The following is a 141,685-nucleotide window of genomic DNA, read 5'->3' on the forward strand; positions in this document are numbered from 1 at the left end:
TGTATTTATTTAAAATCTCAATCTATTAATATCCCGTAAGCAATAATTATTTATAATCCCGTAGCAAGGACTAACCATCCTGGTGCGTGGTGAATGAATAAAGTCTCGAAAGCCTGTATAGGCCGGCATGTCCGCGTAGGACGTTACGCCAAATAGAAAAGAAATTTATAAACAATGCTTTATATTTGTTGCCCGGCCTCTCCGCCGCGCCGACCAGCCGTGAAGGTAGATGGTGGCAGGGTTCACAGTACAGACGAGCAACAATTCGAACTAATCTCCGCTCCACTAACACTGCCAGGGACCTCGCGCTCTCCAGATCCATTTTGCAAAGGTTTGCGCTTCACAGCGACGGTTAGTTTCCCCAGACCTTCGGGGGGCTATGCAGATAGAAGGGGAACCTTTTTGCAACAGAAACTCTCAAGAAGAGAAGACCAACGAGTAGAGAATGAGCGAGCAGAGATCTGATTTTACTTCGCCTTTTTGCTTATTGGTGGTTCAGTTAGGAAAGGGATGATTTTGCAACGAGTATCTTTAGCCATGCATAACATCCTTTTGTATAAAAAAAATTCTGAACAGGATGAGGCGAAAAATAAATTTTATTAGGATCGAACGAGATCCCCTACTACCGCGCCCTGGTCGGTCAACCTATCCCTAACACTAATTATCGTCTCAATTTCTATGTGGTGCATACTAAGTTTAATTAAGTAATCCTAATCGAAACAAAAACTGATTTGAGGATCAAACACGATCCTATACTACTGCGTTCCGCATGTCTGCCGTTTGCACTACTTAGTACGCTCGGGTAATAAGTGCTTAGAACCATGTAGGATGCGCTGCTGTACTTTGCGCAACTACCACCATCACAAACTTGCGCTCGATAATATTAGTCATTGTCGCTTTTTAGAATAGCTAGTCCGATAAGTTATAATTATAGCGTATCAGGGACACCAAATTGCAATACGGTTAGGGATTTAGGGACATTGGACCGCAAATAGATTCTCCGCAGCATTATTGTTGATATTTTGATATTTTAGACAAAGCAAACAAAACGCTAGAATTTATTCGTCGACAATCGAGAGAGTTCAATGACTCACATTGTTTGTTAACTCTGGGTTTCATGGCTTGCGAGAAATTTTTCAACAGCTGTCAAATATTGCATTTGCTTTACAAAAATATTTCAATTATTTCACATTTGTTGTGTTAAAAATCATGTGTAAAAACTGAAATTTCATTATGAAGCAAATACACCAATTGACAGCTGTTGAAAAACATCTTGAAGACGGTGAGTAATTATGAGCACATTAGGAAGTGACTTGGAAAATCCCTGTAAGGCCGCTTGTTTCGCCAATCACTTACGAACATTAAATAAATAAACAGTTATACAATTAAAAAATATATTCAATATTTTATATACTATTTTTGTTATTTAAATATAAAAAAACAGTTGAACAACAGGACAATTGTCACGCTCATAATCTTTGAATGTTTTTTGTATAACGAGCAAATCTAATAACTCCACAAATATCCCTTTTAAATACTTAAGTTTACAACGACTAACTGAAAATGCGTTCTTGAGATATGTTTAATTGTTTGATAGATTTAGTAGGATTCATCCGCATTTTCAAATTGGTGATAAAATCACCTTTTATTGATTTGGTCAGTAATCTGTATCTACTGGAAAGATGTCTGATTTGCACACGTGTATTTAAGACCGATATCAGTCTGCCAAACGCGGCTGGAAAGAAAAAGGGCCAAATAAAACTGCAGCAAGTGATTTGTCTAATATGCCTTTAATGACCCTTCAATGAAATACAGCAAATTGTTTTACTCGGTAAGAAAAGATATAATCGTCTTCAATACGACTTTTTCCCAAATGCAACGCTTACGATTGCACTTTTTCGTTAACACGAATAATAAACAAAAAGAATTTGGTTGCAAACGTTAATTTTTATTGCATTAGTTTTTTGTTGCTGTTTATGAACAATAGCTATTACATCTACTAGGTTTCTATCATGTAATTCGTACTATTCTTATTTAACAATTTGTTAGTAATTTATCATGAAAATTTTGAATAAAATTGTTCTAAAAGCATTTAAAAAACGTTCTCGATCCAAAACCTGTTCACTAACCAAAACGAAATCCGAAGGTGTGTCGAATACTACAACAACCGCTGACAACAACTATGGCGTAGGAAGAATGTTGTTTTGTTGCTTTTCGATCAAATATATTTCCGCTCCTCTTTGCGGGCTGGTGGTGAAGCACAGACTGCCAATATCGCTTGTCTGTGCCTTAGAAATGTTGGCGTAAAACTCCGCTTTTAGCGTTTCGACAAATCGCTTGCTTTCCTCTACACCGTCGCACAGTGCCACAGTGCATCCACCCCACCTACAAATGAAAGCGGAAAGTATATCATTAGAGTATGACATTCCCTCAATACTGAATGCATGCGCAAACCGACCCAGCTCCAGTGAGACGTGTTCCGACGCCCAGCCGATCGGAAATGGTAACGATCTGATCCAGATTTTCGTGAGAGCATTCGTACAGCGTGCGCAACGATTCGTGCGACTGCTTCATCAGAGCTTTCATACGCGAAATGCAATCCTCCGGCGTGGACTTTGCCGTTTCTATAAACTGCTGCACGCGTAGAGCCTCTGTAAGAGCAATTCATGTGTTATTTCTGCAATATTGAAAAGTACTGGGGTTGGTAATTACCTTGAACTACATGTAACGCTCGCTGTTTTAGCTTGAAAGTTTGCGAGTTGCGCGTGTTTGGCGTTAACAGATTTTCCGTAAAGTCCTCTTCGGTTACTTCCAGCAGCTTTAGCAGATCGGATCTGGTGTACACATTCAGGCTCAAGTTCGCGTGCACCAGTGCATCCATCTGCTTTAGCGAATAGCCAAGCGCCTTCTGCAGATCGGCGAAACGATTCAGCTCACGCCAGTTCAGCTTCATCTGCTTCGCCAACAATCTGTAAGAACGCACTAGTTAGAAAGCGATACCTTGTGGTCAGAAATGGTTCCACAGTACCTGCTGGCAAGTCTACACTCCACCACCCGCTGGTTAAAGTCGGACGTGGCCGCCTTGTTTGCCTCGGATAGGCTATTGGCAATTACAAACACCGCATTCGCTGGCAGCTGAATCGGTGTGGCTCGCAACGGATTCCACTCGATCAACTGGGCACATCCTTCCTGCGCCAGGTATGCAATGGCCTGGTCCATGCCACCTCCTTGCGTACCGATGAACTTTTCACACTCGGCCGAAATGGTGGCAAGTGTTTGCTTGTTCAATGTGGCCTGTTAAGGTTAAGTGGCTTTTAGTTGGTTAAAAGTTCGTTACTTGATACTGCGCTTTGTCTTACATTGTGCATGTATGCTGTGGCTAGAACTGTTGCACTCACGATCGCACTCGAGCTGGATAGACCGGAGGCTGGTGGAATGTTGCCGGAAAGCATAATCATCATGCCACGGGCTGGGTCGTGCTGTATGGTGCTGTTGTCTAGTATGCCTTTCACGCCACACAGTACGTACTGATACCAGTTAGGCCCGCCAACGCTCGGAACATCGATGCTGGGAAAGGAAGTACACGTTTAATTTACACGTCTGTTATTGGATGGGTGGATTAGCGATTACCTAAAGGTGAGCACATTGCACTTGTACGACTTGAAGCTGTTGTCAGCATTTTTGATATGCAGGAGGTTGTCGTCCGATGGAGCAACTGCCAGCAAGATCGTCTGCTCAATCGCCATCGGAAACACGGGATACCCACAGTAGTCGACATGCTCACCGATAATATTCACCCTGTGAATACAAAGATCAAAGTATTTCTTATGAATACTATCCTATTGCACAAAAATAATCCTGCCAAAACTAAAACTTCTACATCTAGAAATTGTGACCATTTCCACTACCTTCCACTGCACCGCACAACGAAGCTAGGGCGGCGAGCAAATTCGGTGGAAAAACATTCCAACACCCGGGACAGCCGCCTGCATTCGGGCGCCGCTTCGAGTACTTGCACGCAGAGGTCGCTCTGATCGTTGGCCATCGCTAGCACGTGCACGAACCACCAATCAATCAACCACACAGCGCGCTGTTCGAGCTCACTAACACCACTTCAATACGCACGCACAGGGCCAAGCAATCGAGGGCGCTGCGAGATGTAAACAAAACAATGCTCGCACTTTCCGCAAACGCGCGACAAGTGCAAACGGGTTTTGCGTAAAGTACCGGCCGGCGTAAATGTAAGCTGCGTCGGCGGAAGCGGCTCACTGCACCTCACTGTATCACGTCAGCTGTTTCTCGGCTTGTTTACCCGCACAACGACCAACGCTCGGGAGCTCCGGGAGGAGTTGTACCTTGCTGCTGCCTCGGATGCGTACGACTGTGCTCTGGAGTACGGCCAAAGCAAGCTGAACTGACACGTAGTTATGAGAGCGTTATCATATGGTATGCCTGCCAACTGTACGCGAGAGTTTGGATGTGTTGGTGTATGCGAACTGTAGAATTGGGACCCCCTTTAGCATGTTATTTGCAGATTAGTTTAACGGTTGAATTGTAAGATAAAGTCAATCAAAACACGATAACAGCAAATGGAGTAATTTTGCACAAGCGCTTTATACAGTGGGCCCTCACTGGTTGAACTTCTATTGCCTGTCAACTATTGATTTTGTGCTTTGTAGTTAGCAGGTCTTTCCATATAAAAAATACGATACGTTCCTTAACTTTTCTTGAACCGGGTTATCCACACAAACGTATGCTTTTTAATTAAAGTGTCAGTCCACTATTGAGCGTCCAATTAAAAAGCATGCCAACTTAAAATTGTTCAACTGTTGAATTCCGACATATTCCGATAATTGGGGATAAAATTTAATAAAATAGGAACTAAAAAGGTTATGTTAAGCATTTCACATAAATCATAAAAAATTACGCATTCGTGGGGCGCGTTGTCGTTGGCTCCTTAACAACTGTGGTTACTCCAGATTCACCAAACCCTGTTTTGTTGCGATTGCCCAAGCGCCACAGATTAAGCTTAAACGACTGGAAAATCAAATCTTCTTCTTCTTGTTTGGCACAACAACCGCTGTCGGTCAAGGCCTGCTTGAACCCACTAGTGAAGTGATGAGCTTGGCTTTCAGTGACTTATTGTTACCATAGCAGGATAGTCACAGTCCTACGTATGGGGGCACGGTCTATTCGGGGCTTGAACCCATGACGGGCGTGTTGTTAAGTCGTACGAGTTGACGACTGTACCACCAGAACGGCCCCAATCAAAATCGGAAAATCAAATATCCATTGAAAATGAAAGCTCCATAGCTTCACTGGCTTGCTCAAAAGGTGGCGTATTACAACTCATCATCATATTGCTGTCCTTTTCTTGCAATATGTTTCGACAAGTTTTGTCTGTTCATGACCTATACTCTCGAATGACCTATAGCTCGAACTCCATAGCTGATTTGGGGCTGTTTAAAGAAAAATCATTCCGATGTCGTACTTTGTGGGTGATTAAGAGATGAAACGGTAGGGGAAAGGGGGGCCAAATGGGCACCCTATATTTAAGCATTATTTCACTACAAAGATTCTTTCCGATGCTCAAAATGTATTCATTAGAGTGTTTTATGAACACCATGTAAGTTTCATTACCCTTATATAACAAATAAGCAAGAAAAATGCAAAATACCCAAGCGCCACAGATTAAGCTTAAACGACTGGAAAATTGAATATCCATAGGAAAAAAATGAAAGCTTCACAGCTTCATTGGTTTGATCAATAGATGGCGTATTACAACTCATCATTATATTGCTATCCTTTTCTTGCAATGTGTTTCGACAAGTTTCATCTTATAATGACCTATAAAGCCTTCTAACTTTCTGAGCAAAAATCTATATGGATGGTCGTGTGGTCAGATACGTGGGTATCAACACCAACGACCATTACTCAAAACTCACTTGCTTCAGTACTGGTGGTTTCCGTTGGAGTTTAGTATTTAAACAATCGTATCGCCGTTCTAGTTCTAGCGATGCATAACTTCAATGCGAAACCATACAGTACAGAGGAAATGAGAAAGCTCTCCTCCAAGCGAGGAAGCTCCACAGGTTGGGGTATCCCACAAACAGATGGCGCCACCAGCTTTTTTGCTATTTTTAGAATGCATGAGTCGTTTGCCGTCTGCTAAACGAAGTCTTTCTATATTCCGTTTAGGTAGAGAATTTGAGGCGTTTAGAAGCCGTTTAGTGGTCGTTTAGTGGATTTGTGGCACTTGGGTAAGGTTTAGTAGCATATTGATGTAATTTTGTCACTTCGAAAATAAGCTTAAATCAGTGTCACAGCGATGCAGTGAAGTTTTACATGACATATTTTTAAATATATGATATTTCTATACAATTTGTCTGAAGAAAGCAAGGCGATTTAATACGTATTTTTACTAATATAACAAAAAATACAAAAATGCTTTACGTGGGGCAAAATGGGCAGTTACGCTTGGGGCAAAATTGGGTGTGTTATGCAAGATTTAATGAAAATAATTGGACAAAATACCCAGAAAAATCATTTGATGGGTTTCCAAATCAATACAAATGATGTTAGAAGTGGAGAAAATATTCTTCATTGGAAGTTGGGAAGAAAAACAGAAAGGGGGTTTAGCAGTTTCTTTTCTGTGTCAGTGTAGTAAGCGAATCATTATAGAGATGGCGCTAGTGTTTAACGTATTTTCATTTGAAATAAGGAGACAACTTTTGAAGCTCATTTTGTTCGAAGTGTCACGTCGGTTTGTCGGTGCTAATACTTCCTCCGCCATTTGTACTCGGAAAAGTTGTTTCCATCTAAGCAGCCGCGAACAGAGCATATTTTGACAAAAGTGATCGCCTTCATTGCAAATGACAGTACTTCCGTGTGGGACAGTTTTGTAACGCAAGTGTCACCTCGGTTTGTCGGTGGCTCTAGTTCTAGCGATGCATAACTTCAATGCGAAGCTATACAACCACCGACAAACCGACGTGACACTTCGAACAAAATGAGCTTCAAAAGTTGTCTCCTTATTTCAAATGAAAATACGTTAAACACTAGCGCCATCTCTATAATGATTCGCTTACTACACTGACATAGAGAAGAAACTGCTAAACCCCCTTTTTGTTTTTCTTCGCAAATTCCAATGCGTATTGTTTTATGTACTTCTCACATCTTTTGCATTGATTTGAAAACTTATAAAATGATTTTCCTGGGTGTTTTGTCCAATAATTCTCACAAAATCTTGCCTCACACCTCCTTCGCCATTTGTATTTAGAAAAGTTGTTTACATCGAAGCAGCAGTGAACAGAGCTTACTTTGACAGAAGTGTTCGCCTCACTGGTAAATGACAGTACTTTCGTGTGCGACACTTTTGTAACGCCAGTGTCATGTCGGTTTGTCGGTGCTAGTTCTAGCGATGCATAACTTCAATGCGAAGCCATACAACAGTACAGAGGGAATGATAAAGCTCTCCTCCAAGCGAGGAATCTTCACTGGTTGGGTATCCCACCAACAGATGGTGCCACCAGCTTTTTGCTATTTTTAGAATGCATGAGTCGTTTGCCGTCTGCTAAACGAAGTCTTTCTATATTTCGTTTAGGTTGAGAGCTTGAGTCGTTTAGAACCCGTTTAGGCAGTGGTAATCGCTGATACGGGCATATGTGCTCTTTCTGAAAATTTATGGAATTTGACACCGGCAGCGGGTGACAGTTTGAAATGGGTCAAACAATTTTGATTTTTTCCTCACGCATTCCCGCAGTAACGATCACCGCTGCCTTAGTGGTCGTTTGGTGGATATGCAGCACTTGGGATTTTCATAAGATCATTCTAGAGATTTGAACTAACCACACAACGGCAGGATTTTCTTTCGTATTGTAATCTAATCGCTTAAAAGTAATTGCTATTCCTAATCTGCCTGGTTTTCTGTTGCAAAATAACGACCTGTTTACAATTTAAAAAAATGCTGGCAAAATGTCATTCCCGTTTATACCAGCACGAATCGCTTGACAACCCAAACCGCCCGGACTCTACTGTGTTTGATGTCTCCATAAACAAAGATTGCAAAAGTGTACATCGTTTCCAGCAACCAGGCGCAGTGCGATTTTTGTGAAATTCTGCTGATATAATGGACACCATAGAATCCCAACTGGCGGTGCGAAACAAATGCGAACAGATGCAGAAATCTATCAAAGAGCTGTACGAATGGGAAGAGCAAATGAAAAGCGCCAACATCGCCAAAGTACAGCCAGCTGATAATAGTGAGGTTAGTTAATGGAACTGCAGGCAGTTTTTTGTTGTTGTTAAATCATATTTATTAATTAAAATGTTAGTACACAGTTTGTTAACACCGCTGTAATGATTTTTCCGATGTATTTCTTTCGCGCAGAAGAAAGCTCTACCCCCGGTGCGAAGCGACGTGAAGGCAATGAGCAAATTTTCCGAGGACGTTGCGTCGCTGGAAAAACAAGATGAAGCGGAGAGCGAATGTATGTAATTAGGGATGAATATGTAATTCATTTTACGCGTGTGTTTTAAACCATCTCTTGAATGTGACTTTACAGCAGCGAAGAAAAAAATGTTGGCCGATGCGGAAATTCTGAAAGAGAGGGGTAATAAGCAGTGCAAGCTTGGCAACTACCAGGAAGCCATTGAGCTCTATACGCAGGCCATCGAAACATACGGCGATAATGCGGCCTACTACAGCAACCGTGCGCTGTGTTACATGAATTTGGATCTTTTTGATGAGTGTCTGGCTGACTGTAGCACCTCGATTGAAAAGGATCCCAAATACGTCAAGGCGTACTACCGCCGGATGCAGGCTTACGAGCGGTTGGGGGAAAGCGAAAAGGCGGCTGCCGAATGCCGACAAATACTGCAATTATCGCAGGATGAAAGTGAGCTGAACGCGACCAAGCGAGATTTAGCCCGAATAGAGAAGCGCCTAAGCGATGCCAACAGTCAGAAGGGAGCTTCTTCGCCGGGCAAGGAAAAGCCACCGAAGGGGGCGAAGATGGATCCAATGCTGGCATTGGTGAAGCAGGAAGCGGACAAGTACAAGGAGCTGGGCAACAAGCATCTCGCACGCAAGGACTTTGAAAAGGCGGAACGAAGCTACAGCAAAGCAATCTCTCTGTTTGGCGACGAGGCCATTTACTACACAAATCGCAGTCTCTGCTACTGGAATCTGAAAGATTACGACAAATGTTTGGCCGACTGCAACAAGGCAATACAGCTGGACGAAAGCTACTTCCGGCCGTATTACCGCCGTATGCAGGTGCGCGAACTTCGCGGCGCTTACCAGAGTGCGGTCGAGGACTGTCGTAAGTTTATCGAGCTCACCAAGGACGATAAACAGAAGCAGACGGCCGAGAAGGACCTGCAGCGGCTGGAGAGGCTGGTCAAGAGCGAGCAACCCGCCAAACAGGCGTTCGTTTGGAGTGAAATCAAGAAAAATGCCAAACTGATCAAGTTCATTCAGAAGCCACCGCACCTTCGATCGAAAAAGCCACTAACCCGGATACCCATCAAGGACGTCATTCCGTGTCCGATTGCGATCGACAGCCGAGTTCTTCCCCCACCCTCGCAGCGCAAAAGCATCCCGGATGCTGCGATCGATAAAATGTTCAACAACAACACGGGCGAACGGTTGGTCGAGCCAAAAGAGGAGATCAACCTCGAGCATCTGTTTCCGGCACATTCAAACAAACTGCGCAACTTGTTCTCTCCCCCAACCACACCGACCGAACAGAGAAAACCAATTACTGCACCAGCAGCACCGGCAGCAGCGGTCGTATCACCTCCAAACAAAACCACCACTCCCGTGCCCGTAGCAACAGCGGTAACAAAGGAGTCTACAAATGCGAACTCGAAAGCAAAAGAGGGCAAATCGGCAAGCACAGCTCAACCGGCGCAATCAACGCAAAATAAAATAGAAAAGAATAAGATCAACCAAGGAAATCAGGTTAGTATTGAATTGAACTATCCTAATACCATTACAATCGCAACGTTTGGACTTCTAAATATTTGCAGGATTCAAACGAAAAACGTCCCAAAAAGGTTGCTACTTTTGCTGCTGCTGCTGCACAACCACCATCGATGCGTCCCACAACCATTCCTGGAGCTCCCAAGTCAAGCGCACAATTTTACACCACATGGAGTGGGCTGGACGAGGATCTGCGATATCTGTACTTAAAGGTAATGGAATGCAACGTGTGAAATGTGCGTAGCGGTGAGAGAATGTCTTACCACGGTCTGATGTGTCCTTCCCCTTTTCCCTCTTACAGTCACTGAGTGGCAAGCCGATGAACACACTGCTCGGTGCTAGCTTGTCTAGCGAAATGCTTAGCGAACTGTTACACATCCTACATAAACGCTTCATTCCTGACCGCGCAGAGGTGAGCCACGTGTTGAAGGAAATCGTGCAGAATGAATCGATAAACATACTGTCGCTGATGATGAACAAAACGGATCGAGACGGTAAGCGTGCGCCGCACTAGGCTTTGGCATTCAAGCCTCGGTCGCTCTGGTGTATTCTAGTTTCCTTTTCTACTTTTATCATACAGCCGTGGCAGCATTGCTCAAGTATATGGAAGCAAATAATAGTGCAACGAAGGAGGACTTGGACCGCATCCGGCACAAACTGATCTCATGAAATAGAACGTAAACGATGCCACAGTAAAGCTAATACCAGGTTCAATGAAGGATGTTCTTATATGGAATTATAATGGAAAATTGAATTAAATTCAACTGAATTGAGAAAAAACACAATATCGTCGTCTAGTTTGCTATCCTACCCGCAAGCTGGTGAGAGTATGGCCTGCGTGCGTGTTCACCAAAATCCATTTCAAATATATAACCACATACATCATGTAATTAGTTGGCATTAAGGTTACTACTATAGCAAATAAAATGATTTTAATGCTGAAGTATTAGCTCACTCTTTACAGCGTAATAAAAAAAAGCACGGAAAAGAACTGTAATCTGGATAAGATCGTTGGTTGGGAAAAAAATGAAGCGTTGTTAAGCATCGACGGAATACAGGGGGTTTCAGATGTTCTGTACTATATGAATGGTCGAGTGGTCAGATACATGGGTATCAACACCATCAACCATTATTCAAAGCTCACTTGCTTATGTACATTCAGATGTTCTAATGTGACACTTTCCTGACTCGTTTGGCACCCCGTTGAACAAGCAAATATGAAATTCCAATTATATTCCCATTGAGTCTGTACAGAAAGGGTGCTAATAAGAAAGAAGTCAAGAAAGTGCCCCAAAATTATGAGGAACCCTTTAAGATTCTGTTTAAGTTGTTATTTTTAAATATACACACACTTAATTTACTAACACACATTCATACTTCATCAAACAATATATCGTGTTTTATTCATTTCAGTTCCACTGTATTTCATTTACTAGAAAGTACGTTTCTAGCAGTTTGAAGGAACCTTTCCTATATTTGAGATTCAAATTTAGTCATTATTCTCACATTATCCTTTCGAATCATGCATCCATACAAGAAAACAGATAAAAAAAAAGATTGAACAACAAGATGATCTCCTCTATTTATATATATTTTTTTAATACTACACAATTCGTGTTTTTGCGTCCACACTTCTTAGTCTGTCGGTTTCAAAACAATGGTTTATGTATGTAGATGACTTGGCGCAATGTAAAGCGCGCGTGCACAAACACGCTCTCTTTTCGCGAGTTTGTGTCTTCTTCCCTTTCTCATGCTCTCATTTCTCATTTCAAACTTTTCAATAATACACCATTCTCCTGTGTCCAGAACCTCATAAAAGACCACGTTTGCTTCTTATTACCCCGTCTAATATATATTTTCTTGTATTACGGTTTGTTTTTGTTCTATCGCTAATAACAGCGCATAGAGTTTTAGAGCACTTTCAATACATTTGGTATGCTTGGTTGGGTGAGAGAGAGAGAGAGAGAGAGTTGTGTGTATTCAAGTACAATTGAATGTAACTATGTAATGGCGCGATTTTTTATTTTATTTTATTTTCGCTGTTTTGCCTATGCTTTCCTAATCTCACACACTGACTGACACGCGGCGACACATACACTCACACGCACACACAAAGACGTTGTTTTAAGAGATGAAATCGTACTGTTTATTATTAAAAGAACACACACACACACACTTTTCCCAAGCCCCCGAGAACGGAGCATGGAAAATAGGTAAATGTGTGTAATATTTTGTGAGTAGTTAAGTGTGCATTTGTCGTGAGTGTGTGAGAGCCGCTGTTTTGGTTCATTGGATGGCTGGTTGGATGGTTGATTATACGGTTAAGTTCATCATCTCTTATCGTAAATGGAAGTAGAACATACTGTGGTCAAAAAATGCACTCGGGGATTGGGGTCGTAACTGCTCCCCTTCACTTCATCTCGTTACATCTATTCTACACACTGGACATATGATGCACGTACTATATTTGGGAGCAAAAAGAGGGACAAATCGGTAGAAAATGCGTTTTTGGCTTCCCACTTAATCTTGTTAGCGAGTTGTTTAGATGTATTGAATAGAGTCGGAGGATTAGCGTAATCTTGAAGGCCTACAAGACTTAATTGCAGCGATTGCGCTTTTTATTTCGATTTTATTTAATTCATGAGATTACTGGGAATTTCGCTGGTTCAAAAAAGACACTTGGCGTACCTGTGTGTATGTGTGTTTAGTTTTTGTATGTTTGAGAGGACACAAATGTTTCCTTTTCATGGATTCAAAAATATCCATCATCCAGCGCGCTCGCTGAGCTGGGAGAAATAGTAAGTAACAGTAAAATTCTCTCCTTCTCTATTTCTCTCGCTCTATTCTATCCTGACTGCAAAAGACGACGGTGAAACTAAGGATGAACGTAAAGACTAAACTATATTACCCTGCCGGTTTTTAAACTGCCAATGCGATATACTAATCTGTAAGAAAATGCCCGTATTATCAATAATGCGCGGAACCAGTGTAATGGTTCGCTAGTGATGCACTAGGTAAAATCATATTTCTTATGGTCGTCCCACTTCCCACACAACCTACAAGCACATCAGCATCCTAGCAAAAGCGCAACATATAATAGCATTGTCACGATAGGGACGTGATTAATAGTGAAATAGTGAAACCGAATGGTGGTTGACTGTAGTTATTGAAAAGTTTTGGGTTTTTTGCCATGATAGCAGTGATCTTCTCTCCTTTCCGGTAAGTAAAAAGTGTAGCGGAAGGATATCAAAGGCAAATGAAATGCTTACACTACACCGTAGAATGACCGTACCGTACCGTACACAGTTATCAAATGTAAAAATGCTCTTATTTAGGGGATTTTCGCGCCTGTTTGCCGCTGCTACTGCTGCTATTGAGATAAAATCTATTGTAGTTAAACAGTAAAAGCATACACGTCTTGTAGTAGTTCTACTTCCATGCTGTTTTCTTTCTGTTGCTGACAAAACACGCGCGCCCCCGCTTAGGAGAAGAAGACTAGGCTTGCTTAATGTTCTTTTCCAACCTCTGTCCTAGACCATGTCTAAAAGTTCGCAATATTTCTTACGTACTCAAAACAATGTTACATTCTTCAACATGCTGGCGGGAACGCGGCCTCGGCGCTCGGGCTGGATTGCGCGCGCACACACCCTGTTCAGTTTGCACCACCATTTATTTAGTTGCGATTGAAACCACCCGATCCAGCGCCACTCAAGTTTTCGCGAACGCTACAAAAAGAGAAAAACAAAGAAAAAGGAAAGGGTTGTTATACTTAAACTCTCTCTTTCTGAACAAAGCATGCACATTAGGACTATTTGGTAATGATATATATATGGCACAGCTTGTCACACAACACACATTCAGTCAAACAAGCACAACCCGTGCGAATGGGACCAATCCATGAGAGTGGTGTTAGTATTAAGAGTCGGATGAACGGTTATATTCGGTAGCGAGGGGCAAACTTTGTAGAAAGACGAGAGATTTATTGTTAGTATCATAAGCCAAACAACAAAATCACTAGTCTTCCATACAATGTTTTGCCATGGCAGAAGAGGATGTTCGAGATGCGGTCCCAGTTGACGAAGGCGCGATGGGGTTAAAACAAGCGATAACAAACACCTAGGAGGCTAATGAAGATGATGTTTTTTGGTTATAACCGTTGTGTGATAGCTATCTCCGTTGGCTTGGGTTTTCATGTCTTAATCGTTTTTTTTTTTTTATATTAAAAGCACCAACTTAACACTATTCGTGCAAAAACACCGATACACACCCTTAAAAATACATGTACGATAGAGCGAGTAGTAGAAGGTGATGTGTGTTCTCTATTTACCTTTGCTGTAGCATATATTGCGCCGCCTGAATTTCCTTCGGTGTGCCGGTAATCGTAATGATCCGATCGTTCGACCCGGGCAAGGCTTCGTCGATCTGGATGAAAGCGTTCGACTCATTCCGAATGCGACGTATTCGGCCACCTCCCTTGCCGATAATGGCACCAGCAAGCTGCGAATGTACAGTAGAATACAACATTAAAGCATGTCCTACTACCACCCCCTCCCTCCCCAACTCCCATCCTGCCTCACTTACATCTTTGGGTATTGTGACCTGCGTAGAGGTTTTGTTATCCATAGCACCATTGTTGCCGCCGCCGAAGCTTCCCAGACTGCCGTTGCCGAGGTTGCCGCCCGCGCCGCCCAGATTCAAGCTGCCGAGATTGCTGAGCGCTAGACTGTTGCCACCGCCAAAGCTGCCACCCATATTATTGCCGTTGATGGGATTAGCCCACGGGTTAATGTAATCCCTGTCCCTAGGGAAGGGAAAGAAAGGGCAGAGGGCAAAACATAAACCAGCTGCACTCTCACGCACACACCCCCACCGCACCGCGCGCCACTAGCAACACCCTACCTCATCCCGCCGCCGCCGCCTCCGCCCACACCGGCCCCGGCACCACGGTTCGCCCGATCGTTGCCGCGATCGTAGCCGCCACCGCGGTTGGAGCGGCCCCGGTCTTCGTACCGATCGCCCCCACCGCCGCCGCGCCGATCGTAACCGCTGCCGGGAGCAGCACCGCCAGCATTGCGGCCACCGTTGCGGAAGGCACCGCTGCCACCGCCGCCACCTCCACCGACACCGTAGCCGCCGTACTCGTCCGCGTACATGTCGTCGTAGTTGTGCGGATCATAGTTATGCACCGGGCCCTTGATCGGTGTGCCCTTGATCAGTTTGATGATCTCGTTCAGCGTTTTCAGGCACTGCTCCTCGCTGCCTATCACCTGGGCAATGCGGTCTGTGCTTTGCGGTGGTATGTTAGAGAAGATTTTAAGCCGGCATCCGATTTCCTGTAAGGAATTGAAATAAAAGAAATAAACAAACATATTATTAGTGAGGAGTTTTTAAACTGAAAATGGATGGAAAGTTTTTGTCCTATACTCTCTTAGACAATAGACTTTCAATAGAAAATTGGAAGGGAAATTGTTTTTTGCGTTCGCCACAAGTTCATTTAGCTCAACGATGCGTTGTTCGTAAACGATATAACACACCAAACTTCTATTGAGAAAGCCAATTAGCTGACCAAAGAAGATATTGAGCATCTGTTTCTTCATGGAACAAAGAACATGCCCATTCTACCCTCATTTTACTCTATTTGGTGTATTTGGCAAATTTATAAGAAAACACATTCAGGGCGAAGAAGCAGCGATGCGAAAAAGACGCAAACACTCCACGATAAATAGATTCCCAACTGGTTCCCTGATCACACGACACGATCAGGATCCATTCCCTCTACCCATTTGCATTTCCCCTTCCAACGCACGCTGCCAGCAGCATGGTGTTTTAGACTTTGGGCTTGAAAAGGACGAATTGCGCGCGCAAATTGCCACTGGTTTCGCACACATATGCTAAATGGGCTTCCTCCTCTCATGCAACCGATCTGTTCTCTGTGGTTGTTCAGCGCACCAGCTTCAACGAATGCAAATCCATTTTTATGTCCTTTTTCCCCCAATAATGAGAGAGCGATGGCACAATTACAGCAAGCCGTAGAGTACGCCGTACCATGCTTCTCCTTTCTACCGTTGTTTCGAACTATTTCCTGTGTTTGTACCGTGTCGTCGTCGTCGTCATCGTCGTTTGGTGAACGACATGATCGTCAGGAAACGCGTTTGCACCATCTGCGCGCGCGCCTATGTGGCGCGCAGCAGCAATTTAGCTCTCCGAATTAACAACTGAACACGAAGCAGAAGGAAGAATAACTAAAAAAAGGAATGGTTCGCTGCCGTTCCTGTACAGGAAGTGCAAGAATGCGATGAAGAAGAGAGTCAGACATAAAACTAACGGATGTGGCATAGCAGAGACACGGGACAGAGAAAAAAGGAAAGAAGCAAAAAGGATAACAGCAACAACAAAAACCGAGCGCGCTCAGCAGCTGTACCGGGATGTAATGCTGAGAAAACAACATGCTAGCAAAAATGGAAAGAAAAGAACAAAATAATAATTACTTCAGACACACACACCTTGGTCGGCTATTCGAGCCACGAACCCTGGGGATCGAACCCTAGGCTTCTATTTGACTGACAGATCAAACACATTCATGGGCAACAAGCAAGAGAACGAAATGGCAGACATTAAATTCATTAGAATTTTCACCACTTTACACACCTTCGTTTCGGCATTTCTTGTGCCGTGTCGTAGTGCGAACTGAAGATTCTTACACATTCTCCGTACGAATCTGTTGTAGTTCCCTTGCATCATTGATAAAAGGAAAAGAAAAAGATGCGGGCGAACTAAATATTAAATGATGTGTTGTACTACGTGGGAAAGGAAGGGAAGAAAAGAACGGAAAAAGGTGACATTACACGCAACAGGGGACAACTGAAACACACTAAAATTACGATCCCGCTGCTGAAACACCGTGACGGTGACGAGGCAGATGTGAACCTGAGAAGGATGAACAAAATTTAATGCTCCACATAGCCACACAAACACACACGCATACAAAGGTGCTACCGAGTCCGTAAGAAAAAGGAGAAAGAACACACACACATAAAAAACCCATGTTCATTGCTTACTCCAAAAAAGACAGCTGGTAACCAAAACCGACAGTATCCGCCGCTCGAAGAGAAAAAGGTTTCATCAGCCCTTCTTTTTTGTGGATGCTTTTCTTTTCCAATACTCTATTTTTTCTGTATTATCTTTATCCTTCTATTTCGGCCTCTTCTCGCCTAATACAGGCAGCAAAAGCCGCCCCAGCAAAAGAGCCTTTCGAAAGCCAGTTAAAATGATTTTAAAATTCTTCCCAAACGAGATCTCGATCGAACCCCCCTCGGAGTGATTTAAATGTCATCAAACAATCGTTTTGTAATTTACCATTCTCGTCCCCACCGGAGAGCGGAGAAATAAATCGACTACCAAGAGCCTCCCCACCCCCCGGGTGTGAGCATCATTACAAGTGCCGCTCGTACACGTTTTGTGTTGTGAGTGTGATAGTGGACGATTTGAAACCTCAAATGCCCCCCATTACGACCACCCAAATTTGGTGCACCGTGCACAGAGCCGGAAACACAACTAAGGATTCGGGCGGATTTAACACGTTTTATCGATCTAATGTCTCTTCTTCTGCTGCTTTCCATACACACACACCACATACACACCAGAGACCACAGCAACAATGTGGGGTAGTGTGTGTGTGTGTGTGTGTGTGTGTGTGTGTGTGTGTGTGTGTGTGTGTGTGAATATATTTGTATGTGTTTGTATGCATTGCAGAAGGGCCGGGGCCGTGAGGGTTTGCTAAGGGGGGGAATTAATACAAATCCTCTTCTAATCCTTCTTCGGACATGGATCGAGGTTTAAGCAGAAACATCCTGTCACGCCGTTCGCATACCATACGTTGTACCAACAAAGGGCGGTAAAGTGAAAAGCAGCTACTGTAGGTATTTCAATTGTTTGACCATTACCATTAGAAAAGATTTGTATTGGAAAATCGGACTTACCACCATCGTGTTGAGCTGTTACTACTGCCGAACATCAGTACAGGCCAAAGAAGTGAGTGTTTCCTGCTCGCCTTTTTCCTTCTGTGCGGCGCTTCGCTTCCCTTCGGCACAGTGAAACACGACGGAGCTGCTACTGCCGACTCTCCAACGGGGAACATCATTTGCTTGCTCTCCGGCGAGACAAATTGAAATATTTCTTTGTTCGATACACCGCAACAGGAAGTACCGAAAACAAAGCACCACCTAGGTGACCCACAACCGAGGCAGTCACAGTCAGGCAGGACAATCCAGCGAAGGGAAAGCGCGCGCGCACTCACACATACACACGCACAACGCACTCTACGAACGCGCACCTTCCGCCGCAGTTTAGTGTGGACGGCCGCGAATTACTCTTCATCAAATTTAGTTAACAAACTTAAATTGGATAGAACAACCATCCTTTGCAGCTGTCAAACCGTTCAGTTAATTTCTTTGCGGCACAGTTTAATATTCTCGCTCGTGCGATTGCTACCGATTACTTGCCGAGCACCACGAGGAGCTGGTCCAGGGACTTCTTTTCCACAAAATGTCAACTAAAACTTTTGCCCAACCGCTGGCTAGCCACTGCACACACACAGTACGACTAAGGATATTTAGACGAAACAGAAAAAGTAACTTCACCACCATCAATGGAGGGAGGAGGGAAGGTAGCAGCGGTAGGCAGGACGAGAAATCAATCGGGAGAAGCCGGGCCAAACTCCGTAGTTCCTCGAACGGCAACTGTTCGGTGCCAACTGAATCACGAGAAACGTGTCCACTGAGCAGAAAGCTGTTGCGCATGCCTTAACACTCCTCTCGTTTGCGTCTCCCAATCATCCCTATCCGTGCGTAGTAGGCCACTCTCTCTCTCTCTCTAACTCTCACACTCTCTCTTTATCTACCTTTGCTTGTTCCTCACGCGCATCTGGTTCCAAAAGCAGGGAATGCAGTGTCCTTTTCCAATCTACTTTTCGTCTTCACCCGTCAGAGCACTCCAGCTGCCACGCACCGTAGCGCATATGCACACACACACACACGCCTGCACACATACAGACTCTCTTTTTTCTATCGATGTTGGTTACGCTCTTCTTCTGACTCTGCTGTGCGCGCCGCTGTGTATCTTGCCAAAGATTGCCGCTCTCGCGCGCTCCCAAAAAAACGTGGTTTTCCATCCACGTACACGTGCACGCATACAGAGGCAGGCACGTGACAGCGTACATCATCATCCTACCACCGCCGTCTTGGTAGATGCTTTCTGCCCCTTTCTCAGAAGATCCTTTTTGCCTTCTTCTTTGTGTAGAAATACTGCCTCTCCCCGCAGCCCGGTCGTCACTCCCTGTCATACCTTCCCAAAAACCTAGTCACTCTCGATGACAATGAACCCATGGTGGTACAACGAACAACTGCCGCTGCGACGACCTCGGCCGTGTCCGCGTTCAAAAACCAACATACGCTTCTTCCCGCCGTTCTTCTCAGTGCGGTCTGTAATGCTTCCTTACAGTACGATTCCTCCCGGTGTACCTGGCGATGATGGTGCAGCTGGCACACCCGTAACTTCTTCCCGCTGCTGCTGTTGCTGTTGCTATTGCCGGACTTTAGGGCTCATTTTATACAATCAATCAATAGACGACCTCTCACTCTCTCCCTCCCTCTTTCACTTGCGTTCGCTCTCTATCTCTCGCTGTTCAGGAGGATTGTATTTTTGTACACGTTGGTGGCTAGCACCTGCCTGCAGCATATGCCCTACTACAACTGTGCGCTTCCATATGGTAGCAAAGAAATTAATACAAAAAGATTCTCTGCCAGCCTTCTTTGAATGCCTTGCTTGCTTGCTTTCCAGAGAACGGACCAACTGCTCAGATATTCAAGGTCCAAAGTGTAAATATTTCACAATTTTTGTTGTATCAAACAGAAAAAAAAGAAATAAACCATTATCCTAAATCATCGTACGAAATAAAATGCACTCTATCGCCTTTGGAACGGTGCTTTAAACATATTTGCCGATTTGCTACTACATACGCACACGTGCACCATCGTGGATACTTCTCCGCACACGTTACCATTCACCCAAACGCATTTAATACAAGTTAAAATGGAAATTGTAAAACAGTTTGCCGCCACGCAGACCACATACAATCGTTCATTACTCCCCACATCAACTCAACATGACGTCGGGAAAACCGCAAGACAAGGACATACGGACAAGCAGTGTGTGCGGCGAGTAGTATGTGTCGCCTGAAAACGGTACAATAATTACCCTACATTTCAGATCTACAGGCCCCTATTCCCATTTGGTTGCTCCCCCAATGCGGACACCAAAAGAACTTGAAACACACACAGCATGGGAGTGAAGCAAATGTGCACTGCTCTCATTATAACCAGTGGTTAGGAGTCATAATTATTTCCATGAAACGCTCAAAATAGTTTCCAGCATGCATGCGTGCGCGAGGAGCAAAGGGGTAAAGAAGTCAACGGACGAAGGTAGTAGAGGAGTGACGCACAGCTAAAGCAGGTCATAGCCCAACCACTAGTAGGCGCCTTCCAGTAGCCGTGGTTAACCGAGTCTGCAACTTCCCTACGATCTCCAGTTGCGTGCCCGCGCACAAGGATATGTCGGGCGCGGTTATGAGTACCACATACACACACACGCAAGGCGGGGAAAAGAGTCCTGAGACATGAAGAGAGTGTGCGTGTGCGTGGCGGTGCAACGTTTACTACTACATGCAATCGCCGATTACACCCCGCACAACACATCCCAACAATGCTGCCCGCCCGCCTGCGTCACGGTTCCGTGCGTATCTTAATAACGATTTGCTTTTGTCATCTGTTCTGCCACAGGATTACACGTACCGACCCCGTCGACTGGGCACGCTACGAAACGGCGAACCGACCGAACCCTCCGGGCCTCTCTGCTGCGACTGCTGCTGCTGCTAGTTTGTGGCCAAAGCATTACGCAGCTAACCAACACATACTGCTGGCGCCATTAAATGCGCTCACTGCAGACAGAAATATCTTCCCGCTCCTTCACCATCGCACCACCGGTCGGCCCAACCACTCTCGCTGTCGATCATTTCGAGCGCTCTCGCCAGGCGAACGCTTTTCCGACCAGCGATTTCTTTTCCCCGGTGTAAAATCTTACCACCGTGGCACCTCGGTGGCGCGCATAACCCTGCATCGAACACGCGACGTACGGTGGTGTGCCGACGATGACGCGGATGTGATGATGGCTACAATTTCCCAATTCCTAGAGATATATTTTCGCCAAACTGTGAGCACTGGAAGGACTTCTCTTTCCTTGTGTGTGTTTTTTTTCTTGCTCATGTGTGTTCAACGTTTTAGCGCAATGAATTCGAGTACTGCGATGCACTGACGTCATATTGGTATGGAAATTGGCTTACACGCAACTATAGCGACACCCCATACATTTGCTTCCCCAGCAAAAGATGCAGCGAAGTTAAACCTAGGTGTAGTGTACCAAAAGGATTTCAAGCTGAGTACACACACATACAAACAATTATGCAAACATGGGACCCATTTTAGCATCACCGAAAAAACAGCAAGAAACAAGAAGAAGAAGAAAACATATCACGGTTGGCAAACTACCGCAACTAAGACACTGGCGTAACAAAGGAATGATAATTGTCACCACTGTGGCACCGGGGCACAGGAGAGCGGGAGGAGTAAACACAGGTCACATTCGACGGTGCTTAAACTGTTGACTTAGAATTCATAATTTATCCTACGCTGGATGATAAATTATGCAGGCGGTTCGCGACATGCGCCACATTTTAAGAGGCGGTAAAGTGCACCTAGGATGAACGTACCGCACGAGCGGGCGCGTACGAGTTCGACATTTAATTTTGCTTTAATTTTTAATGTTGGTGTGGTGTACTTACATCCTTGATCTCCTTTATTTTGCTTCCACCGCGGCCGATGACGCATCCTGCCAGGCTGAGATGAATCAGTATTCTCAACTCGTACTCATTATCGCCGGCCTAGTTCGATCGGGTGCGATCGGGGACATGGAAAATGGGACACGAAAAGGATAACACGAGTTAGAAAAATATTAAGAAGAAATGTAAAAAATTATTTTTCGACTACATCGAGGAAAAACACCTATTTATTGTGCCGTATTTGTAGAAAACAAGACTGATATTTGGTACATACACAATGTTAACCTATTATCAACGACTGGCGCCGATTAACCAGCCAATGTCCGGCACGAGTACTCTAAAAGGACTTCACAACTCGCCACATCGTGGTAGGAAAAACCAAAGGCTGAAAAACACACCAGTTCTTCTGTGCCAGCAAAACGTAGACATCAGTATCAAAAGAGTACAGTCGATACGTACAACAACAAAAAAACGCACTGCTTGCCACAAACAAATCAACAACACGAACCAAATGAGTGTAAATACAGGGTACGGTACGTCTACCACGTACAGACAATCCGACGCCATGCACTTTATGAAAATTTAAACTTGTAATTACGGACAACACGCGATACCAATTGGACGAACCGCACGTCGGTATATATACTCGGGGCGGCTGTGGTTTAGTTAAAACGAAACAGTTAAATTCGAAAAAAAGGTTATACATTTCATTTCACTCTAGAATGTGACACGAATAGAAGGCGCATTATACAGTTACACTCTTGTCACAACTATACAATGCATTAACAATATACATTAACGACCAAACCCGTTTTCTCATGTTCTCGGGCTTTCCAATAGGAATACGTATGTTTTATTTTCATAGGAGTTCTTATACAGGTAGGTTTACTCACCCGATCAAGATGCTTCATCACATCCTTCACTACTTTCGTCACTGTCTCCATATCGCCACCAATGGTAAGCACACTGTAAATACAACGACCGAGAAAGATAAAAACCCACAATTCATTAAACATAAATGCATTCACATTGCAGCTGGTAGGGATAGGAGAGTATACAAGTACAATAGGTTTGCGTTAGCAACATGTACAACAACAATAATCACGATCAGAATATGTCGCAAAGGTACATTAGTGTATAGTTTTATGGAAACAAACAAATTATGCTGCGTCTTCACCGGCAAGAAGATTCATGTGTAGCATCATTGCGCATTGTATAAGAAAACATGTTACAAATTTTACGAAAAAAAAACTATTCCGACATGATTTTAGGTATGCGAAAAAAAAAATTATTTTATAATTGTATGTATTTCATTTTTAAATTGTATCCCACCAGGTTACAATGTTTTCAGTCATTTAAGGAAGCTTACTTAGTTCAAACTTTACATCATGAGTGTGTATGTGTGTGTGTGTGTGTGTGTGATAGGGAACTCTTGCGGGAATTTGCGTTCCTCGAACGGATTTCAAGGCAACAGACAAGTGGGGATTGTGATTATGAGAGATATTTTTGGAATAAATGTGAGTTAATTTTAATACATACAACACATATTGATATTACCTATACGCGCAACCAAACAATTATGATTGGTGGTTTTAGAAAGGAATTCGGACACGTGATGTCTGTTACTTTGTGTACGCAAATTTGGGAAGGTCTTAGAATAGTATAAGCTACAAATTTGTTAATATGAAGATATTGGCATTGAACTGGGAATTAGTACATGAAGTGTGGGAGGAGCCTTTCTTTTAATGCCTGACCAAGAAAAAAGAATCATTACGATTTAATGTATCCACAAAAACAAGCAATAATTATATTATTTTCTAAAACAACGTAAGCCGCTGTGGTAGAGGTGGTAACATAACAACGATGCACTCATACTAAGAGAGTCACAAAAAGACAGGGTATGGATTCGAAGGTTATTTTTCTTCCAGCAGCGATCGTGAGGATACATAAGATAAAACGAAAGTAGCAAACACAGAAAGGGAAACAAAAGGAAAAACAAACGAACATTCACACACACACACACACACACACACACACACACACACACACACATAAGATATTGCAGATACGATATATGTTCAATAAGGATGGGTGTGTTTAGAACGTATGATCAACAGAACGCTAGAAACAGGTGAAAGAATCGTGATCCAAGAATCGGTTTCTATTGTGGGAGATAGTTTTAAGCTATTTCAAGTTAATCGATTCGGGAAACCTTTTTGAGCGGGAAACACATTTCGAAACGGGTACGAAGAAGGATTGTGGAATAATAGTTGTTACTTCTTATTTTGAGAAGGATTTCTACCAGAGCGTTGATGGTGAATCTTCAAACACGTAGAACACAAACAGATTAAATTTTTGGGTATTAGATACTGGGCGGGAGGAAGGGAGGAACACATACATTCTAGGGTCTCTTCTCTCTCTACCATCCACATTGCAACAGTCGATTAGATGAGATACGTTTATGTTACAAAGAGGGACACATATGCTGAGCAGAATAATATCTACAATTTTTCATTATCAAATTCCGATTGCAAGCACTACCATCTGGAGGTCGAAGAAAGGAATCAAAATGTAGTCTAGTGATCGACAAAATAAGCTCTCTTCCAAAACGTACACGATCGTAGGCGACTACACCAAGTATTTGTGTACACAGCACTCCATTCCATAAGACGGCAGATGCATGGTGTGGCAGGTGCATTTATTCCTAATTAATGGTGACGGAAGAATACTTCCCCTCTATATGGAAAAAGAGTAACTAATGCTTTCATCTTTCCTTTTTACCGTTATCAACAGATGCAGAGCTGTTGTAGTTACTGTAACATGCAACACACCCGGTACATCAATTAGGAACGGTCGGAGAGCTCTTCATCTTCTTTTCTTTTGAAATTCTCTCACCTTTCCAAATGGGAGTGCTTTTCTCGAAGGTGGCATTTGAAAATTGTATTCCCGTTTATTACCATTTTAGTACAACAATTACAAACAGAACATATTATCTATCTCGACAGATGTACAAAAGAATGATGCTAATTTGCAAAACCAAAAGGTGGATGGTGGAGAGGCGGATGAGAGATTTACACATTTACAAACGATTGCAAAAGAAAAGGGATACCAGATACTGATACAACAACAACACTCTTCGGCATGGGCGGGTGGTGGTATGGAGTATGGAAAAAAGATGTCTGTGGATCATGTTGTTGATTTTCTTGGATAGTTATTTGTAATAGTTCAGTGGTTCAGTTTGCTTAGAGAATATATAAAGAGAAAAATAAAAGAAAGAGGTCTTTACCGTTCGGGGCCAGTACAGTCGCCTACATTCACTTGGGCTTGATACTGCGCATTTGGGGGGATGATGTGCGCACAAAGGACACGCAGCCGCACAGAAGAAGATTGTGTATGTGTGTGCGTGTGTTTTTTGTTTTGTTCAATTGGTTTGTTTGATTTAAGTGACACAGGCACATATACACACGACACACAGACACGAGTTTGTAGAGTCGTAGAGTGTTTATGGTTTGGCACACATTAGTTTTGGCAATATGCACACACACACACACGATTGGTTTTTTTTTTTTTGGTTTCGATTCGGGTTGTTTTGGGGGTTTGATCGATCAAACGATGTTGGGAATGCGGTGCGCCGTTCGTGAAACACACACATGGCCAGCGATGCATGTGTGTAAAGAAACACCATTGGAAAAGAGAGAAAGAGAGAGAGAGAGAGAGAAAGAGAGAGAAGAGAGAGAGAGAGAGAGAGAGAGTAGAAATTTATATTATTTTCCAGAAGAGATGATCCGAGTCAGGTCAGGCACGAACGGATGAACGAGTAAGCGGGCGGGCAGGCGGGCAATCAGACGAGTAAGTCAGGCGCACATCGGGTGAGCGATCATCACGGGGGCAGGACATATGGAACAACAGGGTCGGTTTTATCGTGACGTTGTTTGGTGGTGGTAGCAGTAGCAGATGGTAATGGTAGTAGTGATAGCAGAAATGGTAATAATAGCAATAACATTCGGTCGGTAGCGATGGTGCACATTTTCCGCAACAAAGCCAGAGTGTGAGGACGTTGATGATCCAACAGTGAAGTTGTCAAGACGGTGATGATCGTCACCATCATCGAAATCGTACGATCGGGGGTTATTATATTGGGGTTCCACATTTCGTTGATTACCACGCGCAATCATGGTTACGATCCATAGCGATCGTTGACCATTTCACCAAACCGTGGGCAATGATCGTTAACGTTGGCGGGGTTAGAATGGGAGATTCGATCGTTTTGGTTGGTGGTTGCCATATTGATTATGGAGTCACGATTTGAGTCCCATGGGTTTGACATGCCGGGCGATCGGGAATACCAAGAGGGCAGTTGGTGGTAGGCGAGGCAAGTAAGTGAGCATATCGAGTTCGATTTTGAGATCAGTTCGTTTAGTTGCCAGCATAGAGTTTTGTACAGACACACGCCAGAGAAACCGGAGACACCCCGTGGTGATAGTGATTAGCAATGTTGGCACAAGGTAATCGGGCAGGCGCAGTCAGCAAGGGTTGAGCCATGACGGTACAGATGATATACGTAATATAGTGGTGGAACCGACGGGTTATAAACGAGTACATTGCCAAGTGTTATCCAGAAGCGAATTTATGTAGCACCACATTACACAAGCCGTCCACCATCGAGATAGGGTATATCATTGTTCACGCCATTAGACGGTGCGCGCGTGTTAGGTGTGAGGAACGTTATTGTCGATTGGTACCCGACAAAAAGTAGTGTTCGTGTTTTTTTTTGTGTGTAATGTGCACAACGGATATTTCACCAGAAGACAGGAGACACCACCGTAATCGCCATCGGTTGGGACATCAATTTCGGGTTTCCGGACATCGCAGGTTGGCAGGGGTATGGTTTTTAGAGCGTTTCGATTTGTTAATATCAGCGGGCGTTCAAATGTATTGATGTTTTCCCCCAAAATATAGTAGTGGTGGTAGTAGTAGTAGGACCAGTGTGTGGTATTTGGTTGGTGGCGGTAATATAGCAGTAGATGAACATGGGTAGTCATTTTTTTATTTCAATTACACGGTACCAACGGTTTAACACACCCGAGAATCGATAGATTACGGAATACATATGAGAAGGGGGGAAAGGAGAAAGAAGAAAAAATCATATTTAGATACAAGCTTACGTTGCAAACCAACCATTCATTATTAACATCAATAAAGGACACGAAACGAATCAGAAGAAAGTCGATCGAGGCAAACTAATAACGGTATAAAACACAATCGTCCAAACCAAAGTTGATGGATCGTTTACAGAAGACGATTGAACTAACCAAACGTTACTCGACACTAACACGAGAAGCGTCCTGCACCCAACTGAACTGCAGACTGACAATTTATCGAGGACTAGGACTATCAAAAACGACAAGAGACTAGAATGAAATAGTTACAGTTCTTTTAATCCCTGGTGGTAGATATGCTGACAGAACCGGAAAATGATTTAATACACGGTTAGTATGCAATGTGTACAATAGATCATCTACAGTGGGATTTGCGCAGCTAATACTAAAGACCTGCAGAGAATTTTGCTATTTATATTCTGTTAACACTAGATTCGCTCATTCTGTGATGGAAATAGTGCATCATCATTTCGTTTGTCCCATACAAGAAATAACAATTTAGTACCGAAAATTTTACGTAATTATTGCATTCTGCAACAGACAATTGAGATGGGGAGTAAGATTTGGTTAACTAATAATCGCACCGTTGTCGAAAGCAGTGTAACAAGAGGAAAACGAAATAAAGTTCAACGAGTAAACAAAACTAAACAAACTAGACATACGCATTAGTTTTTAGAAAATTATAAAACAAACATAATCGTCAGTAACCATACCTCTGTCCGTAGCTTTTGGATGTTGTGGCCTCCTTTTCCTATGATAGCTCCAGCCATCTTGATTATCAGGACAACGGTTCGATGGCAAGGCACAGAGATGCAAGCGGACAAAACAAGAGAAATAGAGAGGAGAGGTGAATTAATTTTCTTGTCAATCTTAAAAATCACAATCCACACGTTTAACGCAGGAGATTGTTTGCAATACTTCAGATCACTTACCTTGCTCGGAATCAGCAACCGAACCTCCTGCTCCTCGGAGCGCATCCGCTTCACAGACGACTTGCTGCTCGAATCAGACGAATCTTCAGCGTGAGCATTGTTTTTGGAACTCTGTTCATCGTTAGATCCGTCCTGTTCTGTGGACACTTGCTCCTCATTTGCGCCGTCGCAGGCATCTTCGTTTCCACGCTTCATTTTATGGCTGCAATAAAATGGAATAAAACAAAACCACGCACACAGACGCAACTTTAGTTACACTCTTTGCTTTGATTATGGTAATTAGCGCTCTGTCGACTTGTTTGTTGTTGCTCAAGACCTAGCAATCAAAACCTAGAGTACGCGTTAACAATCACAACTAGCTTCAGGGCTGTGAGTGGGATTGTAGAAAATTTAAATCTAAACCAGATTTCACTGCGACTCGCACCCTACACAGGCACCAGTGGGGCGGTGGGGGTTTAGTTTGTGTGGGCCACGTGTGGATTACATCAGGACAATCAATGTTTAGAGGCATCAACTTATAAGGAAACGTGATCAACCCTAACAGCAGTCAGCTTCTGCGTTATACTTGTTACGAGCGAAATGGGGATTTATCACCAACACCTTTAAATAATTCTTGGTAACTGCTAATAAATTGGTTCCACATGTTTGAAACTAAGATTGGTGAGATCAATATCCCACCACCGGTCTACCACCGGTAGACTTATAAGCAATCTAGCATTTTAGATCCTCTCTAATTCTTAAAAATTTTCAAACGTTACGGATAATACCTAACGTTTTCGAATATCATATATAACTCATGGATTATATCTTTATAGGTGGCAAAAACAATAACAATTCAATCAGACACACGATAATTGTAAAGGACATGGATTTTCAGAATATATGTACCTCATTCGTATTTTTCATAACCGTGACCGATCAACAGAACTGATTCAGATGGATCATGTGATCATCTGATACTAAAACAACATTTCCTCACAAACAACCTTGCCATCACACTAGCAACACAGGAATTCACTGTACACTGATACGGTATCTGCTATTTGTGCTCACTGAGAGCTACACAAAAGGACAACTAACACAGAACCTTTCACATTGTGAGGATCCCAGACCCCAGGAACCATTTAGATGCACCGGAAATGTAGGACTGACCATGCTGCTAGCAATGGACCCATATTTATTGATAAAAATTTCTATGCCCGTGGAAGATATGCTGCAAACGGCTAGTATCATCCTGTACACCCGCCACTTGTCACAGTGCTGTGGTCGACTTCCACGGAGGGGAAGTTCGTTCACCATTTACTAGGACTATCAAATCGAAGGGACATATTTACTAGGTAGACATCGCACTGGCCACATCATTGGTACACGTAAGTGTCTATCTATTTTCTCCACTTCTCATCCATCCATCTCATCTCCATCCGTTCCACGCGGTTCTACCCCTTTTACATGGACAAATGAGAGGGGGAAGAGGACAGCCCTCGAATACTACGGCGATTTTCCCCCTTGCGGATAGAACTTAATCATTACACATGCCACGAAACTATTACCACATAGAGCCGCGCCACCACGATCCATCGTCCATCGTCGAACCGCCGCACAGACACAACTTCGAAACTGGTAATTTATTTTTCTTTTTTTTCACAACACCATATCGCCGTACGTCGCCTAATAGCGTTGCGCGGGTGCTAGTGGTGGTGCTTGTGCATGGAATATTATTTTTCAATACCAATGCTCACGACATCGGCAATAAATAGGACACAATGCAAACACATGGCGAGCCTTCAGAGTGGGTTAATGTTTAAAATTTCTTTTTAACAACAGTTTTTTCCGTTATACATTTTTTTCTTCTTCAAAGCAAACATCACACACCTCGGACAACAGTTTTGTAAATAAAATGGAGAGCTTAACGTTACATACTTCCTATAAATCGTCACCCAATACCTTGTGCGCCGGGGCAACCTGCTCCAATTGTTGCTGGTGTGCGCTTTAGCAAAAAGACGATACACGAACGAAATTCTAACTTCCGCACGATCGAGAGTGATCGTACGTACTACTTGACCCACTGAAACTGACTGAAAAATCCATCGTCGCCTTCAGAGACGTGTGTCTGCTTATTCCGGCGACAAACAAACAAAACAACCAAACAAGATCATAAAACCGCTGCCCACGCCAATCTCGTTGAGATCAGCGTGCGTTTCACTGTACCACCACGTCCACCACGAGACGGTGGTCGGAGCACTCAGCAGAGCAAGGGGTAACACAGTGGGAAGGGCGCGAGAGTGGGCCTTCGTTTACTTTCCACTTCTATACGGGATCACAAATTCCAACGGTACAGGTGTAGGTCGCAGCAGCCGCAAGATAGGTGTGCTTACGCAGCACTTTACGAACACAGCCGCGATTTGTCGACCCGCCACCGCAACCGCCGCCGACGACGACACAGCTGATGGTGCTTCTGGTGGTGTTGGTGGTAATGTTCGCCGACCACAAGGATCGTAGTAATACCCCTTAATAAAGCGTAGTGACGATCATTCGACAACCAAGCCGGTCGACTATAAACCCCGCCATACCGCGGAAGAAGAATGCAGATCTCCTTCAGTTAATAAGTTTGATGTTAAATTGTGACTGTGAGTGTACATTCTGAATCTCGCATAACACGTTTCGTTGCATAACTCATGCGCAATGGATTTAAGCTTTAATTTAAATAAAATCATATACAGTCACTGATATACAGTCCCGTCCCTGTGCGTTACAAAACCATGTTCAATACATTTCAGAGCCAATTCAGACCGAATTCCAGTGACCAGACAACAAAGTGTTCTAATTTGTATTCATCGTTTAAATCTGTAATATACTTCTATTTTTAGCTCATTACATACATTACAGGTATTCTCCGATATACGACATACTCGATAAACGCAATTTTCTAAATTTTACAGTTCTTTGAGCAAATTGTACTAACTGGACACATTGTTTGTCAAATGCCAAAAAAAAATCCCTTTTGCTCGAATTTTTTCGAACCAAAATTGTCATCTTCAGCTGGAATCAGATCAATTAACTAATTTAGTGACTAAAACCTGCAACCTATCAGAAAAATTACACAAAAATAAGCTATAATTTGAGTGAAAACCTCGAAATTCGACATACTTATTAAAAGCGTATATCAGGGATACATTACGTATACCGGGGATACAGGTGCGGGTAAACTTTCGCAGTAATATTTCATACATAATCTCTAGCATAGCTAATATTTCTATTTGTTTGTATACTATTTTACTATTTCCTAAGAAAGTAGATGCACTGCAAAATGAACACCATTACAACGAGCAAATCAATAACCAAACGTTATGTAGTTGTCTATTTAGGTTTTGCAAAGTAGTAAGGTTTTAAAATATGCATAGCCAGCTGCAAAGTTTCATCGTTATTCTCAATGCAAATCGTGGGTGAATAATGTATGCTATAGGAGCAGCGGAAATTCGCAACGTTCTTCATTCAGCACGGGTAAAGAAGAGGGACTTTTACAGATTCGACACAAAAGACAAGAAATTTACACAAAAAAAAGTAGAACTATTAGACAATATTCTAAAAAAAAAAGGTTTTTATATTAAATTTTCATAATTACTAGGATACTAACAGACATCGTAATGGCCAGATAATTTGGGTCTCAGGCATTGGCACAGAACATTAGTTACTTCTAACAGTATAATAAATAATACGAGCATGATAACTTGTATTATTTTACTTTTTTTAAGAATACGCTTCCACCAACAAAATTGGAAAGCAATCAAAATGCGTGATAAAGAAAGCATTCTATTTTGCTCTTGATAGAAATCCAAGAAATTTGTACATTTGTGAAATTGTGTAATAATCATTATTTAATACCCGTCGATTGCCTGTTGTCCTACCGTACAGTTCCACCCTTCGGACGAACGCACAGCACACAATTAGCGTAATATGTGCCTCTTTCGGAATGATTTGCATCGATAAAGCAAAAGCAATACTATCTCCTCCTTCTCCGCAGGCCTATGTAGCCACGAACATCAATCGAAGACAAATGATAGAATACCCTCCCCCCTGACCCTGGTCATCTCCTTCACTCCTTCCATCTTTTCCCTTTCCCTCTCACCATTCCATAATGATCTTCTCCAGTCTGGCTGACCCAACACTTTACTTCCTTCCCTGACATTATGTTCTAATACATAGAAAGAAAGTTACCATCCACGGCCCTGCCGCCGTGTTTCATGCACCCGGTGGAACGAACCACCGAACCAGAGCATCTCACACGGTCCCCCCACACACCGCCACTGAGGAGTGGTGTGCGTTTGGAGTGGGTGATGGTGGTGCTTTCATCAAACTATTGCAAGCGCCAACCCAACCCATTCACGCTGGTGTCTATTATGTATGTAATAGCCTAAATTGATGGGACATATGCCGCCAGCCTGTCCGAGCGCGCCGCAACAGTCTTTGGCAGCAAAAGCGCCGCACAACGTCACCAGGGGGTAGTTATCTTTTTTACACGCCGGCTAATGTTTGATATTTCTCCTCCAATGTCAAAACAAATCGGTTTCCATGGTGCCCAGCGACAATGCTTTCGCTGCAGCTTTTCGTCATTTTTCCGTTCACCCACCCCTCACCACCCCAGTAAGCTCAATTCCCATCCAAGCCCCGATTAAGGGGAATCGAAAACCGATGTTCTCCGCGTGTGGGTAATGGGTCTTTTCAGTTTGGCCGCAAGCAGAACTCTACCCCCTCGAAGCCATGCTTGTAGCTAGTTATCTCTGTGTTTTTTTCCGGTAGTGGGCATATTAAAGGTGGTCTTGGCCGTAACAAAAAAAAAAACCACAGTATGTACCATTGGTGGACACGCTCATTGCCGTCAGTTTTCTTTTTTTTTCACACGCTTCATGTAACTGTCATGTAAAACGTCTGCCCGTCACACATTTATACATTCTAGCTTTTTAATCGGTTATTGATTTGTATCTGGCCAAAGAATTTAATTTCGTCACCGTTAAGAACCGATCTCATGGGTTAGGAGGATACTACATCTCAAGATATTTTGATGGCCCTTTGAAGTCCAGATTTTTTTAGCAATGACTTTCAATCATTCACTTCTTTAATGCAGTAAATATGAACGAACGTTCATGAACATGAAAGGAAAACATTCAAAAAGGTGTTAAAGAAGCCACTCCAAGACCCCATTCCGAACATTTAAAATCTTACCTACAAAATTTATATTTTTTATAGAAATAAATAAAAAATATAATGCTATTAAAGTCCTCAACAGCGCCGTTGTAATACACGTTCGTTACTTCCAGCAAAACAGACGCCACAATCCATTCTATCGATAACATTCACAAATGGCTTTCAAACATACGTAGACCCATTCGTAGAAGGCCGTGAGGGCATTTTCTTATCAGTCGTTCTTACACAAGCAACAACGAAATGGAATGGCATCCTCCCAACTGGATTGGTTCGTCTAATTCGCTTCCCCAAAAAAACAATCCCCAATAAAACCATAAACAAATCAAGTATTTCCACGTTCACAACGAACGATTTTCTTTGCACAATGTGCACTGGAGAGAAAATCGATTCGTAATAATTCCTTGCCTGTCGTGCCCTTTTCTACGCGTTACTGAAATACGGCTGGCCGCTCTCGCGCTCTTACCATCTCTGTTTGCCCACATACACGCACATAATTTTCCGGAAGTCGGCTCTATAAAACTCGCCAAAGTGTGTGAGTCATTGCCTCGACACGCATCTTTGCACATTTTGTGCCTTTTTTGTATGAAGGGGCACCTCCAAAATTTTGACACTTATTTCTATTCGTCCGCACGCTGTTTCCACAATTGACTCGGGATATTCTGGTGTCATTTCTCAACGTCGCATAATGAACAAAGGAACAGGAACTTGCCGCCCCATCCCCATAGGCAGGATTGTTGTTGTTCGACAAGAAACAGCGACGAGACGCGTAAATATTTGATCGTCATTTACATATTCGCTCGGGACGGGGGCAAAGAGCGATGAGGGATTGTGACCAATTTTACCAAAAGGCGAAATTTGACCCACTAAAAAGCTGAAAAAATAAACAACGTCCGCTCACACGCACGCACGGCAGTCTCTGGAAGACAGTACGTACGCTCGGTACCGTTATAAGCCGGCAGATTCTGATGATCCGAGCGGTTTTTAAGCAACGTACTACCCCATTATTATTGACCACAATCGCACTTGCTGTCAATCCTGCAGTTTTCTTTTTTTTTTTTCTTCTAAATGCCTCTCTGCTCCCGAACCTTCAGCACGCACTTGGTCCAAATTCTAGCACGGAGCGTTACATAACCTTTTTTCGGGAGCATCGAAATCGAGAAGAGTCCGCATAATGTCCATTCACATTATTCCCCCCGCAGACGAGATTTTTCATCGAGAAAATGAATGAAGATGAATCGGCTACAAGTTCTGCGTTCCGTCCGGATGGGCGTGCGTGGCTTGTAGAATAGTCGCGCACATTTCGCCATTTTCCTTCGACCTGGGGGCTGACCGTTTCGACGCGAGAAAGCACCGTGGTGTCCGGAAGAAAACTTTCTCCCTATTACCACGGAGCTCGCCCGGTTTGAAGGAATAACAACAAGAGCATAATGTTCTCTTTCCACCCGGGAGGCACGTCGTTGCATAACGTGGACAAATTCGGCCGATAAACCCCGACCCCGACACTGCCTGTTTTCGCTTCGTCCCGACAGACCTTGACGCCGTTCATGGACCACACCATGGTGCCCGCTCCGGCTTAAGAAACCGGTTCCCAGTGACCTTCAAGTGCACGTTTTCCTTCACGCTTGGGGAAAGGACATTGGTGCGGCGCCAGCAAAGAAACGGTCCGTGGATCACCTCTTGCGCGTTATTCGCAGTGCCATTGCTACGGCGTGCACAACCCGGTAGACAACCACACACATATGCACAAACACACACACCCGCACACTTTCCCGGTCCCGGTTGGAACATTTTCCGCTTACCGTTTAGTGGCACGGCGGCGGCAAGGCACACACCCTTTCTATACGTGAATTTACACTTACCCTTGTTGAGAATCGAATCACACCAACAATTGCACGGCTATTTTGTTTATGGCTGTTACTTTGCTCCAAAAAAATACTTTCCCGCAAAGCTTGGCGTGGCTTGCAAACACAATGAACTGTCTGCCTATTTCGAGGAAGAAAATGGAGCAAGCACAGCAGCACAGTCAAACCCACAGCAGTGATCTGTACCGCTTTTTGACGTCATCGTAGCAGCACCGTTCGGAGTCGCTCGCGAGAACGAGATGCCCGGAGTGGCAACGAATGAAGCTTCGCTTGACAGTGTGGGGTTGGACTATGCGCGCTGCACGGTTGCTAGAGAACGGTCTCGTTTTCTTTTTATTTATAGCATAAATCTCAGTAAAAATGAGGAAAATACCATTTTTTGCAATGAAAAAACAAGATGAAAAATTTCTGATTTACTGGTTGTATCTTTACGACTATTTATACATTTGTTTGAAATATGTAGGTTCCGTTATAGCTTTGCTTGTAAGAACCTTGACACGCAGCAACTTTTTTGTCAACAATTACTATGTCAACAAATTTGTAAACTCAAACTGTGTTCGCAAGATCGGACTTCCGATTCGTTTTGTTTTATTTTTTATGTGTTTATCAACATTTGCGTTCAATGCACCGTTAAATGCATGATCTTTTTTGTAATTCGCAGCATACTGTCCACTCAGTGCAATGAACGAAGATCCGCAAGTTTGGACGGACGATCAGTCGAACGCATCGTCCGACTGTAGCGACAGTAGCTGCGATTCGCGATCGCACGAATGGGGCCAATACATCGTAAACAACTCCCTGTTTTTCGTCAAATTTGATCTCGTTTGCCACGCGAAGCCCGCCGCCTTCGACGATGATCTGTTCTTCCGCAACGAGTATCGGCGCCTGTCGATCCGCAAGAAGGAGAGCATTCTGTCCCGGTTCGGACAAAAGGACAAGGGCAAACACAAGCTCTTCCGGGTGAGCGTCATCGATACGTCAAAAAAGGAGCAAATCAATGGCATCCAGAAGGACGTAATCATCAGTATTGCGCCGAAGAAAAATGTCCCGCTGAAGGAAGTGTTGCCGCTGACCGAAACCATACTTGGGCTGACGACGAGCCTGTTCCCGGACGGCCGGAAGCTGATGGTGGATAAGATCAAAGACTATTCAGTGTTTGCCAAAGGCAAGCTGGTCAAGTCCAAGGACTGGATAAAGTCTATCGATGCCGAGCAGGTTACGGTGGACAACTTTGAATCGCTGCTGGAAGGTTCGACCAAGATACCGACGATTATTAAAATTAGCTTCTTTGAAATGATCGAGCCAGACATTAGCAACGCGATCGAGATCAAGATTACGAACTTTATGGATTTGATCCAGAGCCAGGAGACGCTGTTCGACAAGGAGGACATCCAGTCGATGAGCAACAACGATCTGATCTTCAGTATGATCTTCATATCGAAGGAGTACACGCAGAACGATGAGCTGGATGTGAAGTTTTGCTATCCCACGCGCGAGAACAACTACCTGTTCAACTCCCGGGGCAGCTTCGTGACGCTGCATTCGATTTTCAACCAATCGTTTAATCAACAGTCCATAATGACGAATTTGAAGATCAAAAACGTCCTCTACTACACGACGTACACCGTGCTCGAGGACGGGATTTTGTTGCTCGGCTTCAGCTCCAAGTACTCGTCGGTGTTTGCGGTGAAGCAGAAGAGTGAACAGATCTGTCGCTTCTTAAACGCACTGTATCGCTGCGGTACAGCCGTGTTTAATAGACCGATTGAGCAGCAAACCGAGCTGATGCAGCTGTGCGAAATGATACGCCACTCGATCAAGGCTAACCGGAACTGGGACAAGTTCGAGAAAACGTTCCCCCAGGCACACTTTGTCCCACTGCCCAAGGAGATACAGCTGCGTATCGACGATGCGCTCGGCGAGCTGGAAGCGATGGACTATCGCAACTGGAACGACGATTTTGTTGATCTGTTCTGTCTATTGACCGTCATCGGTTGTGCCCTGTACTACAAGCAGCATCTGGTCTGTACGCATCTGAATGGCGAGTACATGATGGACATTGAGACGGTGTTGAAAAATTTGGGCGTGTTCGAAATTCTTACCACCACCGACGTGAAGAACATGGCCATCTGGCGCAAGTTTTACCCGAAGCAGTACTGTGCGGATGGGTTCCACGAGAAGAACGACGCCTACCTGATGCTCGTGTCGATCGGCAACCTGCTGATGGTGGTGGTGCTGGAAGTGCCGATCGACACGACGCACAGCAAATCGTTTTCCCGCTACGTCGACGAGATACAGGACATGCTGAGCTACTTTAAATCGACCGGCATCGAAAATCTCATCCGCATATGGATCGACTCGAACCGCCGCCCGCAGTGCATACCGACGAACGTGAGCAAACAGCAGGCGGGTGACCAAGCGCCGCACGAGGACCGTGCGCAGGTGCGCAGCCATGACGAGGAATCGAACGCTTCCAGCTCGATAAAAAATCAAGCGATTCGCGAGGAGCAAAATCCCGAACCGGACGATGACGACGATTCTGACTGGGGCCAAAGCATGGACAGCAGCCAGCGGAGCAGCAGCTTCGACATTACGGATCTGTCCGAGAACCGGTGCAAGGAATTTTCGGAGCTCATCCCGACGCAGCTAACGACCGGGCTGGAAAATCTGCTATTTTACTACGTCCAGCTCGAGGTGGGCGATGGATACTTCCTGGCACCGACAGTTAGTGGCGCCAACGTGAAAAATGATATAATCATGAATCTGTTCCGCAAAACGTGCACCTTGATACACGCGACGTTTGAAAACACGAAAAAGTTTCGCAACCTTCTGTCTCGCGAGTCGAGCAAATTGAACACGCAACGATCGCTGGTAGCCATCAAGGAGCAGGGCATGCTGCTGTCCGTTCCGAAAGATCATGGATCGGGCGAACGCGTCGAGTTTTGGGTCGTCGGACGCCTGTTTCACAGCCCCGCCAAGGAGCTGTACGTTTGTCATCGAGCGGATGCGCCTCAAAATATGGTAGAGTTAGCGTTCCGTATCTGTCTAACTTGTGCTGGATAGACAGGAATTAGGTATTTATAGAGAGACACACAGCAAAACACTCAACAATCCAAGCCCTTCCATCTTATGCAACGAAAATGGAGACTGATTTTTGCATTTAAAAACTTTTACAAGACCTAGTTAGTTTGTAAGGCATAAAATGTCCAATGTTGTACTAATTTATTGTGCATGATCATGACAAAGCTAATAAAACGCAAGAGGAAGTATTTGAACGGGTATCGGATTGGTTTGCCTGTGAAAATATCATTTTATTTAAAGAGCTAATCAACAGATGTAAAAGGCACTCTTTTTTACAGATGTTTGACACCGCTCGCCGCTCATAATCCTTCAGTTAGTCGCCGTACCTCTTCGGGCCGTTGCCTCCACGAAAAACGTAATACAGAATACAGTTTACGGAAAAGGACACTAACAAAACAAGTGTATGTAAATATATATATATATATATATATATATATATATATATATATATATATATATATATATAATCGTTATACAATGCCTTCCCCGTGGTCACAGTTTCGCGCTGTGGTTTACATTAAAACTATCGTGATGATATTTTTCTATGTGTTCCGCCACATACACTACATAAATAAGTGGAATTGCGAAGCAAAGCGCCAGGATAAAGACGAGCAAACAAATCCAGGATATATCACAATCGCTCCCATTGCATGAAAAGTCATTTGCCGGCAGCCGCAGTGGCCGCGGCTGCGGAAAGCTATCGTCATACTCGCCGCTCAGCAGCAGCGGCTCGCTTAATCCCGCATCATCTTCGCCGTGCAAATCGTCGAGCGCGATTTCACTCGAGCGGTCGGCACGGTCCCTGTGTTTTCCGGAAGACTTTCTAGGAAACTGTGTGGCAGCGCTGCTGCTCGGCTGAATGGAGGCGTTGCTTACGGCGGCAAGAATCAGCTTCTCGTCCAAGGTGGCTTTCGCTTCCACCGCAACATGGCTTACACTCGGCGGTGTGGTTGTGATGTTTTTGGGGCTGCTGTTCCCGCTCGTGTGCACGCGCGGTAGGGTTTCCAGTAGGATTGAGTGTGGGGTCACCGGAACGCGAATCACGTTTCGTGCATAGATTTCGTTGTCCTTGTCTATTTTGTTCAACTTCTTCAATTGAGGTATCTACAAAGGTTTAAAAGAAAAAAAAACATAGCAATACGGTTGCCCACCGCAGTAAAGACAAGGAAGCCTACCGAACAGTTGAATCTCAGCGCGATCGCTTGCAGCGTATCACCCGGAAGGATTTGCGCCTCCAGCCATCGCTCTATGGGTGCCGATTTGTGTTGAGCCAGTGGGAATTCATATCCCTCACTCGTGTACGGTTCCTCCACGTAAACATGACTGCTGCTCGGTTCAGCTTTGACCCTGAAATTGTTTGAGTTGAAACCGAATGAGCAACGAGGCAGCCGCACGATCACACACTACGCCCTCCTTACCGTTGTCGTTTCATTTTGCGAATATTGGTACGGCCAGATGCTGGGGCAGGACTTTCATTTTCGCCTTATTTCCGATTCCGGGAGGATCGCGGACGTGTTACAGCTGCGATAATACAAACAAACTTTCCAAAAGCAAATTTCTTGTTCTTTTCGTGCACAGGTATCAACAATACTCGTCAGCGCGCAAATGTCAACACGGGCTTCTCTGCCCAAGGTGTAGAAAGTCTTTACCAATTTTATTGATGGAGGCAGAACGTAAAATGATAACTAAACGAATGATACGGTAAAAAAGAGAAAATATATTGTAATCCATTTTCCAAAAAAATGGAATTTGTTTCATTTTTGTAAAATTCTGAAAATGTTGTAACCGTTCTTTTTTATTGCGCTTTTCAACCCGCGAGCGTAAACTATCGTTACTTTGACAGCACGGTTGGCAATTGACAGCCGTTAAATGCGCGGATCACATTCAAATGGTTTTGTGTAGAAATGGCTGAAGCAAACAAAACAACCGCAAGGCAACAATTTCTCGATTCGTACACTGCATTAGTGAATGGAATTAGGTAAGTTGTCGTTTGTTCAACACCTACAATACAATAAAATGAACTTAACTTACTTTATTGCAGTACCGCACGGTTCGACGAGTTTAAGGATTTTTTTGCCAACGAAAATGATTTTGAGGTGGCGGTGCAGGAATTCCGCGACGGATTGCAACAAGAACTGCTGGCGAAAGTGAACAGATTGTGGAATGAATGCGACATCGATACCAATGTGGAGATTTTGGAAAGCTTAAAGAGCAAAGCAGCAGGCAGCTCAAACAAAATGTGGCGCCCCACGGGCAAAAGTGTCAGCGAGCAGGTTCGTCCACTGGTGGTGAACAAACTGAAGACGTCGCTGAAGTTTTACCAATTGCAGCTTGGATTTCAAAAGGAGCGTACCGAGGTAAGTTTTCCATGGTGCATGGAATATTACTGTTTGTGCTACGATGGACGACCGATGTGATGAAATCATTGCAGGAACTAATCTACTCCATTGAAACAATGCGAGCGAAATATCGTGCAATGCAGACCAGACGAAACCATTTGCTGCAACAGATCACCAACGAACAGAAGACGTTTGACTCCATCCGGGCCCATCACAAAGAGCTCGAACACAAGGTGAACGTTGACCTGCAAAATTGCCCAAATCGAAAATAAATGTCCCACGTGTGGTTCTGTTTCAGGTAGGATGAATTTGTAACAAGTTTATTATTTAAAAGAAAACACATTTTTTAAACTAAAAGTACACTTCTCGTTCATGTTACGGTAAACATACAGCAGATTCTTCTTCGTTAGCACGTTCGGATCATTTGACCTTGTTGCTCGACTCTGGGAGGGGTTAGGGAGTGGAAGTTAGTGGGGAGGGGATCTGTGACTGATGTTGTCCATATGTACAGCGTGTTTAGAGGATAAAAAAGGCCACTAGCATTAAACGGTGCACATTTTTTTTCGAAGCTGCTTGTTAGTGTCGCGGTTGCGATGTTTCTCCGTATCGTAAAAACCTTTAGTTCCGCTTGGATGAATTGATCAGATATTTGCAGCAGTGCGTGAGTAGGTGCTTTTCGGTTGAGGAATTATTGTTGTGCGAAACTGATCCCACCTCGCGGGTGTAAATGTCTAACCCGTACTGTCCTTCCTCTGGAAAGCTGCGAACGAAGATGGAAGCCAAATTAATTTCCCCTCGCTCATGCCTCACTGCATTTCGGGTCGGGCGCAATTGCCTAGCCGCAACCTACCTTATGTTGAATGTGATCATATCGTCAAGGATCGCCTGCTGCACATACTTCGAGAGTTTCTTCTCCTCGATGCCATTCTTGTGCAGTGTGGCCATAAAGTCCGTCAGCGGTCTTGACATACGGAATTGCAGTTCGATCGCTCGTCCGGCAAAAATGAGTGGTTCCTGAAACAATATGCACCGCGAAACCGGAAAAAAGATGGTCAGATCAGTATACCGTAGATGAGAAGAAACTCTTTTTTACCGGATGTGTAATTGGTATGAGTCCGAACAGACGCGTCGCTTTTGTGGGACCCCATTCGCCGCTGGCACAATCCGGCAAAGGCACCATCACGGTCTGCAACTCTTCACAGCAAATCTGAAAACCGGAAGGAAAGCATGGTGATACATTCTGAAGCACACGCCATCCCAGTGTGTTGAAGGAAAGCTACGCACCTTAAATTTGCATACACTTTTGAACTTCATCGGTTCCCCCGTAAGGTACTCCTGCGGTGTAACGGCGTTGGCAAAGATATCGAGCAAGAATGCACCGGAACAGGGTGCGTGTACCCGAAAGGCGACCACGTTGCTGATGACTGACTGCATGACGAACCGCTTGAGCGAGACACCATCGAACGAATCTTCATCGCTGTCGTAGAACTTGAGGTTGTAGTGGAAGATCAAACAACCCTGCATGTCGGACGGCATGGCTATCCGCACCGTGGCAGCGCCTGCGTCGAAAAAACAGGTTCGTAAAATTAAATATTTTCCCACGCAAACATCCCATCCTCTAACGGTTTTACCTGTGTCGTCCGTGTAGACAACGGCCCCGTAACCGTCGTCGGCAAAGTGCAGTCCGTAGCGGAAGAACAGCGATCGCACGAAGGGCAAGTTTTCAAACTCCGTCAGCGTAATCGGTCGCTTCAGCAGCTGCCACTCCTCTTGCAGCGGGAAGAACTCGTAGATAAACTCGCGCGGATCGGTCAGGAAGTAGTGATCGTCGTACTCGTATCGCAAGCTGTCGTTCTTACCCTTGCCCGTTTTGGGCGCCTCCTTCGCGTTGACCAAATGTCGGGCGCCCCAATTGCACTGCACGAATCGCCACGCACCCGCCACGTAGACCGCGTTCCACGAGTTGCGGAATCTGGAATTTTTCGGATGACTGAAGAGCGCAAAAACGAAAAGGGTAACGAGTTAAAACCGAAGAGTGTCATATCAACTCCGTTTTTGTGTGAGGGCACCCGGCTTCATCACCACAACATCCACCACCGACACCACCAAGGTCGACATATCTGGTGCATATCTTACCTTGAGTCCTGGAACTTCACGCCCGGCTGGTAACCAGCGCTCTTGGAGTAACCCTTAATCACCACGCAGTGCAGGCCGGCGTAGCTGCACAGCCGCTTGAACAGCACGTGGTAGCTCTCCGTGCCGTACTTGATGCCGCGCAGCAGTCCCATCGGTGTGTCGCCCCGCAGATTGTCGTCGAACGTCATCGTGTTCAAGTTCTTCACCGTTATCCACCGGAAGATGGTGCGCGCCTTCTCGATGTCGGAGGTGCAGCGGCCCACCAGCTGCCGCACCAGGTCGGTGAACGTTTTCTGATCCTCCTGGGCGACGGTGATGGCGATCTGATCCACATCCTGAAACTCGACCGGATCGTTGTACACCTGGAACTTGCTCAGGGCGGGCGGTGCCGGTTTCGGTGCGACCAGCGGGTACTCCATCGCCACCACCGTCTCGTTGATGTCGTCGTCCAGGAATATGCTCTCGCTCTGCATGTACTCGCTTCGCCGTACACTGATCAGCTCCAGCATTTCGCTCGACTGCCGGTCGACCAGGGCGGCCGTCTCGGAGCGCTCGTGCTCGAGCAGCTTTCTCGTGAGGCTTTCCTTCTTTTTCGTCTTCCGGATGGTCATGTTCTTCTCCAGGTCTTCCTTCTGCTGCTCGTGCTTCAGCGTCAGGATGTTCTGATCCTCGCGCGATCGTCTGCTGGTGGTGAGCTCCTTCTCGAACTTGTGCGCTAATCGCTGCAGCTCGCGCTCCCATTCGTCCTGCGCCAAGTGAAGGAAAGCAAAGTAGCGTCGGCATTGTATTATAGAACTGTCGAAGGGGAGCAACACAAACCTGAATTTCACTCTGCATCCGTCGATCTTCCTCTTCTCTTTTGCGGGCAAACTTTCTGTACAGATCATCTTCCTCCTTTCGATGTTTCATCTCCAGCTTGGCTTGTTCATCGCGCGCCTTTGAAAGAATAAGAGGACGTTGTTAAATAAGCTAATAAAAAAAAATACTAAACGCAAATAGTCGTCATAAATATCACTTACCAGATAGTAATCGATCGGCTTTTCGCGCGGCTTGTCGTATGCTTTTTGAATCTCTGTCTGCTTCAGGGCATGCGCTATGTGTAGGGCGCTTGCATCGAACCGGCCGTACTTGTAGTCCGGATCATTTTGAGGTGGCGTATTACCTTCCCTGCCACCATTATTGTACCCATTCGGTGTTCCAAGTCGCTGTTGGCCTGGAGTAGAAGAGAGAGAGAGAGAGAGACAGAGAACGCATAAACCATTGGACGGAACATATGCTCCATTCGGGGCTGTTGGCACGGGTACCAGCTTTTATTTAATTAGTGAATGTCCGGAACGAAACGATCGAACATTCGAGCAGCCAACGAATAACCGTGGTTCATCGTTTTGATGAGCTTTTGATGCATTGGCGAGAAAGTATGCATCAATCATCAGTCGTGGAAGCCTAGGTCGCAGATCTTTGGCCATCTACTGAACGAAGAGATTTGGATGAGATTGTACAAGCAGGCCCAAGATGAACCAAAAACGCGCATCAATGCATAAACCCGACCAGCGGGGACCGTTGTGCTTCTATTCCGGTCTATTCGCTGAGCATAGTTTAATGTTGCTGTCGTTAATAACAAGCTAACTAAATAACAAAAATACACACAAAAATGCTACTAAAGCGCAGCGAACGGAAGCGCACATTAACCGCGTTAAAATACACACATCGCCTCGCACACAACAGGAAAAGAAAATCGGACATGAAAATCGCCGCCGTTGGGCGAAACACGATGTTGGAAAGCTTTCGTTTTCAGCCAATTTTCCGGCTCAATAATTCTCCAGCGAACCAACCGAAACACCACATGGTGCCGACCGCCAACGGGTCGGTAGGGCCGGTTTGCCGGAATTGTTCCGTGGCGGTTCCGAAAGTCTTTGATCGGAGCTGCGTGCGTCCGTGTTTACATGTTTAAAGGGAGGAGAAAAAAAAACAACAACCTTGGACAGCTTCCTCAAAACACCCAAGGGCCTTACCGTCGATGCTGTCGTTCCGATGACCCCGGATTTGTTCGTTCACATAGTTGGTACTCTTCGGTACGTTCAGCGCCTGCCGGATGCCCACCGAGGTTTGGTCGAAATGGCCGGGACCACTTTTTGGTACGTGTGAGCAGCAGTAGACCTGCAACGGGATGGAGAAAAGAGAGAACAACGTGATGAAACCACTTTTATGCAGAGTGAGCTTTATGAATAAGCCTGATTAGCATAGTCGATCGATCGTCGGTCGCGCTTATCACGTCGGCTGGTACGGTAACGATGAGTGTGTCGTAAGGCATTTATGACCCACTGCAAAGCAGCATACCCGAGGACGACGGTGAAGCTTCCGTAAACGGCGCAATGTTATGGTACGAAAAGCTCTCCCCATGCCTGGCCTGCATGCAACCAAGTCGTTGCACCGTTGCAGCCAGGGGTAAATGCACTGCCTCCGTTGGCGTGAGAGCTTCCTCGAGAGAATGTTGTCAAGTGAACGAACACAGGAAGCGATTATAAGCAATTAAACCCAATTGGGTGAACTAATTAATTAGTGCAAGGGACAGAGCTGCATTACATAAGTTATGCAATATCACAGGGCGCCGGGTTAATTGATCGTGCGTCTACGTTGTTGTGTCACGGGTGTGCAGAGTTTGTGTTCCTGATGCAATAAGCCAAATTCATATGTCATATGTTCATCCTAATCTCCCATACTTTTCAATTCAAATAACAATATTTCTACATTTCGGAATGTTTTGTTTTAACATGTATTATAGGACTAGCATTGCATAATTCTTGTTCGTTTAGTTATTTCTTTATTTGAGATAAGCAATATGTCCGTTCGGGTGGCCCATGGGTACGCAGGAGCAAATACAGTAGTTGTCACTTAAAAAGGTTGTTTGAATCAGTGTAAAAATGGATGAACATAATGAAAAAAGCAGTTACTGCTACGGTCCATTACCGAGCATTTGATCGTACGTGTCTTCCCCTGTCCAAACCCCATTCTCTTCATCGTTACTGTCGCGCTTAACATCAACACTACGTTTAGTTCTTCGTTGGCTCCCGATAGCGAGCCATATAGTTCATCGGGATAAGCGTAGATTGGCCGTTGATCATGACAACCGCCTCGTTGCTGCCGGACATGTCGATAAACTCGCCCACCGTTTCACGGTCCTCGCCCACGATGACCTTAAACTTCTCGCCCGGTTCCGGCAGCACGGGCTGCAGATTGGACAGTGGCACCGTTACACAGTGGTCCTCCTCGGGCAGAAACACCACACAGTCCCCATTGTTCACCGTGCGGATGATGCCGGTCTGCCCGCTGAGATCCGAATCGCCATGGCTGCGAATCGTCACCTCAATGTCCGTCGTGAACCAATCGCCCAGCTGCGGGTCAAGCCCGGCCCCGGGCGTCTGCGGATTGTAGGGAGAGGCCGGCGCACCGGGCGTAGCTGGCGAGTACGCACTCGGCGACGGCGTGCCAATGTAGCCACCGACCTGGTACGGCGACGGGCTCGGATTCGGGCTGGCCTGGTACGGGCTGTAGTTGTCCGCATTGAACATGTTGCCGGGCGTGTGCGGTGCGTACGGTGTGTTGATCTGATAGCCCGGCGTGCTCGGATTGTAGCCCGGCGAAGGGGACGGTTCCTCCATGAAGTCGAAATCGTTCGACCGGGCGGGCGTGTTCGATACCGTCGGATCCCAGGCCCCGTGGCGTGGCGTCATCGAGCCGTCGTGCGAAGGCGTCATCGAACCGTACGGCGTGCGGCTGCCCGGATCGTACTGCGGCGTCTGCGAGCCGTGCAGTGGCGTCTTCGAGCCAGAGTAGACCGGTGTCTGGGCGCCGTAGCTGCCGGCCGGTGTGCGGCTCGGCGTACGCATGTACGACGAGACGCTGCCCGCCTTGGTAGCGCCCCCATCGACGATCGCGATGTGGTTCCGATCGACCGAGATGGTCTGGCAGGACGAGTGCAGCTCCACGCGGGCCGTCGTCTCCGTCGCATCCTTCACAATACCAACCGCACCCTTGTACGGTCCGCCGGTGATGCGAATCGTTCGGCCCAAAATTTCCCGATCGCGAGAAACGCGTGCCCCACCACGCCCACCGCCCCGTCCACCGCGTGTCGGTCCGCCGCCACCGCCACCCCGCCCCCCAGACGGATGCATCGGCGAATGGATGCGGGGTGACATGATACCCCCGCCGAACGGTGACATCATGGGGTTGCTGTTTTGCATCGGATTTTTGTTGCCACCGGCGAGCTGCAAATGGCGCGTTTTCACCACAAAAATGCCCCCGTTCTCGGTGTACATGCGCGAGTGCAGGAAGGCAAGGTTGCGATACAGATGCTTGATTTCGCCGTCCCGGCCCGTGTGCGGACCCTCCATCACCTTGACGATGTCCTTCCTGCGGATCTGGTTTTGATCCCAGTCCAGCGCGATTGTGTTGCGGTTTTCGCGCCGTTTCTGCAGCGCGGTCGGCTTGCACTCGATCACCTTACCGTGCATGCCGAGCACGTGGAAATTCTCGCGTTCCAAGCGCACAATCACTCCGACCGTTTGCGCATCGAGCTGCACCAGATCGCCCCACTGGTAGATGCCGAGCGAATCCACACCCGTCGCCATATCCGTACAGAGCTGCAGATCGCGCGGCAAAACCTCCAGCTCGTGCATGGTCAGATCGGAAACCAGCACGATGCGCGACGGTTCCACGCGCACGATCAGACCCGTCTCTCCCTCGTACCGGCCAGCAAGCACCTTCACATGGTCGCCGGTTTTGAAGTACTTGCGCAGTTCGGCCGCCTTGAAGATGAGCGGATCGCGTAGTTCCTCGTGCTTCGGCATCACGGTGATCAGCGATCCATCGATGGCAATGATCTTTGCCTGCAGGTTCATCAGATCACCCACGCACACCTCCACGTTGTCGCCCATCGAGAAGGAGTGGGCCGTCACCGGGTCCTCCTTGGACGAAACGGCCAGCTCAATGTTAATCTCCTCGGGCTGCTCCTCAAAGCGCTCCAGCTCGGCCAGCGTCGGCTTCACACCGTCCGCCAGCACGGCCGACATGGTGAACGCTTTGTACAGGAAGCCCTTGCGCGAGTACCGGTTGCCTTCGAAGATCAAGAAGTCGCCATCGGACGTCAGCTCGCCGCCGATGGCACGAATCGCTTCCGGATCGAACGATTTGGCCGCCGGCCGGCGTTTCTTGCGCTTCGCATCGCTGCTTTCTTCGGTCTGGGTGGCGCGCAGCGCTCCGCGGAGACGCGTGTAGTCGATACGCGGCAGCAGCTTCAGGTGGACCTGGTTCTGGGCCAGATCTACGTAGTCCACCTGCGCGATGTCGTCCTTGTATATGCCACGCTTCAGCCGGACCCACTGTTTCGGCTTCAGTCCCGTCTGCTCCTTCACCACTTTCAGGATGTCCGTCATGTCCTTGATCGGGACCATCTCCTGCTTCCAGATACCGACACGTAGATTGCCCACATTGTTGATGGCGGACTTGACGTGCGCCTGCTTGTACGCCTCGATATAAATGTAGCCCTTGACGCTTTCCGGTGCAACGACCGACTTGATCTGCATCGGCTGGTCCGTATTCTGATAGGTGAGGAACTTGCGCATCAACAGCAAGGCGGTGGCCTTCTCCTCGCCAATGCGGCATTTCACCATCCACAGATTCGGGTCCTTGATGCCGGGCAGCAGCGTCTGCTGTGTGATCTCGTCCGACATTTCCTCCCCGCCGTCGCCAAACTGCCGCCGGGCCACGGAGGCATCCGCGTACTTGCGCTTCAGATACTCGGCCAGCTCATCCTCCTTGTGCGAGTCCCACAGGTTCGTTCCGCGGCGTCTGTTTTCAATTTCGCGCGCCGTTTGGCCCACCTCCTCGATCTCATTGCTCACGATGCCCATTTCCTGCGCCCCATCCTCCCACTCATCATCCTCGTCCACCTCGTCGTCTACTTCGGCTTCGTCGATGATGAAACCACCGAAGCGTTCCTGCTTCTTCTTCTTCTTGCGCCCTCCGCGCCGGTTGTCGTCGTCATCTTCCTCCTCCTCGTCGTACTCCTCCGAATCGAGATCCTCTCCCTCCGGCTCCTGCTCATCCTCCGCCTCCTCCTCGTCGTCATCGTCGTCGTCGTCCAGACGGCGGCGGTCCTTGCGCTGCTTCTTCCGCGGCCGCTCATTGTCCGACTGCGATGTCGAGGGCGAACGGGAGCGCTGGGGCGACCGGGACACCGACCGTGACACCGAACGATTCGAGCCACCACTTTTGCGAGAACGATTCGATGCCACACTGTCAGCATCAGAGCCGCTGCCGCTGTCCGACATGTTTTCGCTGAACGATTGCGCACTACCAACGATGAACGATGTGTACTGGATTGTGATCAGCGATTGGGTTACGTTTTACTTCACTATTTTCACTGTTTTCAGCTAAATTTTACATCATTTGTACCGTGTTGATGTTGCGTTGTTTTCTTCACTCCATTTTGGTGACGTACGCTCCGACTTTGAAGGAGAATGCGCACCATGACGGAATGATTCCCATCCGCTCTCTCGGATTACAAGTTCCCAATAAGGAAAGTTGTAGGGACGGGCAAGCAGCTTTTTGAATGTACAGTTGGAAGGCACGAGCAAAATGTTGAATTGGACACTTTTGAGAGAGGCATTTTTTAACAACTTTAATTTGGACTTAGAACTGTTCCGTATAGTAAAAAGATTTGTAGATTTCAAAAACTTACAAATTTAAAAAAAAATGATGTTTAAATTATTGAATTCAAGTATTTACCGACATACGCCATATTCAAAATAGGCGATTTCGTTATACACGATATGCTAAATTTTACAGTTCTTTGAGCCAATTGTACTAATTTGACAACACGAATTTCAAATGCAAAATACATTCCATTAACCACAGAACTAAATCGGTCTTAACCCACTGTAAAGCCACTTCAAACTCACGTGGGTTGCACTGCTTCTAAATGACCAACTTTTGTACCGCGACCAAGGTGGAATGTATAATGAGGTGTAGTTATAGCGCTTTTGGCGATCCCCCCCCCCCCCTGGGCTTCGATTTTGACAGATGGTTTTCCGCTTGTATATGTATTGATGGATTGTTTACGTTTTGCATGGTCAATATTTGGTGGAGATCAATTTGGGTGAATATTTTAGTTTATTAGAACACAGCCCGTGATTGAAAATGGAAATTTTCCTTCGAGAACTTGAAGCGTTCGCCAAACGCGGAAAACTAACTCTCAGTTTTCTTCGTCGATTCTTCTTCCACCTAGCTGTCAAAACGGGCTTATAACTTGACCTGATATCTTTACGGTCCTTGACCGCGACAAATTTTCTGCGAGCTCTTTGTTCTAAAACAAATTCTCAGTTTTAGAACAAAATCAGAGGCAACCGTCCCATATAACCAAGATACCGAAAACGCCACCAATTTCTTGTACTAAAAATCCTGTTCCATTAAACAAAGCTAAAAAACTATCAGTCTGGTGGGTTGAGCCACATGGCCACAGAAGCAGCCACTTCAATGTAGTTGATGTCAGATTTTTATGCACGGGCACCCAAATAACCAAATCGTCCTTAACCCACTGTAAAACCACTTCAAATCCACGTGGGTTTGTGGTGGTCGATTCAGTCGTTAAGGCCCGTGTCTGTGCTCCATCGCATGCGATTTTATCGCACGTGCTGTCAAACGCTTTTTCGTATAATATTGCGATGATTTGGATGATTTTAATAATATAACGATTATGAAAAATTAAGTTGAGATTGTTCCTACAAAACACCACACATTTAGTTTGACAGATAAAATCGGATGCGGCGTCCGACGAAATCAAAATTTTTTGATTCCGTCGTACGACGAAATCGCACGTCCGACGTTATCTGTCAAATCCCATATAAAATTTTGACAGGCCTTCCGATAAAATCGCATCCGATGGAGCACAGACACGGGCCTAACCCACCAAATTTTAGAACAATCGGAGCTGCCAGTTCCGATCCGATGTATTTATCTTGCCCACCCTTAAGCCACCTTTTCCAAAAATGCTTTGAGGAAAAGTTTGATCAAGGGTTGGCTTAGGACAATATGCTGGACAGGATTTTAACTCCTCGGTTGATTAAATTCATTCACTTACATCACTGCACTTCAACTTCAGCAATATTATTAGTCTATAAACTATGCACCGACCAGCGAAATGGAAAAGTTCATTCGCAAGTAAACAAACACACATATACACATATACATAAAACATGTTTGTTTTACAACAAACCAACTTAAACACACACGTTTAATTGCTTCCTTTGCACAATTAAATAACATTTTAACACAGGTGAAACATGTTGAGCAAATAAATTGCCCGTGCATAAAAATCTGACTTCAACAACATTGAAGTGGCTGCTTCTGTGGCCATGTGGCTTAACCCACAAAACTGATAGTTTATTAGCTTTGTTTGATGGAATTGGATTTTTAGTACAAGAAATTGGTGGTGTTTTCGGTATCTTGGTTATATGGGCACAATCGTTCAGAATAAACAAGAAGCTTTACCGAGACTTCTTGCTTACAATTTGTACGTCCACACACAGAGTTCGTATACCAAATGTATGGTTCCGTGTATATGGTTAGGGGCGGTCCCGTGGTACAGTCGTCAACTCGAACGACTCAATAACATGCCCATCATGGGTTCAAGCCCAGATTGAACCGTCCTCCCGTAGCAAGGATTGACTATCCGGCATGTCCGTGTAGGACGTTACCCCATATAGAAGAAGTATATAGTTAAACCACCGACAAACCGACGTGACACTGGCGTTACAAAAGTGTCCCACACGGAAGTACTGTCATTTACCAGTGAGGCGAACACTTCTGTCAAAGTAAGCTCTGTTCACTGCTGCTTCGATGTAAACAACTTTTCTAAATACAAATGGCGAAGGCAGTGTGAGGCAAGATTTTGTGAGAATTATTGGACAAAACACCCAGGAAAATCATTTTATAAGTTTCCAAATCAATGCAAAAGATGTGAGAAGTACATAAAACAAAACGCATTGGAATTTGCGAAGAAAAACAAAAAGGGGGTTTAGCAGTTTCTTCTCTGTGTCAGTGTAGTAAGCGAATCATTATGGAGATGGCGCTAGTGTTTAACGTATTTTCATTTGAAATAAGTAGACAACTTTTGAAGCTCATTTTGTTCGAAGTGTCACGTCGGTTTGTTGGTGGTTAAACGTCTCGCTTAGCATATCGCTCTTATAAAAAGTGTATGATCGGTTATAAAATTATTAGACGAAGGAGAATATTGTCAAAGGATTGATAAATAAGGTGGCTAATTACATTGGGGCCCTTTCCGTTTTAAGTTCGTAGACTGAAATATCAGCCTGTCAGCTGTTTGCATTGTATAGGAGTTTTCGAGCAGCTATCAAAGTGGATGTAAGGTGGGCTTATCTCAATCGGTATGTATTTAGAAGGCTGATTTTTATTGCTTCTGCTTCTGAACGAAGATTTTAAGAGTGTATTCAGTGTAGAAAAGTCGCCGGAAAGCAGAAAAAAAGTTTTCACCCGTTCTGTCAGAAAGTGATGTTCAAATTTGGTTATAAAAACAGACTATGAGACCACCTGAACTACATACATTTGGATTCTAGATTCTAGATTCCAGATAGTTCCACCATCTGATCTCTTTAATGCACCTTGTGATAAATGAAAACACCATCTTATTTTGCCATTTCTTCGAGCAGATGCTCGAATCTAATTTTAGCTTTGATGCTAAAATAATCTAGATTAAAAATCGCAGGCTAGTTTTGTGTCCGGTTTTGTAAGGAGTGTTTACATGATTTCAGCCTCCAACTGTCAAACTCCATACAAAAAAGCTGACTAGAATCGCAAAGGGCCCCATTAATGTAAGTTGTGTTTAAAGAGTCTTTCAACACACTCCAAAATTTCGGGTGAGAAATTCACAGATAGAAATTAATAACTAACATAACTTCAAAATAATACATTTACCGATTCCGATGCAGTAACGATCATATAATAACATAAATATACTGGGTGGCTGAAATTCTGAAAGTATCATCAATGAAACTACCATTTAAAAATAAAATAAAAATGACTTAGTGTAAGAGAAATTTGAGCTTTATGCTCGTTTTACGTATTGACAGACAACTCAAAATTTCAGCTGATAATTTATTGGAAATGGAATTTAAATAGACTCTTTTGTTCAGCTTTAAAATTACTCAGGAATCATGTTGAAAGTATTTTTTCTATGTGTAATGTCGCCTTGGGGTTTTCTGGTAATTTACAACAACACTAAACTAAATAAACTATACGTGTGTAAACCAAAGATCGTTCTTTTTTTTAAAACTGTACATGGTTATCAAACTAAGACAAAAAAGCAAACAAAAATAAACTATAAGTGTATAACTGTCACATTACATAATTTTGAAAATTCTTCTGTACATTTTAAAATTTATAACAAGAAACTTATCTGAAGTTGATTTAAAGCAATTATTCTTCTTCTTTTTGGCTCAACAACCGTTGTTGGTCAAGGCCTGCCTGGGGTTGGCTTTCAATGACTTTTGGATTACTCCCCCATAGCACGATAGTCAGTCCCACGTATGGCGATTTAAAGCAATACTGTTGTGTAAAATAACTTATGTATGCCCCGGTTTAAGTTTTTATGTCGCCTTTAGTGGAAATATGTTTGTTTTGCTACGATTTAATAATTTTTATCTATTTGAAATTAGGTGATTGTCTACATAACAGAGCCTTATACGAGATGGTAAAGTATGATTGAACTGAACTCGTGGTCATTTCGCAATGTAAAACCTCTTCAATCCAAAATAATTTAAAAGAAAAAGAAAAAAAAATCATGTAGAATAATATCCGAAAATTAAATTGTCTGTTAAATGTGAAATGTTGTTAAATTAAAACGAAAATGATTCTCCTATTGAAAAACATACAGAAATAATACTCTTTTCTATTTAAAAAAAATCTTATAAAGCCATTGATTCCAATTCTTTTCATTTAGCCTGTAATTACGACTTAATGCGCCACTTAACAACATACCCGTCATGGGTTCAAGTCCCGTGCCATGGACCGTGCTCCCATACATAGTACTGACTATTATATGAGCAATCAATATGTCATTGAAAGCCAAGTCAAGTCCACTAGTGGTGCAGGCAGCCCTTAACCAACAACGCTTGTTGTGCCAAAGAAAAAGAAGTTTCTAACTGAGTCGTCTGTGATGAAACCGTTCTACCTAGCATTTGTAAAACTCCCAAGCAATTAAGCTATCTATCTAGTTGGCTCTAGCAGTGGGACGTTCCTGACGGAATACAAACTGGTTTTATCGAATGTTTGTGTTAGCAAAGATCAGAATCATACGCACTGCCAAATGTGCAACAAATATGGGTCGATTTAAATTGCAACAGTTAAGTAAAAAACTTCACATAAAATTATAAGGGCAGACTCTTTTAGTCAATAAGTTTTAGAACACTTAGTAATATGACTTCTTATTAAGAATTCCTGTAATAACAAACTACAGCCCATTTCAAACGTTCAAAAATATCTACCACTTATGTACCGATTTGGTTTGGTTGAATGTACTGTCAATCCAACGCCCAAGAGATGGATGAAGCAAAATGGAATTTGTGTAGCGCTGCATTTGCAACGTGTATGAGGCATCGAAACGAAACGAATTTACCATATCCAACATCTTGCACGCGGTGGAAAAATGATGCATTCACTAGCGCCCCGGAGCTATTAGCGAGTACATTTAGTGCGGTAACTGCTCAAATAGGCCCATCATACCCGGTAGCCATTTAATTCATTTCCTTGTTTTAATCTTCCTCCGATCGGGGCACACCAATGCTACGATTGCCCCGCCGGCCGCCCGCGATCATCGCTTCCCCCCTTTCGGCTGCTGGTGCCGCTGCTTGGGCCGCTTCTGAGCGAAAAGCGGCCGATGACGCGAAAGTAAGATCGGTCCGATTGACTTACCTCTTTATCATCCTGATTGTGCTGGTTGTTGTAGTACGTCTTGAGCGTCAGCTTGGTTCCGCACCGTTTGCACTTGAAGCAGCCGGAGTGGAAGAAAGTAAAATCTTTCAGCGGGCCCACCCTATCCACCTGGTAAACGATTTCGCTGCACCGGAGGCACGTTGATTCGTAGAAATTCGGTCGGTACATGATGCTGCCGTCGTTGGTTCCCTTGATGGATGAATTAATCCACAAGCGAACGGTCGCCTCGGTTCGATGTGCTCGGGTCGCGGAATGGGGCTTGCCACTGCACTTGTTGGTGGTTGTTTGTTTTGTCGGACTTTTCTTGCCTGCTGCACTCACTGACACTTTACTGTCTTGGAAGGCTCGCACATCACATACACACACACTCAATCACACACACTCACAAAAAGCGGTCGTCGGTGCACCAAATTTGATCTCACTCCTGCACCGCGAGCGAGCGTCTTTCTGCTTTTCCTTAATTCTTTATGGTTTTTGTTTTCTTCACTCACACGATCGTTGATCCACTTCTTACTTCTCCGGTGCAATCAAATACAGGAAGAAAACAGTCACAAAAAAACAAGAGGGGAAATTAACTTACATTAAACAACAAGAAATTATGATCTATTTTTCTTCTTCCTCGTTACTCTCCGTCACAAGTCTGGCCTGTCGGCTGCCACAACGAAAGTGGAGTCAAAGCCACTTGTTTCGTACCCACTTTCGCGAAGTGATGGGATTTTAATCGCAACGGTCACTGATCCAACCGTCACCGTTAAAATCCGCAATGTTTCTTCGTCTATGTCCGTCGCTTTTTTGTTTGTACATTTTCCACCTTGGCCGCACCTCCGCACTCGATTGTTCTTTGGCGCGGAGAAGACCTGGTTTTTTTCGAATCGATCAATAATTGGAAACACTTTTAATACTTGCGATCGGTCGAACACAACACAACCAAGTACCGAATTGCTGCAAGCTACGATAATGTTTTTTTCCGGTTTTGTGATGCACTTCACAGGTGCCCCAAAACCGCAACACCACTACAAACAAGGCAATTGCACTGTTATAACCGTTAATGCTATGCAAACCGTGGTACGGATGATGATGGACGTTCTATCCATCACACCATCCACACCACCGGTCCTGTGTTGTGCAGCACTACATAAATTATCCAATCCACGCTGAAGATATCTGCTGATGCACGGAGTCGGGGGCAAGAAAAAGACGGCACAAGACGCATTTTTTTGTTAGCTAGTCGTTGTTTTGGTTGCTGCTGCTGCGGTGGTTATAGCTGTGCAGTGTGCCGATCGCGGCACAATAGGGGCACGCGCATGCCGTACTATACAGTTCTCCTCTTCTTGGATTTTCACGCTCTGGAAAACTCTAGCGCATTGCCGCCACCGTCCCCATCATCATCATCGTACGCGTTGATTCGGGAACTGATCCCGCCCAGAGGATCGTACTGAATCGAATCAATCTGTACACCCAACCACGCCTTCCCCTCTCCAACCATCCCGCTTGGGCAGAGAGTCGATCGTTAGCGACGAAGATCGGATTTACGCAATTGCCGGGCACCGGGGTTTTTGGGAAAGCGAATCGGCGTAGTAAATGGCCACCCTTGTAGAGGCGGAATTATAGTAATACTGGCGGTGCGATTGCTTTTCCACCGAGCGAGTGGACACATAGAAACACAGCGCTCGAGATTCGCTCGGATCGTTTGCAGTGCAGCGATCGTAGTTTTGTGAATGTGAAGAAAGGGAATGCGCGAGCCGAAAGGGTTTGTTAGCTAAGCCACGGAACTGGCGTTAGGATGATGGACAGTGGAGGGCCAGTGGATTGGAATATGTCTCAGCACTGTGTGATCGGGAAAGAAAAAGCCTAAAATTGAGGTGGAGAAATAGGAAATAAACAACGATCGGAGAAGAGAACGATTGAGCGATTAGGGCAAAAGCAGCACTACTGCCGGCTACACTGTCCGTTGTTGAAGTTCATAAAGGGGTTTAGAGGAATTTTATGGACCTTCTCCTTTATGCTGGACATTATTTTCAATATTTTAGCTCTTCTCATCACGCCATTCAATGCACTTACTCGATACAGGGTACCACATAAACAGCCTCATGTTTAATACGCGCGCCGTTGCTTCTTTCTGCACGCTGTTTTTGGGGGCTATGATGAGCACTGTAATTCGCGAATCTCGAGTTTTCGCGAACCGTACCCTGTCCCCCGCTGGACGCACATACAAGCAGTGATCGCAACCGACCGGACGTGACGGACCTGCGCCAGGTTGTGGCCGGCGAAAGAGAGCGAGAAATTGGAGAGGAAGTTAATTTAAAGTTTCACTTTAAATCGTGTCACACAAGCGGCCGGGTATTGCTGTTTTTTCCATTAAAAAGTGGTTAGTTTTATGCTTTCGTACACTTTCTCACACACTGCACCCCATGTACGGCCACCGCACTCCCTCCTTTTCCGCACACGCTGTCCACACTCCACGGTTTTCTAGCAGCAGATCGCGGTTCGGGTGGCCAGTCACAGATTTTTTGGGCGCTGGCGCTAGATGATTCCACCGCCAATTTCGGTTCGCCAGAGCGGACAGGTCTGAACTTCTCGAAGCTGCCGTTTTATTACATCCCGCCGTCTCACTTTTCTCGCTCTCTTTTTTTCACTTTCGCACGTACTTTCTTTCCCTTTCGCTCGCGCGATCGTGGCTCGGATTTGGCTAGCCGTTCGCGGCGGTTTTGTTCGATACTACTTGTTGCTGCGGTACATAATGATTGAAAAACTCGTTTCACTCCATTCCATTTTTCCGCTGGAGCGCTGGAGCCGGAGCAAGAGTTTCTTCGCGAAAAGCACCCCCTCCCAGCCCACCCCAACCCAACACGGTCGAACGGGACTGCTCGGGTGGGCTCCTCGCGGTGGCAGAGCGGCGTCCCACGGGCACTGGGCACACTCTGTGGCAAGTGGGCACAAATAAGCGGCGTGTATGTGTGTGTTTGTGTAAGCGTAAGCGTGTTGTATGTGTGCGCACGTGCACGAGCAGTGCCAGAACATGTATGGCTATTCTGGGGCTGTGTGGAGCTTTGAACGGTCGGAGCACCGAGCTGTGTGCCTGATCCGGATGACGCTACGCGACTACTACTGGCCGAGCTTTCTGCACACGCTGCTCCAACCCTTTGGGCGGATCACTCCCCGTTTAGCTTTTTCTTGTACTGCCGTTTGCTCGCTGGCACAGCTAGCTTCCATTGAACGCACTCTCGCACAGCTCCAGCGAACCGAATGCGGGGTGGAATGCCTTTCTCTGTGCCTTTCGCTCCGTCCGGAGCTCTCCGCGCTTACGAGTTGGGATGTTCGCATTAATTTATCACTCCCTGTTTCGGGCGGCCCTTTTCTCTCGGCTGCCTGTGTGCGCCCGAATGGAGAAAGTTTAGCTGCACCGGTTGTCTCTCTTTCTTCGCATAGCTCGGGGTTTGCTTTTTTTCTTCTTTCCATCTCCCCGAAGCCCAATACCCACTTGTCCGCGCACAAACCCTGGTTTTGCGTGAACTCTGACACCCTTTTTGCTTGAATGTGTCGTCTTTCTTTACCTTCGTTACATTTTTATTGCAATTAAAAGAATTTGCTGCAAATTTAATGCCCATACAACTACACCCGCTCTATGTATTGTTCAATTAACAGCGGCTGGCCGGCAAATCTGTCACCAACGAATGAATGCATGGAAAGTAAGAGTTGTCTTCCGCAAATACCGGGGAAGGCCATCGCACCATTCCGGCGATCCCCTTGCCCACTCCCCAAGAAGCGACTGGTTTTGCGCCATTCCATTTTCGATGCGTCCACCAAGAAACCAAGAAACAGGAAGCGTTGTCATGCAACTGTGACGTACTTTCCCAGGCCCAAACAACCGTTAGCTGCATACCGGCTGTGAGTGGTAGGTTCACATTTTGACCACTTGACACGTGTGGCGGCCCCCCGCTTTGTGGCGGTAACAAGTTTGGTCAGTTCGGGTGTCGATCATTCGCTTGCGGGGAATGATGATTGTTAATAGATTTCGATTATCGTGTCTCGATAGGCGATCACGTAGACATATTTTTTTCAACCATAAACCGATTACAGCCATTCGACTGCAAGCCTTTTATACAATTTAGGGGTGTGAAATACGATATTCATTTGAATTATTGAAAGATTTATTTCAATTAACGTCTGTGAAGCAGCTTTGATCACATAAAGAAGGAACCAAAAAGCATCCAACAAATGAACAAGTGCTTCCCAAAGCTAAGTGTTGCTTAAAAATACCTTAGCCACACAGATTGCACAACAAATCGTTTGAACATGTGATCAGGCAACTCCTTCTGATCCGAAGCCTGCAGATTTCATTTTTATTAATATAATTATTGATTTGTGTGTCAGCTATGTTGTTATTTTGATAAACAAATTCATAGTTTACTAACTTACTTACTTATCCGGCACTACAACCGCTTTGCGGTCTTGGCCTGCCTCAGCAGTGTCCGAAACCGCTCACGGTCTCAACATGTAGTTTACAGTTTACATAGTTTACATAGTCAATACTTTACATGACAAATATAAAAAGGATAGGATAAACACTTTATGGTTTTTATGGCACAAATTGAAAAATCGTAGGCGTTTGAAACAAATCTATATTTTGTAAATATTTTTTTAAGTAAAAAGTTGTATATTATTGAGATACATTGATATTTTTGAAATGCTTGATGAATTATTTCGACAGTGAAATTTTCTCGGCATGGATTTCTACGCATACGCGAGCGATTTCATCAGAAAAAAATATCAAGACAGAACATTTGACAAATAATTCTCATCCATTATTATGACTTCATATTGATTGCCTCATTGCTATCTCAAGAACATATCCATTGCAATAAGCTGTAGTTTTGATAGTTTATTTGCGCTTTACATCTTAAACGTCCGGGGCGGTCCCGTGATACAGTCGTCAACTCGAACGACTCAATAACATGCCCGTCATGGGTTCAAGCCTAAAATGGACTGTAGCAAGGATTGACAGTCCTGCTGTATGGTAATGAATGAAGACTCGAAAGCCTGTATAGGCCGGCATGTCCGCGTAGGACGTTACGCCAAATAGAAGAAGAAGATCTTAAAGGTCCAAAAATAGTTTTAACTAGTACACTTAACAGAGTGCTGTAGATGGGCCATTTCAGTCTTAATAGAATCTAATTGGGCCATACAAAACATTCAAATGGAAAAGGAAAACTTAATCAAATAATCGTAACAATATTGTTCAAACTATGATTGGATTTAAAATTTCCTTGGGATGAATGAATCGAAAAATTGCAAGTTTTTTCATCAAAAAAGGTTGTCGAAAAAAATCAATTGTTTTAACTTTTTAATCATAACAACTAGTCTTTCCATTCCAAATGGATGTTATCAATATATCACCGCTCGACACCACATTAAGTAATCCGTAATCTGAGTTAGCAAACAGTGTAGTGTAATTTGCGTTAAGTATAAAATATAATTATACCAATATCGAGGTACCGAGTTTAGCAGTGCATGAGATAGCTATAGTTCCGTGCATTTGTTTGCAGTAAGGTGGTATGTATTTGTATTTCATTTGTGCCAAGCTCATTAGGTAAAATTCCCACATCTTGAACCAATTGGCTAAAATATTAACAGTATTTCCATCGGCGTCAGTAATCAATTCATGAGCTAAAACAAAATGCGATCGTCACCCAGTTGTAGCAGTTATTGGGGTGGTGGGTATGATGAATGAACCCCCTCCACCGAACCCAAAGTTTACCAACATCTCAGGTTGCACAATAGAGATAGAGAAGAAGAAAAACAAGCAAGTTGTGCCACGCAAACAATGCAAGCGCAACACCGAAATGGAAAGAGTAAAGGAAAGGGATGGCGAACAAATCAGTGCAGCAGAGAAGTTTTAGTTTTAGTGGGCATCGCGGTTTTATCTTCACTAATCATTTTACGCGCAGATGACTTTTATTGACCAGTGGCCATCATCCCACTAACGTGGGTACGCCGGCCGTGGTTGCTGTAAATTTCCAAACGCCGCTATCAGATCTGTGCTCGAGCAGCCTGCAATCGTAATTGCTTTGCAAAACGTTGCAATATTACGGCAGCCGGCTGCTGATGATGATGAGCCTGATGGTGGCAATAATCGGGTTGTTATTGGGCCTGGTGATAATAGGCGTGCGCCGATAACAGCGTGTCAATAAAACCATTTTAGAGCGTTTGAAGCGGTGCGTAATTTGACCGCAAGTTTGCACAATCGAGCCACATCGAGCCCATCAGAGCAGGTGGCGGGGAAAACGAACCCACCAATCAACGATCGGCCGATGGTCAATTCGTTTGCGTCGGAGGACGGTGGGATGGTGCGGGAACATTACAAATATCGCGAAAAGAAAAAGAAATCACATCGTACATCGCTGCAAAATAGTTTCGATCATTCTCACTTTCGTTTGCATTGGTGGCCGCGGGGTTCGTTGGCCAGTGGTCGCGCCCGCTAATCGAGCGTTGGAAAATGTTAATCAACTCGCGCGAACGACCAGCAGCTCGGCCGATCGCCAAGCGAGAGTGGAAAGAAACGGCTTTTCAACCGGGCTAAAAGGGGATGTATTTTTGTAAGGTGAATAAAATCGAATCTTGCATGATGGGCTTGCCAAAAAAAAAAAACTGCGCATACACATACCCATTCGCTGCGTACACAAAAACCAGACGCGCAAATAACAGGAATCATCGCTTTCACCTACGCCGTCGATTTGGCTTGAAATTGAATCCGCCAATCGATAGCGACCGTAAGAAACGCGCGTGTCATAGTGTTTTACCTCCCTTTCCCTCCGCTTTCCTACCTCACCCCTGCCCAGGTATCCTAGGGGTGGGTATGTAAACGAAGCATTATCAGGCGCAATTTCGTGGGCTCCACAGTACGGTACCGGTACGGTTTTTGCTATGCCAATAACCATGTCCGTTTCCATTCGAATGGTTGGAATTGCGCGCGGTGAAGGTGCTGTCTATTTGGTGAAGTTCAAAAACAAGCTTTGCACCGAAGTGAACGTGATGTACCTTGAAACGCACGGAAGTTGATGGGCGCATTACGAAACCGTGATCGATAAGGTACACGATGTATGGTGCATCGATCGGATTGCTTTTTCTTGCGTTTGTGTTTGCGCGAGCAAACGGGTGTGTTGATCAAGGCCACGCTTTATCGTGGCAATGAATTGGAAAATTAGCTGAATGGGCACTGTACGGGGAAATTTAATTTAAATTAGAAATGCACAAGGTTGATCTAGTTTCCAAAGCATTTTTGTAATTATCTCATTTGTTTCACTTTAAGCAGCATTTTTAAGAGAGTCAGAGAGTACTAATACCAGGAAGAAGATTTAGGTCAAAATGAAAGTAAAAACAAACAGAGACCTAATCAATTGATTGACGATGATGATGATGATGGTGGTGATGATTGTCCACCCTTTTCCCTGGATAGGGTCGAGATGGACGAGATTATCGCAGGATTATATAGATATCTAGAGTAGTACCATTGAAATATTAAATGCCTGGGGACTTAATTCTGACTAGTGCCTCAAGCTGCATATAACCTTACTGTACATCAATAATGGAATAATGTTCAAATCTAGCTACATTTATGTAATTATCCTTATCTTTTTTTGAAAATGTTAAATTGTGTTTGCCAGTAAGTTTTAATATGTCTTCATTTCCAACCAGCACCCAAGGTAAAGTTCACCATCGACGGACCGGAATTAAGAACCATTGCCATCCTGGTGTTACGGATGCTTTTTTAGCCACCCCCTCAGGGGCGTCTATGTTTGGAGTGGATGTCCGGATTCCAATGAATTATACGATCGCACCGTCACCGTAATCGTCATCGCCACCGCACAAGAAAGCAGAGGCGTATGTGGTTAGAACACCGTCAATAAACATCACAGACGGAGTACAATGCTAACCAGAAAAAAAAAATGCGACCAGCAGAACAGATGTGGGGCCTGAGTGTGCAAAGGGTGAATGAAAGCTGAATGAAAAAAGGAAACACATACAAACCGCCCATGCCTGAACGCAAATCTTGTGCCGCCAAAGAAACGCCAGCACACGGAGGTCCACGGCCATTGCCGTTGAGAACGGCTCGCCAATGGCAAAGACATACGGCGGATCATGTATGGCAAAACCGTCGCCATCATCGATGTCGTCGACGTCATCGTCGTCACCGAGTCGATAGAGGTTGTTTCTATTCATTCATCTTTTCTCGCAACAATGCAACGCAGCGTGTTGGTTCCGAAAGTGGACAGGAAACACGATCGAGGCCTTCAGTGTCGCACGAGGATATGAACACACACACACACACACCCACTAATCAATAATGCAATTAAAAATGTATTATATTCCGGTACCGGGTACACAGAATAGTTTGCAGGAATTTGCTGTCACGAGCTAGGTGCAAGGCAAAATGGACCCTATACATTCGTTCGTTGCCTTAATTTAGAGGTCACTGTACACAGGAATGCAACCGATAGAAAGGCGTTTCGCAATTTCGATGTTGCAGATACCGAAGATGTTTATCACTCATTCGCCCCTGCGTTCCAGTGTGTAATGATCGGTGGCATTGAAACCAAACCGCGTGCATGGGCATCGATCGGAAGGAAACATATGTTTTTTTGTTTTTGTTTTTTTTTGTGTGTGTGCGGTTGCTTTCCGCACGCGCACATTCGCGCAACACCCGGCAATGGCAATAGATTTCGCTGATCACTGAACTAAATCGATTAAGCTACGGGTGGTTTGTTACTCCCCTTTTACGCTCCTCTCAAATGGATTCAATTTGTGCGTGCGTTTTCGGCGAACAAAAGCAACAATAACAAAAAAAAATCTGTTAAAACACAAGGCACAAGGCTGATGGCCCTGCGAGAAATGCGTGAGTGAGATCGTTTTGTACGATTTTTACATTGCTGTGCCTGGGCTGGCCCCGATTCCCCGATACGACAAACTTGTGTGACGATCGTTAAGAGGTGTTTGATGAAGCACAGCATATTTTTGGATCAATATTTGTCCACACACACGCGCGCACACGCACACGCACGGAAGGCACGGTACGCGGTGGTACGCGGGGGTGTACGAATTTTGAAATGATTTCTTATTTCCTTTTATGCTACATGCGTGCTCATGCGATACGGTGGGCTGTGTTTTATTTCACAGCTTAACGGTGCGCTGTAAAAGCATCGATCGTGTGACAATATTGTCGGTAATTTATTCATTTTTTTGTCGTTTGACGGCATTGTGGAAAGGTATTGGCAGCGATCCAGATGGTTTCCTGTCAAAACTTTCAATTCAACCGCTGCACAGAACTGTGTAATGAGACTTCCCATACAATACTTTTTATCATTTTGCTAAATATTAATATCGTACGAGCTGAGTTCACACATTGCCGAATTGTTTAAAATGCTAACAATGCGTACGAAGGGGTTTGTCTAACAACCTTAAAACTCGTTTTCTTAACCGCGTGTAAAATGGTGCATAACATTTCTTTACTTTTGTTTTGCCTTTGCTTCCCAAAATTACGCACCATAATAAGCGGCATGTCTCAATCGCACGCTCCGGCCGAGCGTGTGCTGTTATTACCACATAACCATAATTTCCCTTCAACAGGCAACATTAGCAAACGTCCAACAACAGTCTTGCCATCGACCATCGAGAGCAAAACGGCCTAGCATCACAACATATATGCTAGAGATATGAAGGTGAAGCCGAAGAAAAAACCACACATTACATTGCACCGTATCTACAGCATCGAAGTCGCTCTTGAACCTTGCGGCAGCGCTACGACAGCATTCCCGGGCTCTTTCGCTGGGTTCGTCGCCTGCTGCCGTCTTGCAGTCTTTCGTTCGTAGCCGTTCCGACGGTCCTCGTGAGCGAAACCGGTGCACAAACACCGGGATTGCGCAGAACGAAATAGTTTTCAAGCGCCACTACCATCATCATCATCGTGCTTCCCTAAGGAGGTACGGATTTTTCATTTTCACAACAAACCCAAAGTTTCCATTGTGCGGTACTATTGTGGCGATTGTTGCCGCTCGCTCACTGACGCTCATTCTGCGCTCATACCTCATACTGTGCCTGCTCGTTCCCTGTCCCTGTTCAACCTGTGAGCATTAGCATTTTTCTCACCTGCTTGCAGAGGCTTTTGTCTGCGGTAACCTAAAAATAAAAGCTAAACAGCGGGAAAATTCGTAGAGGAAAAACAAGTCAACAACCATTCAACGTGGAGAGAAGAGTAGAGGCTCAGCGGCACATGGGCCAAAAGGCGAAGGATGGATTTTTCATTCCTTCTCTCTCTCCCTTTCTCTCTCTTTCTCTCTCTCTCTTTCTCTCTCTCTCTCTCTCTCTTTTTCATTCCTATTCGTCAGCACTACACACATAAACAGACACACAGTTACATCTCCCGTGCCAGGCAAAACGCAAAACTCACACAAACACAGATACACGAAAACACGGCGCAGCTCACAATTACACTCAACTCGGTGTTGATTCACAGTCGCAATAAGCGATCTCGTCCGCAAGGGAATGTGTGATGATGACGACGATGATGATCATGATGATGTTGTTCTGTGTATTATAATGCTTTCTCTGTTAATATTGTCTACTCCACGAGAGCAATTTCTACCACTGTCACGCAGATGAGCTCCACTGGATGATTGATTTTAGCTTTGCAGATGATCTCATCCTCCCGATCTACCCCCTGTGTGGCAGATCATCTTCCGAGAGTTTCTGAGGTACGTTCGAGATTCGAGCATGCATTTGCACCATTTGAGCCTGACTGTTTGTTGAGCTAGTGGAGGGGAACAAATGCGCCCAGCTCCACCGGTACAGTTCCCTATACATATACTGTTTGCACATACAAACACCACGACAAAGTCTGATGAAAAATGCTGTCCAATAATTTTGTGTGTTTGTTTTGCATTGTTTTCAGCGACGAGCGTTTAAAATTGGTAAAAACATCAAACACAGTATTTCATTCATTTCACAGTCACACTCCCTTCCTGTCACCCAGCGTTGGGTAGCAAACACATTGAAAGCTTTTCTCGATCACGCACGTATGGTGATGTAACGAAGATGTTCAAAGATCAAGTACAAAAGGGGACTGAACGCGTTGTATCGCAGTCTTTTAATCATCTTTTTCTTTCTTTTACACCAACTGTCATCATCCCCCAAAACGAATACGTTCATTATCCACCGTTATTGTTTCGGGTTGGTGCGAAAAAAAGCGATGCGATTCACTGATGAAGAACTAGGCCGAAAACAAAACGACGTTTGAACTTTGCTGGATCGTGGAAATAAAAAAAAATACACACACAAAACCCATCCCAAAACACTGCCTCTCTCATTTGCTGACACTTGGATAGAGTGTCTAATTAGCTTTTCTCCTATATCTGCTGCTGCTGCTGCTGCTATTACTGCTGCTGTTCCGGTCCTGTAATCTGTGGCACCGCCAACCAGCTTTTGGTTCCGCTTTGGCGTTTATTTGTTGCACTGCTGCACGAACACGGCTAAACGAAGGCACGGAACGAACAGAACCAATTTCCGCAAACACCCATAGCACCCCTTTCTCGGTAAAAGAACTCTTCCTTCCGAACATGCAGCGACGAAACAGAGGGTTCGAAGTAAAGGCGAAACAACATTTTTGCACAAACAACAACAACAAGAACAATAACAACAACTACAACAAAATAAAGCACATCTTCATGTAACACAACACACCTAGCACACACTCACATCCAATCTTGCTACACTCGGTTCATTCACATACAGACAGTCTGCTTTCTCACCAGGGCAGAACGTACATTCGAATCTCTCATCCACAGCAACTTCCATCCGACGCGTGTACTCGCTGGAAACTGATCTACGACTGAGTTAAAGCTTCACCTCAACTATAAACAGTTCACTGTACGCAATCCGACGACGACCGCCGGTGTTACTCTTGCTTTCGTGGTACTGCTGCGCGATCTATCTCGTGCGAGTCAAGCACCATGAAAGCTCATTTTAGACCCGTCACGATCAAAAGAGAATCGCGGAAGCGCGCACGGTCAGAGATAAACAGGAGAGAAGAGATCGGGAGCGTGAGGCTGGATTCGGCCGATCAATGTGATCATCCCCGCCTCGAGCACTGTACACGGTGGAATGTTGCTGGGTAATGGAACAGGTTAGTTGAGTACCCGTGAAGAAGATTTTTTGGCGAATCAATTGTTGAAATTGATAACCCTTAATTTTTAGCAACAATTGCAGTAAACATGCCGATGGCATCAGAAACATCCTAAGCATCCACACATCCGCAAATTGGCATAAGGGAATGGTCTATGTACCAGGACCTACTTTTAGGTGAAAATATATGGAACACATCAAAGGACACGAAATACAAAAGAACTTGAAACTTCTTAACACATTCAATACCCGAGCAGATGCTCCACGCTCACTGCAATGTTTCGTCTCTATACCATACTAACGTTCCCGGTCTCTAATTTACTGTCGATACGGATAGCATCAAATGTACTGCCGGCCCGCTTAAGTTTCTGACGCATATGTTGTCAGTATTTGTATGTGAGGAAAATAAATCTATTCAATTATTGATTTCTGTTTAATAACTCGCGTTTATATATTTTTGAAATTAAATCATGTGAATGTGTGTCAAATCTCCAGCGGTGCACAAACTTTGCGACCAAAAGAGCCAATTTCTACAAAAATATTCGAGGAATTTTACGTGAAGAGCCAATTAGATAAACTAAAAGTAAAAATGTGTGAAAGTTTTATAAAACAAATAAAAGTTTAGGAGCCACCACCTCGGAATCAAAGAGCCGCATGCGGCTCGCGAGCCGTACTTTGCCGATCGCTGGCTTAAACAATCCTGGAACACTTCCATCTAAAAAAAAAGGTTACAGCATTTCTGCCTTTGAAAGTGAAAGAGAAAATCATTATTTTCTTAAATAATCGTATAAATCATTTGGTAGCCCTATAGTGTTTAGCGTTACTTTAGAAAAGGCACATTAAGAATGAAATCTTCAAGTCTTTCAAGTCTACAATAAAATATAATCACACTGCACGACGAAATAAATCATTGTGGTTGATTTTTTTCTAAATCATTATAGGTTTCAATCATGTATAACCATGTTATACGAAACTTATCATGAATCGTATGATAAAAAAAATAATGAAAAAAATATATTATCAATTAAAAATAAACAACATCCTGTAGATTTTTTTTATCATCCATGATTATGCATTTGTTTTATTTATAGTTCAGTAGGTAGTCAATACATATGCATTAACTATTTGAATACATAATAACTCTTTGAATGTTAGCAATACGGCCGAAGCCGTTCTTTCTGAATAAAAAAAAACCTCTTTGAATGTTTTCCTCAAGGATAATAGTAGTTACAATCATGATTTAAACTTTTGGTTATAGCGCCAAACTCAACATACTGACAGAAACCCAAAAGTAAACGTACTGTAACGTATAAAATTTAATAGAGTTTTTAAATTAGAACACTTTGCTGACACCACCCTACCCGCACATTTCCGTTAAATGCCTTCTAATCGCCTTGTAATCGCCAGCGAATTGAAGGCGATTAGCAGTGCATATAGCAGTAATTAAATGCCCTTGAAATTTTAAATTGCAAGTGTAAAAAAAACCTTACAAGCGTCTTCAACACTGCACTGTTGTAGAGCAGTGCATTTTCACTTTGATGAAAATGGTCTGCATAATTCAGTTGTTACCAATCCGTTGAAAGATGTTAATATATCAAACACATTTCGATAGCTCTTATAAAAGGAGAAATGAGAGAAATACATATTTCATCCTAATAATAATAATAATAGTGTGTTACAGTTCAATAGGGAGAGCAAATAAAAGCCAACTTGCTCGTTTGGTGGTTAACTATGAACTGATTTATTACTAAAGAAGGCATAGGCTATGCCTCGCCACAACCTATAGTTGTGTACTCCTGCCTAGGAAGCGAAATACTGCTGAGGCAAACTCCACAGTTTGGTAGTCATAGCCTACTACATAGTGAAATTGAATAAGTTTTTTCAAAAGTTATCATTTTAAATTTGCTACTCAATTTTTTTTCTGCTATCAAATGGCATCCAATATAGCCAAACCAATTTTGGTTAATATTTGACCTCGTTCCTACCCAGTCCTTGGGATAGAACCAAAGTCTTTGAAAGAGAACAGGTCGAAGCGTTTAGAGTAAATTGACAAAAAGCCATGGGAAAATTTTGACAGTTAAAGTGAACATTGTTTATGTTCAGCGATGGACATTGCTATGGAATGAATGAGAGTTTTGTTCAGCATTTTGCACTCATATCTTTTTCGAATATTTTAACAATTAGAATCCAATTCGAATTTTATATGACTGATAAAATCCAATGATCTCATTTATCATTCGTCCCCGGGATATAAGCAAACCCAAGCGCCACAGATTAAGCTTAAACGACTGGAAAATTGAATATCCATAGAAAAAAAATGAAAGCTCCACAGCTTCATTGGTTTGATCAATAGATGGCGTATTACAACTCATCATTATATTGCTATCCTTTTCTTGCAATGTGTTTCGACAAGTTGCATTTTATTATGACCTATATAGCCTTCTAACTTTCTGAGCAAAAATCTATATAAATGGTCGTGTGGTTAGATACGTGGGTATCAACACCAATGACCATTGCTCAAATCTCACTTGCTTCAGTGCTGGTGGTTTCCGTTGGAGTTTAGTATTTAAACAATCGTATCGCCGTTCTAGTTCTAGCGATGCATAACTTCAATGCGAAACCATACAACAGTACAGAGGAAATGAGAAAGCTCTCCTCCAAGCGATGAAGCTCAACTGGTTGGGGTATCCCACCAACAGATAGCGCCACCAGCTTTTTTGCTATTTTTAGAATGCATGAGTCGTTTGGCGTCTGCTAAACGAAGTCTTTCTATATTCCGTTTAGGTAGAGAACTTGAGTCGTTTAGAAGCCGTTTAGTGGTCGTTTAGTGGATTTGTGGCACTTGGGAAGGACGATATGCATATTGTACCAGTGTGTGCCGATTGGATGTTTCATTTTACTCTCAGTTTTTAATTGAATTTAATTGGGGCCGGTCTGGTGGTACTGTCGTCAACTCGTACGACGTAACAATCATGGGTTCAAGTCCCGAAAAGACCGTGCCCCCACACGTAGGACTGACTATCCTGCTATGGTAACAATAACCCTACCAGCATTAAACGGCTTTGAAGGCATTCAGAAGGCATTTAAGGCCTTAGTCGCCTTAGAAGGCGAATAAAGATTTCAACCGAAACTTTCACGGCTGAAACGGGATCTCTTCGAAATCTTTCAACTTTTTGATTCAAGGAGAACAGATAACTTGCCGCCATCTTAGCTTGTTTATATACTGGTTTTGCACCCTCACTAATGTAACTGCCAACTAGAGTAGTGACAACGCTTTTAGTTCCGAACCGAGAAAGCGTGTGTTCAAATCCTAATTTTTATTATCTTTTTTCTGTGTTTATTTCTTTTTAAATTAATATTTTCTTGCTATAATTAGAACAAATCAAATTTATGTGAAGCGAAATTTTAAAAACACCTTTTTAAAAAACATAATAATGACTATGTTTACCCTTCATAATCAGGATGGGAGAAAAATGTATCTCATTTCTCCTTTTACTAGAGTTATCGAAATAAGTTTGATATATTAATACCTTTCAACGGGTTGGTCTTTAACAACCGAATAATGCAGACCATATTTAATAAAGTGAAATAGCTCAGAGCTTAACGCAAGAGAACATAACACGTAAATCGTGCTATCGAATCTCACGTTCATATCTGGGAACACTACAACAGTGCAGTGCTGAATACGCTTGTAAAGTTTTCTTTTGACAGTTACAATTTCAAATTTCAAATTAAAAGCGAAATATTTTATTGACATATTTCAAAGGCATTTAATTACTGCTAAATGCACTGCTGATCGCCTTCAATTCGACGGCGTTGACAAGGCGATTAGAAGGCATTTAACGGAAATTTGCGGGTAGGGTTATTTCAGGCCAAAAATACACGGACCGGAATTTCGCGGCCGCGGAATTCCGCTAGTTGAAAATTGTATGGATATGACAGTTCGGGAAAGTTGCTGTTGACACTTTTTATATGGGTTTCCCAAGCGCCACAGATTAAGCTTAAACGACTGGAAAATTGAATATCCATAGGAAAAAAATGAAAGCTTCACAGCTTCATTGGGTTGATCAATAGATGGCGTATTACAACTCATCATTATATTGCTATCCTTTTCTTGCAATGTGTTTCGACAAGTTTCATCTTATAATGACCTATATAGCCTTCTAACTTTCTGAGCAAAAATCTATATGAATGGTCGTGTGGTCAGATACGTGGGTATCCACACCAACGACCATTACTCAAATCTCACTTGCTTCAGTACTGGTGGTTTCCGTTGGAGTTTAGTATTTAAACAATCGTATCGCCGTTCTAGTTCTAGCGATGCATAACTTCAATGCGAAACCATACAACAGTACAGAGGAAATGAGAAAGCTCTCCTCCAAGCGAGGAAGCTCCACAGGTTGGGTATCCCACAAACAGATGGCGCCACCAGCTTTTTTGCTATTTTTAGAATGCATGAGTCGTTTGCCGTCTGCTAAACGAAGTCTTTCTATATTCCGTTTAGGTAGAGAATTTGAGGCGTTTAGAAGGCGTTTAGTGGTCGTTTAGTGGATTTGTGGCACTTGGGTGACAGCAGGCGGAATGCCGCTGCCGCGAAATTCCGGTCCGTGTATTTTCGGCCTCACAAGTTTATTTCACTTTAGAACATATTGGTCAGAACGCGACTTTCTACGGTTTCCTCAACACATGTACTGTGCTGTTTTATGCCTGTTAAATGTTTCGTTCTTGCAACAGGACCGTCGCAAACGGTAGTGATTGGAGGTCACGGAATGTCAAAAAAATAAAAAGGTTATCAATGCTCCTGAATACATTTAAACTGCAATTACTTCTCCTTTATTCTCCAGAAGTGATTGACCACAAGAAATTTAACCAATATAATCTTCCTAATAGTAAATTCGTCCACATTCCGTGTTAATTATTAGCCGTTTGTTTGTAAACACTTTTTCATTAAACCGTCAAAAGCGAGCTGAAAATGGCAAATTAGCAACGGTATTTGCATCGACCTTTTCTCCTTAATAGATCTTGGGTAGAACGAGGAAGCATGTCGATTTTGTTAGCAGGGTACTGAAAAAAATTTACACGTTCCTACCGAACGTCGTACCCAAAGTGGATTTATTATACAGGTGGGCTTATCCCGAACAATTTGAAAGCCGTGCTGTAGAAAAATGAAAAGGAAATGACAGCCCAAGCGCCACAGATTAAGCTTAAACGACTGGAAAATTGAATATCCATAGGAAAAAAATGAAAGCTTCACAGCTTCATTGGTTTGATCAATAGATGGCGTATTACAACTCATCATTATATTGCTATCCTTTTCTTGCAATGTGTTTCGACAAGTTTCATCTTATAATGACCTATATAGCCTTCTAACTTTCTGAGCAAAAATCTATATAAATGGTCGTGTGGTCAGATACGTGGGTATCAACACCAACGACCATTACTCAAATCTCACTTGCTTCAGTACTGGTGGTTTCCGTTGGAGTTTAGTATTTAAACAATCGTATCGCCGTTCTAGTTCTACCCTACCCGCAAATTTCCGTTAAATGCCTTCTAATCGCCTTGTAATCGCCGGCGAATTGAAGGCGATCAGCAGTGCATTTAGCAGTAATTAAATGCCTTTGAAATATGTCAATGAAAAATTTCGCTTTTAATTTGAAATTTGAAATTGCAACTGTCAAAAGAAAACCTTACAAGCGTCTTCAGCACTGCACTGTTGTAGTGTTCCCAGATATGAGCGTGAGATTCGATAGCACGATTTACGTGTTATGTTCTCTTGCGTTAAGCTCTGAGCTATTTCACTTTATTAAAGATGGTCTACATTATTCGGTTGTTAAAGACCAACTCATTGAAAGGTGATACCCTACCAGCATTAAACGGCTTTGAAGGCATTCAGAAGGCATTTAAGGCCTTAGTCGCCTTAGAAGGCGAATAAAGATTTCAACCGAAACTTTCACGGCTGAAACGGGATCTCTTCGAAATCTTTCAACTTTTTGATTCAACGAGAACAGATAACTTGCCGCCATCTTAGCTTGTTTATATACTGGTTTTGCACCCTCACTAATGTAACTGCCAACTAGAGTAGTGACAACGCTTTTAGTTCCGAACCGAGAAAGCGTGTGTTCAAATCCTAATTTTTATTATCTTTTTTCTGTGTTTATTTCTTTTTAAATTAATATTTTCTTGCTATAATTAGAACAAATCAAATTTATGTGAAGCGAAATTTTAAAAACACCTTTTTAAAAAACATAATAATGACTATGTTTACCCTTCATAATCAGGATGGGAGAAAAATGTATCTCATTTCTCCTTTTACTAGAGTTATCGAAATAAGTTTGATATATTAATACCTTTCAACGGGTTGGTCTTTAACAACCGAATAATGCAGACCATATTTAATAAAGTGAAATAGCTCAGAGCTTAACGCAAGAGAACGTAACATGTAAATCGTGCTATCGAATCTCACGCACATATCTGGGAACACTACAACAGCGCAGTGCCGAAGACACTTGTAAGGTTTTCTTTTGACAGTTGCAATTTCAAATTTCAAATTAAAAGCGAAATTTTTCAATGACATATTTCAAAGGCATTTAATTACTGCTAAATGCACTGCTGATCGCCTTCAATTCGCCGGCGATTATAAGGCGATTAGAAGGCATTTAACGGAAATTTGCGGGTAGGGTAATATATCAAACTCATTTCGATAACTAAAATAAAAGGAAAAATGAGATACATATTTCTCCCATCCTGATAATGAACGGTGAACAAAGTGTAATTATTATGTTTTTTTAAAAAGGTATTATTTTAATTTCGCTTCACATAAATTTTGTTTAAAGTAATTATAGTAAGAAAAAAATAATTTAAAAAGAAATAAACGCAGAAAAAAGATCATAAAAATCAGGATTTGAACACACGCTTTCTCGGTTCGGAACTAAAAGCGTTATCACTGCTCTATTTGGCAGTTACATTGGTACAGGTGCAAATTCAGTATATAAACAAGCTAAGATGGCGGCAAGCTATCTGTTCTCCTTGAATCAAAAAGTTGAAAGATTTCGAAGAGAACCCGTTACAGCCGTGAAAGTTTCGGTTGAAATCTTTATTCGCCTTCTAAGGCGACTAAGGCCTTAAATGCCTTCTGAATGCCTTCAAAGCCGTTTAATGCTGGTAGGGTAGCGATGCATAACTTCAATGCGAAACCATACAACAGTACAGAGGAAATGAGAAAGCTCTCCTCCAAGCGAGGAAGCTCAACTGGTTGGGGTATCCCACAAACAGATGGCGCCCCCAGCTTTTTTGCTATTTTTAGAATGCATGAGTCGTTTGCCGCCTGCTAAACGAAGTCTTTCTATATTCCGTTTAGGTAGAGAATTTGAGGCGTTTAGAAGCCGTTTAGTGGTCGTTTAGTGGATTTGTGGCACTTGGGAGGATGGGATTCGATCATTTGTTGATGTTTGGTTGATGTGTCGTAGTGTGGGTGAAAAACTACGTATCACAATCGAATCCCCTCCTGTCATTCGTTCGTCCAATATGGCCTTCCCGCCAAACCTATAAGCCCATCTAGTCCCTATACCCACTTTGGTCGTATCTACCAAACAGCCAAAATAATCTGGCCACACTGTTGTCAAGGCGGCAAAACATAGAAATATTATTTACAAAACAGACCAAATAAAATCCTTCGTTCTTCTCGGTTTCATGGTGTTTATTTTGCCTTTTGTAATAAATAATTAAGAATATTGTTCCGATTTCAATGCTTCGTAACACTGTGAAAGATTATATTCTTGAGAGCTGTCGTTTGATTCCATGAATATCCTTCGTATGACGGTATGTACATCGCTGCAGGTATGGTTGTATTGCATGAATTTGTCTAAAGTTTGTATGTATATTCAATATATTTGTACGCCAATTCTGGTTAAAAAAACATTAAGACTAACTTAAAAAAAAACCTAGCCAGTCTTAAGGAAGGGAATCGAGAGAGGATACGAAGATACAGCTAAATATGTGAATGTTACAGGACTATCGAAACTAGTGGCACTACTGCAACCGCAAGTAGAGCATCCTCTTTGCCGTCCTGATTTCTACCACAACAAGGAAGTCCCAGTCCACACCAGTTGGAATCAGTTTGAAGTGTGGTGAAAAAGTAGGTAAAGCCCAAGTTAGGATGTATCTAACTCATTTAATTATCTTGCTCAACCATTCTAACCTAACCATTGCATCTTCCAGCCAACATGAACACTAGCTCGAGATCTGTGCAAAAGATAACTTTGGTAACACCCCGCCGAGTGTTGAAAACTACCAGTGACAAGGATCGAAGGCGTATAATATCGGCCTTTGAAAAGGGTGTCTCGGCACCAGCCATCGGTAAAATTCTAAACATAAAGCAAGGAACGGTGTATGGAATCATAAAAAATTATAAGGAACGTTTGCAGATTGATTCTAAGAAGCGTGGGGGACAAAACCCCAAATTGTTGACACCAGAAGCAATAGATAGTATACATCGCTGGGTAGACGAAAATGAGTCCGTCACGCTAAAGGTGCTGACGGAGCGAGTGTTTAAGGAACACGGTCTGCGCGTAAGCTCTACCACGGTAGCGCGGGAAGTCAGAGCGTACAAAAATCCGACAAAGATGCCAAAAATTCAGTACCGATGCGATCGATGCACCTTAAACCACCAAACCGAGGAATGTCCGTTTGATGATGAAGTAATTGAAGGCTTGAAATGTTCCACCTGCAATGAACCACATGGTGCAAATGATTCGCAGTGCCCTACGCGCAAAGACCCGTTCGCGACGAGTTCACTCCCAAGCGAGGAAATTGAGCATGAGGAAAGTTCGACACAATCTTCGCTGGACGCATTGTCACCGCTGAAAGCTGAACCGTCCTGGCCATCGTCCGCAACTCAAAGCCCTGCACGGGAAACTAGCATCGTGACTGCAACACCGTTAAGTTTTCAAAACGACGTTTCTCACATTATCATCGAAGAAGCGGACGCACTGTCTACTTCCACTGATGCAAATTCCCTGCACGATCCTGAAACGCTGTTGACCATTTTCAAAGAGATGAGCGCCAAACTCAGGGCCTGTCGTACTAAGGCGGATCAAATCCAAGTACTCGGAGAGATCATTATTCGTTACGGATAGGTTGAGTGATAGTGACCGGTTTGCAACGCTATGCATGGGCTATATACACTGTTGATTGCCATTGCTATCACTATTCAGTGCCAGGGCAATGAAATACCAACGTTAGTAAAGCGTTGGACATTAGGATCACTTGCATTAGTGAACGTTTTCAGTTGACTTCGGTTTGCCAACGGCGTCGGCATCATTGGAGAACCGAAATATTCAAAGTAAAATGGAAATCCTCGTTTCTGGTTGACGTTGCTGGAATGGATGTTAGCGATTTGCGTCTCGTCGATATTAGTGAATTGATGGGAATATGCGAATCACTAAGACGTTAGTAACAACTTGAACAGAAAAGTTTGCACTTCGTAGGACACTGTCAATGATGCTTGGCGGATTTAGTGTGCCAGAATTATCGGTATCCTATATCCTATAATCCTATCACTAAAATATAAGCTGGGCTAATTATTCCCGGGGCTATCAGATCGATGGGACTCTTCGCGAATATCAGCAATAAAATGGAGCAAAGAACAAAGAAAAAAAGATTCGACAACAGAGAAAACAAAACATAAGCAAACCTTTTAGCATAAATCTAGAAGTTTATATAATTTTCGACTAAACCACAGCGTATCTAGTTGATGTGTTAAACTAAGTGAGGCGACTGTACATATTAATATCTTATTCTTAGAATAATTATCGTGTCCGTGATTCTTCCCAATATATTGTAATGCAAAAAAGAAATGCAAATGCAAATAAGAGTGTTTAGTTTTTAAATAACACATGGGTTTTTCTTCTTCTAAGGGCACCTTTATCCTTTTCAAACAAAATTTCTAGCAGCTGTGTTACCAGCATTAGCTAATATTTTATCTTTATTTAACTTACTTTCAGGTATTGGGAAAGTGTTCGAATGATGCAATTTTCGTTAGTTAATTATTCCAAAAATTCATGTAAAATTTACTCATTGTTTTCTCTCTTATTTGAATGCGGCTTATTATGAATTGTTGCTTATTATTAACAAGAATGGGACAATCTTCAACGTGGTACACTGTTTTTGGAGTTTGTTTAAGGCTTTCAAACACAGTTTAACGTTACTCACTTATAGGCGAATTGCAATCTCGTCAACATTTATCTTATCCATATAATTTAAGTACTATGGACTAGTGGATTGGTGCGAAGTAGCAAAGCACTAAGGCAACCTGTATCGAAAAGTTTGCACCCCGCAGGAGAATCCTTGTCTAAGTCCTTCTCTTCCCTTACATCCTTTAGTGAAGGGGAAATATTTGTTTTAAACGAAATTACTCGTTAATTTAAGAATCTGTGAGAACAAAATCTTCACAGCATCGTCTGCCGATCTGCAACATGTCGTAGTTATAAGCGACTATTTTTACATTTTGTATATTGTTGAAAAAACCCAATATTGTAAAATTGTTTCAGATCATTAAATTATTCCCTACGATGCTACAATAGTTGTAACAATCAGCCTATTACACTTACAGCAGAATATCTCCACATAGCGTCATGTGAAAGTTCGTTATTTTCATTACTTTCTTCCCCTCTTCGCTGATATGGCCGTTGCTGCTAGCATAGAGGTAGGCAAAAAGGGTCTGGCTTGGGTATAGGGAACTAGAACTGCAGCCTTTACACATTACCCTCATGCGCCTTTCAACGCACTTTTACCTCGCCTAACCAGTTTGTTCCGTCCCTTTCGAGTTGGGGCTTTTCGAAACATCTGCCGTTTTTGGGATTCCGGCAGCTGCGAGAAGAAGTCCGTCAAGCGGAAGCGTTTTGTAATTTACGTTCGTTTTGGTGTGTTCAATGGTGAATGGAAACATGGTAACTGGATGTAAAACCAAATAATGAATGTAGGGAACGAGCTATGGAGAATATAAGTGCAACCTTATGAAATAAAAAATGTGAACAAATGTGTCATGGAATTTTATGCATCGATCAATTCATTAGGCCTAAGAGCGTTAAAACAGTTGCATAGAAAATACGGCTCCCTTAGCTACATCTACAGCTATATCACATTAAAGCAAGCGTCATGAATTTACGCGCTAAAACGCGCGTTGGTTTGCAATTGATGATGCCTGACAAATGGCTGACGCAACACTCCTGAATTATAAAAATTACTTTTAGCGGATAAACACCTAACAAGCACCTACTAGCCAAAAGATGTTTAGAAATTTTAGGATTTACCCAGAATTTCACAAAATTATGCACCTGTCTGTAAAAGCGTATCAACGACCCCTGCATACAGCTACTTCACATTTTTCAGACAATATTGCGCATCGCAAGCGGCTTTGAAGAGACGCCTCTGACAACGAACTCATAACCTCAAACACTCGTATGAACCAGACCAAGATAGCTCTTTTTCGCATTGAAAATGGATGGTGGCCCTGAAAAGGGCCGTTTTGTGTCGATGGCGGTGCTACAGCACGTTAATCAGCCGGGAGAAAACTTAACCTCCGAAACCGTACAGTGTGCGGCCCTGACGCTTCAGCGCGTAGACAACATCCATAGCGGTGACGGTCTTACGCTTGGCGTGCTCGGTGTACGTCACGGCATCACGGATCACGTTCTCCAGGAACACCTTCAGAACGCCACGCGTCTCCTCGTAGATCAAGCCGGAGATACGCTTCACTCCGCCACGGCGAGCCAGACGACGGATGGCCGGCTTGGTGATGCCCTGGATGTTATCACGAAGAACCTTGCGATGACGCTTCGCTCCACCTTTACCCAGTCCTTTTCCTCCCTTGCCGCGGCCGGTCATGATGATGGATAGAGTTGACGAGTTTTACGGTTAAAGAAAGAATAGAATTTTTGTCAAATGGCAGAAAAACTGCTGTTTATATACTGTTCTTCTCAATCTCCCGTACAGTGTATACACACTTTGAAGTGTATGTGTGAGACGTTAGATTTGCTCAAATTTGCTCTATTGTGGTCGACAAGGGAACTAGGTACAGCCATGACAATTCTTGGCCGCCATATTGAAAACGGTGCTGTGTACCAGGGGTAGGCAACCCACTAGCATTAGTTATGATAGCGTTGCAGTTTACATTTTCGAGCAGTTTATCGTACACTTGATAACAAAACGGTAAAGAAGTAAGGATAATGTTTTGAAATATTCGCTTTCTAATTTGCTTTTGAATGCCTGCAGTGATTCATGCAGATTTGTGCAATATCCTTCAATATTTATTTTCTTGTGGTTAATTAAAACAAAATCGTCATACTTGTATGCCCTGTGGGAACTTCTACTTGTACTGATATTGCAGCTGAAATACACGAGACTTATGGAGCGATGATTAAAATTACGTTTTTGTTGGCTAAAATCAATCCGATTAAGGTCCTATTACATTGAGGAATTTGGAATAGAATTGGTACGTCAAAGCGTGTTTGAAAGTTTATACATCGACAAAAAAAAAGAAGCACTCTGTGGTTAAAGCATAAGTCGATGGGTTTTATGCAAGCAACACAAAAACCGGACCTAGGAATGTCTTCGCAAACAACTTATATCACAATTATTTTTTTGTATCATATGTTGGTAGATCTCGGTCAAATTTTATAAACTTCATATTTATTCAATGAAAATATTTAAATTCTGCATTAAATTTTAGTGTTTCTTGTTGTTACAACGTGGTCTGATAATGGATTTTTTTTAATATTCTCCTCAACACGCAAAGTCATCTTTGTTTTAAACTGTCATTTATCAACAACACGGATATACTGACAGCCAGATAAAACGTACCCAGATAAACGACGTCCCACTTCAATTGATATTTTTGAATAACCGGGAATTCGAACAAAGTCCCCTACACTGGAGTCTTAATCTTCCTTTAAACTGCACCAGTTTAAGGGAATTTAGAAAAAGTCCGTTAAAAACAACTGTGATGCGGCTTTTCGTTGCTTTCTCCTTCAATTTGCTCGAAAATGATGTTTCCTATCTCTATAGTTGGTCATGTAGTCGTTTTATTTTTAAATAATATCGATTTTTTATATAATAATGTCACCAAAAATTAGCTTTTGTTTTTCAACAGAAACCAAAGCTAAAAATATGAAATGAGCTCGACGGCATCGTTCATCGATAGAATGCAGTCTAAGTTACAAACACACCTAATATTAGCGCATTCAACACACTTGATCACGCACAAATCCACAATTTCAGGCGTATCGAGTACTAATCTAATAGATATGGAAACATAATTTCGAGCAAATGTCACTTGAGACTGTATGTTTCAACCGTAATGACAGTACGCACCTGATTATGATAAAAATGTCATAGGAGGATAACTGTAGTTATCTAACAGAAGAAGCAGAACAATATAGGGCCGAAGTAAGGATGCAAAAACCAATTTTTACAGCTGTACAATCGTGTACAGTCTTTCCCCAAGTTACGCGAATAATGCGTTCCGGAAACATTCTCGTAACTCGGATTTTCGCAAAAGTCGAATATCATGCTTTTCACTTCGAATATAAAATTATTCTTCCCTTGACAATCCATGAATAAAATTGTACTAATTTGACATCTCAACTGTCAAAAATAACCCAAATAGCCAGAATTGCTTAAGCAGCTCATTTTGGCACGCTAAAGATCGCTGCTCTAATTCGCCTTTTGCAGTAGATAAACAGCATCAAAGTTCTATGTGGGTCTTTCAAACAGCGCCTAAGCAGCTTCCTTATGCCACGATGCCAGGGATTATTTTTCTTTGTGTTTTATTTTCAAGCAAGCGTCATCGATGAAATAAACAACAAGATTTTTTTCGTTTAAACACATGTGTATATTTTTAAATCCTTTGTATTGATGAATTACACAAAATTTTACACAATTTACTGATAATTTACAATCACTTCACTCAATATTAATTCATCAATTAACGAATCTAACTTGTGCAGCAGCAACGTGATGATTGACGGCGTCAGACTTTGACACTTTGACAAGAGCCATCTCGTACCGATGTCATGCATTAAAAAGCTATAAAGTTCCACCAAGTTCAGTACCCTTTCTTAACAAGCCTTCAAGTTCCATCATGAACCCTACACATAGTGCTAATCAGCCACAAAGTTCCAAAGAGTACCATGTGCCTGTTAAAAAGCTCCATAGTTCCGCAAAGTACCGTCTATCTCTTAATCAGCCACAAAGTACGACATCGGAACGATTTTTCGTTAAACAGCTCTAAATCAGCTATAAAGTACGAGCTGGCTATTTGGGAAATATTCGTTTAGCTCGAACTCATGGAATTCAAAAGTCGCGTAGCTCGGGGAAAGACTGTAGCAGTAAAAAGAAAGAAATGGTTTCTTATTTTACATACATCGAGCATAATCCTACAATGTTGTGAATGCAATCATAATTGTTGAGGTAGTTTTTGAACATCTTGTCAGCCCGTCAAAAATCCTCAAGTTTGAAATTGTATTAAAAATTGTATGGTAAAATAAACTTGAAAAGCGGAAAAAAAAATCACAAATGCATTTTGGACGGAACGGACAGGAGAAAATTCTGTTATAACTCATTCGGGGAGTTGACTTGATTGTTAGCTCAAAAACTGCTCGAATGTATATCACTAGAATTAAAATGCTATGGAACTGTGACCGTACCTTCTCTTTACCTTTCACATGATCCTACCTCTTCGTCAGCAAGAGTAACAATTTATTCAGTGTGTTTTTCATTCCAATACAAAGTAAAACCATCACGAAATAGCAGAAATGTATAGTGATGAGTGCTTTACTGTTTAATTACTTGTTGTATTCTGTTATTCAAGTCAATTTAGCTGTTTTTGCCAACCCTCGTCTGGGAATTTGCCGCAAGTCCGCCAAAATTTTAGTTCAGTGGCATACCTCCGCGAGTTGAGAGTGTGTTGCGCTTGTAGCTCAATTTGTGTTGAAGTGTGCGCAGCTTACGTTAGTGTGTGTGTGTTGGAAAGGTATAAAAAGAGCGACTTTTTCAGGCAACACACAAACAAAATTTTTCAGCGTGAAGGTGTGTAGACGTGTGTTATATCAAACGCGAAAACCGAGTTTCTCATCAAAGATGGCCCGTACCAAGCAAACTGCCCGTAAGTCAACTGGTGGCAAGGCACCACGTAAGCAGCTGGCCACCAAGGCCGCCCGCAAGAGCGCTCCGGCTACCGGTGGTGTGAAGAAGCCGCATCGTTATCGTCCGGGAACGGTCGCCCTGCGTGAGATCCGTCGTTACCAGAAGTCGACTGAGCTGTTGATCCGCAAGCTGCCCTTCCAGCGGCTGGTGCGTGAAATCGCCCAGGACTTCAAGACGGACCTCCGCTTCCAGAGCTCGGCCGTGATGGCTTTGCAGGAAGCGAGCGAGGCGTACCTGGTCGGACTGTTCGAGGACACGAACCTGTGCGCCATCCACGCCAAGCGTGTGACGATCATGCCGAAGGACATCCAGCTGGCTCGTCGCATCCGTGGCGAGCGTGCCTAAGCGGGCTGCGTCTGTCACCTCTTCTAAAAACGGCCCTTTTCAGGGCCACCAATTGTGTTGAAAAGAACTTATTCTATCGATTCATCCGAATGCGTTTCCCTGGGTGGATAAGTGAGGTTATGGTGTTAAAGAAGGGGGAATTTATTGGTACGCTTGCTTTGCTTCGCCCTAAGCTAATTGCTGTGTATTCTGCGGCTTGGTGCAGGGTTTGCGCTTCGTTTTTTTCAATCGTTCAGATTTTGATTCCACACAGCAAGTCATGAATTCCAAACGAAAAAATAATTAGGTAGCCATATTGATTGAATGATAGCGGTCAGTTAATTTTTTATTGTTTCGCATTTCATTTTTTTGGCTTCGGTGGCGTGGAGCTCATTGTCGTAATCCGCGTATTGTAAAGAGACAGCTAGAAAAGCTACCCAAGCTACTTTTTGGCGCGTTTTGTGTGCTTTCAATGTGTCATTTTCTAACAATTTAAAACTCTTCCCTAGCGTCTAGTAAGTGTGTGTATCATTCTATTGTATGCGCTTCAGTTTGGAAATTTCCATGCACCAAGCTACGATTTGCCAATATTAAAATCGATAATATTCTGCGAATTTGAAAAGTGCGGAACTGCCTAATGCTTGTGGCACTTAAAATACTCATTTATAGGTGTTAACTTTGTATTGCTTGCACCGAAAATGGTAGGTACGAACAAAAAGTTAAAAGCTTAATTTGTCTAAACAATATGGATGGATCAATTAGATGATTTTTTTTTATTTTTTCTCCGGCTCTAGCCCAGTGCGTTTCAATTCACAATAATTCGCCATTTTCTGATCATTCCTGTTCGAACAATTGAAGTGTGAACCTCGCGTAAGGCTCGTGCTCATCGTTCAACGACGGTTCCTTTGTGCGTGTGGCAAACAGCAGGGTGGCAGGTACGTTTCCTCGAACCAAGCGAAACAAAAGAAATAAACCGGACGCGCAACGCAGTGCTGCTTAGTTGTGTATCTTTCAACAGTGAGTGTTTCATTGATTTATACTGTACTTCGCTTTTCTGCTAACCCATTTACATTTAATTTTTTCAACTTATCTATAACTAATCTTGGTTATTTTCATGGTAAAAATTCATTTTATGATGATGAAAGTCATTTTATTAGAAAGGTTCTTAGCTTAATTAGTACATAGTAGTATTTCGTGCGAGACACAGCGAAATTCCGCTTTACAACGCTAATGGTGAAAAAGTATGCTTTTAAGCAGTTAATTGGTTGATATCCTTGGTAATTGGGTGTTGAAATTAAAATTGAAAACGTTTTTTTTTTTTTACTCCTATCTATATACATAATTCAATATCACAAAGATGACAAAAGTTATCACAACAACGGTGATTCAGCAGTGCTCGAGCTTCTGAGCTTTGCAAGAGCATGTGACGCTATGTCGTCAATAGGCATTGTGTTTGACATTTCGTAAACTTGTCTGGATCTCGTTCTATACTCTACATCTAATATCATCCGCAGAACTTTGTTTAACTTGCCCTGGAGTTTTTTCCGATTTGATACAGCACAGCTAATTCAAACCGGGATACCGTAAGTTATTGTAGGTAAAATAATGGTTTTGTAGATTGCCAGTTTGTTGACCTGATGCAATTTGGATCTCCTGTTAATAAGGGAATATAAGCTTTTAACTAATATCTGGCATTTATGGATACAATGGTTTACGTTATCTCGAAAGTTTAACTTTTGATCAAAGATAACACCAAGGTAGGTTGCAGTACGAGACCAGTTAATAGTGCTGCCTGAAATAATGATTCTATGTCTGCCAGAAGGGCTCAATAGTGATCTACGCATTCTGTGTGGAAAGATTATTGCCTGAGTTTTATCCTGATTGATTTTAAGTTTCCAAGCTTGTACATACTTAACGATGATGTCAACACATTTTTGAGCTCTAAAGCGTAGTTCATCAGGTTTGCGTCCCTTAACGGCTACAGCTGTGTCATCTGCAAAGAGGAAAAGTTCACACCCTTGCGGTAGCGAAGGTATGTCAGCTAGGAAGATACAGAATAGAAGTGGTCCCAGTATACTACCTTGGGGAACTCCCGCCGAGATGCTGATACTATCTGATATTGTGGATCCTAGAGCGACACGGAACGATCGATCCTGAAGGTAATTCCGAATCAACTTGATGAGAAACTTAGGTAGCCCCTTGATTGACATCTTGTGCAGCAGGCCATCATGCCAAACGTTATCAAACGCCTTTTCAAAGTCCAGCATGACAACGGCTGTAGACTTCGATAGACCTTTATTGTTCAGGATGGTGTTATGCAGTCTCAACAGCTGATGGGTAGCAGAGTGTCCAGCGCGGAATCCAAATTGTTCAGGTGGCAAGATGTTGAGTTCAAAGACAGCATCACGCAACCTCCAGTAAATTACCTTCTCAAATAGCTTACCCAACGCTGCAAGAAGGCTGATAGGTCTGAAGCTTGCTGGAAGTGTCGGGTCCTTCCCAGGTTTGAGAACGGGAATGATCTTAGCACACTTCCAACATGACGGGAAGTAGCTTAACTCAAAGCACTTTGAGAAGATGTTGGCGAGTAGCTGAAGTGCTCGAGAGGGCAATCGTTTCAACAGCAGATTGAGTATCGCATCGAAGCCTGGAGCTTTCATGTTGGCCAAGGTGGTCGGGGCACCTTTGACCTCATCACTCGAAACACGAGCTTCGGGTGGTGTTGTTGGAAGCTGGTGATTAAGTTGGTGTAAGGAGGCTGCTACATCAGCTTCATGAGGACTGTTGATACTGGATCCGAGTTGATGGGCCTGGGCGAACTGAAACGCAAGTGCAGATGATTTTTCCGGGGCTGTGATAACAACATCGTCGTTAAATTTGAGAGGAGGAACAGGTCTCGGTTTCTTCCTCAGAATCTTGGCGAGTTTCCAGAATGGATGTGCTCTCGGGTCCTATCTTTTGACCATGTTTGCGAAATTAATATTGCGAATCATTTCGACGCGATCAGCAATAAGTCTTCCCAACATGGACGAGCGTTGTTTCAGCGCGGGATTATCAGTTCTTTGATGTTGACGCCTCAGCATGTTCCTCTCGGCGATTAGACCTTTAGTCAGTGGATCCAGGGTGAGCACAGCAGTCTTTGTTGTCACCAAAGGGACGCATTCAGCTTCAGCAGCTTTGATAGCATCTTCCAGGTTGTGAATGGCATCATCAATATGATTTACAGTGTCAATATCTGTGTGAAGTATGTGGAGATCGATTATTTGGCCGTATCTATCCCAGTTGACGAGCTTATAGTTCCGTCGAGTGGAGGGAGGTAGACGTGGAGAATTAAGCTCGATTTCCGTAATGACTGGAAAATGATCGGAGTTTAGACCGTCGGTAGCTACTGGTTTACTAATAGTTGTGTTGGTCCAAAACAAATCCAGCGTTGATGGAATGCCGTTATGAGATATAAAAGTTTGCTTGGTCAGGAAACTCAAAGGTGATGCTGCCATTTAGAAGGTGTTCTGCAAGATGGAGACCATTGGTGTTGTTACGATGATTGCCCCACATCTGGTGACGAGCATTGAAATCAGCACCGATAACAATTCAATGATTTGACCGTGTTATTTTGCGCAGGTCCTCGTTAAAGACAGTCGCCAGATTGTTGGCTGTTGAACATTGTCTGGGACAGTAGGCAGCCAGGAGTACAAGGGGGCCAGCTGCTGATGTAAATTGCACGCCAATGGCTTCAATTATGTTAGTAGCGAAGTGTGGTAGCAGCACATGTTGTAGATTCGCTTTGTTCGCTATGGCCACACCTCCAGATCTGTGCGCAGTAACTCGATTCAGTCGATGAACAATATAACCATTAATGTGGAAACTCATCTGCGGACTAAGATGAGTCTCCACAAGTAGAACCACATCAATATGGTGTTGACGAAGAAAGTCTTGAAGGACGATAGCTTTAGGTTTGACCGAATTAGCGTTCCAAAGCATGGTAGTGAGCTTATCCATACTGAATGATGAGTTCACCAAGTACGGAGATTTGGTCAGCCTTAGTACGGCAATGGCGGAGCTTTGAGCTCATTTCCCGAAAGATCTTCATGAGGGTAGTGGCATCATGAAGCTCATCGGAGGCCTCAGGCTCAGGGACCGAGGCTTGGGCGTTGGCCAGGCGCTGGGCAAGGTTATATTCGAAGCCAGCAGGAATTGGTGGCTTGAGAGTTTTACGGGGCCATGCGGTACTGCGCGGAGCAGGGGGCGGCATGCTCGAGGGGCCTGGGGGGAAAAGTTCTAAGGAGTTTAGAGCGGGCGCAGGGCTCTTACGACTCGTGGGTTGGCTCTTTTTGGTACGTTCGCTAGCCCACTTCTGTACTTCTATGTACTTAGCACGTTGTGGGCATTCTTTGTCTCTAGCACTATGGTTGTTGCCACAGTTGATGCATTTTACTGCAGGATCTCCAACGTTGCTGGAGTTGCATTCATCAGTGAGATGCATTTGTGCGCATACTGCACAGCGAGGTTGAATGTGGCAGTTTCTTGTGCCATGGCCGAAGCCCTGGCAGCGTAGGCACTGAGTTGGGCCTTTGCGTCCTCCGCGATAGGGCTGCCATCGGATGATGATCGAATGGAGGTCACGAATGGTCTCGAGTTTGGCCATGGAGCACGTACCACGCTTGAAATGTGCTAAGTAGAGTTGCTGATGATAGCTGATGCTCTCTTCATTGCGACGCTTGATTCGATGAACTTCTAGAACATCAAGTTTGTGTTTCACCTTCAGTTCATCAACAAGGTCGTTTGTGTCTAAGAGTGGAAGTCCACGTATACCTTGAAAGGACGTTCTTCCTTGAGATCGTGAGTATAATAATCCGCCTGCTGATGGTCAAGAAAGTTCATGACTTTCTTTCGGTCTTCCGCTGAGCGCACGAAGTTCTATGTACTCAAACCACTCAGCTGGTACTCAACGGTTACTCCTCCGGCTTGGAGCATAGGACGGAGAACGAAGAAGGGTATTGATTTCACCACAATTGGTGGAATTCGTCCTTTGGACGTGGGGTGCCGGTTTACGGCCGAAGATGAGGAAGGAGCTGTGGAAGCAGCTGTTGAGGGGCCAGGAGCAGCACAATTTGAATCTGCTGCAGAAACTTTCTTGGATGATTTTTTCCCCCGTACTTCGATAAAACCATCATCCATGTTCTCTACATTATCATCCATGTTAGTTTCGCTGAATGACAAAGAGGTTTTATGACGACATACGTCGGGAGGTGTACGAGAGCGGCTACGGCCTCGGTCTCTTTTGCTACCACGCACGGACATTACCGCACGCAGCAGACACTACAAAACTGATCACGCAAGGGTAAATCACAAAACAAACACAACCGTCACGATCAAGCGGCACATTGAGACTTCTGATGATTGTTTTTGTTCACTCACACACTGACACAGCAATGTTTTGATCTTCCTCAGTTTTTCTACTCCTCGAGTCTTCTCTCTGAGTTTTTCCTCTATTTTTAAATTCATTTTATTATTTTTAGTGCCTTAAAATAGACATTTAGTGTGTCGTTTAGTGTTACATAGCGTGTGTTGTAATTTTTAGCTCAAAGTTAGTTAACTCTTGCTGTTGCTACATTTAGCCTGTTAATATTATTGAATGTTTTGAATTTACCTATATAATTTGTTTTTTTTTTAAATTTATTTTTCATTGTTTACTATTTTTAATTACAATATAGTGGAGCTCTGATTGATATTAGACCTTTTGTGCCTTTTACACAATATACTGGATAAATTTAACAGTTTACACGTCATGATATAGATCATGTTTCAGCCATCGCGTTAGAGTGGAGTTCTTCTGCTGGGAAACGTTTTTTTGAAAAAAGCCTGGTCACATTGAGCACTTATAGTCTAAGAAAAAATGATAACGAAAGAGAATCTAGTCTCAACCTTATCTACACTAATCTTTCCTCTATTACATAAATTTATAATCTAGTCTATTTACTTTAATATAACCTATTTACAAATCGCCACGGGCTGGATGTACAATTTGTTTTATACTTTTCTAATAGTAGATCAGCATATTGTATTATTTTTATCATATTTGTTCTTTGCTGAATGTCACTAGTACTATGCCAAAGTGGTAAATTAAGGATTCGTTTAAGAAATTAGTTTTGGAACACTTGGATTTTCTTTAAGTGCGTAGAGGCACTTTTTCCCCAAACTGGGTATGCATTTAATAATATAGGTCGTAGGATTTGTTTATAAAGCAAAAGCTTATTTTCTAAGTTAAGTTTTGAATTTCTGTTAGTAAAGCTATATAGAGATAATGAAGTTTTTGTTGCAGAGAGTATTCTATTTTCAATATGTTTTTTGAATGTTAACCTTTTGTCGAGTGTAACCCCCAAATATTTAATTTCATTTTTCCATTCCACTTCATTATTATTAATGTTTAATTTTCTATCTGGCAATTTTCTTCTACTTGTGCAACGCGAGAAAAAAATAGCTTCAGTTTTAGCTTCATTTACTTTCAGCTTCCATGTTTTGCAGTATCTTGCATACTCATTTAGTCCTTTGTTTAGACTTTTTATAATTGTTCTTGGACATTTGGCAGAGGAACTAATCGCAAAGTCATCGGCAAAAGAGTATTGTTTGACATTTTTCATTTTTGGAATATCGCATGTGTAAATATTAAACAGAATCGGTGACAGAGCGCTTCCTTGAGGAAGACCTGCTGATGGGTAGAACGGTGTGGAGGTAAAATTATTTATGTGAACCGAGCCTGTTCGTGTTTTGAGAAATGAAGTGATAAGTCGAATCAGATTTGGAGGAAAATTGAAGGATACAAGTTTGAATAACAATCCTTCATGCCAAACCGTATCAAAAGCCTTTTCTAGGTCTAGTAATGCTAATCCTGTTGACTTCTTATTGTCTCTTTGTGATTTTATAGTGTTTGTTAATCTGTGTAATTGGTGAGTTGTGGATAGTCCAGCTTGGAAACCAAATTGGGACTTTGGGATAATGTTGTGAATGTCAATGTGTTTTTTATGCGATCAGCAATTTGTTTTTCAAAGATTTTTCCCAGGCAACTCAAGAGGCTTATCGGTCTATAGTTTTTAGTATCGCGAGGATCTTTGTTTGGTTTTGGAATAGGAATTATTTTAGCTTTTTTCCAATCATTAGGGAAGTAGCATAATTATAAGCATGCATTTAAGATAAATGTCAAGTAAATTATTCCCTGCATTGGTATTTTCTTTATAGCTGTGTTATTAATGTTATCAATACCTATTGATTTTTTTGATTGTAGTTTCTTAATTATTTGACAGAGTTTTTTTGGTTTAATTAATTCTTTATCTAAGTTAGCTGGTAAGGAGTGAAAGTTGTTGAATTCATCAAGTGTTTTTTTTAACTAAGCGCTCTTGAGAGCTTTTTGTTTGTATTGTGGTATTGTTAGCGTTTTCAAAGTGAGCTTTTAAGGCTTCACATTTCTCAGGATTTGTTAGTAAGAAATTTCCATGTTCTTTAATTGGGGGTATAGTTTTACTGTCTCCATTCATGATCCGAACAAATCTCCATAGCATTGACCAAACATTGTTTCTGATCAGGGATATTTCATCTTCAACTTGTTTTGCTAATGTTTTGTACACATTTTTTAAAGCAAGGTTCCGCCTATTTCTTTGCCATCGGCGCCTTAATTGGTTTCTGTATTTCATTTTGTTTAGTGTAGCCTCAGGGATTATTAATTTATATCGGTCTATTTTAGTTAGTGGTACAAATTTGCTATGTGCAGTGCTGGTTAGTTTAGAAAAATAGGCTACCATGAGATCAATTTGTTTTTCATTGTTAATTTTAGCTAAATTCAAGTTTGACAGCTCTATGCGTTGAGAAATGTATTTTTGATACCCTGTCCAATTTGCTTTGGAGTAGTTTGGAATACTGTTGCCGCATGGTTTAAAGCTATTGGTAAAGGAAATTTCAAAGATAACCGGAAGATGGTCGGATGTAAATTCGGTTATTGTTCGTGGTGATGTTATCTGGTGTAAATTGTTTGTGAGAACGAGATCAATAGTGGATGGGTTTCGATTTTCATCATTGGGAAAATATGTAGGGTTATGTGGATGGTGAATCGAAAAATTTCCTCTTTGTAAAGTTTCAAAAAGGGTTTTTCCCATCCGATTTGCACTTTGGCAATTCCATAGCCTTTGTCTAGCGTTAAAGTCGCCACAAAGGAAATAACTGTTTGGGATAGCACTCAATAGGTTAACGTCTGCTTTAAAACTCTCACAATCTCTGTTTGCTCCAGGATTATATACTGATATTATACTTATTTTTCCTCTATCAGTTTGTAACTGTATGCCTATGGCTTCTAGTGATTTTAATTTTAATGAAGGAAGTAATTTATGGGTGATATTTTTGCTGACTACTATAGCTACACCACCTTTTGTTGTAGTGTCTCTATCTAGTCTATGTATAATATAATTGCAATGTGAAAAACGCATATTACATTTAAGGAATGTTTCATTCAGAGCTGCTATTTGTATCTTATTTGCATCCATGAAATTGAAAAATTCATGTTGTTTGCTGGCTATGCCATTGGCATTCCAATACATGATTTTTAAACCCTTTTTATTTGCCATTGGAGAAACAATATTTAGCTGATATCTGTACTATTACGGAAATTAGATCTTTTTTGTTGCGACATTCGCTTAAATGTGTAAATACGTCTTCGACAATTTGGCCTATTTCTTCAAAATTTATGTCGAAATCTCCTGTAGAAGTGTTTTTCTTTGAATTGAACACATTTGAATAGTTAATCGGCACTTAGCTTGGCTTGGGCGGATTTTCTATTGAGGGGAAACTGATTTCGTTGTATTTGAATTCTTTCGTCTTATGTGGCGCTTTAGTTGCTTTAGTTACGCTTACACGTGTAGGACAGCCTGAATAATTGGCTGTGTGGTGGTCACCGCAATTAGCGCAGCGCAGCTTTGCCGGCGCTATTTAACCGTCTGGGCTAGTAGTAGTTACGCTAAGCGGACAGGATTTGGATGCGTGTGAACCAGCGCATTTCACGCACACAGGTGGGCGGTGGCAGTTTGTGTTACCGTGACCATAACGCTGGCTTGGGACTCCCGTCCTGGATACTGCGTCTGGTCACCCAGAAGCTGGATACAGAGATCGGGGGGGGGGGGGGGGGGGGGGGGGGGGTTCAGCGCGGCCTGACCTCGACCATATTCTCGGTAACCCACCGAGCTTTCCCTCATCCTACTCTCGCTCCTTGCCGGCACGGGGGGACAGCGGCCGATAGTCTGCTACCTCAATAGTTGAAAAGGCAGAGTTACTTTACAACTCAAATATGTTCTTTCCCTACTCCTCAACTTCCCACCCCTCCATCCCATCCCTACCAATCCGTGTATCCCTTATCCCCCCCTCAGAGAGGAAGAGAAAAATAATCTAATATAATTTGCAAAAGGATACTAGTGCATGTGACGAAAGAGTCCATAAGGACCAACGTCACTATAATTTCTTTGACAGACAGACAGACATAACGCTGGCAATTTTTACACTGCATTGGCCCGCTTGCAGATGTATCTTCTTCTTCTTCTTTGGCTCAACAACCGATGCCGGTCAAGGCCTGCCAACCCACTTGTGGGGTTGGCTTTCAGTGACTTATTGATTTCCCCCCATAGCAGGATAGTCAGTCTTACGTATGGCGGCACGGTCTATTTGGGGCTTGAACCCATGACGGGCATGTTATTAAGTCGTACGAGTTGACGACTGTACCATGAGACCGGCTCGATGGCTTGCAGATGTATAATATTCAAAAAATACGCGATGGTGGTTCACTGCTCGAATATTTTTGAGTTCACTAAGGGTTATTGAACCCTTCACAAAATGTAATAGATACATCATCTGATCGTCGAATTTCTTTCTACGAATCTTCAATTTTTTATCGCCGTGGGTTTTACATGCATTTCTTCCAGTGCTGTTTTGATTTCTTCCAAAGGATAATCTGGGAGGCCAAAAAAGACAATTTTTGTGGTTTTTTCGTCATCAAGCTGATGTGTGTAGAAGTGCGTCGAAGTTTTTTTGAATTCCTCGATTATTTTACGAAAATAACTCGTGTTTGTAGCATGCACTACGATACCTTTCACGGTAGTATTTGTTGTGTAGTTAACTACACCAACACCAGTTATTTTACGATGGACATCGCCTACAGATGTGCCGGTCACGACGATTGGAGGTACACGTTCGGTTTTACGCACACTTGCTCTTGCATTGTACGAGGAGAGAGGTAGATCTTCACTATCACTTAGTAACTCGAACGAATTTCTGGTTTCTACTGTCACATTGTTGTTTCCAATATTGTGACGTATTGTTGATGCTTTTGGTGGTCTTCCACGTCGCTTTTTACCACGATCCATGACGATGGATCGGGTGAGCGATTGTTTTTTAAAGCTCGGCAATGTAGTGCCTTGTTCTGCACGGACACTAACACTGTTACAACTCTGAACGATTTGTATACGCCACTCGAGCTCCGCAAACAAAAAAAAAAAACACGTCTGTTTCGGGCTACGCTAAGTGTGGGAATGATATTATTTGCTAATCTAACCTAATCTATATACTACTATTCACAAAAGCAACAAATGGGTTAAGAATTTGTATTGTATTTTTTATTTCCGGGTCCGACGGCCAAGCCGACCGCGAAGGTTTCAGTCGTTTTGGAGCGCTTGGTAAACCGTCTGCTGCCACGGAACAGAACGTCCCGGGCAAAGGGGTTCGGGAGCGTCAACGGTCCAACTCTCCTGATGGTTTTTGCGATAGGTTTAAGCCATTCATTGAGATCTTTCAAATTAACTATTTGGTCGCCGTTCTCTTGGTAATATTCTGACCATTGGTACTGCAATATCATTGGCAGTTTTTCAACGATCTCGTTGACCAATCGCGGATCGTTCAAATATTCGCAAAGGTTTAAACTAGTCATGTTAATTACCAGATTTTCCACGGATTCTGAAAGCTTCGGAATCTGCGAATGCTTGTTAACTCGGACTTTCAAAATGTCCTTTAGCAAATGCTTGTATACAAGATCTGGTCTACTGTAAGTTTCATCCAAACGTTCGATCATAGCCGGAACGTTTTTTTATGGATCCATTAACAGCGGTCGTATGCTACGCTCGGCTTCTCCTTTCACATACTGTTGAATTCTTCGCAAATTCTCGAAATTCGAAAATTTTGCATCTATAGTTGACTCGTCTAATGTTTTCTTGAATAGAGGCAAATCCTTTAATTGGCGATCAAAATAGGGTAATGGAACTAGCGTATCACGCCGTATCGCAGAGTTCGTGGTCTCGTCCGTCATTTTTGGCTCTTCAGTCTGATTGGTGCATTTTTTTAAAGAAAATTATCAACTTTTTTTTATTTCATACAAAAGATTGAATACATATGGTGTCGTAGAGATTAAATTCTACATTATTTAGATTCCCTGCTACTTGCATGTTTAAAACTATAAATGGATGTAAGAAATCCAATTTGAATGGAACCTTATTACGAATTTGTCTTCTTCTCAATCCTAACACATGGATTATATAACTGCAGAGCTTAGCTCTCTTTGTTCAGGAAATTATAGTCCCATAGCATACGCATACTACTAACTTAAACCTAATTAGAACTTCATTGTGAACCTAGATCTAACCTTATTTTTATATTTTTTAATTCAATATTCAATGATATTTACCTATGAAAAACGTTTAGCTGAATAAGCTATTTATGGTTGCCATGCTGGATGTCAGAGAAGTAGTTCTAAGTCTTGTATAATCTGCCTCTATTTGTTCTTTAATGTAAGGTGTTTCGGCTAACTGATGCAGCTGGATGGTGTGGTATTGCATCGGAAGACCATTAATGATTTTCAAAATCTTATTTTGTATTATTTGTACACGCTTAAGCTCAAATGCTGAGCATGTTTTCCAAATGTGTGAACCATATAATAAAGCTGGTTTTATGATTTGTTGATACACCAATTTTTTGTTGCCTAATGAAGGTCCCGGACCTTTGAATAAAGGATAGAGCTTCTTCAAGTAACTTAAAGTTTTGTTGCTTATTTGGTCAATGTGGGATTTAAATCTAAGCTATCGATCAATGATCACACCAAGATAACTTACGACCGAGCACCACGGTATTTCTACATTCGATATTAGTATCGGATCTATTTTGCGCCGCAATGCGGCATCTGGCATGTTTCGCTTGTAAGTGAAAACTATTGTTTGGGTTTTATTTGGATTCACCCTAATTTTCCAATCGTTAAGATACCCTATATAGGTATCCAGCGCTCTTTGAAGCCCACCACGGAGAAAGCTGTAGTTCTTGCTGCTATATAGTATAGCCGTGTCATCGGCGTATAGGGAAAGGGAGGTATGATTCCTTAGTGTGGGTAAGTCTGAAGTGTACAAATTATAGAGTAGTGGACCCAACACACTTCCCTGTGGAATGCTGGCACAATTGAAATACGTGGTAGACACAATATTGCCAATAACTACTTTGGAAGTTCTTTGAGAAAGGTAGCAAGCAATCAACTTAACTAGATAGGATGGAAATTGTAGTCGAAGCAGTTTAAAAACGAGACCATCATGCCAAACGTTGTCAAACGCTTTTTTACGTCAAGCAGTGCCTTCGCTGTGGACATTCCTCTGGTCTTGGCGTTGTTAACAATATTAACTACACGTTGCAGTTGATGAGCCGTGGAATGATCTCTCTTGGATCCAAATTGCACGTCAGTAAAAGCGTTAGATTCCTCGCAATACTCTAGCATTCTGCGGTAGATTACTTTCTCGAATATTTTGCTTAGCGCACTCAGTAGTGATATCCCTCTGTAGCTTGTAAACAAGCAAGGGTCTTTTCCCGGTTTGGGAATGGCAACAACTTTCGCTATCTTTCAGCCCTGTGGAAAGTAGCCCAGCTCAAAACATTTATTTAAAATGTTGGTGATCAGGTGCAGAGCATTTTCGCTTAAGTGCTTATGCAAGACGTTAAATTGTTGGTCGAATTCTGGTACTTTAAAATTTGGGCAGATGGATATATGATTTTTAATTTCGTTACATGTTATTCTTGTCTCATCTGGCAAGGTGATGGTTGTTTGTGCTAGATTTAAAATCGATGTTCTAACAATGCCTTCAAAGGGACTTTCCATGCTCTCAGCTAACCTGTGAGCTGCCTTGAATTGCTCTGCTAAGCCCGTCTTCTGGGGTGAAAAGCACTATATCATAGTCTTTAAGAGGAGGAATGGGTTTTGGCCTTGATCTTAGTATTTTTGTCACTTTCCACAAGGGCTGCGACGCTTTAGGCATGATTCAAAGCCTATCTCTGAATTGTTGGTTTCTAAAAACCTCTAACCCAGCGGTCGGCAAAGTCCGGCTCGCGGGCTAAATGCGGCCCGCCGCAACATACAATCCGGCCCGCGAAAGCTTTTGACTGATTTTGAAAGATGGGAAGAAACTATTCGTATAAAAATGAATATCTTTTAGAATAACATTTTATACCATCGTACTCTTTCAACTTTAATTAAAGTACTTTGGAATGACGGATCGATCTCCCGGCCCAGATAACTCAATAATGTAGCCACTTGTAGCTCTGTCTTCATTTTTAGCTTCTTTTGAAACCTCAAAAAATGAACCTTGGCTCTTTTGCGATGCTTTGATTGTTGCCTAATAGTACCAAGATGTTGGTGACCAAAACGCAGACACGTTCTTATGCGACGACAGACTTGTGTACGCAGTCCATTTAAGACGTTACGGGGCGTCATTCGTTGATGGCGCACGCTTCTACATTGGTTGGTTCACTGTTTTGGTCATCATGGTAAGAGTTCGACTGATAGAGGTGTCAAGATGAGGGTACTGATAGAGGTTGTCTGTTGTCTCATGGGATACTACTATTCAAAGTGCAATTAACGTTTTGTTAGAGCGGGTGAAGATAATTCCATGATAAACCTATGAATTTGTCAATTTGTTAATGCAACCGTTATGCAATTTTAACATTGTTTCAACACGACAATAATACTTTCGGAATGAAGGAAATCGCACACGAATTTTAATATTTATGAGATATACTAAAGCCTGATTACAATAAATGTATTTAAAGTTTTGCATGCGACTTGCATTTGATGGGAGATCATTAGACTTTCACCAACGCAAAACATGCAACAAAATTTTAAATATTGAGAAACAGTTCCATACATTTTCACGCGATAATTTTTTTATTTTGTTTTATTCTTTTTTCTTAATTTGACACAAATCAGTTGGTTTTCCCTTTAAACTATTTTGGGGATATTTTCGATCGTATTTGAAAGCAAAAACAAATATTTATAAATCCCTGTTGTTTTAACGAGAACGACGATTCCACACTATTGCTGTTTACGAGTACAACAATTATCAAAGTGCTTTTTCATAAGGAATCAGTAATCAATTGATCTGACATAGCATTACTTATCCATAAAGCTTTTGTATAATTACTGAATCTATTTTTGTTTCGATAATTTTTCAGCCGTTCAGACTTTTGTATCATCCCCGGAATATCCTCAATATTTTTTGCGGCGTGGGAGGATGGGGTCTTCAGGAAGCGATATTGATCCTTTTATGTTATGTTTTAACTGATCACATTTTTGGCCATTTATTCCCGATGCTTAAACATTAGAATTAATATTTAAAGTAGGTAACACTAATTTTGAACCATACTTGGATGATATAATTACAGAAAAACAACCATAATACCTAAAATGTTTCTAAAAGATTAAAATGTAATAATTTAAGCGTAATAATAAAAAAAACCGCATTCACCTGGCCCGCGGCACTCGCTCATTTACTAAAGTTGGCCCTTTGCCTCAAAAGTTTGCCGACCGCTGCTCTAACCTGTTTTGAACTAACTTGGCAAGATTTCGAAACTCTCTGTAAAGAATTCTATCTCTCGATCGTTGATACCGTTTTCTTACCAGATTTTTGTAAGAGATGAGCCGGATGGTGTCGGCATCTAGCTTCAGCAAATGAGACCGAAGCTCAACAACTGGAACTGCACGGTGGGCCGCTTCTTCTATAGTAGTGTTAAGCCCTCTCAACGCAGCATCGATATCGTCTGAAGAGTTCAGGTGGACATCCGGGTTTAGATTCTCGTTGGCGTCAAACAAACGCCAGTAAGTTTCGAGGAAGTTCTTCCTTCTACGCCAAGTCTCTTGCATGTCGTTATTGATGGTCACGACAACCGGTAGGTGATCCGATGTCAGAGCAGTTGTTGCGATCGGCTCGTTGATCTTCTCTTACATGTTGGTGAGGAAGAAGTCAATTAGGGATGAACTTCTACCTTCTTCTACGAAGAACGTGTGCTGTCTTGGGTGCACAACTGTGAAGGAGCCCGATTGCATCGCTTCGAACAGTATCTGCCCATTCATGTTGCAACGCTGGTTACCCCAAGATTGATGTTTCACATTCAGGCAGGTCTCCTGCAATCAGGAAATCTTCTCTTGTTCTGACAAGCGTCGTCAGGTCTTGCCTGAGCAAGTTGGCAGTGCCGTTCGAGTATGCTGCTTGTTTGGGACAGTAAACAGCAAAAAACTTAAATGAACTACTTCCAGTTAGCACTTCTATTATAGCCGCTTCGATGAATCGCGTATTTGGTAGGGAGAGAATTCGGAATTTGAGCTTGTGATGGACAGCTATACCTATTGCTCCATGTGTGTCTCGATCGAGCCTTATAAAACTGTGGTTTGGTAGGTAAAACTTTGGTGAGATCGTAGATGAGTTTCAGTGATGGCGATAATGTCTATTGCTTCCTTTTGAAGGAAGTTGATGAACTCCAGTTTTTTGGAAAAAATTGAGTGTGCATTCCAAGTGGCAGCTTAAATAGCCATGAGGAAGCTCATCCATTATCTGTCGGACCAGCATGGTGACTTGCTGGTCGCGAGGGCGAGGGTTGCCTTCTTCGAGGCATTGGCAACAGGCGAGGTATGATGGGGTTTCGGCTCACGGGACGCTCGTTGCTGATTCTGCTGTGGCTGTTGATGCTACCGTCATTGCGCTTGACAGTACTCTGTTTGCAGCTGTTGTTTTTGAGGCTGGACCTGCATTTGCTGACTGGGTGGTGGTTGCAGATTTGATGCAAGTTTTTCTATTATTTTCTGCTGTTGCATGATTTGCTGCTGCATCATGTTCATCTGCTGTTCCATGTGTTCAAGCTGCTGTTGCAACGGATGATAATGGAGTTGTGTCAGCGACTGCCGCTGTTGTTGTGTCTCGTGTTGTTGACCTAGTGATGTGTGTTGCAACTGTGAAGGTTGCCCCTGTTGCAATCTAGTTGATGGCAACTTTTGTTGTGATATCACAGGCGTGACTGCTGTCTGGGAGGGAGGTGGAATACAGCTGACTCTGGAATTCCAGGCGGATTCAACGGGTGGTGGTGCTAGATTATAGCGCGGTGCTGTCTTTTGATGGTATTTTCCGTCACGCTTTTCTATGAAGTCACGACGAGCTGGGAAGTTATGGTTCAAGGGACTGTGATTGCCCTCACAATTGGCACATCGCCTTTTGTTCTCCAGCTCAACAAAGCACTGTTTAGCATGATGTTCTCCACACTTCATACAGCGTGTTTTCATAGAGCAATGATTTTACCCATGACAGAAGCGAAAGCAGCTTTTACACAGTGTCACTTCATCACGTACCGGGAAGTATCGTTCCCAGCGAACGTTAACCGATTGGATTCGTTTAACTTTTTGTAGCTCTTCAAGTGTGGTTTGGCCTTTATTGAAGGCGACCACGAAATTTTTGAACGAAGCTTTGATGGCCACATTGCTTTCCATCAAACGGATTAAAGCTGGTCGTGGAAGTTCAGTTGTCACTAGCCATTTATCCACTGCTTCTGGGGTGCCGAACCGCAATTCCTTCAATATCACCTGGAAAGGTTTGCCTCCAGGGAAATCGTGCGAGTAAAACTCGCGTTTCAGTTGGTTCAAGCGACCAACCACGGCTTCAAAACCATCGCGCGTATAGCACGAGATTTTCGTGTAGTTTCCCTTTAGGAAGTTGAAACTGGCATCAAGTGTGCCGGTGTTTGCGAGAGCGTTAAACTCTGCAAATTCCTCTTCGAGGAGATCCTTTACGATTAAAGGAGGAATTCTCTTCTTCTTCACCGCTTACTTGCGCCAGCACCATTACTTGGTGGAACCACCACCAATTTCGACGGAGCCTTCTTTTTCGTAACATTTCCCTGCATATAAACACATTCCGCAGGGCGTTTGCGATCACGGTCAAAAGCCGGATCTATCGACGTCAGTGATTCCTCCAACGCGCCGCACTCACATATATACACACACGCACAAAACGTTTCACTGATCAATTTAGCAAACGATCAATTGCGCAAGATCTACACTTCCACTCCCGACCGCAGTTAGAGAACGTCTGCTTCTTATTAGTCCATCCTTTCAGTACATTTATTAGCTCCTGAATCAGCGATTTTTCGGCTGTATCGGATGTTTTCGATGATGGTTCAGGAACATTTTTCGAGGAACACTTGATGCAGAGCCATGGTTCATCTGTTCCCGGTTCGCGATTCAGCTTTGCACAATTCAAATGGAACCACCTGTCACAGTCATCGCATTGAACATTATTATCCGTCAGATCTGGCTCATTGCACAATCTGCATGCGCCTTTCTTATTTTCTACAAAAAACTTCTTCCTGGTCGCCATGTTCGACAGCAAACAAATTCCTCCTCTCGTCGTTATTCGAACAAATATGCGGGTTGCTGGTATATTCGATATCGTTTCACAGTAAAACACAGCTCTTGAGATTGCTTCGTACCGTCACGACATCTTCAAAAGCCCGTGCACTCGATATTTTTGCTTGCTTCAAGCAAGATTGATGTAATGGAACACTCCGGGAGGTTCCTGCCTGGAGCCACCAATGTACCGGGCCCGACGGCCAAGCCGACCGCGAAGGTTTCAGTCGTTCTGGAGCGCTGTGTAAACCGTCTACTGCCACGGAACAGAATGTCCCGGGCAAAGGGATTCGGGAGCGTCGACGGTCCAACTCTCCTTCGCCAAACTACTAGTTCACCAAAGGCTAGTTACCTGGTTTCTAATATAAATTGGGAGGTCTATTCCCAATCTACTACCAGAACCCGCTCCTGCCAGCGGGGGGTTACCACTAACGGACTCCCCCCCCCCCCCCCCCCAGCTGGAAATTCCGCCCGTTTGAGCCTTTCTATTTATTTTGTTATCGAACTTTTAATTCCTACATTTTTCTTGTCTCCCCGACAAATAACGGGGAGAAAGTTCGTATATCACTCATACATTTTGTGCCATTCCGTGAGCCTTGTGCATAATTCGATCCCTAGCGAGTCTCCATATCGTAATCCCGTTTGTGTCAACGCGCGGAGGTATTCTCCGACGTTACGGCTGCACACTCGTCGTCCGTGAGGCCCGTTCTTCTGTCGGCCAGCTGGGAACTCGGCAGCTTGTTCCACGGGGGAGGCTGGGCCTCGACCTCCGCATTGCCTTGTTCCAGCCGCCTACGCCTCCTCTCTCGACTATTGCGCCGCCTATTAATCCGGCGCCGTTCCAGCTCCGCCGCCAACTCTTCCACGTCGCTGACGACCCTGTGGAACTGCTCCTAACTCCCCGGCCTGTCGTCTTCGGCGGTACTGCTGCTGCATGAAGTTTCGGCGCAGTCGTCGCATCTCCGCTGTCCTTGGGGAGGGAGGCAATCCCCGGCTGCGCGGGGGGATTGGTGACGCTGGAGGGCTGACCTCCTCCTCCTCGATCTCCCCTGTCGGCTCCGCTGCATCGTTGGCCGCTGCGCGTGCCATCACTGCTGGAACAACCTGGGCCTCACCGAGCCGCTCCTGCTGACGCCGTTGTCGCATTCACCGGGCGCTGCGGTTGCGCACCTCTCGCCGTCTCAGTAGTCTTCGCTCTGCCTCTGCCATATCCTCGGGCGGGCTGGATGCAGGGTCTGGCTGAGCAGCTTCAGCGGTTGCCAAAGCTTGCTGCGGTCCCACCACTCCGCATTCTCCAGCAGACGACGAACAAAATAAAAATTATTAAAATTATAAATTTAAACAGCCACCTTTGATGCGGTCGCTGCGCAACAATTGTATTAACAGATTTCTCTTGTGAGTCTGGGTTGTAAGGTCTGTAACATAAGTATGTATTGGTGATTCTATTTCACGGAATGCTAAATGTTCCAGTATTTGCTTTTGTATTTACTTTTGCAAACAGTTTTGCATTTGCTTTTGCTTAAAATTCACTTCGCATTGTTCTACATGGCGCGTCTAATATTATTCCTATTTTTTTTTGTTAACAACTTCTTTTATTTAGTAAATAAGAGAGTGAAAACAGTTGGTGTCGTAGAGAGTAAATTTTTCGTTACTTCGATTTTCTCCTGCTAGCGTGTTAGCACAATAGCTGGGTGTTAGAAATCCTATTTAATTAGAACCTAATTTTAAACTATTATCAGATCAGCTAAAAGATAAGCTCTTTTTATTTTTTAAAAGAACAAAAAAAAGTTTTTTTTTGTGACAATAAAATCAGGTTTCCTTATCAGTTTACATCGAAAATTTCTCTTTGTACTGGAAACATTATGTTTGGTGTAATGAATGAGAAGAGTTAGTTAGTTAGTTATTTTATTTCCATTTTTAAAATTTCATTAGAATGTACTATAGTTTGAAATCTTACGCGATAATGGGTACGAATGTTTGTTCTCTCCTCATTGAATTCGATTCTTAATGGCAATCTTGGCCGGAAGGACTTAGTAGATTTCTAACAATTGCTAAATTAACGAACAATTTAGTTAAGGGGAAAAAATACAACTGGAATTGAAAACCCTTTGGCTGAATACAAGACTTAAATTAATTTTCACTGCTTATGAATGAGAAGAAAAAAGATTATTTTCCGCCTGTTTCAAGTATTTTAGTGAGGGACATAATTCTCTCATTATAAAGGACTTGGGCCTTATGCTATTTTTATGACTAATGTCTAATGCAGCTGTCATAACTACAGGTTCAAGACCATCCATTCGCTTGCAAGGCTCGACGAGAAGTGCCGAGTTTTATTATTCATTTCTCTCCTTACAGTTATATGATATAATACGCTATAATATAAGTTGCTATAATCTAATCTTAAATCTACAATAATGGATATAACAGCAGCGATGTCAAACATTTGACTCATTTGGTAGCAAGGGCCGCAACAAAGTTTTTATAAGAAATTATATGAAACATAAATCGGATCGTTAAAATATCCTTTCATTTTTTATTGGGATAACAGTTACGTAACATCACTAAAAAACTTAGTGCAAAATTTATTTTATTAAATCTAAGAAACGTTTTACTAGAGAATGTTTATGGGAGTTTATTTGCAACTGGACTCTCTCTTTCTCTTGTTGGACTGCTCAAGATAGAGCACGTCGATGTGACATGGCCCAGTCAACAATAATTCTCCAGGATGCTCGGTCCCTTGCTACAGCCTCCCATCCATGTGGACACCCGATTTCCGACAGGTCTCGCTTCGTTATAGCTCAGACAGAGTTTTTTGAAGAAAAAATGCTTTATTTGTGGATATTTCTTAGCTTGAGATTTATATGTTTTAAGTGCGGGTTCTAGATCTCTAGCTTTTCTGCGCTTTTTAGATGATATTGCCAGGAGGCAGGATTGTAACATTGTTCTGTCAGGAGACAATAGAAGAGTTTAAGGCTGATCACCAGAAATAGCAATACAAAAATATAAAAGCTCTCTCACAAGGATTTCGTACCGGTCTCACTTGCTGAGGAGCATTCACTATAAGCCAGAAGAAAAAATATAGCCTTGCTAGTACCTTTTTATGTTTTTAATCGCGCTTGTTTGTCATACTACAAGACCATATGTTGTAAGAATAATCTGTTTAAAAACTGTGTTGTGTTCTGCATTTGACTATTTTATTAACACTTATACAACATACAAAATAAATAATAAAACACAATACACAATACACTTTAAAATATAAAAGTACGGTGGCCGCGCACCACCAGGAGTGATCCGGAGTGATCCGGACTGATCCGGAGTGATCCGGAGTGATCCGGAGTGATCCGGAGTGATCCGGAGTGATCCGGAGTGATCCGGAGTGATCCGGAGTGATCCGGAGTGATCCGGAGTTATCCGGAGTAATCCGGAGTGATCCGGAGTGATCCGGAGTAATTCGGAGTAATCCGGAGTAATCCGGAGTGATCCGGAGTGACTGATCCGGACTCGGAGTCGATGGCGGAATGCGTTCGCGCCGATGTGGGGCTGCTGTGTTGCAGCCGATGCAACTTGTGCGTTGCCGATCCTTTGTTGTACTGTCGAGACGGAATGGCACGTCTGCGTGATGTGAGGCACGGCTCGAGCCGCGGCGGAATTTGTGCCTCGCCGATGATGGGCTGAACTCGAGCCGGGCGGTATTGCTCGCCGATGGATCCTAGCCGTGCTGCTACTGGAGCTGAGCGGAATGCATCCTCGCCCGATGAAGCTGGTGCTGCAGCATGGGCGGATGTGACGCCCATCCGAAAATGCAGCAGCAAGGCGGAAAGCTGCCTCGCCTGTGGTGCTGCTGGCGTTGCTGGGGCTGCCGACCGACGACCTTCACACGTCGCCGAGAGTGTGCAGCGCTGCCCATACGGTCCCCTTGATGGGACGGCAGCCGGGGGCCTCGGTCTTGGGCGGTGGTGGCGTGTGCCCAATCCATCCACGGGATTCCGGACCTTTGCCATCGCGATGGCCTCTGCGATGATGCAGCGAAAGACGTGCCCAATCGCGATGGCGTCCGCGAGTTCGTACTGGGATCCCCCTTACGCAGGAGGATCCCATCGCTTAGTGTTGACCCACTAATACAAAGTCGGAAGAAGTCAAACAATGAGAATAGCTTCGAGTTACTGGGTCAACTCGACAAAAACGAACCTCGTGCTAAACAAGCTGCTATCAATACAGGGTTTTCCACGATTTATTGGTCAGTTCCCACGATTTTTTGGTGCGTTCCCACGATTTATTGGTCGTTTCCCAATTTTTTTTGGTTTCATCCCACGATTTATTGGTCGGTTCCCAAATATTATTGGTCGGTTCCCATAATTTTTTTATTTGTCGCGATATAATTTGTATGTTCTATATGTGGGGAGGTGTGAGGTGGTGTGGGGTGGGTGAGGTGATGTGGTGCGCTACGGGGTGGTTTGGTGTGTGGGGTGGTGTGGAAATATGTGGTATGATATGTGATGAGGTGTGACGAAGTTCGATGGGATAAGGAGAGATGATGGGAGTCAGAACGGGGTGACGCGGGGTTGGGTTGGGTTTGGTGGGATAGTGTTGGATGCATCATAGGGGTGTAGTAAGCTGGCATGAGGCGATGTGCTGAGACGGGTTGTATGTAATGGGTTGAAGCGAGATGGGGTGATAGCCGGTAATGGGGTGGGGCGGTCCCGTGGTACAGTCGTCAACTCGATCGACTCAATAACATGCCCGTCATGGGTTCAAGCCCACAATGAACCGTCCCCCCGTAGCAAGGATTGACTATCCGGCTACGTGGTAATGAATTAAGTCTCGAAAGCCTATATAGGCCGGCATGTCCGTGTAGGACGTTATGCCAAATAGAAGAAGGGGTGGGGTCAAGTCTGATGGTATGGGATAGGATGGTGTAGCGCGGGGTGGGATGGTGGGGGGGGGGGAGGTTGGGGGTCGATGAAGCAGCGCTGGATTGTAGTCTGTTGAGGTTGGGAGAGGTGGGGTGGGTTGATACAGGGTTTTTCAATTGAGTTTTGACTAGCGGCATACTTTTTTTTATTCGTCGCAATAGATTCTTGACTAGAATCCTCTACTTTTGATTGCGAGCAATGGATTATTGACTAGGAGCAATTGATTTCAGCAGGCCGTTGGCTGTCAGCTTAAGAGCGGTCCGTTTATGACATCCGGGTGACAGATCGATTTGAATAATAATATGATGGACATAATAAAATTCATCTATTTATTATCTAGTACGGTATATGTGATTGTTTAATATGTTCCACAAAATAAATGCTAATTTATTTTATATGTTTTGAGTGCAATTCGTTAATTTAAAGAGAAAAATATTCATATAAAAACCATTCAACGGTTGTGTTGAAATATGTAGTAGTCGACCCGTAGGCATTAACTGCTCATGTGTTGACTGGATGGCACCGCGGTAATCGCGCAATGTTTTCCACACTGCACCAGAGTCCGTGAATCAGCAGCAAATTACAAAAACCGCGGATTAAAATATATGTATATACTTGTTACTGAATCGTCCTCGTTGTGCCAAAAGCGGTACGTAGTTCTCTACAAGATACTTGGAATGTTCGCTCACTTACGATTACATGTTTTAGGTGGAATACAGTGTTTACAAATCGATTGCAAGTTAACAACACATTTTGAGGAAACGCACTGAAGCTACGTGTTTAATACAGGTACCGGTGCATATTTATACAGCTCTCAACCAAAAGAATGCCTTATTTATGTGTTTTTTTTTTAACTTGCAGCAATTATGGAAGCACTCGATGCCACTCCACGTCGTCGTAACAAAACCACATCGGACGAGGACAGAAAACGAGTGATAACGGCCTACGAAAATGGTGTTGCCGGCAAGGATATTGCTTTAATGCTAAATTTACACCGAGCAACAGTGTATAGCATTATAAAGAAATTTTAAAAGACTTGGAACGTGGAAGCTGCGAAACGTGGAGGTAACCGTGCTAAGCTGTTACCAGAGGAGGCAGTACAGAGCATCCGCACATGGATTGACGAGGACTGTACCGTCACATTAAAAGCATTAGCCGAGAAGGTCCACGAAAGGTACAGCGTTTGTGTAAGCACGTCTACTATTGCACGGCAAATTAAAGGTTTAAATTATACCTTTAAAAGAATACACAATTTGCCAGAACGAAGGAATACTAGTAGCACAATTGAAGAAAGGAAATCGTATGCAACGATGTTCTATCAATTGTCCGTTGAAAATTCCAATACAGGAATTGTATTCTTGGACGAAGTTGGTTTTAACCTTAGCATGCGTACATCGCAAGGCCGATCGCAGAAGGGAACAACCCCAACTCTCGTCGTACCTCAATTACGATCCCGAAACATTTCTATAATATGCGCTATGGATAAAAATGGTATCGTACATTATCATTCACACAACAGGGCTGTTAACCGTGAATTGTTCAAACAATTCATTCTACAACTTAAAGAAAAATTGAGGACACGCGGGATTGATGAATCCTATTTGATAATGGATAACGTGGCATTCCACAAATGCATCGAGGTTAAGGAAGCGATCGGCAACGAAGAGGACAAAACCCTATATTTGCCTCCCTACTCGCCTTTCCTTAACCCGATCGAAAACATGTTCAGTAAGTGGAAAAACCTTGTAAAACGTTCTAATGCACAGAACGAAGAAGAGCTAATGACAGCGATAGCAGATAGTTCAACTTTTATCACTTCGCAGGACTGTGAAGGATACTTTCGTAACATGACTGCATATTTGGCTAGATGTTTTCGAGGTGAAGTGATAGAAGATTGAAATTATCAGATGGCTTAAATTACGCTTCATTTTTTAAAATATTTGAATTCCTTCTACGTTCCTTCTTGTTTTGTTTTGAATTATAAATACTATGTAAATGTTAGTTAGATAATTTTGGTTTTCCAAAAGAATTATTGTAGTATGTAAATACTTTTCCATTTGTTTCATTTGAGATAGTTTTAGATTGATGAACAGCATGTGATACTGATAAGATGCAACGAGATTTGATGAACTATTTAGTGAATTATAGATTTCAAATTAGTTAAAAATCGTTATCTCCTTGAATTAAACAAGTCACCCACTACAACATATAAAATGCATGAACTCCAAAGATGTTGGTTTTACTATTTAATCGTGTTATCCTATTTATTTATCATCATTATTTCAGCATTTATCTCTAGTGTTTTAATTTTTAAAAGTGTTCAGGGCGCAAAAGCATCCCAGAAAATGAGCGTAGATGGCAGTTGTTACCATTACAAGATAAAAGCTCGATGTACCTCGACGCTTTGACCGATGAATCTTTCCGTGTGTCACAGCCAAGAAACTCGTACCGGACAACAGCAGACGAAACCAATAAAACCTAGGAACGCAGACAAGAGATTCGCGTTTGGTCAGGTCGCGTCGGATCACAGCAGGCCGATTTTCATCTTCACGTTCAAAATAGTCACAACGTCCGATGTCATCCGGTATTTGTAGATAGGCTGTAGATTGCACTAAGAAAATAGAAATGCATAATGCTATATGCAACATTATGATTTCTCTTTTATTTAGTAAGGCATAAGCAGTAAACGTGCTTACACACACGCTGTACCTTTCGTGGACCTTCTCGGCTAATGCTTTTAATGTGACGGTACAGTCCTCGTCAATCCATGTGCGGATGCTCTGTACTGCCTCCTCTGGTAACAGCTTAGCACGGTTACCTCCACGTTTCGCAGCTTCCACGTTCCAAGTCTTTTAAAATTTCTTTATAATGCTATACACTGTTGCTCGGTGTAAATTTAGCATTAAAGCAATATCCTTGCCGGCAACACCATTTTCGTAGGCCGTTATCACTCGTTTTCTGTCCTCGTCCGATGTGGTTTTGTTACGACGACGTGGAGTGGCATCGAGTGCTTCCATAATTGCTGCAAGTTAAAAAAAAACACATAAATAAGGCATTCTTTTGGTTGAGAGCTGTATAAATATGCACCGGTACCTGTATTAAACACGTAGCTTCAGTGCGTTTCCTCAAAATGTGTTGTTAACTTGCAAGCGATTTGTAAACACTGTATTCCACCTAAAACATGTAATCGTAAGTGAGCGAACATTCCAAGTATTTTGTAGAGAACTACGTACCGCTTTTGGCACAACGAGGACGATTCAGTAACAAGTATATACATATATTTTAATCCGCGGTTTTTGTAATTTGCTGCTGATTCACGGACTCTGGTGCAGTGTGGAAAACATTGCGCGATTACCGCGGTGCCATCCAGTCAACACATGAACAGTTCATGCCTACGGGTCGACTACTACATATTTCAACACAACCGTTGAATGGTTTTTATATGAATATTTTTCTCTTTAAATTAACGAATTGCACTCAAAACATATAAAATAAATTAGCATTTATTTTGTGGAACATATTAAACAATCACATATACCGTACTAGATAATAAATAGATGAATTTTATTATGTCCATCATATTATTATTCAAATCGATCTGTCACCCGGATGTCATAAACGGACCGCTCTTAAGCTGACAGCCAACGGCCTGCTGAAATCAATTGCTCCTAGTCAATAATCCATTGCTCGCAATCAAAAGTAGAGGATTCTAGTCAAGAATCTATTGCGACGAATAAAAAAAAGTATGCCGCTAGTCAAAACTCAATTGAAAAACCCTGTATCAACCCACCCCACCTCTCCCAACCTCAACAGACTACAATCCAGCGCTGCTTCATCGACCCCCAACCTCCCCCCCCCCCACCATCCCACCCCGCGCTACACCATCCTATCCCATACCATCAGACTTGACCCCACCCCTTCTTCTATTTGGCATAACGTCCTACACGGACATGCCGGCCTATATAGGCTTTCGAGACTTAATTCATTACCACGTAGCCGGATAGTCAATCCTTGCTACGGGGGGACGGTTCATTGTGGGCTTGAACCCATGACGGGCATGTTATTGAGTCGATCGAGTTGACGACTGTACCACGGGACCGCCCCACCCCATTACCGGCTATCACCCCATCTCGCTTCAACCCATTACATACAACCCGTCTCAGCACATCGCCTCATGCCAGCTTACTACACCCCTATGATGCATCCAACACTATCCCACCAAACCCAACCCAACCCCGCGTCACCCCGTTCTGACTCCCATCATCTCTCCTTATCCCATCGAACTTCGTCACACCTCATCACATATCATACCACATATTTCCACGCCACCCCACACACCAAACCACCCCGTAGCGCACCATATCACCTCACCCACCCCACACCACCTCACACCTCCACACGACTTCCTAAATTAAGCTCTAGCTTGAACATTCAAATTATATCGTGACAAATAAACTAAATTTTGGGAAACGACCAATAATATTTGGGAACCGACCAATAATATTTGGGAACTGACCAATAAATCGTGGGATGCAACCAAAAAAATATGGGAACGCACCAAAAAATCGTGGGAACTGACCAATAAATCGTGGGATACCCTGTAATCAGAGTGCCTAAATCGACAAAACCTCCACCAATAACGGTTAACAGTACGTCAGTGATGTCTATTCATAAGACCATTGTAAACGTCGGTGTAGTACGGTACACCACAAAACCAACTAGACAAGGAACAATAGAGCAAGTCGATGAAGTATAAGACTATAAAAAAGTGATCAACACATTCAAAGAAAGGAATGTAAGCTACCACTCATATCAGCTAGAGGAAGACAAAACAACGAAAGTAGTTTTGCATGGTCTTTTTGATCTACCAACCAACGAAGTGACAGATCTTCTTAAAGAAGAAAACATCTTCCCAGTGGAGGTAAAGAAACTTCCAATAAAGAACAAGAAGTACGACGAACACGCCGTATATATATACTGCACTTCCCTAAAGGCACTGTGAGCCTTCAATTGCTAAAAAATATCAGAGCAGTCAATCATTGCCGAGTAAATTGGGAATACTTCTCAAGCAAACCAGGTCCCATGCAGTGCAAACGCTGTCAACTCTTCGGTCACGGTGCAGCTAACTGTAACCGTGCCAAAAAATGCTATCTATGTGCTCGTGAGCACGATTCGATCATCTGTCCTCTAACAGCCGGGTCATCAGCAGGAGATGGACGAGTGCACGCACACAAACTCAAATGCGCTATGGCAATCACACTGCTAGATTCCACGAGTGCTCACAAAGACCGGTTCCCGTAGCCAAAAATACAACACACACAAACCGTAAGTTTGCACCATGCGCCACAGACTTTCCATCACTATCACAAAAACCTCCTCTTCAAGGATGGACTCAAAGGTTTCATAACGTAGGGTCTATTACGTCGCCAATGACTCTTCGCCAAACTAATACAAACCAGCAACGATACGCTAACACTAACAACGACCTGTTCGACAGGACTGAAATCTTACCGATAATAGAAGAATTTTTTTGCAATCTCGCACCATGCAAATCGAAGCAAGAACAGTTGATGACAATTTTTGCCATCGTAACATGTTGTATACGACAATATAGGTTGCCGACCCCTGGAGACGAAGTAGTGAGTGCCGCTCGGGGCTCGATCGTAGGTACGTGGGTGCAAGGAGATGGGAGTTCGAGGTTCTCTCCTACGAACCGTGACGGAGTACGGACGTTGCTGGTAGCGTGAACAAATAATGTAATTGTACGAATAAGTTAAAATAAAGAGTAAAAGTGTAAACGATACAACAACTGGCGACGAGGATTATTAGAAACCACCCGTGCAATAGGCAGTGATCGCGCTATGAATAGCAACGGAGAAGCTAACCAGCAGACGAGCAACAGTGATGAGGAGCGGCCATCGCACAGCGGCCATCGCACAGCGGCCATCGCGGTGACACGGGAAGCGTCGATCCAACGGAATCTGGCCCCGGCTGGATTCACGAGCTGTTTCGCCAACAGCACATGATGATGCTGGAGCAGCAACAGACGTTCATGAAGCAGCAGGAAAAGCTGATAGGCGAGATTTGGCAGACAGCGCAACTTAAGCAGCCCGTGAATGGGTCAGAGCAGCTTAGCGATGTGCTGGCGGGCCAGGTGAAAGATTTTCACTTCGATCCGGAGAGTACGACGTTCGCCGGATGGTTCTCGCGTTATGAGGATCTGTTCGAGAAGGATGCAAGTAAGCTAGAGGATGACGCGAAGGTGCGGCTGCTGCTGAGGAAGCTGGGGCAAGCAGAACATGAGCGGTACACGAGCTGTGTACTGCCGCGTAAGCCGAAAGATTTCAATTTTACGGAAACTGTAAGTACGTTAAAATCGCTGTTTGGCTTTCGTGAGTCAGAGGTCAGCAAGCGATTTAAGTGTTTGCAGTTACAAAAAAGTGGACTGGAGGATTACGTGACGTTCGGTTGCCGTGTTAATAAGAGTGTAGTGGAAGCAGAGCTCGCAGGGCTTACAGAGGAACAGTTGAAGTGTTTTCTGTTTGTGTGTGGGTTAAAGGACGACAGAAACGCTGATATCAGGTTGCGGTTGCTGAGTAGGATAGAGGATAGTGAAGTAACCACACTAACGCAGTTAGTAGAGATGTGCCAAAAGATGGTAACACTGAAAAAAGACACTGAGATGATTGAGAGTGAGAGCAAGGAGGTAAACGTCGTGAATGACGGGAAATTTGAGAGACCAGGTCCAAAGCGAGGGAGGGAGAGCCATGAGGAAAGACAGGAAGGATATTCTAATAGAGCAGCACCGAAGTGTTGGCTTTGTGGTGAGGAGCATTATGCCCGAAAGTGCCATTATAAAAGTTACCGATGTAACGAATGTAGCAGATATGGAAGGATCACAAGGAAGGATTCTGCAACTCTGCAGAGCGCTATAGGAAATCCAGGATGCAATATGAAGAGGATAATTATAATGATTATAATTGAAACAGTGTATATGGTAAACGGTAAAGGCAAAGGTCACGTGAATGTGATATTAAATGACGAGCCTGTGAGGAAGATGGTGGATACTGCTGCTGATATTCGATAATATCATCAATGAAGGAAAATATTTACCATACAAAAAAAAACAGAAGAAGAAGTAGAGAAGGCTTCGGTTAGCCAATTGTACAATTGTTACAGCAAAAAAAAAGTGATGTAATTAGATAAATTTTATGATATAGTTCATGGTGCGGGTCACCCAGGAGATATTAATTGTTATATCGTGAATGTGTGTGTATAAATCAACAATGAATAGGGAACAAAACGCGAGTCGTTCAATGTAAGGTGGAATGAGCCAAGCCGCCGGTATTAGTGGGGGAGATGTTGTATACGACAAGATAGGTTGCCGACCCCTGGAGACGAAGTAGTGAGTGCCGCTCGGGGCTCGATCGTAGGTACGTGGGTGCAAGGAGATGGGAGTTCGAGGCTCTCTCCTACGAACCGTGACGGAGTACGGACGTTGTTGGTAGCGTGAACAAATAATGTAATTGTACGAATAAGTTAAAATAAAGAGTAAAAGTGTAAGCGATACAACATAACAAAATACTGGATGCCATCTAAATGATCGATGACGCTCTCAAAATATCATACTGGAATGCCAATAGTGTCCAAAACACACGTATTGAAATAGTAGATTACATTGAAAAATTTAACATAGATGTATTATTGATTAGTGAAACATACTAAAAGCCGAATATAAGTTTTTACATTCCTAATTATAAAGTGCAGCCGGTCTCATGGTACAGTCGTCAACTCGTACGACTTAACAACATGCCCGTCATGGGTTCAAGCCCCAAATAGACCGTGCCGCCATACGTAGGACTGACTATCCTGCTATGGGGGGAAATCAATAAGTCACTGAAAGCCAACCCCACAAGTGTGTTGGCAGACCTTGACCGGCATCGGTTGTTGAGCCAAAGAAGAAGAATTATAAAGTGCATAGGTTTGATAGAATTACAGTAGCTATATTGATTAAAAATCAAATCAAACATAGGTTAATTAACACTCTTAATCTTAAAGTGTTAGAAGCTATAGCAATCTCAATAGAAACTTTTTCTTTTTTTTTCTTTTGGCACAACAACCGTTGCCGGTCAAGGCCTGCCTGTACCCACTAGTGAAGTGAGCTTGGCTTTCAGTGACTTATTGTTACCATAGCAGAATAGTCATTCCTACGAATGGGGGCACGGTCTATTCGGGGCTTGAACCCATGACGGGCGTGTTGTTAAATCGTATGAGTTGACGACTGTACCACCAGACCGGCCTCAATAGAAACACCAGGTGGAAATTTAACACTAATATCTGTATACAATCCGGGTGCAAACAAAAACTTGATAGCTTTCAAAAATGATGTTGGTAACCTAACTAGACACAATCAAAACTACATTATTTGCGAAGACCTGAATGTAAGACACAAATATTGGAATTGTTTATCTTCTAATTCAGTTGGAAAGGTCCTGTTTGAAAAAATGCAAACTGGATTATTTTCGATACACTGGCCGAAATCCCCCACATTTCCAATACAACATCACATAACTTCACTCCTGTGGCAGGGGTGCCACAAGGTAGTATTCTTTCCCCCTTACTTTTCAACATATTTATTGCAGACATTCCTAAAATGAAAAATTGCACTCAATACTTATACGCAGATGACTTTGCTGTGACGAGTACTGCCAAACATCCAAAAACTTGGTTTAGAACTTTAACTCTATATTCCTAAACAAACACCGGATTACTAACTACCATTATAGTAAAACATAATTCAAAATATAGAGTTAAATGCAACAACAGCACCCGCCAGGTAATACGTGGATTAAACAGAATCTATGAAGATTTTAGGTTAGTTATATTTAGTTAGATTGTAAGTAAGGATAGAATTAGATTAGAAACAAAAATATTTTTGCAGGGGGTTTTTTATAAATTTTTCCCTCTAGAAAATTAAAGGCATATAATTATTTAAAATACAAATCGGCAAAGCCAATAGAAAAATTAGTAAAAACAATCAGGAGAGTATACATACGGACCCATTGTAAAATTGCACAATGTAATAACATTTTCATGTACAAACAAAACAATAAAGCTACTACTGCTACTACTACAAAATAAATAATAAAACACCAGCCGCGCACCAGCCGCACCGAGCGCCCCTGCTGAGAGCTCATGCTCGATCGGCTCGCTAACACACTCTAATCGTGCGCTCGGCACACACTCGACACAGCGCTGCTTAGTGTGTGCGACAGTGTGCGTGACAAACTGTCGTCCTCCTGGACGTTGACCGGTGGCAGTGCAACTGCCACGGCAAGTTCAGGGGCTGCCCTTAACACACTGCCATTTTGTTGCGGGTGTTCAAGCTATATCGGCTGTAATGTGTTTGATGGCTGTTACGGTTGCCATGTGGTATGTTTTGGGATAGTCACGGTATATTCGATTTTGGGACGGTTGCTATGTAGTAACTTTGAACTCGCGTTGGTCAGGGTGGCCTTCGTCATCGTTTGCCGAATTAAGTAGAACTGAGGTGGATACTGTTTCGAAGCGGACGTTCGACACTTGATCGTCCAGGCGATCATAGAAACCTTTAGGAGGTTTCCCTTACTGGAAACGTTGGAGTTTAGAGGCCTTACCTTGGGCAGGGGGACATATCTAAACTCTTTAAATGAGAACTCGATAGATGTAGGATGGGCATAGTCCTATCCTGACAGTCCGAACGAATCTGACCTGCCATGATCGGAGTTGGTTTTATTTATACTCAAAAGAAGTTAAGGGTTTCTCACATTTAGTTCCGGGTTGTATGTTGGAAAGTTATTGTTTTCACTAAGCTAGTTACGTTTGTCTTTTGTTGACAAGAATGATGGTTCTTGTCACTAAGTTCCTGTTTTGGGTTTAATGCTTATACTGTTCCTGCTTTGGGTTATAATGCATAAAATGTTCCTGCTTTGTTGTACGTTTCGGTTGGTTCTGTTAAGTGTGTCACAATTGTTTTTATATGAACGGTGTGGCCTGAGCTCTTCCGGGTGTGTATGGTAGGATCTGATTTGCTGAGTGTTTTATAATGGATGTGTTACAATGGTGTGATTTGGCTTTCCAAAGTGTGTTACTATGTGTCTATGGCTGATAGTGTGTATTACAATATGTTCTGTATAGCAGATATGCTACACCTCCCCCCTTTAATAGAATAACGTAATGAATTACAATGATTGAAGTTATTCTCCTGTGTACTTAATTAGTCTGTTTTTGTGTACTGTAGAGGTTTTCTTTGTTGTATTGTTTTGTATTACGCAATTAGGCCCTTGGTCATTTACTACTGTGAAAGGTCCAATGTAGACTGGATCTAATTTTTTTCTGTTTTCATTTTCCAAATATACCTGATCTCCTATCTTTATAATAAGTGGTACTATATCTTTATTTAAGGTTTGCTGTCTTTTAATTTTTGCTTTTATCAAATTTTCTCTGGCAATTTCGTTTGATTTTTGGAGTTTATATTTCATTTCGAAATAATATTGGTCAATATTATAAACTGGTTCTATTTTTGTTTTGAATATATCTTGTGGTAAATTCGCCTTTCTTCCAAATACTAGTTCGTATGGTGTGTAGTTTGTGTCTGAGTGTTCTGTTGTATTGTAAACAAATTCGTAAAATTTTGTCCAATCGTCCCAGTCATCATGATGTTCGTTTGTATAGCTTCTTAGGTATTCGTTTAGACATCTATGATTTCTCTCTAATGATCCTATTGTCTGCGGGTGGTAAGCTGTGCTAAACGTCTGTTTGATTTTTAAGATTTCTGAGATTTTGTGTAATATTTCATTGTTATATTCTAGTCCTTGATCTGATTTTAATTCGATAAATGTTCCAAATGTAAGAATAAAGTTTTCTACCAATGCTCTTGCTATAGTATTTGCTTCTTTGTTATGGATAGGTATTACTACGATGTATTTCGTTAAGTCACATTGTATGGTTATTGCATACCTGTTGTTTTTGTTAGTTTTTGTTAGAGGTCCTACTGTGTCGATTGATATTATGTTAAAAGGTTTTGTTGGTGTTGTAGTTACAACTGTGTCTTCCTTAGTACGTCTAATCGTCTTATTAACTATGCATGCCTTACAATTTCGTACGTATTTCTTGATATCATCTTTCATATTTTTCCATTTGTATTTTTCCCTTATTTTCTGGTACAGTCTGTACTGGCCTATATGTCCTCCCGAAGGGGTCATATGATAATCTGAAATTATTCTCAGCCTTTCTTTTTCTGTTGTTATCCATCTAGTTGGAGTAAACAGGATTATTTCAAACTTGGTAATGGCTCTATTGGCGATTTCCTTAATAGTTTGTTGGGAATATTCTTTGAATAAGTGGTCTTCTTCTGACCATGCTAGCTTGTTTCTTCCATATTGTTTCGCGATTTTGCACATTCTTAGAAGAGCAAACTCTAATGCTTGACTTCCATTTACATCTTTTCTCAAAAGAAATTTTCCTAGTGCTTTACTATATGAATGGTTGTATATTATGAATTCAACGTTGTTCTTAATTCTCTGCGTACCTATTTTTAGTACTTTTCTCACTTCTAAAGGTCTATCTGTTTTCCACATCGCGGGGTGATCAGTCCCTGTTGTTGCGATTGGTTCGTCTTTGTTTATATCAGTTTTCTCGTTATTTTTCTTAACCATGGCTCTCGTATTAACCATTAAAATCGTTTTGGATTTTGGTATTGATGCCTTTAGGTCATCCGAGTTAAGGATTATTCTTGATAGTGCGTCTGCCGCAACATTAGCTTTACCTGCTAAATATTCTATTTCAAAGTCAAATTCTTCTAAATCTAGCCTCATTCTAGTAAGCTTAGAAGTAGGATTTTTCATACCAAATAAGTAAGCTAGTGGTCTATGATCTGTTCTAACTATAAATTTTTGTCCATATACATAAGGTTTAAAATAATTAATTGCCCAATGTATAGCTGTAAGCTCTTTCTCGATAATTGGCTTATTCTTCTCTCCTGGTGTAAAACTTTTACTCGCAAACGCGACTGGTAAATCGTTTCCATCTGTTATTTGTGATAACACTGCACCACATGCCATATCCGATGCGTCTGTCGTAATTATGAATTGCTTTTTAAAATCTGGATATTGTAAAATTGTGGGTGAGAGTAAGCTTTGTTTCAATGTATCGAAAGCTGCTTGACATTCCGAAGTCCATGCAAACTTAACGGCTTTCTTAATCAAATTATTAATTGGTTTAGCTATCTTAGCAAAATTCTGTACAAATTTACGATAATAATTACAAAATGCGACAAAACGTCTTGCTTCATCAGCATTAGTAGGAATCGGGAAGTTTTTAATTGTGTCAAACTTCGCGTCGTCCGGATAAATTCCTTTATCTGTTATTTTATGACCTAAGTACGTTACTTCTGTTTTAAAGAAACAACATTTCTCTGCATTTAGTTTAAGGTTATACTTTCTTAGCCTATCAAAAACTTTACCTAAATTACTGATATGATGCCGTGCACTGCATCCAGTAACTATAATATCATCTATATATACAAATGCTAGCTCTGGTGTTAAACCAGCCATAGCGATAGCCATCATCCTTTGAAAGCTGTTTGGGCTAATGTTGAGTCCAAATGGCATTCTTGTAAACTGATAGTGACCTGTAGGCGTGGAAAAAGCTGTATATTTTCTGGATTTTTTATCAAGCTTGATTTGATGAAACCCTGACATCAAATCCAATGTGCTGAAATATTTGGCTCTTCCTAACTGATCTAGTATCGTGTCTATGCGGGGTAAAGGGAATTTGTCTGGTAAAATTTTCTTGTTCAATTGCCGAAAATCCACTACTAAACGCCATTTCTTTTTTCCTTCACCTGACTTCTTCGGTACTAATAGTATCGGTGAATTATATGATGAAACAGAATGTTCTATAATGTTATTTTTCAACATCTTTTCTACCTGTGATTGCATTTCCTCTGTTTGTGAATGTATTTGTTTATAATTTGGTATATAAGAAGGAATATTATCTTTTAATGAAATTTCCTGGGTATAAAAATTGTTAGTAGAGACCGGTTCATCTTCTAAACAAAATATATCCGAGAATTTTGTGATAAGGTTTTCTATTTCTTCTCTTGCTATTTGTGGAATATTTTCTATGCGAATTTTGTTATGAATTTTCTGAATTCGTTCCCTAGCTGTGTTTGGTTTTCTCTGTAGCTGCTCATAATCTCTTAAAGGTTCGATTTCTGGTGTATAGGATTTTATTTCAAAAGAAACATCTTTATCTGTGGTATTAATGAATTTGATATACTGATTACGTTTTGAAACTATTGTGTTTCCGCAAAACACTCCTGGTTGGATTTCCTGTGATAAGATGATTGAATCCTCTGTCAAGTTTGGTATGGTTATTTTTCGAACTACTTCACTTCGTTTTGGTAAAATATAATTTCCATTTACATTGTCTTCTATTGGATGTGAAATCAATCCGTTATCAGATGAGAAGTATATCATCCAATTAACATAATCAACAATACATCTGTGCTTTATAAAGTCTTTTCCTAACAGTCCGTCAGAAAAAATGGATTCTACGTCTTCTATTATATGAAATTCGTGTATAATGGAATAATCGCCAAAGTGAATTGTTGTCATAGCAGTACCTAAAGTCTCTGATTCATGGTCACTAGAGCTTATCAAAGTTAATTTTTTAGATGTATTGATCTTGCAACCTGGTTTTAATTTACTAGCTTTAAGTACGGATACGGTTGCTCCTGTATCTATGATGAATGTGCTATAGATTTCCTTTGCAATTTCTATTTTAACTTTAACAAAATTATCTGCATCAGTGTTTATGGTTAGTATAGGGTATTTTCTGATACTTGAGAGTGGCCTAAAAAATTATTCTGTTCTTCGGCTGTTACTGTGTTATGAATAGGCGCTCGATTATTTTGCCAATTGCTATTATTTCTATTTGATTGTACGTACTGATTTCTGTTGGAATAATTTTGTCGATTTGCATGCTGATTTCTGTTGTTGTTAGTGTTATTGTTGTTATATCTGAAGCTATTATTATTTCTGTTGTTGTTCTGTCCATATCTTGCGGGTGGGAACCTGGGTGGGATTTGTATCTGATATCTATTATTATTTGAGAATTTGTTGAATTTGTTCCTTCCCTGGTAGTTGTTTCCATACTCTCTATTGTTCCTGGTAGCGTTTGAATATAGGATCTTTGTCTGATCATTCTTTCCCTTTTTCGTTCTATCTTCTAGCTCCAACTTTACAGCTTGCTCTATTGCTTCATGCAAGGTTTCGAATTTACTTGATCTCATTATAATTTTGGTCTCGCCATCTTTAAGTCCATAACTCAATGCACTGATTCCTGATTTAGTTGCCTTTTTTCTAGCTACTTCTGGCGCTATCTCTTCTGCAATGTATGCCTCTTCTAGTTGTTGCGTTAATTTTTCAATAACGCTTCCAAAATCTTCTATCGTTCCAGTCTGTTTAGTATTGTCCATTTTTGATACTACGATCTCTGGTGTTACCTTTATGCTGCACCTGTCTTGTAATTTGCTAACTATATCTTCAATTGAAGTTGGGGCTTCCCCTACTACAATTCGTGCTTTTCCTGTTAGACGTCCTAGTACCAGTTGTATTACTGTTTCTTTATTTTCTGGCTTTACTATTTTCTTTAATACATTTAAGTTTGACACCACACCTTTCAAATCCTTCTCATTACCATCATACTTTGATATGAGAGAAGTGGTGATTTTAATCAATTCCATAATGTCAGCCATTTTGTCAGGTTTCGTTTCTATTGTTATGTCAAATTGGTTCTCTGATAATGTTGTATTTAACGAATCTGGATGTCTTTCGAAATGTATTTTAATGCACTTATTTATCTCGTAATATAGGTGTCTACTCTTTTTAACTAAGGTTGTTAATATTTCGTCTTTAATGGATGATTCGTGCTTTCGTAGAAGCTCTTGTATTTCGTCATATAATTCCTTAGTATTATTTCTTAGTGTGGTTAACGCGCAGAGCCTATAACATTTGTTTAGCTGTTTCACCTGATCATAAATTCTATCTAATATTTCTATTTTCTCGAATAGTTTTTGCATATTTATGCAGCCTCATCAGTAAAATTGCATATTTACGTATGTAACCTTGTACCTTGTTTAAATACATAGCATGTATTTGTTATTGTTGCTGCTCATGGTGTAACGCTCGTTACCGGTGCTCGGTGTTTAATTGGTGCTTGATGTGAAGTTGTAGGGTGTCATCAGTCGTCGCTCGATTTCTTGTCGTCTTCAACGTTGGGAACGGTTGTTCCATTCAATCACACTAGTCACATCTCGTATACCGTAGTCTCGCCATTCATTCTATCACCTTTCAGATGAACATCACTTCTACATAGGTATTGCTTATGGTTTCACTGCACTGCTTCTCATTACTCATGACATCATTATTTCCGTTTACTTTAGTTTTGGGGTTGATGCGATGTTCCTCACTTCAAGGTAGCTCTAGTTTGCAAACTGATCGCTTAAGGGTTTATTCATAATGTTGTTGCATTTTTGCACGTTGAGGAAGGTTGTCACAACACTTTTTTTTTACATAATTGCTTTATATCACACTATTTTCGCCCTTCAAACGGTTCATCACTTATATTTTCGATGAGTTGTCATTTTGTACACCACACTGTATTTGCTTTTGGTCGCTCATTCATAGCGATTGTTTTTTTTTATATGGGTCACTTGTGCCAGCTGCGTTGTTCAATACAAATTTGCACATTTGACACTTTTATCCGTCGTATACCGGTTATGGTCAAAAACGCACTTTTTTTTACACTATTTGATGCGTTAGCACGACACTGCTGTACGTTACCGTTGTACGTATCACAAATAATTTGTTTATACTTCTGCCCGCCGATTGCAGATTAAGGTCACGGTCGCCATGTAATGTGTTTGATGACTGTTACGGTTGCCATGTGGTATGTTTTGGGATAGTCACGGTATATTCGATTTTGGGACGGTTGCTATGTAGTAACTTTGAACTCGCGTTGGTCAGGGTGGCCTTCGTCATCGTTTGCCGAATTAAGTAGAACTGAGGTGGATACTGTTTCGAAGCGGACGTTCGACACTTGATCGTCCAGGCGATCATAGAAACCTTTAGGAGGTTTCCCTTACTGGAAACGTTGGAGTTTAGAGGCCTTACCTTGGGCAGGGGGACATATCTAAACTCTTTAAATGAGAACTCGATAGATGTAGGATGGGCATAGTCCTATCCTGACAGTCCGAACGAATCTGACCTGCCATGATCGGAGTTGGTTTTATTTATACTCAAAAGAAGTTAAGGGTTTCTCACATTTAGTTCCGGGTTGTATGTTGGAAAGTTATTGTTTTCACTAAGCTAGTTACGTTTGTCTTTTGTTGACAAGAATGATGGTTCTTGTCACTAAGTTCCTGTTTTGGGTTTAATGCTTATACTGTTCCTGCTTTGGGTTATAATGCATAAAATGTTCCTGCTTTGTTGTACGTTTCGGTTGGTTCTGTTAAGTGTGTCACAATTGTTTTTATATGAACGGTGTGGCCTGAGCTCTTCCGGGTGTGTATGGTAGGATCTGATTTGCTGAGAGTTTTATAATGGATGTGTTACAATGGTGTGATTTGGCTTTCCAAAGTGTGTTACTATGTGTCTATGGCTGATAGTGTGTATTACAATATGTTCTGTATAGCAGATATGCTACACGGCGATGAACAAGAGTATACAGCTTATTTAGCAAAAAGAAGTGCTTTGAAGTCAGCTCCTTGGTGTGCTGATGGAAGTGTTTTTTTTAAAGAGGGAAGAGGAAGTTGGGAATGAACCCCCCCCCGAAATCTCTGTATCAATCCTCTGGGTGACCAGACGCTGTATGCAGGACAAGAGTCCCCACGCAGAAATTCCCCGATCAATCCCCGGGCCCATGGAACCTGCCACACTCCTCTCCATTGGCCTCCATCCTAGGATTACAGCGGACCATGTAGTCGAATTTACCCCATAAGTGGGTGAACTGCTTTTAACTAATACCTGGCATTTATAGGTACAATGGTTCACGTGATCTCGAAAGTTTATCTTTTGATCAACTAATCAATTTCAATTCCATCAATCAATTTTCATCTAATCTCTTCGACGGAACAACAAGTGCTTAGTTTGTGCTCCGTACTTCTCCAGTTATTTTCAGTTGAACTTCGTAGTTTCTCGGTGATTGTGAACTGGCTTCAATTAGTTAAGCGCCGCTCTTGCCGCTCTTGCCGCTCTTGTACATACCGATACCGGTGATATCACAGCATCCTGCTTAAACGAAATTTCATCAGCTGATATCGCATTCTTTGATCGCATCTTTGGCCATCGAACATCAGACATCCAGTTGCATTACGCACACTAAGACTCATAATTATCTGCAAGTCAGCTCATCATTTACGCCAACACCATTGTCTCACTTACACCAGCCAGTGATATAAAATACACAATCATGAGTGACACATGCAAAAAGTGTTTACTCCTCATTGCTGGTGAAAGCATAAAATGTTGTGGTAATTCGGAGTTGTCTACATGTAAAGTTGCTTTTCATCCAAGGTGCCTTAACATTACGAATGCATGTAGTAAAGAATTGTTCAGCAACAGCGGTCTCAGATGGATATGCACACAGTGCCGTGAAAGCAAATCTACCTGTATTAGTGCAATAGCCCAACTCCTACAAAACTTCAAAGAAGACATAGTAAAAGAAGTAGACAAGCGATTCAGTGATCACATATACACCGACATTATTACGGCGTTACAATCAAATACCAATTCGTCTAATTCATCAGGTTGTCCTACTGATCTACAAAAACAAAACATAGTTGAATGTAGTGAAAATCGTCCAAATCATGTTTTGAGTGAGAATTTAAGCTCCACAATCACAAACACAATTTCATCACCACCCCGAGTGTCCAACCAAGCAAATTCGCTCACTAACACTAATGCCCAGTCCGCTCAGCATCCCAGCTTAGTCGTCATATCATCGATAGTAGTTATTCCGCCCCCAAGTATGGAACATTCTGCGCTAGATTAATTGAAAACAAGGATAGCAAAAACCCGTGTTGACGCTTCGCTTGGATGTCAAATGATAACTTGACGAAAGTGAGTTTCGTCAAGTGAGAATGAGCACGGTAGGAAATGATGAGTAGCGGGTGAGTTGCCACTCGCGTGAGTGGCAATCATAGAAAAATTATAAATAGGGCAACATAATGAATACACTTTCTCTTGCACTTTGGAAATTCAACACACAGCGGTAAATATTCAGCCCACGCAAAATCATCCGAAACATACGCGATTGTTCATGGTGCCGTGACCAGGATTGTGCGAATATCTGGTTTTTAAATCGCAAGTTTCGATAATTGCATCGGGGTTTCGTTTTACCGCTTGTGCCACACACTTTTTGGATTGCCGCAAACTTACAGCTGATTTTGCCGCATCACGCAAGTCACTGTAATCGCAAACACCCACATCCACTAACATAATGGCCACACCGCCCGTTGTTTTGGCGTCCCGGCGGACTGTTTTATTGGGAATTCTCTCGCGATACGAGAAATTCATTAAGGATTTCGTCCCTGAACGGGATCAAGTAGAGGTGGAAATACGCGTTAAAAGGTTCGATAAGCTGTGTGCGGATTTGGAAGCTGTGCAGCAACAATTGGAAGATTCTGCCGACACTCCGGAAGAAGTGTCGCAAAATGCTACACTCAGAGAAAGTTTTGAGGATAGATTAATTCTTGTGCAATCCCAGCTGCAAGCAAGGTTACCAAAAGAGCAGTTTCAAAATGCCCAATCGAGTACCGGAGCGAATCCGTTAAAGGGCATCAAACTTCCTACCATTGCGCTGCCTGAATTCACGGGGGACTATATGCAATGGTTGACATTCCGCGATACGTTTGAGTGCTTAATTCATAATAATATGGATTTACCGGCCATTCAAAAATTTCACTATTTGCGCGCCGCGGTTAAAGGAGAAGCTGCTCAAGTGATAGAATCAATCACCATAAGCGCAGCTAATTATGATTTAGCATGGAACACTCTAACGGAGCGATACTCGAATGAATACCTCCTGAAAAAACGCCATTTGCAAGCAATGTTTGCCATCCCAGCTGTACAGAAGGAAAGCGTTGCAACATTGCACCACCTTGTAGATGAATTTGAGAGACACACAAAGATTTTGCAACACTTAGGAGAAGAAACAAATACATGGGGTAGCATTCTCGAGCATTTGCTATGCACTAAACTTCCGATAATTACTTTACGCGATTGGGAGGAGCAAGCCTCAAGCAATAACGATCCCAGTTACGACAGTTTGATTTCGTTCTTGCACCGTCGTATGCGTGTATTAGAGACGTTGCTTGTCAACAACTGTCATACGTCTCAGGGTAACGACCTAGCTCCCGTACGGAGAATGACCGTTCTTCGCCAAGCCAGTTTTGCTTCCACATCGCATGAAATGCCGAATTGCATGCTATGCAACTCCGCGCACAACCTTCTGAAATGTCCGCGTTTCGAGCGGATGGACCCGAAGGAACGCCATCGGTTTGCTATGACCTCGCGTTTGTGCTTAAATTGTTTACGCGATAATCATATGGCTCGAGATTGTCCATCACAGTACAAATGCCGTTACTGTAATGCCGCACACCACACAAAATTGCACTACGCACATAACAGCCAAGCTTCCACTACACCACAGCATCACGCTCACCATAACCCAAATTTCACTGCACCTCAGCAACACACACACAACACCACTAGCGATCACACAGCCACAAACAATACACAACGCACATTTGCAGCAGCATTGCAGCATGCACCCGAACAAGTCATACTGCAAACTGCTATGATAAATATCATAGACGATTTCGGAATAGCACATCCTGCGCGGGCGCTGTTGGACAGCGCATCGCAACCGAATCTAATAAGCGATCGACTCGCTCATCGCTTACGGCTGAAGAAAAGTAATGTGAACATTACCGTCATTGGAGCAGGACAAGCTACAAAGACAGTACGGGAGTCCGTACAGGCACAGATTGTCTCTCGATCCAGTTCGTTCACTGTGAACACTGAGTTGTTGATTGTTGACAATTTGATTGCAAATCTACCAACGCGCGACATAGACATCAGCGATTGGAAGATACCACCTGGTTTCGCTTTAGCAGACCCTCTGTTCAACAAAGCTGCTCCTGTAGACCTCATTCTTGGTGCTCGTCATTACCACACTTTCTTTGAGAATGCAACTCAGTTCCGTCCTGCACCTCATCAGCCCGTGATGATAGACAGCGTTTTCGGCTGGGTAATGACTGGTCCAACTGGCAGTGACAATTCTTCACCTAAAACCGATCCCACCGCATCATATACAATCGTCTGTATGGCATCCTTGGAGGATTCGTTACAAAGATTTTGGCAATTAGAAAATTTAACCATGAATGATGGATACTCACCAGACGAACGACATTGTGAATCGTTCTATAAGCATACCACCAAACGTGACGATAGTGGTAGATATATTGTTCGCCTACCGAAACAGCCCGACTTTGATGCAAAGCTCGGCCTTTCTAGACCTCAGGCCATTCGTCGTTTTGAGCTTCTCGAGCGGAGATTGGAACGAGATCCAGCACTTCGAGAAGCGTACCAAGACTTTATGAAGGAGTACTTAGCACTGGGTCACATGTCTCCTATAAGCACTGATTGTGATGATACAGCTGCTTATTATTTACCACACCATCCAGTTTTTAAAGCGTCAAGTACCACCACAAAGGTCAGAGTAGTTTTTGATGGCTCGGCTAAAACGTCAACTGGCTTTTCGCTGAATGAAACTCTGCGGGTTGGACCCATAGTTCAGGATGAACTCATCGATATTATTTTGCGTTTCCGCACCTATAAGATTGCTGTCGTAGCTGATATCGCCAAAATGTATCGACAAATTGTGCTGCATCCGGATGATCGACGATTGGTTCGCATTTTCTTCCGTTTCTCACCGCAATCGCCGATTGAATTGTACGAGCTGAATACTGTGACATATGGTTTGTCTCCATCATCGTTCTTGGCCACTCGTACATTGCTGCAGCTTGCGGAAGATGAAGGTGCTGACTTTCCACTAGCTTCACCCGCACTGAGACACAATTTTTATGTAGACGACTTCATTGGCGGAGCTAACAGCGTGAGTGAAGCTCGCGAGCTTCGTCAGCAACTTTCCGAGTTACTCTCCAAGGGCGGGTTTGAACTCCGGAAGTGGACATCCAACTGTTTAGGCGTACTAAGTGGTTTACCAGCAGAGCATATCGGTACACAGTCATCACTGCAGTTTGTGCCGAACGAGACTGTGAAGGCACTTGGTATCGCATGGAAGCCCGAACTAGATGTTTTGTGCTTTGAGTCGACTGCAATAATGGAAACCGCCAACCTCACCATGCGATCCATATTGTCAAACATTGCTCGAATGTTTGATCCACTTGGATTGATCGCTCCAGTCATCATACGCGCGAAATTGCTAATGCAGGAGTTGTGGCTGCAGAAAATCGGATGGGACGATCCGGTCCCTGTACACATCTGTAACAAATGGAAATCGGTTACTGACGACTGGAAGGATTTGGAAAGCTTCAAAAGCGAACGGTATGTGCTCTTACCTAACTCTAAAATACAGTTCCATACATTTGCAGACGCGTCAGAAGTTGCTTATGGTGCCTGCATTTATGCGCGCTGTGAGGACCAGCAGGGACGAGTACGAGTCAGCCTGCTCGCGTCGAAATCGCGTGTAGCTCCACTAAAACGAGTTACATTACCAAGATTGGAGCTCTGCGCGGCCGTGTTAGGAGCACATCTTCATCATCGTGTTAGACGCGCTATGGGAATCGACACAACCGAATCGTTTTTCTGGTCGGATTCGACGGTAACGCTAAACTGGATAGCGTCTCCACCCAACACCTGGAAAACATTCGTGGCGAATCGTGTTGCTGAGATCCAGAACTATTCGCACCCTCGTCAATGGAAACACATTCCCGGTTCATCGAATCCCGCCGATCTGGTGTCTCGAGGGATGTCAGCAGCTGAAATGCTAAAAGGATCGATTTGGAGCTGTGGTCCTGAATGGTTGGCGCTATCCCCCTCCAAATGGCCAATGTCAAATCCATCACTGACTGCTGAAACGGATATGGAAATTCGTCAGGTGAGTGCTGTAGTTGCAAGTATACAAACCACTCACCATTGGTTCAATTTGTCGTCGTCCTACACCAAATTGGTACATATAATTGCATACTGCACACGTTTCATACACAACACAAAACACAAGACACGTACACTACAGTCATCACAAGTTACCTCAGCAGCATTACCGATCACCCCTGAGGCTATAGAAGCAGCTAAAATCGTGCTTTGTAAACTGGCACAAGAGCACGAGTTTTCATCAGAGATCCAACTGCTGAAAAAGGGAGAAATGGTACGAAAACAATCACCTCTACGGCGATTGAATCCGTTTCTCGACAACGATGGAATATTACGAGTAGGAGGCCGCTTGAAACTTGCACAGCTACCGTACCAGTTCAAGCATCCCATCCTGCTTCCCAAAAACCATCAGCTGGCTCATCTCATCGCGGTGCACATACATGAGAAGCTGATGCATGGCGGGGGAAGACTACTACTTTCCCGGATACGTGAGGAATATTGGCCACTCGATGGACGTCGGCTAGTAAAAAACGTAGTGAGGAATTGCTTTCGTTGCATTCGTCAGGATCCGCAGCTGACACAACAACAAACTGGTCAACTCCCGTATGAACGCATCACCCCGAGCCGGCCGTTTTCCATAACTGGAGTGGATTATGCCGGCCCGCTGTATCTGAAACCCGCACACAAGAGAGCCGCTGCCGCTAAATGCTACTTGTGTGTGTTTGTGTGTTTTTCAACGAAGGCAGTGCATTTGGAGCTGGTGGGCGATCTCTCCACGGCAGGCTTCTTGGCCGCATTACATCGCTTCACATCCCGGCGAGGATTACCATCGGACATATACTCCGATAACGGAAAAAACTTTGAAGGTGCGGCACACGAACTTAATGAATTGTTTGATATGTTACAGAACGAACAGCACCAAAACGTCATCGCATCCAACTGTTCGGACAGGGGCATAACTTGGCACTTTACCCCACCTAAGGCCCCACATTTTGGTGGATTGTGGGAAGCAGCGGTTAAGACGGCCAAACGACATCTCTACAGGCAGCTAGGCAGTTCGAGGCTGTCTTACGAGGGATACAGCACCATTCTGCAGCAAATAGAAGCGGCAATGAACTCGCGTCCTTTGTTGCCAATGACGGATGACCCCAATGATTTGGCAGCGCTTACGCCGGCGCACTTCCTGATCGGTTCTTCTATGCATGCTGTCCCGGTTCCCGACTACACACGACTGAAACCATACACGTTAGACGAATTGCAGAGCTGGCAATTGCTTGTGCAACGCTTTTGGAAGCATTGGACAACCGAATATCTGCAGGAAATGCAGAAGGATAATAAGGTAGTGAATCGTAGCGAAATAGTACCTGGCAGACTGGTCATCCTTGCGGACGATTCGCTCCCTATCACCCGATGGCCACTTGCTCGCATCATCGATGTACACCCAGGAGAAGATCAGCTTACGCGTGTAGTGAAGTTGAAAACGGCAAAAGGAATAGTTACGCGTCCAGTAGCTAAAATTTGCTTGTTGCCTGTTGCGAAGCCTTCCGATTAGCAGCACGTGTAGTTTGTTTTTGTTCATGACATTCTGTCATGGGGGGGAGTATGTTGACGCTTCGCTTGGATGTCAAATGATAACTTGACGAAAGTGAGTTTCGTCAAGTGAGAATGAGCACGGTAGGAAATGATGAGTAGCGGGTGAGTTGCCACTCGCGTGAGTGGCAATCATAGAAAAATTATAAATAGGGCAACATAATGAATACACTTTCTCTTGCACTTTGGAAATTCAACACACAGCGGTAAATATTCAGCCCACGCAAAATCATCCGAAACATACGCGATTGTTCAACCCGTCCTCGTTCACTCATACTACCATCCTGTACAGATAAACAAACGATTCTTCCCAATTGCACATCTAAAACTGAATTGAAGCATGGTACAGCTGATATACCTGTAGAGGTCAAGTTCATTCCTAACTTACTTACTTACTTATCCGGCGCTACAACCGCTTTGTGGTCTTGGCCTGCCTCAGGAGTGTCCGAAACTGCTCACGGTCTCGCGCCTTCGTCTGCCAGTCCGTTATCACGGCCTTAATGGCGGACGCCTCCACGCCAACTTGCCACCTCAATTTGGGCCTACCACGCCTCCTCTGTCCTTGTGGATGGCCTAAAAAGACTTTACGGGCTGGGTCGTCCGTTTCCATGCGTACAACATGGCCAGCCCAGAGCCTGGCGAGCTTGATACGCTGCACGACAGTGAGGTTGCCGTACATCTCGTATAGCTCGTCATTATAGCGGATCCTCCATTGTCCTTCCACACATACGGGGCCAAGTATCCTTCTGAGCATCTTGCTCTCGAACGCGGCTAAGAGGGATTCGTCAGATTTGGACAGTGTCCATGTCTCAGAGGCGTATGTGAGTACCGGAACTATATAGGTACTATATAGTCCCAGCTTCGTCCGTCGCGACAGGTTCTTTGAGGTGAATTGCTTTTTCAGGCTGTAGAATGACCGGTTGGCAGCCAGCATCCTTGTGCGCAACTCCATGCTGTTGTCGTTGCTGACCTTGGCAAGGATCAGTTTGGTCTTTGCCTCGTTTATCTGCAATCCGAGGCTCTCTGCCGCCTGCTCGATCTCTTGGTAGGCTTCTGCTACATAGGAGAGCCGCAGACCAATGATGTCTATATCATCAGCGTATGTCAGGATCTGTGTTGACTTATAGAAGATGGTTCCCGTAGTCTCCACCCTCGAGTCACGGATGGCCCTCTCTAGCGCCAGGTTGAATAAGAGACAAGCAAGCCCGTCCCCCTGGAGCAGACCTTTGGTGGTAGCAAAAGGTCCTGAGAGTTTTCCATCCACCCTCACCTGGCATGTGATGTTGGTCATAGTCATTCTAACTAGCCTTATCCGTTTGGCCGGGATTCAAAAAGAGCTCATAGCGTCATACAGTTTTACCCTGGCTATGCTATCATATGCGGCTTTGAAGTCAATGTAGAGATGGTATGTGTCGTGTCTGTATTCAGCCATCTTCTCCAAGATCTGCCGCATGGTGAAGATCTGATCAGTGGTTGATTTTCCGTTTCGGAATCCTCTTTGATAGTTTCCGACGATAATTTCCGATTGAATAAATTTCCAATGATAATTCCTAACACAGAAACCAAATTCTGGCTTTTTGTTACGAGAGTTGATCCCACCACAACAATAAATGATATGTGTGAACTGATATCAAAACAACTGGATACTACCGATATTTTGATATAAAAGATTCGACCACACAACATGTCTTATGAACTCAAGTTCATCTCATTCAAAATCGGTGTACCTAAATCGTTTATAAATATAGCGTTAGAACCCAGCACTTGGCCGCGAGGCATGGTATACAAAAGATTTTTTTCCCATGGCAATCCAAAAAACGATAATGCACCATCGTCCCCATCTCGTGCTCGCATACGGCAAACGTTGAACGGCCCGTTACTGCACCTGCCGCTAACGATGTAATGTGATCGTACGTACGCGGGGGCCGTCGAGCACTATGTTTGCGGGGAGTCAGTTTTTACTGACATGAAACGAGGTGGAGTGAACTGGAAACTTAAAGATTTTTAGGAAGTGTAACGTCCTCTCTTGGGCCGGCCTGGTGGTACAGTCGTCAACTCGTACGACGTAAAAACATGCCCGTCATGGGTTCAAGTCCCGAATAGACCGTGCCCCCATACGTAGGACTGACTATCCTGCTATGGTAACAATAAGTCACTGAAAGCCAAGCTCACTTCACTAGTGGGTACAGGCAGGCCTTGACCGACAGCGGTTGTTGTGCCAAAGAAGAAGAACGTCCTCTCTTGGCAGTCCGAACGAGTCTGATCGGCCGTGATCGGTATTGGTTTTATTTATCGATAAAATATATTGGTTCGGTGCAATTTCTTACAAATTAAGTCGCTGTTTTGTTTTATTTACTTGTTTTTGTTTTGTATGGGATGCATCTGGGAGGGTGTGAGGTGTTTTTGTCGATGCGTGCTTACGCTGCAGTTTTAATGTATTGCGCAAGAAGATTTTAAATGGGTGTCTTCGTCACCGCGCTTGTACGTTGCTATGTGTTCTCGGTGACGGTGACCTACTTTTGTTGTAGTGACAATTGCTTTTGCTTATGATGCATGTTTCGGTTGTTTTGCATGGACTGTGTGGCCTAAACTCTTCGGGTTTGTTAGACTGGTCTGATTTGATGAATATGTTATAAATGTGTTTCAATAGTGTGATTTGTTACCATGTGTCTATAGCTGATAGTGTGGTTGATAATACAGGGTTTCCCACGATTTATTGGTCGGTTCCCATCAATTTTTGGTGGGTTCCCATATTTTGTTGATGCGTTCCCACGATTTTTTGGTCGTTTCCCAGAATTTTTTGGTCCAATTGTATTGATATCCAATCGGAAAATACCAATAAATTATGGGAACGAACCAAAAATCTATGGGATACGACCAAAAAATCGTGGGAACGCACCAAAAAATCATGGGAACTGACCAATAAATCGTGGGAAACCCTGTAATGTAGTTCATAATATAGTAGATATGCTACAACGACAACAACGGAAACTTTACCGCTACACTCGTCATCGATCATAGAAGCATGCTCACCGATTCTGTTAACATCTCCGCATCTCCCCTCCGACACAACGATACGAATTGCACAGTCAGATCAGACAAGCTCACATGACCATGTTAATATTTTACGATCCGATAATAATAATAATAACAATGAAATTGATTATGATAACTTAAAAGTATATTATCCGATCGTGCATGGGCTCCGATCGAAACTCAGTGATTTTTTTGCTGCTTCATTAGTATGCGACTATGACATTATTGTATTAACGAAAACTTGGCTGGACAGTTCAATTTACTCCGGTCAACTTTTTGACAACCGGCATACGGTCTTCCGAAAAGATCGAAATTCTGCAAATAGTAAAAAGATTAAAGGAGGAGGGGTTTTAATCGCAGTACTATCAAAATGGGTGAGTCAAATGTTCTCTTCTGACCCTTCTATCGAAACCGTGTTCATTCGTATTACAAACATGAACATTGCCCACACTATTGGAGACATATACATACCTCCAGATAAATCTAATAACACACATGTAATGAATAATCTATGCTCAACCGTGCGGAACGTCAGAGAAGCGCACCCACACGATCGATTATTAATACGGGGAAATTTTAACCAACCTAATCTTGCATGGAAGTTGTCGGACAAGGGGCTACCAATGCTCGATTTTTCTGGATCTCAAATTTCCACCCTATGCGGGGATCTGCTGGATGAAATGAACTATGCAGGCATGACACAAGTTAACTTTATTAAAAATATCAAAAACAATGTACTAGACCTCATTTTTGCTGACGACAATATTGTGAAGGAAGGGATGCAGATGCAATCTACACAAGATTGGCTAATAAATACCGATGTGTATCATCCATGTTTAATTGCGGAATACAAATCGTATCGCACTAACATCAACGATCCTGACTCGGACAACGCTAATACACTCATGAGCTTTAATTTCCGCAAAGCCGACTTCGCTAAAATGGATGCTATGTTGCGTGATGTAGATGGGTCCTTTTGCAATCCCGACTGCACCACCAACTATGATCTGAACACCGAAATTCGTTCCTTCACTGATAAACTAGTAAGTATATTCGCTGAATGTTGTCCCTTAAAGACAGCATCAAGAAAACGTGGACCTCCATGGAGTAACAGGATGTTAAATAAAATAAGACGGTCTAAAAATAGAGCCAAGCGCCGATATAAACGCACTCGTTTGCCATCAGACAAGCTCTGGCTAAATACCATTACCAGCCATTTTAGACAAGTGAACAAACTGCTCTACAATGATTACATACAAAATCTACAATCACATTTCATCGATTGTGTTAAGGTCTGTCGTCATGTATTTAAAATAAGAGGTGGACGAATGCACGCGAATAAGTTAACACATATAAAAACGTTTATTCACTATCCTATGTGGAGGCGCGCCGGAGAGAGAGTGATCCTTCGGGGATCACGTCATGAGCCCGAACCTAACGGCATCTCACGAGATGCGTGCACTCATCAGTGAGAGCCGTGATACATACAGGTTGGCTCACTAAGTCAAAATATTCACCATAACATCTCCCTCCTTAAAACGTTCGGTACACATCGAACCGACTGGGCGGTCTTCTGTTGCGAGAAGAGCGACGTGGTTCATGTACCGAATCGATTGTTTGATCCGTTCTGCGGGATGTAGCTCTTCTTCGTGGACATTTGATGAGTGTTGGACGGCTGCTCTCAATATTAAAATTACTAGATGGTACAACACAGGACGACACAGGCGCTGGCGGTGAGGACGGTTTATCAGCTTCTAGCTGGCCCGATGATGCAGGTACTGGTGACGGATTAAAGTGCCAAGCATCGAATAACAGATCCAAAGGTAGTGGTGAATGGGCCCGTGTTGTGTCCTTAAACGAACCGTCGCTGATACGCCGACGTAGTTGATTAATGTGTCGACGGAACGTCTTCCCCTCAGCAGTCCGAACCAGGTACATGAATCTGCCTTGCCGATCGACCACCGTAGCAGTGACCCATTTCCAATCGTTCAGGCGGTACTCCTTAGCGTAGATCGACTCACCGGGATTCAGCTCACGAACTCGTAGATCAGCACTCGGTTGTGAAGCTTGACGTGGCGGCAATAACAGCTCTAGCAAAGTCCTGGGACGCCTGCCTAGCATAATCTCGGCAGGAGTTTTCGAATTCAGCTGAGCGTTCGGGGTGGCCCGATAGGTCTGCAAGAAGGTGTCCAGAGCTTCTCGTAACGTGAGACCATCGGCTGACATCTTCCTCAAAGCGCGCTTAAAGGTGTCGACAAACCTTTCAGCCTGCCCGTTGGATTGCGGGTGATACGGCGCTGTCCTGATGTGCTCAACCCCATTTTGCCTACAAAGATTCAAAATCTGTGCTAGTGAATTGTGGACCATTATCCGACACAAGTGTTACTGGGATGCCAAAACGAGCAAATATGTTACGCAGTATACTTATCGTTGCCGTTGTTGTTGTACTGCTCGTTGGTATCACTTCTGGCCACTTCGAGAACGAATCGACAATCACCAGGTACCATTTCCCGTTGAGTGGTCCCGCGTAGTCGACATGAATGCGGTACCACGGACCTGGTGCTTCTGGCCAGCTGGTCGACTTGATGTGAGTTGGAGACTTAGCTGCTATCTGGCATGAATGACACGAGTTCACCCAATCGACAATGTCATGGTCCATTGATGGCCTATAAAAATAACTTCTGGCCATGGCTTTCATCCTATTTATTCCTGGGTGCCCGAGATGAACCTGTTTCAAGCAGGTGCGTTGCAATACTTTGGGGATTACTATCCTCTCTCTAAATAGGAGACACCCGTCGATTGCTGTAAGCGAATCTTTTCTGTCATGGAAGCGCGACAGTTCTCCTTCATAAGCTGCATTATTTGGCCATCCATGTTGAACGTATTGAAGGACTTTAGATAATAATCTGTCGGCTTTGGTTTCTCTACTTATGTCGATAAAATTAACTGGAACATACTGAATAGCGCTAGTTACCAATGATTTAACTTCCGCCTCTAATGTAACACATGCTATCACTGAATCTTCGTCTGGCTTGGCGTGTGTGTGTATCAGGCGGGAAAGAAGGTCAGCGTTGCCAAATTGATCGGTGCGAACGTATTCTATTTCAAAATCATATGCCAGTAGGGTAAGAGCGAAACGTTGCAACCGACTGGCTGTAAAATTGGGGATCCCTTTTTTCGACCCAAATATTCGCAAAAGCGGCCGATGATCTGTTTCTAATAAAAACTTTCTGCCGAATATCATCTTATGAATTTTTTTTATCGCAAAAATTATGGCTAAGCCCTCGCGATCAATTTGGCTGTATGCTTTTTCTGCCGCTGTGAGGGCGCGCGAGGCATGCTGGACCACCCGAATAGATCCGTCAGGATACTTATGGCTTATTGTCGCCCCGAGGCCAACTGATGATGCGTCGGCAGATACGATGATTGCTTGTCTAGGATCGTAATGGGTTAGTAGTAAATCGGAAGCCAATATCGCCTTGAAGCTCTCAAAAGCTTTTCTGCATTCCGACGTCCAGCGAAATTCGACTCCGCCCTTTAACAAATCGTCCAATGGATAGCGCAAATTTCTCATGTTGGGTACAAACCGACCGTAATAGTTTAAGGCCCCTAAAAACGATCTTACTTCGGTTAAATTGGTTGGCTCCGGTAACTTGCGAATAGCTTCAACCTTCTGCGCATCAGGCCGTAATCCATGGCTGTCGATAATGTGGCCCAAATATTTAATTTGGTTAACCCTGAAGTGGCATTTTTCCGCTCGCAGTGTGAACCCGTAGTTCTGAATCCGATTCAAAACTTCTACTACGGTTGCGTCGTGCTCCGCTTCGGATGGACCTCCGATGATTATGTCATCCAAGTACACTGAAACGCCTTGGATACCGGATAGCATTATGTCCATCAATTGCTGAAAGGCTGTAGGAGCTATCTTAATGCCAGGTGGAAGTCGGTTGTACGTATAGAGCCCTCGATGCGTATTTATGGTCAAGAAATGACGGTATTCTGGATCAATTTCCACTTGCAAAAATGCATCTGACAGGTCTATTTTGCTAAAGACCTTGCAATTTGCCAGCCTTGCAAAAATGTCCTCTGGTACAGGTAACGGGTAGTCGTGGGGGAATAACGCAGCATTAAGTCCCGTCGAATAGTCGCCGCAAATACGAACAAGTCCGTTGGCTTTGCGCACGACGACCACTGGAGCTGCCCATTCTGCAGTAGTTACAGGAGTGATGACATTCAACTCCTCAAGACGGTCGAGCTCACGACTCACGGTTTCCTCCATCGCGTAAGCTACTGGGCGGCTAGGTCTAAAAACAGGACGAACATTATCTCGCAAGGTAAATTTTATACTCGCCTTTGTACAGAGTCCTGTTCCCGTAAACACCTTGGAAAAAAGCTGCTGGAACGATTGCTGTCCTGCTACTGCAACGTGATTGCAGAACGCATCCATCGGCACCGACCAGAGGGAGAAAACATCAATCAAATCGGCTCCCAGTAGTAGTAGGTTTGCTGCTCCGCATACGCTGAGTGTCGCCTGCCTCGTCTGGCTACCAACACTAACAGCACAGCTGAATTCACCATCCAATACCAGTGTCGCTCCCGATGCAGTTTTAGCTGTGACGGATGACGGTGTTAACGGCGGGCTGCCAATTTTTCTCCACGTACGGCGGTCGATGACACTGATATCCGAAGCTGTGTCTAGCTGCAATCGAACAGCTGTTCCGTTGAGAGCGATGGACACGAATCTGCGGCGCTCTCGTATGCTTCGGACGTTGACCGTTACTACACGAGTGTTGATATTCCGTTGCCGAACATTGAATCGCTTCTTTCTGCTCGCTGTGTTGCAGTGCCCCTCACGATGACCATATCTTGCACAGTCGAGACACTTGTGCGAACGGTAAGTGCACTCACGCACCCAGTGCATGTCACCACACAACCAACAGGGCTTCGCTGGCTTGCTTGTTGATGAACACACAGCATACTTTGCACGGAACGGTCGTTTGGTACGGTACGGCGTGAACCGCTTGTAATTAGTTTGCTGCGCTGCTTTCTCGTGCGATCTCTTCTCTCCGCTGTGTACTGCGAAAACACGTTCACTCGTCTCTCCGGCAATCATAGCGCTGTCTCCTTTCACACTTGTAATACGCTGACACTCTGCGGATAATTGTTCAAGCGTAACGTCGTTCCGCTCCTCTATGTGCGCAAGGAGTCTAGTTCGCAGGTCATTGTCAGCCTCATCTTTGAGCCCACACACCAGCATTAGGCACTTGAAAGTCTCTTCGTTCATGCTCGCAAACTGGAACTCGACGCATGCTCGGTTTACCCGACAGGAGAACGCGATCAAATCTTCCGTGCGCTTTTTACAGATCTGGAGGCATCTGTAGCGCTTACTTAGGAGAGATTCTCTACACCCTAAAAGTGCTGTCAGCTTATCGACGGTTTCCTCAAACGATAAATCACGTGGTGAGCGGGGTAAAATATAGCTTATATAACGGGCGTGCTCTGGTGTTCCCAACTTACGCACTAAAAGCCTTACCTTAGCCTCATCGCCTAGCCGCGAAGCGTCTTTGGCAAACAGGTCCTCGTAGCGTGTGAACCAAGCTTCGAACGTAACACCAGATTCAGCTTCATACCGGAACTCTGCTATGCTATTGGCCAAAGCATCGAGTATAAGTTCTGGGTTACTAGGGACGGCGGGCTGGTACTGCTGTGCGGGTTGTTGCTGGGCTTGCGGCGCGAATTGCTGCTGTTGCAACATTTGCGAAATTAACTGTTGCTGTTGCTGCAATTGCTGTTGCAGCAAGTGCAAGGTTTGGTGCAGGACGGCGTTATCCAGAGGTTGTTGACCCATCTGGCCATTTTGTACGGATGGCAATGGTGCTGACTGCGATGGCGCCGGTTGCGAAGGTCTGTCGTCATGTATTTAAAATAAGAGGTGGACGAATGCACGCGAATAAGTTAACACATATAAAAACGTTAATTCACTATCCTATGTGGAGGCGCGCCGGAGAGAGAGTGATCCTTCGGGGATCACGTTATAAGCCCGAACCTAACGGCATCTCACGAGATGCGTGCACTCATCAGTGAGAGCCGTGATACATACAGGTTGGCTCATTAAGGCAAAATATTCACCATAACAGATTGCCCAACATTATTCTGGCAATTCATGCACAATAAACGAAAGGACAGCGGCGCACCTGATCATCTTGTGTGGAACGATAAACATGCAGATAATCGTTACAACCCAAATAGCCAGAATTGCTTAAGCAGCTCATTTTGGCACGCTAAAGATCGCTGCTCTAATTCGCCTTTTGCAGTAGATAAACAGCATCAAAGTTCTATGTGGGTCTTTCAAACAGCGCCTAAGCAGCTTCCTTATGCCACGATGCCAGGGATTATTTTTCTTTGTGTTTTATTTTCAAGCAAGCGTCATCGATGAAATAAACAACAAGATTTTTTTCGTTTAAACACATGTGTATATTTTTAAATCCTTTGTATTGATGAATTACACAAAATTTTACACAATTTACTGATAATTCACAATCACTTCGTTCAATATTCATTCTTCAATTAACGAATCTAACTTGTGCAGCAGCAATGAGATTATTGCCGGCGTCCGTCTTTGACACTTTGACAAGAGCCACCTTGAACCCATGTCATGCATAAAAAAGCTATAAAGTTCCACCAAGTTCGGTACGCTTTCTTAACAAGCCTTCAAGTTCCACCATGAACCCTACACATAGTGCTAATCAGCCGCAAAGTTCCAAAGAGTACCATGTGCCTGTTAAAAAGCTCCATAGTTCCGCAAAGTACCGTCTATCTCTTAATCAGCCACAAAGTACGACATCGGAACGATTTTTCGTTAAACAGCCCTAAATCAGCTATAAAGTACGAGCTGGCTATTTGGGAATCGATCGTGCTTTGGAATACACACCTTCTGACGCTTTCTGTGTTTCGCTAAATGATTTCGAGATTAACGGTGATATCATCTGTAATGCCATCAATCGACTGAAAACTTCATATAATCCGTGGCCCGATGGGATACCGACCATCGTAGCGAAAAAGTGCGCTGATGCTTTGTGCGCTTCTCTAGATACTGTTTTTACAGCATCGCTTAAAATGGAAATCTTTCCTGAGCCGTGGAAATTCTCATGGATGACACCTATCCTTAAAAGAGAACCTAAGAATGATGCAAAAAACTATCGTGGTATAACATCTCTATGCACGTTTGCAAAAATCTTGGAAATCATGATCTACGACGTCCTAGTTATGTCATGTTTCAATTACATATCGGTTGATCAACACGGTTTCGTACCTAAACGATCCGTAGCCACCAACTTAGCTCAGTTCGTTTCGGAATGTCATACATCGTTTGAATCGGAATATCAAATGGATACAGTATACACTGATTTCCAAGCTGCGTTTGATAGCATCAATCACAACATCCTTCTTGCAAAACTCGCACAGCTTGGTATTTCACCTCTTGTCATCGATTGGTTGAAATCATATCTGACGGACAGATTATAAAAGAATAGATAACATCTTTTCGCAACCATTCACAAATACTTCGGGAGTTCCCCAAGGCAGCAACTTGGGACCGCTATTATTTACACTCTACATGAACGACGTGACTCTTATTCTCCCAAAACATTCTGTACTACTGTATGCTGATGATATTAAACTTTTTTCAGTTATCAGGTCAATTGATGGTTTCGCGCTCCAGAACAATCTCAACCTATTCAGCAATTGGTGTGTGGCAAACCAACTAAGCCTCTGTGTGGATAAATGCAGCGCGATTACATTCAGCAGGAAACGAAACCCTTTAAACTTTTGTTACTCATTGCACAGTTACAATTTGTCTCGCGTGTCATCAGTCAAGGATCTTGGTGTGGTCCTTGATTCATCACTATCCTTTCGCGAGCATTACCACTCTATTATTACCAAGGCCAATACGATGTTAGGATTTGTAATCAGGTAAACTCTTGATATAAAAGATCCAATATGTCTGAAAGCATTATATACCGCATTAGTACGTTCCATCCTATAGTCTAATTCAGTTCTTTTCTCCCCATACTGTCACGTGTGGACGGGTAGGACAGAAAACATACAAAAAAGATTCTCCAGAATAGCAATACACCGATTACAATGGGCTTCATCACAACATTTAGATTACCTGTCACGGTGCATGCTTCTTGGTCTACAAACCTTAGAACATAGACGTCGGGCATTACAAGCTACTTTTGTCGCGAAGTTAATCAGCGGGGACATAGACTCTTCCTACCTGCTAGAAAAGCTGAATCTTTATGCTCCTGAACGACCTCTCAGGATACGTGAGCTGTTAAGACCTACGTTCTCAAGATCTGCACATTCCTACAATGCGCCTATTAACCAAATGATACATAGCTTCAACAAATACCAAATATTCTTCGACTTCAATATTAGTATAGCTCAGTTTAAAACCAATTGTCTCTCGTTTCCTTATAGATAGCGCTGTAGCTAAGTTTGTTATATAATAAATCCTTAATTCATCTACAAAGTGCCCCAGCAAATCTATGCAAGATACTAAATGACAAATAAACACCAACGTATGTTGCAGTACGAGACCAGTTAATAGTGCTGCCTAAAATATTGATTCTATGACTATGACATTTTTTGACGTTTGACGTTTAACTGTTCGGCCGCACTTTCGTCGCGCTCCGTGATTTTTCAGTAATTTTCTTGTGTTTTCTGCGTCGCATCGCATTGTTGCCTATTCTACGGACTATTAAACTGCTTCACATCATCGTTGCGTGTTGGTGAATTGTTTAGTTGCACCGCAACTGTGGTTTCCTGCTGTTTTTTCCTGCTCGGCTTAGCAGTGTTGTGCTGTGATTACGCGTGATTTCGCGATGGCGGCTATTTGCTTCTCGTGTGCTGAACCGCTAGAGGCCACCGGCTGCATCATCAGTTGTGCATATTGTGACGCTACGTTCCACCGCGGCTGTTGCAAATTGCCCCCCGAGCTGATTGACGCAGTATTGTCCAATGTCGACCTGCACTGGAGCTGCATTGGCTGCACTAACATTCTTAAAAATCCGCGCTGCCGTTCGGTAAAAGAAATAGGCGCCCAGGTCGGTTTCCAAGCCGCCCTCACCTCAGCTGTAGCAGCTATCGGCAAGCTCGTTGAGCCTATGGTCGCCCAAGTTCGCAGTGGTTTTACCCTCCTTCAAACTGCATCCACGCTTCACATTCGGAATCCTGATCCTTGACCGGCTACGGGTAGAAAGCGGAGGCGCGTAATCGAGGATTCGGCATCTCCTGGTGTAAACAGAATTGTAAACAATCACGGTAACATCCTTTGTGCCGCGTCATCGCCAAACGCATACACCAATACCACGATTGCCGTCCAGCCGGCACCTACACAACCTCATGAACTGGTGGGAACCGATCCGTTATCATCACCGCTTCAAGCTGCACCTCGTGAGCCATTCACAGATAGGATCTGGATCCGCCTATCCCGCTTATCAACAGCCGTCACTGTGGAACAAGTGGTCGCTTCTGTAAAGCGTCGCTTAGCCACCGATGACGTTATAGCGTATTGCCTGCTGAGAAGAGGGGTTAGTGTGGACAGCATGAATTGGCTTTCATTCAAAGTGAGAGTCCCGGCTATCCTTCGAGATGCGGCACTCACACCATCCACTTGGCCAGTCGGTATCGGTGTACGTGAGTTTTTTTCCATCCCGTCAACACGACCACCAAACCTCATCTCCTATAGCCACACGAAACCGCTTTACAACACGCACACCAGCTACTAGTACTGATCACCGCTACACCACACGCACACCAACAACGACTCACCGTTTAGCAGCACGCACGTCTACTCCACCTGGTCCTGAAACAACATCATCACAACAGTGTCACCCCCCGGTGA

General features: G+C 43.3%; 13 protein-coding genes, 1 long non-coding RNA gene and 1 pseudogene across 34 annotated transcripts; 6 read left to right on the plus strand and 9 right to left on the minus strand.

Annotated features, from left to right (window-relative positions):
* Positions 1-1,935: 1,935 nt before the first annotated feature.
* Positions 1,936-4,406, minus strand: LOC121593099 (N-acetylgalactosamine kinase-like). Its single transcript, XM_041915169.1, has 7 exons — positions 3,909-4,406; positions 3,631-3,798; positions 3,360-3,567; positions 3,029-3,294; positions 2,713-2,969; positions 2,459-2,651; positions 1,936-2,385 (listed from the first exon to the last, which is right to left on the minus strand). Exons 1-7 carry the CDS (start codon positions 4,043-4,045, stop codon positions 2,181-2,183), a joined length of 1,434 nt encoding a protein of 477 aa, XP_041771103.1. The 5' UTR covers positions 4,046-4,406; the 3' UTR covers positions 1,936-2,180.
* Positions 4,407-8,050: 3,644 nt separating this feature from the next.
* Positions 8,051-10,928, plus strand: LOC121591555 (RNA polymerase II-associated protein 3). Of its 2 annotated transcripts, XM_041912200.1 has the most exons (6): positions 8,051-8,266; positions 8,390-8,489; positions 8,565-9,964; positions 10,033-10,197; positions 10,287-10,479; positions 10,566-10,928. In XM_041912200.1, exons 1-6 carry the CDS (start codon positions 8,129-8,131, stop codon positions 10,652-10,654), a joined length of 2,085 nt encoding a protein of 694 aa, XP_041768134.1. In that variant the 5' UTR covers positions 8,051-8,128; the 3' UTR covers positions 10,655-10,928. The 2 variants fall into 2 exon arrangements, with proteins under 2 accessions (XP_041768134.1, XP_041768135.1); XM_041912201.1 differs by lacking the exon at positions 10,566-10,928 and having other exon boundaries at positions 10,033-10,221; positions 10,287-10,378.
* A 438-nt stretch (positions 10,929-11,366) lies between these two features.
* LOC121591557 (heterogeneous nuclear ribonucleoprotein K homolog) lies at positions 11,367-35,210 on the minus strand. 5 transcript variants are annotated; one of them, XM_041912203.1, is made up of 10 exons: positions 35,028-35,210; positions 27,967-28,168; positions 27,748-27,804; positions 25,162-25,205; positions 22,769-22,841; positions 21,879-21,977; positions 14,885-15,318; positions 14,567-14,786; positions 14,313-14,482; positions 11,367-13,710 (listed from the first exon to the last, which is right to left on the minus strand). In XM_041912203.1, exons 2-10 carry the CDS (start codon positions 28,159-28,161, stop codon positions 13,659-13,661), a joined length of 1,344 nt encoding a protein of 447 aa, XP_041768137.1. In that variant the 5' UTR covers positions 28,162-28,168; positions 35,028-35,210; the 3' UTR covers positions 11,367-13,658. The 5 variants fall into 5 exon arrangements, with proteins under 5 accessions (XP_041768137.1, XP_041768138.1, XP_041768139.1 ...); XM_041912204.1 differs by lacking the exon at positions 35,028-35,210 and adding an exon at positions 29,911-30,044; XM_041912205.1 differs by lacking the exon at positions 35,028-35,210 and adding an exon at positions 29,887-30,044.
* A 353-nt stretch (positions 35,211-35,563) lies between these two features.
* On the plus strand, positions 35,564-38,299 carry LOC121591542 (protein inturned). The gene has a single exon (XM_041912187.1). It carries the CDS (start codon positions 35,712-35,714, stop codon positions 38,091-38,093), a length of 2,382 nt encoding a protein of 793 aa, XP_041768121.1. The 5' UTR covers positions 35,564-35,711; the 3' UTR covers positions 38,094-38,299.
* LOC121591543 (lysM and putative peptidoglycan-binding domain-containing protein 3) lies at positions 38,300-39,781 on the minus strand. The gene is made up of 3 exons (XM_041912188.1): positions 39,530-39,781; positions 39,287-39,458; positions 38,300-39,215 (listed from the first exon to the last, which is right to left on the minus strand). The coding sequence occupies exons 1-3, from the start codon at positions 39,541-39,543 to the stop codon at positions 38,604-38,606; spliced, it is 798 nt and encodes a 265-aa protein (XP_041768122.1). The 5' UTR covers positions 39,544-39,781; the 3' UTR covers positions 38,300-38,603.
* Positions 39,782-39,976: 195 nt separating this feature from the next.
* Positions 39,977-40,754, plus strand: LOC121591544. The gene is made up of 3 exons (XM_041912189.1): positions 39,977-40,089; positions 40,153-40,468; positions 40,543-40,754. Exons 1-3 carry the CDS (start codon positions 40,016-40,018, stop codon positions 40,720-40,722), a joined length of 570 nt encoding a protein of 189 aa, XP_041768123.1. The 5' UTR covers positions 39,977-40,015; the 3' UTR covers positions 40,723-40,754.
* LOC121591540 (hillarin) lies at positions 40,755-66,513 on the minus strand. Of its 13 annotated transcripts, none has more exons than XM_041912184.1 (11): positions 66,491-66,513; positions 54,572-55,105; positions 44,599-44,743; positions 43,606-43,799; positions 43,406-43,522; positions 42,587-43,332; positions 42,082-42,440; positions 41,735-42,009; positions 41,544-41,657; positions 41,301-41,464; positions 40,755-41,210 (listed from the first exon to the last, which is right to left on the minus strand). In XM_041912184.1, the coding sequence occupies exons 2-11, from the start codon at positions 54,758-54,760 to the stop codon at positions 41,069-41,071; spliced, it is 2,445 nt and encodes an 814-aa protein (XP_041768118.1). In that variant the 5' UTR covers positions 54,761-55,105; positions 66,491-66,513; the 3' UTR covers positions 40,755-41,068. The 13 variants fall into 13 exon arrangements, with proteins under 13 accessions (XP_041768118.1, XP_041768111.1, XP_041768112.1 ...); XM_041912177.1 differs by lacking the exon at positions 66,491-66,513 and adding an exon at positions 66,409-66,489; XM_041912178.1 differs by lacking the exon at positions 66,491-66,513 and adding an exon at positions 66,394-66,482.
* On the minus strand, positions 45,385-49,107 carry LOC121591539 (transcription elongation factor SPT5). The gene has a single exon (XM_041912172.1). The coding sequence runs from the start codon at positions 48,913-48,915 to the stop codon at positions 45,637-45,639; it is 3,279 nt and encodes a 1,092-aa protein (XP_041768106.1). The 5' UTR covers positions 48,916-49,107; the 3' UTR covers positions 45,385-45,636.
* A 7,880-nt stretch (positions 66,514-74,393) lies between the features above and the next one.
* Positions 74,394-76,414, plus strand: LOC121593830. 4 transcript variants are annotated; one of them, XM_041916539.1, is made up of 3 exons: positions 74,394-74,602; positions 74,775-74,904; positions 74,984-76,414. In XM_041916539.1, exon 3 carries the CDS (start codon positions 74,989-74,991, stop codon positions 75,898-75,900), a length of 912 nt encoding a protein of 303 aa, XP_041772473.1. In that variant the 5' UTR covers positions 74,394-74,602; positions 74,775-74,904; positions 74,984-74,988; the 3' UTR covers positions 75,901-76,414. The 4 variants fall into 4 exon arrangements, with proteins under 4 accessions (XP_041772473.1, XP_041772471.1, XP_041772472.1 ...); XM_041916537.1 differs by having other exon boundaries at positions 74,775-74,900; XM_041916538.1 differs by having other exon boundaries at positions 74,394-74,584; positions 74,689-74,900.
* A 1,923-nt stretch (positions 76,415-78,337) lies between these two features.
* Positions 78,338-78,649, minus strand: LOC121592236 (histone H4). The gene has a single exon (XM_041913641.1). The coding sequence runs from the start codon at positions 78,647-78,649 to the stop codon at positions 78,338-78,340; it is 312 nt and encodes a 103-aa protein (XP_041769575.1).
* A 2,908-nt stretch (positions 78,650-81,557) lies between these two features.
* On the plus strand, positions 81,558-83,286 carry LOC121592918 (histone H3). The gene is made up of 2 exons (XM_041914828.1): positions 81,558-82,992; positions 83,086-83,286. The coding sequence occupies exon 1, from the start codon at positions 81,902-81,904 to the stop codon at positions 82,310-82,312; it is 411 nt and encodes a 136-aa protein (XP_041770762.1). The 5' UTR covers positions 81,558-81,901; the 3' UTR covers positions 82,313-82,992; positions 83,086-83,286.
* A 24,224-nt stretch (positions 83,287-107,510) lies between these two features.
* LOC121594326 lies at positions 107,511-108,064 on the minus strand. Its single transcript, XR_006004937.1, has 3 exons — positions 108,023-108,064; positions 107,639-107,951; positions 107,511-107,564 (listed from the first exon to the last, which is right to left on the minus strand). It is a non-coding gene; the product is annotated as an uncharacterized LOC121594326 (long non-coding RNA).
* A 14,994-nt stretch (positions 108,065-123,058) lies between these two features.
* LOC121594276 lies at positions 123,059-128,983 on the plus strand. The gene is made up of 2 exons (XM_041917350.1): positions 123,059-127,156; positions 127,280-128,983. Exons 1-2 carry the CDS (start codon positions 123,473-123,475, stop codon positions 128,702-128,704), a joined length of 5,109 nt encoding a protein of 1,702 aa, XP_041773284.1. The 5' UTR covers positions 123,059-123,472; the 3' UTR covers positions 128,705-128,983.
* A 3,049-nt stretch (positions 128,984-132,032) lies between these two features.
* Positions 132,033-134,437, minus strand: LOC121592237 (annotated as a pseudogene).
* A 719-nt stretch (positions 134,438-135,156) lies between these two features.
* Positions 135,157-137,640, minus strand: LOC121592238 (uncharacterized protein K02A2.6-like). Its single transcript, XM_041913642.1, has 3 exons — positions 137,312-137,640; positions 135,370-137,218; positions 135,157-135,212 (listed from the first exon to the last, which is right to left on the minus strand). Exons 1-3 carry the CDS (start codon positions 137,624-137,626, stop codon positions 135,157-135,159), a joined length of 2,220 nt encoding a protein of 739 aa, XP_041769576.1. The 5' UTR covers positions 137,627-137,640.
* Positions 137,641-141,685: the final 4,045 nt, after the last annotated feature.

This window comes from Anopheles merus, chromosome 2L (assembly GCF_017562075.2).
Source record: "Anopheles merus strain MAF chromosome 2L, AmerM5.1, whole genome shotgun sequence".
Classification (NCBI taxonomy): Eukaryota; Metazoa; Arthropoda; class Insecta; order Diptera; family Culicidae; genus Anopheles; species Anopheles merus.

Excerpts from the sequence above, each read along its gene's own strand:
- LOC121591544 (XM_041912189.1), top strand. The coding sequence starts at position 40,016 with ATGGCTGAAGCAAACAAAACAACCGCAAGGCAACAATTTCTCGATTCG. Across the intron at positions 40,090-40,152 it reads GCATTAGTGAATGGAATTAG|TACCGCACGGTTCGACGAGT; the intron begins GTAAGTTGTCGT and ends ACTTTATTGCAG. Across the intron at positions 40,469-40,542 it reads TTCAAAAGGAGCGTACCGAG|GAACTAATCTACTCCATTGA; the intron begins GTAAGTTTTCCA and ends AAATCATTGCAG.
- LOC121591542 (XM_041912187.1), top strand. The coding sequence starts at position 35,712 with ATGAACGAAGATCCGCAAGTTTGGACGGACGATCAGTCGAACGCATCG.
- LOC121591543 (XM_041912188.1), bottom strand. Across the intron at positions 39,216-39,286 it reads CGCTGAGATTCAACTGTTCG|ATACCTCAATTGAAGAAGTT; the intron begins GTAGGCTTCCTT and ends AAACCTTTGTAG.
- LOC121591539 (XM_041912172.1), bottom strand. The coding sequence starts at position 48,915 with ATGTCGGACAGCGGCAGCGGCTCTGATGCTGACAGTGTGGCATCGAAT.
- LOC121592236 (XM_041913641.1), bottom strand. The coding sequence starts at position 78,649 with ATGACCGGCCGCGGCAAGGGAGGAAAAGGACTGGGTAAAGGTGGAGCG.
- LOC121591557 (XM_041912202.1), bottom strand. Across the intron at positions 14,787-14,884 it reads GGCGGCGGCGGCGGGATGAG|GGACAGGGATTACATTAACC; the intron begins GTAGGGTGTTGC and ends TCCCTTCCCTAG. Across the intron at positions 14,483-14,566 it reads AGGTCACAATACCCAAAGAT|CTTGCTGGTGCCATTATCGG; the intron begins GTAAGTGAGGCA and ends GTACATTCGCAG.
- LOC121593099 (XM_041915169.1), bottom strand. The coding sequence starts at position 4,045 with ATGGCCAACGATCAGAGCGACCTCTGCGTGCAAGTACTCGAAGCGGCG. Across the intron at positions 3,568-3,630 it reads TGCAATGTGCTCACCTTTAG|CATCGATGTTCCGAGCGTTG; the intron begins GTAATCGCTAAT and ends TTCCTTTCCCAG. Across the intron at positions 3,295-3,359 it reads CCACAGCATACATGCACAAT|GCCACATTGAACAAGCAAAC; the intron begins GTAAGACAAAGC and ends TAACCTTAACAG.
- LOC121592918 (XM_041914828.1), top strand. The coding sequence starts at position 81,902 with ATGGCCCGTACCAAGCAAACTGCCCGTAAGTCAACTGGTGGCAAGGCA.
- LOC121591540 (XM_041912184.1), bottom strand. The coding sequence starts at position 54,760 with ATGTACCGACCGAATTTCTACGAATCAACGTGCCTCCGGTGCAGCGAA. Across the intron at positions 43,800-44,598 it reads TCGGAACGACAGCATCGACG|GCCAACAGCGACTTGGAACA; the intron begins GTAAGGCCCTTG and ends CTTCTACTCCAG. Across the intron at positions 41,658-41,734 it reads AAAGTGTATGCAAATTTAAG|ATTTGCTGTGAAGAGTTGCA; the intron begins GTGCGTAGCTTT and ends TCCGGTTTTCAG.
- LOC121592238 (XM_041913642.1), bottom strand. The coding sequence starts at position 137,626 with ATGGGTCAACAACCTCTGGATAACGCCGTCCTGCACCAAACCTTGCAC. Across the intron at positions 137,219-137,311 it reads GGCTAGGCGATGAGGCTAAG|GAAACCGTCGATAAGCTGAC; the intron begins GTAAGGCTTTTA and ends TTATCGTTTGAG. Across the intron at positions 135,213-135,369 it reads AGGGGCCTTAAACTATTACG|ACAAGCAATCATCGTATCTG; the intron begins GTCGGTTTGTAC and ends TTACGATCCTAG.
- LOC121591555 (XM_041912200.1), top strand. The coding sequence starts at position 8,129 with ATGGACACCATAGAATCCCAACTGGCGGTGCGAAACAAATGCGAACAG. Across the intron at positions 8,490-8,564 it reads AGATGAAGCGGAGAGCGAAT|CAGCGAAGAAAAAAATGTTG; the intron begins GTATGTAATTAG and ends GTGACTTTACAG. Across the intron at positions 10,198-10,286 it reads TGCGATATCTGTACTTAAAG|TCACTGAGTGGCAAGCCGAT; the intron begins GTAATGGAATGC and ends TCCCTCTTACAG.
- LOC121594276 (XM_041917350.1), top strand. The coding sequence starts at position 123,473 with ATGGCCACACCGCCCGTTGTTTTGGCGTCCCGGCGGACTGTTTTATTG. Across the intron at positions 127,157-127,279 it reads CGGATATGGAAATTCGTCAG|ACACGTACACTACAGTCATC; the intron begins GTGAGTGCTGTA and ends ACAAAACACAAG.
- LOC121593830 (XM_041916539.1), top strand. The coding sequence starts at position 74,989 with ATGAACACTAGCTCGAGATCTGTGCAAAAGATAACTTTGGTAACACCC.